Source organism: Salvia hispanica, chromosome 5, assembly GCF_029641045.1.
Source record: "Salvia hispanica isolate PSC_SH4W2 chromosome 5, Shi_PSC_v1, whole genome shotgun sequence".
NCBI classification, from domain to species: Eukaryota; Viridiplantae; Streptophyta; class Magnoliopsida; order Lamiales; family Lamiaceae; genus Salvia; species Salvia hispanica.
In genome coordinates, this window is record NC_142696.1 from 24961711 (window position 1) to 25105889 (window position 144179).

The 144179-nt window shown below is 38.7% G+C and overlaps 8 protein-coding genes, 6 long non-coding RNA genes and 10 pseudogenes across 18 annotated transcripts; 17 read left to right on the top strand and 7 right to left on the bottom strand.

The window, feature by feature from the left end:
- Nucleotides 1-3893: 3893 nt before the first annotated feature.
- On the top strand, nt 3894-5720 carry LOC148926510 (cytochrome P450 71A6-like; annotated as a pseudogene). The gene is made up of 2 exons (XR_016130388.1): nt 3894-4807; nt 4900-5720. The product of XR_016130388.1 is annotated as a cytochrome P450 71A6-like (transcript).
- Nucleotides 5721-9869: 4149 nt separating this feature from the next.
- Nucleotides 9870-11677, top strand: LOC148926511 (cytochrome P450 71A6-like). Its single transcript, XM_089058170.1, has 2 exons — nt 9870-10799; nt 10886-11677. The coding sequence occupies exons 1-2, from the start codon at nt 9906-9908 to the stop codon at nt 11495-11497; spliced, it is 1506 nt and encodes a 501-aa protein (XP_088914296.1). The 5' UTR covers nt 9870-9905; the 3' UTR covers nt 11498-11677.
- Nucleotides 11678-13527: 1850 nt separating this feature from the next.
- On the bottom strand, nt 13528-14024 carry LOC125191336 (putative calcium-binding protein CML16 pseudogene; annotated as a pseudogene).
- A 1308-nt stretch (nt 14025-15332) lies between these two features.
- Nucleotides 15333-15837, top strand: LOC148926512 (cytochrome P450 71A6 pseudogene; annotated as a pseudogene).
- A 6321-nt stretch (nt 15838-22158) lies between these two features.
- On the top strand, nt 22159-24870 carry LOC148926513 (cytochrome P450 71A6-like). Its single transcript, XM_089058831.1, has 2 exons — nt 22159-23092; nt 24117-24870. Exons 1-2 carry the CDS (start codon nt 22196-22198, stop codon nt 24726-24728), a joined length of 1509 nt encoding a protein of 502 aa, XP_088914957.1. The 5' UTR covers nt 22159-22195; the 3' UTR covers nt 24729-24870.
- A 3869-nt stretch (nt 24871-28739) lies between these two features.
- Nucleotides 28740-30563, top strand: LOC148926514 (cytochrome P450 71A6-like). The gene is made up of 3 exons (XM_089058832.1): nt 28740-29038; nt 29276-29696; nt 29799-30563. Exons 1-3 carry the CDS (start codon nt 28755-28757, stop codon nt 30408-30410), a joined length of 1317 nt encoding a protein of 438 aa, XP_088914958.1. The 5' UTR covers nt 28740-28754; the 3' UTR covers nt 30411-30563.
- Nucleotides 30564-32467: 1904 nt separating this feature from the next.
- On the bottom strand, nt 32468-44997 carry LOC148926515 (putative calcium-binding protein CML16 pseudogene; annotated as a pseudogene).
- Nucleotides 34363-37527, top strand: LOC148926516 (uncharacterized). The gene has a single exon (XM_089058545.1). It carries the CDS (start codon nt 36169-36171, stop codon nt 37525-37527), a length of 1359 nt encoding a protein of 452 aa, XP_088914671.1. The 5' UTR covers nt 34363-36168.
- Nucleotides 44998-46307: 1310 nt separating the features above from the next.
- Nucleotides 46308-47076, top strand: LOC148926517 (cytochrome P450 71A6 pseudogene; annotated as a pseudogene).
- A 5400-nt stretch (nt 47077-52476) lies between these two features.
- Nucleotides 52477-55101, top strand: LOC148926518 (cytochrome P450 71A6 pseudogene; annotated as a pseudogene).
- Nucleotides 55102-56896: 1795 nt separating this feature from the next.
- LOC148926519 (uncharacterized) lies at nt 56897-57720 on the top strand (annotated as a pseudogene).
- Nucleotides 57721-71853: 14133 nt separating this feature from the next.
- Nucleotides 71854-77692, top strand: LOC125201356 (cytochrome P450 71A6-like). Of its 2 annotated transcripts, XM_089058381.1 has the most exons (4): nt 71854-72785; nt 73559-73964; nt 75313-76746; nt 76985-77692. In XM_089058381.1, the coding sequence occupies exons 3-4, from the start codon at nt 75814-75816 to the stop codon at nt 77594-77596; spliced, it is 1545 nt and encodes a 514-aa protein (XP_088914507.1). In that variant the 5' UTR covers nt 71854-72785; nt 73559-73964; nt 75313-75813; the 3' UTR covers nt 77597-77692. The 2 variants fall into 2 exon arrangements, with proteins under 2 accessions (XP_088914507.1, XP_088914506.1); XM_089058380.1 differs by having other exon boundaries at nt 73559-76746.
- LOC148926520 (cytochrome P450 71A6 pseudogene) lies at nt 71893-72567 on the top strand (annotated as a pseudogene).
- On the top strand, nt 72573-74071 carry LOC148926521 (cytochrome P450 71A6 pseudogene; annotated as a pseudogene).
- Nucleotides 77693-79121: 1429 nt separating the features above from the next.
- On the bottom strand, nt 79122-81692 carry LOC148926522 (uncharacterized). Its single transcript, XR_016130945.1, has 4 exons — nt 81557-81692; nt 81129-81180; nt 80179-80612; nt 79122-80102 (listed from the first exon to the last, which is right to left on the bottom strand). It is a non-coding gene; the product is annotated as an uncharacterized LOC148926522 (long non-coding RNA).
- A 21682-nt stretch (nt 81693-103374) lies between these two features.
- On the bottom strand, nt 103375-106436 carry LOC125190519 (uncharacterized). 2 transcript variants are annotated; one of them, XM_089059751.1, is made up of 3 exons: nt 106288-106436; nt 105849-105900; nt 103375-104179 (listed from the first exon to the last, which is right to left on the bottom strand). In XM_089059751.1, the coding sequence occupies exon 3, from the start codon at nt 104177-104179 to the stop codon at nt 103541-103543; it is 639 nt and encodes a 212-aa protein (XP_088915877.1). In that variant the 5' UTR covers nt 105849-105900; nt 106288-106436; the 3' UTR covers nt 103375-103540. The 2 variants fall into 2 exon arrangements, with proteins under 2 accessions (XP_088915877.1, XP_047943799.2); XM_048087842.2 differs by lacking the exon at nt 105849-105900.
- Nucleotides 106437-107274: 838 nt separating this feature from the next.
- On the top strand, nt 107275-108420 carry LOC125190518 (cytochrome P450 71A6-like). The gene is made up of 2 exons (XM_048087841.2): nt 107275-107547; nt 107663-108420. The coding sequence occupies exons 1-2, from the start codon at nt 107335-107337 to the stop codon at nt 108272-108274; spliced, it is 825 nt and encodes a 274-aa protein (XP_047943798.2). The 5' UTR covers nt 107275-107334; the 3' UTR covers nt 108275-108420.
- A 1289-nt stretch (nt 108421-109709) lies between these two features.
- LOC125190521 (uncharacterized) lies at nt 109710-111852 on the bottom strand. The gene is made up of 3 exons (XR_007170933.2): nt 111419-111852; nt 110032-110215; nt 109710-109889 (listed from the first exon to the last, which is right to left on the bottom strand). It is a non-coding gene; the product is annotated as an uncharacterized LOC125190521 (long non-coding RNA).
- Nucleotides 111853-112996: 1144 nt separating this feature from the next.
- LOC125190520 (uncharacterized) lies at nt 112997-114092 on the bottom strand. Of its 2 annotated transcripts, none has more exons than XR_016130547.1 (4): nt 113830-114092; nt 113523-113592; nt 113375-113433; nt 112997-113271 (listed from the first exon to the last, which is right to left on the bottom strand). It is a non-coding gene; the product is annotated as an uncharacterized LOC125190520 (long non-coding RNA). The 2 variants fall into 2 exon arrangements; XR_007170931.2 differs by having other exon boundaries at nt 113523-113655.
- Nucleotides 114093-115958: 1866 nt separating this feature from the next.
- Nucleotides 115959-117813, top strand: LOC125189635 (cytochrome P450 71A6 pseudogene; annotated as a pseudogene).
- A 4482-nt stretch (nt 117814-122295) lies between these two features.
- LOC148926523 (uncharacterized) lies at nt 122296-124760 on the top strand. Its single transcript, XR_016130541.1, has 2 exons — nt 122296-122829; nt 122911-124760. It is a non-coding gene; the product is annotated as an uncharacterized LOC148926523 (long non-coding RNA).
- A 1444-nt stretch (nt 124761-126204) lies between these two features.
- Nucleotides 126205-126970, bottom strand: LOC125187168 (uncharacterized). Its single transcript, XR_007170575.2, has 2 exons — nt 126893-126970; nt 126205-126434 (listed from the first exon to the last, which is right to left on the bottom strand). It is a non-coding gene; the product is annotated as an uncharacterized LOC125187168 (long non-coding RNA).
- Nucleotides 126971-127504: 534 nt separating this feature from the next.
- LOC125187167 (uncharacterized) lies at nt 127505-129364 on the top strand. The gene is made up of 2 exons (XR_007170574.2): nt 127505-129009; nt 129119-129364. It is a non-coding gene; the product is annotated as an uncharacterized LOC125187167 (long non-coding RNA).
- A 3212-nt stretch (nt 129365-132576) lies between these two features.
- Nucleotides 132577-133131, top strand: LOC125189634 (uncharacterized). Its single transcript, XM_048086893.2, has one exon. It carries the CDS (start codon nt 132577-132579, stop codon nt 133129-133131), a length of 555 nt encoding a protein of 184 aa, XP_047942850.2.
- The last annotated feature ends 11048 nt before the right edge of the window (nt 133132-144179 follow it).

Below are 144179 nucleotides of genomic sequence, written 5' to 3' on the forward strand. Positions count from 1 at the left end.
GGTCCATGGTAAATTAAACATCAAATATGGAACTGTGAATCTCATCCATATAAAATAAAGCCTAACCCTATTTCTTAAAATGTCAAAATAGTTTCAGTGGACTTTGTAATCAAATTATTACTTCTATTGATGATTTTTTGAATTTAGTCTTATTGTAGGCCGCCATAGCTATACAATTATTTAATTAGCTCATTCTTGTATTAATATTTTCATGTCTAGTCAGAGACCACAAACCAAATACAGACAATTAAATTGGGCCTATCAAAAATTATATTGGTCTTCAAAATGAAGCCCATCAAGATAAAAAAATGGCCAACCCAAAAATTTTATTGGGTTACAGAACTAGGCCCATCCAAATCGAAAAATATGGAAAAATTTAGTCATGAGGACGAATTTGCTTCCAATGAACAAAACTTCTCTAATTAGAGCAAAACTATGGAGCTTTTATTCTCCAATGGAGTTGATTTTTATTGGAGAATGGAAGTTAGTAAGCCCAAATAGAGTAAATACACTCTCTCACTGATGTAGATTATTTTACTACTCCTCCAGAAAACAACGAAAAAAAAAAAAAAAACTTAATCTCTCTATCACATTATACCACAGCAAAAAAAAAATCTTAATTTTTCTTTTATTATTTATACAAATTCTCAAGTTTTTTTTAAATTATAAGTGGTTATTTTGTGAAAAAATGTACGCCATAATATAAAAACATGCAAATTATTTTCTCAAAATTTCAAATTCAAAATTCAGAATATATAATTTCCACAAATAAATTTCAATATCCGTCTGCTTTGCTTTTACGAATTCCACTAGCGACAGTTTACTTTTTCTATAAATTTAAATTTTACTAATGGGACGGTGTAGCATATGTCCCCTACTTTAATCTCTCCTACCTTTATACACCATCCACTTAGCCCACTATTCTTAATTTCTGTGTCGAAAAGAAATGTCTCAGTTAACAAGGATGGAGGGAGTAGATTTCCTCTGCAATTCCTCTATTTTCGTTATTTGTTCTCAAAGTTTTCTTTCTCGGCAGGAATTATCCCAGTGTAATCACTTTAAATTCTCCTAGCGGAATATATCTTTTTTCATCTCATTGCTATGTTCGTTGAGAGATTTAACGTTTTTCCTTTTTGTTGTCCAAACAAGAGTAAATGCCAAAATTGGTCCTAAACATATGGCCATTTTACCTTTTTGGTCCTAAACTTTATCTTTCGGATTTTTAGGTCCTACGCATATGAAAATTTGATCATTTTGGTCATCCGCCAATAGTTCCGTTAAAAACTAAAGGTCAACGGCGCTTTTGACCAAATTAAACTCTTAATTCTGATTTTTTAGTTACTAATTATTCTCCTAATTAATCTCCAAATTATATGGAGTTGGATGCAATAATGACGACAGAAAATCCAATATGAATTAGTTCATCATAAATCCAATAAATCATGAATCGCAATTAGCTTTACAAATTAAGAAGAATTAGTTCGTCATAGCCACAATCCAGCTTCCCCCAATTTTAAAAAATTAAGATGAGTAAACCCTAGGAGGAGGAAGACGATTCAGGCTCGGCGAGATTCGACTACAGATTTGGCCATAATGGTGGCAAATTCGTGCAAGCTGAGGACGCCGTCACCGTTGGTGTCGGCCTCCTGCATCATGTGGAATGAAGTGGAAGAAGAATGAGAATAAACACACTCAGCATCCAAATCATCTTCAATGTCAGCATAAATGCACACATCATCATTTTGCTTAGCCAGAATACTCGACTCGGGAAATCAGCACACGAAGGCAAAGTTCATGATTTTCCACGCAACTTTTAAAGGTCACGGAAAATTCCAAACTATTGTGAAAGTTGACGATTTTAGAGGCAATTTACCCTAATTTTAATTTGGTAAGTTGTTATTATGATGGATTAATACCTATAGTCCTATACTAATATAATTACTTATAATAAGTAGTTGGTGGGTGGTGGTAGTTGGTGGGTATCTAACTACTTATAACTACTTTGTTGAATCCATATGTAGTATTTCCTCCGTCCAAAAGGAAGATGACCCATTCTTTAGGCAGCACGAAATTTTATGTAACTTTACTTTGTATATTAAGTGGAGAGGATAAAGTAAGAGAGAGAGAGAATAAAGTAGAGATCAAAGGTGTTTAATTCTATTTTTTAGTAATGAGTCATCTTGATTGGAATAAACCAAAAAAAAAAGTGGGTCATCTTTAATGGGACGAAGGAAGTACTATTAATTAGTAGTACGGTGGAACCCTGAAAATTCTTCGTTTACTACTTTCTTTGTCTTTTAATACGTGTCTCATTTTAATTCGATAAAATTGTAAGAAATATAAAGGAAAATAAGTTGAAAAAGTTAGTGATATATGTCTGTCCTAATTTTATAATATATGTTGAGGGGAAATGAGCTAATGGAGAATGTGAGGTATAATGATAACAGTAGTAAAAACAAGAAGTATGACGATTTAATAAGGGACGAATCAAAATGGAAAACTAGGAAACATAATGGCGGACAAAAGGGTTATTGTTTATACAAATTATCAAAATTTTGAGATTTTAAGTGATTATTCTGTGCAAAAATTTCCGCCATCACAAAAAAAAAAACATATGCAAATTATTTTCTCAAATTTTAAATTCAAAATTTAAAAATATTATAATTTCTATAAAATAATTTTTATCATCCGCCTGCTTTGCTTTTGCGAATTACAATAATATATAGAGAGCGACAATTTTTTTAAAGAGGCTAAAAAAGACGTGGTAAGTTTTTTGGACGGATTGCATTAGTTCTCTATAGGCTTATAGCCTAGGGCCCCGAGCCTAAGTACAGTGATCCAGTTAATTTTGTTGGCCAAATTTATTAATTTTGACATGTTTTTCTGATTTTTTTTTAATTTAAATTTTTTGTATTTACATTAGTTGAATTTTTTACGTTTGCACCGAATTATGATACATAATTATTTTTCACATGATATAACTTTTATATGATAAAATTGATTATTAAATTTGATTAAAATTTTAAATTTTTAAATTAATACTTATGATGATATAATTTTTTTTATAATAAACATATTAAATGTTTTAATTTGGATTGAGACATGGTACATGAACATGAATTATACTCCGTACATAATTATGGGACACTCAATCTCATCCTCACAATCACTCTAACTCAATTCCTAAGACTAAGCCTCCTATCGTCGTGTGATATAAATGCGGTGAAAGGATAGTGTATTGACTTATGACGGGGACTATGTGTTATCTATGTGTTATGAGTAATGACATTGTTTTCAACATGTCATGTTGTAATAGGTCATTATCCTAAATTTATGAAGATATGTTTAAACTCTGTGACTTGGTGCAATCACTAGCAAACCAAATTCTTATTTTATGTTATTTTCCTCGTCCAACTAAAAATGACTTATTATCCTTTTTAATTTATCTTAATCAAGATTACTCATCATGAACACCTATATTTCTACTTTATTTTATCTCTCTTATTTTATTCTCTTCAGTTAACATACAAAATAAAGCTATATAAAATCTCGTGTCGCACAAGGAAGGGATCATATATCTTCTTTGTGATGGAGAGAGTAGTAGAGAGAGTACTTTACTACTCCATCCATCCACAAATAATAATTCTATTTTGCTATTTTAGGATGTTCAAAAAAAATAGTCGTATTTCTAAAATTTGAAAGTTTCTCTCTTATAATTTACCCATTTTTTTTTCCTCTCTACCATACTTTACCTACTTTTTCTTCATATCCCTCTTATTTTACCTACTTTTTTTATCATTTATTGTTTTACCAAATTTTCATTAAAACACAGGCCATCCACGAATGAGACTAATTTTTTCCGGAATAATATAAAAGAACACCCTCGCCAAGATCTGTATCCACAAACAAGAAAATGGTTTCCCTCTCACATTTGTTCGCCGTGCTATTCTCCACTTCCATCTTCCTCTTCATCCTCCAAAAATGGCTCCGCAGTCATTCTCCGGGGTCCGAGAAACGCCTGCCTCCGTCTCCACCAAAGCTCCCGCTAATCGGAAACCTCCACCAGCTGGGCTCACTCCCCCACAGATCCCTCCAGTCACTCTCCCGCCGCTACGGCCCTCTCATGCTGCTCCACTTCGGCAAGGTCCCCATCCTCATCGCCTCCTCGGCCGAGGCTGCACGTGAGATCATGAAAACCCATGACCTAATCTTCTCAAACAGGCCCCAATTGAGCATCCCGGGAAGGCTGTTCTACAACAACCGGAACGTGGCGTACGCACCGTATGGAGAGTACTGGCGGCAGATTCGCAGCATATGCGTGCTTCATCTTCTGAGCAACAAAAGGGTTCAGTCCTATCGCGGCGTGAGGGAGGAAGAGACTTCCCTCATGGTAGACAACATCAGGAAATTGGGTGCGTCTTCAAAGCCTGTGAACTTGAGCGACCTCATGACGTCTCTGACGAATGATGTGATTTGTAGGGTGGCGTTGGGGAAGAAGTATGGCGTTGGGAGTGATTTCAAGGAGTGGCTTACGGAGATAGCGGCGCTGGTCGGGGTTGTACCTTTGTGGGAGTACATTCCATGGCTGAGTTGGACTAGAAGGTTTAATGGTGTGGATGAGAGGGTTGTGAGAGTGGTTAAGAAGATTAATAAGTTTTTTGAGGTTGTGATTGATGAACATAGGGTTAGGGAGAGGAGAGAGGGAGATGGTGGTGTGTTGGATTTTGTGGACATATTGCTTGATTTTCAGAGAGAGAATGCAAGTCGCTCACCTATTGAAGATGACACTATCAAAGCTATAATCATGGTATGACTTAGATCTTTCTTTCACACTGTATATATATATATATATATATATATATATATATATATATATATATATATATATATATATGACAGGATATGTTTGGTGCTGGAACTAGTACAACACTTAAAGCTATTGAGTGGACAATGGCAGAGATGATAAGAAACCCGAAAACCATGAAAAGATTGCAAAATGAAGTGAGAGAAGTAGCCGGAAGCAAGGACGAAATCAGCGAGCAAGACTTGGAGAAAATGCCTTATCTGAAAGCAAGCAGTGATGAAAGAGAGTCTAAGGCTGCATACACCGGTCCCATTGCTAGTCCCTCGTGAATCAACTCAAGACACAAATGTATTAGGTTACGACATCGCATCTGGTACACGTGTGATCATTAATGCTTGGGCGATTTCTAGGGACCCGTCACTGTGGGAAAATCCAGAAGAATTTCGTCCGGATAGGTTTCTTGATACGAGCATAAACTTTAGAGGTGTGCATTTTGAGTTTACTCCGTTTGGGGCAGGCCGGAGGGGCTGCCCTGGTGTTACGTTTGCGGTAGCTGTGGACGAGCTAGCGTTAGCCAAGTTGGTGCACAAATTCGATTTTGGATTACCTAATGGGGTAAACATGAAGGAGTTAGATATGAGTGAATCTCGAGGAATGGCAACCCATAAAAAGTGTCCTTTGCTTGTTGTAGCTACTACACATGATTGTTAGGCCATTCTAGTGTTTTAAAAAATAAGACAGGTGTTCAACTACGAATCAACATTCGATCCAATTTGAACATAAAATCCAGCTTAATGCATTTATGTAGTATTTTTGAATTAATGTGTTGCTTTGTGTTCAATATTATTGTAATTTTGTGTTTAAACATTTTGACTCACTTTTATTTTAACAATGAAGGCTAACTTCAACAGGTCTATTTAGTACTCCCTCCGTTTCAAGGAAGATGATCCCTTCTTTGAGTGATATGGATTTTATGTAGTTTTATTTTGTTGTTAAGGCGAGCATAAAATATGAGAGATAGAAAATAAAGTAGAGATAAGGATGTTTCTATTTTTAGTAATGGATCTTCTTAGTTGTGACAAATCAAAAAGGAAAGTGGGTTCGGTGGAATGGAGGGAGTAATTTTAAATATGTGATGTTTTTTTTCATTATGTAGTTTTTCATTTCAATTTAAAATTATTAATTTTAGATTGGTCCATGGTAAATTAAACATCAATTATGGAACAGTGAATCTCATTCATATAAAATAAAGCCTAACCCTATTTCTTAAAATGTCAAAATAGTTTCAGTGGACTTTGTAATCAAATTATTACTTCTATTGATGATTTTTTGAATTTAGTCTTATTGTAGGCCGCCATAGCTATACAATTATTTAATTAGCTCATTCTTGTATTAATATTTTCATGTCTAGTCAGAGACCACAAACCAAATACAGACAATTAAATTGGGCCTATCAAAAATTATATTGGTCTTCAAAATGAAGCCCATCAAGATAAAAAAATGGCCAACCCAAAAATTTTATTGGGTTACAGAACTAGGCCCATCCAAATCGAAAAATATGGAAAAATTTAGTCATGAGGACGAATTTGCTTCCAATGAAGAAAACTTCTCTAATTAGAGCAAAACTATGGAGCTTTTATTCTCCAATGGAGTTGATTTTTATTGGAGAATGGAAGTTAGTAAGCCCAAATAGAGTAAATACACTCTCTCACTGATGTAGATTATTTTACTACTCCTCCAAAAAACAACGAAAAAAAAAAAAAACTTAATCTCTCTATCACATTATACCACAGCAAAAAAAAATCTTAATTTTTCTTTTATTATTTATACAAATTCTCAAGTTTTTTTTAAAAATATAAGTGGTTATTTTGTGAAAAAATGTACGCCATAATATAAAATCATGCAAATTATTTTCTCAAAATTTCAAATTCAAAATTCAGAATATATAATTTCCACAAATAAATTTCAATATCCGTCTGCTTTGCTTTTACGAATTCCACTAGCGACAGTTTACTTTTTCTATTAATTTAAATTTTACTAATGGGACGGTGTAGCATATGTCCCCTACTTTAATCTCTCCTACCTTTATACACCATCCACTTAGCACACTATTCTTAATTTTTGTGTCGAAAAGAAATGTCTCAGTTAACAAGGATGGAGGGAGTAGATTTCCTCCGCAATTCCTCTATTTTCGTTATTTGTTCTCAAAGTTTTCTTTCTCGGCAGGAATTATCCCAGTGTAATCACTTTAAATTCTCCTAGCGGAATATATCTTTTTTAATCTCATTGCTATGTTCGTTGAGAGATTTTACGTTTTTCCTTTTTGTTGTCCAAACAAGAGTAAATGCCAAAATTGGTCCTAAACATATGGCCATTTTACCTTTTTGGTCCTAAACTTTATCTTTCGGATATTTAGGTCCTACGCATATGAAAATTTGATCATTTTGGTCATCCGCCAATAGTTCCGTTAAAAACTAAAGGTCAACGGCGCTTTTGACCAAATTAAACTCTTAATTCTGATTTTTTAGTTACTAATTATTCTCCTAATTAATCTCCAAATTATATGGAGTTGGATGCAATAATGACGACAGAAAATCCAATATGAATTAGTTCATCATAAATCCAATAAATCATGAATCGCAATTAGCTTTACAAATTAAGAAGAATTAGTTCGTCATAGCCACAATCCAGCTTCCCCCAATTTTAAAAAATTAAGATGAGTAAACCCTAGGAGGAGGAAGACGATTCAGGCTCGGCGAGATTCGACTACAGATTTGGCCATAATGGTGGCAAATTCGTGCAAGCTGAGGACGCCGTCACCGTTGGTGTCGGCCTCCTGCATCATGTGGAATGAAGTGGAAGAAGAATGAGAATAAACACACTCAGCATCCAAATCATCTTCAATGTCAGCATAAATGCACACATCATCATTTTGCTTAGCCGGAATACTCGACTCGGGAAATCAGCACACGAAGGCAAAGTTCATGATTTTCCACGCAACTTTTAAAGGTCACGGAAAATTCCAAACTATTGTGAAAGTTGACGATTTTAGAGGCAATTTACCCTAATTTTAATTTGGTAAGTTGTTATTATGATGGATTAATACCTATAGTCCTATACTAATATAACTACTTATAATAAGTAGTTGGTGGGTGGTGGTAGTTGGTGGGTATCTAACTACTTATAACTACTTTGTTGAATCCATATGTAGTATTTCCTCCGTCCAAAAGGAAGATGACCCATTCTTTAGGCAGCACGAAATTTTATGTAACTTTACTTTGTATATTAAGTGGAGAGGATAAAGTAAGAGAGAGAGAATAAAGTAGAGATCAAAGGTGTTTAATTCTATTTTTTAGTAATGAGTCATCTTGATTGGAATAAACCAAAAAAAAAAGTGGGTCATCTTTAATGGGACGAAGGAAGTACTATTAATTAGTAGTACGGTGGAACCCTGAAAATTCTTCGTTTACTACTTTCTTTGTCTTTTAATACGTGTCTCATTTTAATTCGATAAAATTGTAAGAAATATAAAGGAAAATAAGTTGAAAAAGTTAGTGATATATGTCTGTCCTAATTTTATAATATATGTTGAGGGGAAATGAGCTAATGGAGAATGTGAGGTATAATGATAACAGTAGTAAAAACAAGAAGTATGACGATTTAATAAGGGACGAATCAAAATGGAAAACTAGGAAACATAATGGCGGACAAAAGGGTTATTGTTTATACAAATTATCAAAATTTTGAGATTTTAAGTGATTATTCTGTGCAAAAATTTCCGCCATCACAAAAAAAAAAACATATGCAAATTATTTTCTCAAATTTTAAATTCAAAATTTAAAAATATTATAATTTCTATAAAATAATTTTTATCATCCGCCTGCTTTGCTTTTGCGAATTACAATAATATATAGAGAGCGACAATTTTTTTAAAGAGGCTAAAAAAGACGTGGTAAGTTTTTTGGACGGATTGCATTAGTTCTCTATAGGCTTATAGCCTAGGGCCCCGAGCCTAAGTACAGTGATCCAGTTAATTTTGTTGGCCAAATTTATTAATTTTGACATGTTTTTCTGATTTTTTTTTTAATTTAAATTTTTTGTATTTACATTAGTTGAATTTTTTACGTTTGCACCGAATTATGATACATAATTATTTTTCACATGATATAACTTTTATATGATAAAATTGATTATTAAATTTGATTAAAATTTTAAATTTTTAAATTAATACTTATGATGATATAATTTTTTTTATAATAAACATATTAAATGTTTTAATTTGGATTGAGACATGGTACATGAACATGAATTATACTCCGTACATAATTATGGGACACTCAATCTCATCCTCACAATCACTCTAACTCAATTCCTAAGACTAAGCCTCCTATCGTCGTGTGATATAAATGCGGTGAAAGGATAGTGTATTGACTTATGACGGGGACTATGTGTTATCTATGTGTTATGAGTAATGACATTGTTTTCAACATGTCATGTTGTAATAGGTCATTATCCTAAATTTATGAAGATATGTTTAAACTCTGTGACTTGGTGCAATCACTAGCAAACCAAATTCTTATTTTATGTTATTTTCCTCGTCCAACTAAAAATGACTTATTATCCTTTTTAATTTATCTTAATCAAGATTACTCATCATGAACAACTATATTTCTACTTTATTTTATCTCTCTTATTTTATTCTCTTCAGTTAACATACAAAATAAAGTTATATAATATCTCGTGTCGCACAAGGAAGGGATCATATATCTTCTTTGTGATGGAGAGAGTAGTAGAGGGAGTACTTTACTACTCCATCCATCCACAAATAATAATTCTATTTTGCTATTTTAGGTGTTCAAAAAAAATAGTCGTATTTCTAAAATTTGAAAGTTTCTCTCTTATAATTTACCCATTTTTTTTTCCTCTCTACCATACTTTACCTACTTTTTCTTCATATCCCTCTTATTTTACCTACTTTTTTTATCATTTATTGTTTTACCAAATTTTCATTAAAACACAGGCCATCCACGAATGAGACTAATTTTTTCCGGAATAATATAAAAGAACACCCTCGCCAAGATCTGTAATCACAAACAAGAAAATGGTTTCCCTCTCACATATGTTCGCCGTGCTATTCTCCACTTCCATCTTCCTCTTCTTCCTCCACAAATGGCTCCGCAGTCATTCTCCGGGGTCGGAGAAACACCTGCCTCCGTCTCCACCAAAGCTCCCGCTAATCGGAAACCTCCACCAGCTGGGCTCACTCCCCCACAGATCCCTCCAGTCACTCTCCCGCCGCTATGGCCCTCTCATGCTGCTCCACTTCGGCAAGGTCCCCATCCTCATCGCCTCCTCGGCCGAGGCTGCACGTGAGATCATGAAAACCCATGACCTAATCTTCTCAAACAGGCCCCAATTGAGCATCCCGGGAAGGCTGTTCTACAACAACCGGAACGTGGCGTACGCACCGTATGGAGAGTACTGGCGGCAGATTCGCAGCATATGCGTGCTTCATCTTCTGAGCAACAAAAGGGTTCAGTCCTATCGCGGCGTGAGGGAGGAAGAGACTTCCCTCATGGTTGACAACTTCAGGAAATTGGGTGCTTCTTCAAAGCCTGTGAACTTGAGCGACCTCATGACGTCTCTGACGAATGATGTGATTTGTAGGGTGGCGTTGGGGAATAAGTATGGCGTTGGGAGTGATTTCAAGGAGTGGCTTACGGAGATAGCGGCGCTGGTCGGGGTTGTACCTTTGTGGGAGTACATTCCATGGCTGAGTTGGACTAGAAGGTTTAATGGTGTGGATGAGAGGGTTGTGAGAGTGGTTAAGAAGATTAATAAGTTTTTTGAGGTTGTGATTGAAGAACATAGGGTTAGGGAGAGGAGAGAGGGAGATGGTGGTGTGTTGGATTTTGTGGACATATTGCTTGATTTTCAGAGAGAGAATGCAAGTCGCTCACCTATTGAAGATGACACTATCAAAGCTATAATCAAGGTATGACTTAGATCTCTCTTTCACACTGTATATGTTTACTTATATATATATATATATATATATATATATATATATATATATGACAGGATATGTTTGGTGCTGGAACTAGTACAACACTTAAAGCTATTGAGTGGACAATGGCAGAGCTGATAAGAAACCCGAAAACCATGAAAAGATTGCAAAATGAAGTGAGAGAAGTAGCCGGAAGCAAGGACGAAATCAGCGAGCAAGACTTGGAGAAAATGCCTTATCTGAAAGCAGTGATGAAAGAGAGTCTAAGGCTGCATACACCGGTCCCATTGCTAGTCCCTCGTGAATCAACTCAAGACACAAATGTATTAGGTTACGACATCGCATCTGGTACACGTGTGATCATCAATGCTTGGGCGATTTCTAGGGACCCATCACTGTGGGAAAATCCAGAAGAATTTCGTCCGGATAGGTTTCTTGATACGAGCATAAACTTTAGAGGTGTGCATTTTGAGTATACTCCGTTTGGGGCAGGCCGGAGGGGCTGCCCTGGTGTTACGTTTGCGGTAGCTGTGGACGAGCTAGCGTTAGCCAAGTTGGTGCACAAATTCGATTTTGGATTACCTAATGGAGTAAACATGAAGGAGTTAGATATGAGTGAATCTCGAGGAATGGCAACCCATAAAAAGTGTCCTTTGCTTGTTGTAGCTACTACACATGATTGTTAGGCCATTCTAGTGTTTAAAAAATAAGACTGGAGTTCAACTACGAATCAACATTCGATCCAATTTGAACATAAAATCCAGCTTAATGCATTTATGTAGTATTTTTGAATTAATGTGTTGCTTTGTGTTCAATATTATTGTAATTTTGTGTTTAAACATTTTGACTCACTTTTATTTTAACAATGAAGGGCTAACTTCAACAGGTCTATTTAGTACTCCCTCCGTTTCAAGGAAGATGATCCCTTCTTTGAGTGATATGGATTTTATGTAGTTTTATTTTGTTGTTAAGGCGAGCATAAAATATGAGAAATAGAAAATAAAGTAGAGATAAGGATGTTTCTATTTTTAGTAATGGATCTTCTTAGTTGTGACAAATCAAAAAGGAAAGTGGGTTCGGTGGAATGGAGGGAGTAATTTTAAATATGTGATGTTTTTTTTCATTATATAGTTTTTCATTTCAATTTAAAATTATTAATTTCAGATTGGTCCATGGTAAATTAAAGATCAATTATGGAACAGTGAATCTCATCCATATAAAATAAAGCCTAACCCTATTTCTTAAAATGTCAAAATAGTTTCAGTGGACTTTGTAATCAAATTATTACTTCTATTGATGATTTTTTGAATTTAGTCTTATTGTAGGCCGCCATAGCTATACAATTATTTAATTAGCTCATTCTTGTATTAATATTTTCATGTCTAGTCAGAGACCACAAACCAAATACAGACAATTAAATTGGGCCTATCCAAAATTATATTGGTCTTCAAATGAAGCCCATCAAGATAAAAAAATGGCCAACCCAAAAATATTATTGGGTTACAGAACTAGGCCCATCCAAATCGAAAAATATGGAAAAATTTAGTCATGAGGACGAATTTGTTTCCAATGAACAAAACTTCTCTAATTAGAGCAAAACTATGGAGCTTTTATTCTCCAATGGAGTTGATTTTTATTGGAGAATGGAAGTTAGTAAGCCCAAATAGAGTAAATACACTCTCTCACTGATATAGATTATTTTACTACTCCTCCAGAAAACAATGAAAAAAAAAAAAAACTTAATCTCTCTATCACATTATACCACAGCAAAAAAAAAATCTTAATTTTTCTTTTATTATTTATACAAATTCTCAAGTTTTTTTTAAAATATAAGTGATTATTTTGTGAAAAAATGTACGCCATAATATAAAAACATGCAAATTATTTTCTCAAAATTTCAAATTCAAAATTCAGAATATATAATTTCCACAAATAAATTTCAATATCCGTCTGCTTTGCTTTTACGAATTCCACTAGCGACAGTTTACTTTTTCTATTAATTTAAATTTTACTAATGGGACGGTGTAGCATATGTCCCCTTCTTTAATCTCTCCTACCTTTATACACCATCCACTTAGCACACTATTCTTAATTTTTGTGTCGAAAAGAAATGTCTCAGTTAACAAGGATGGAGGGAGTAGATTTCCTCTGCAATTCCTCTATTTTCGTTATTTGTTCTCAAAGTTTTCTTTCTCGGCAGGAATTATCCCAGTGTAATCACTTTAAATTCTCCTAGCGGAATATATCTTTTTTCATCTCATTGCTATGTCCGTTGAGTGATTTAACGTTTTTCCTTTTTGTTGTCCAAACAAGAGTAAATGCCAAAATTGGTCCTAAACATATGGCCATTTTACCTTTTTAGGTCCTTAACTTTATCTTTTGGATTTTTAGGTCCTGCACATATGGAAATTTGATCATTTTGGTCATCCGTCAATAGTTCCGTTAAAAACTAAAGGTCAACGGCGATTTTGACCAAATTAAACTCTTAATTCTGATTTTTTTAGTCACTAATTATTCTCCTAATTGATCTCCAAATTATATGGAGTTGGATGCAATAATGACGACAGAAAATCCATTATGAATTAGTTCATCATAAATCCAATAATTCATGAATCGCAATTAGCTTTACAAATTAAGAAGAATTAGTTCGTCATAGCCACAATCTATAATGCCACATCAGCTTCCCCCAATTTAAATAAATTAAGATGAGTAAACCCTAGGAGGAGGAAGACGATTCAGGCTCGGCGAGATTCGACTGCAGATTTGGCCATAATGGTGGCAAATTCGTGCAAGCTGAGGACGCCGTCACCGTTGGTGTCGGCCTCCTGCATCATGTCGCCTAGCTCGCGGTAGGTGAGGGCGTGCCCCATCTTAGCCATCTGTCCGGCAAGCTCAGCGGCGGTGATGTAAGGAGCGGAAGAGCTCGATGAGCTGTTCCAGGTTGAGAAGCACCTCCTCGTTGATGTCGGGGAGGATTGCACCGACGAGCTCATCGAATTCGATCGAGCCGTTGCGGCTGGCGTCCATGTTGGCGAGGAGGGAGTGGATCTGGTCGTCGGAGGGCTTGAGGCCGAGCGAGCGGAGGAGGGAGGCCATCTCCAGCTGCGTGAGGCTGCCGTCGTGGTCCATGTCGAACCGGGCGAAGATGTCCCTCAGTTGGTTTAGCTGATTGGATTCCATCTTAGCCATTGTCAGGCTGCGGATTGCTGCCATATACCATTGTTGAATTGGAAGAAGACCTAATTTCTGTGTGCGGCTCTGCTTTGGTTTAGAAGATTAATTAGTGATTTAAAAATCAGAATTAAGAGTTTAATTTGGTCAAAATTGCCATTGACTGTTATTTTTAACGGAATTATAGACGGAGGACCAAAATTATCAAATTTCCATATGTGCAGGACCAAAAAATCCAAAAGATAAAGTTTAGGACCAAAAAGGTAAAATGATCATATGTTTAGGGCCAAATAATTTTGGCCTTTAATCTCCAAATAATATATGTAGTAGCCATTCATTCTCTTTTATTGGAATAGAGGGGGTAGATTTCGCTTTCAATTCACATGGAGTATTAGTTTGTGGTTGGCTGACTACCCGTCTCAAGCATGTTATCTTAGGGGGTGTTCGGTTGGCAAGACTAAATCTCATGATTAATTATGTATCGTGTTTTGTTCATAAGATTGACCCCCACAACTTAATCCTAGATGAATAGTCTCATTATTATTAGTCATAGCCTCCCCCCTCCAACTAAAATAATCCCACAACTTAATCCTATATGGATAGTCTCATGATAATTAGTCATGGCAACCGAACGCCACCTTAAAAGATAATTTTGTATTAAATCCTCCAATTGAAATTCAGTGGTCCAATGAATATATTTACAAAGCTATTATCTCTAGGGCATCTAGAAACACACTTGTTATTCTCCATCAACCAAAAATGCTTTTCTTCTCACATTTCTTGGTTGTGCTACTCTCCACATCTCTCTTCCTCTTCTTCCTCCACAAATGACGCCGCAGCCATTCTCCGGAGTCCCGGAGAAGGCTGCCTCTGTCTCCACCAAAGCTCCCGTTAATCGGAAACCTCCACCAGCTGGGCTCAAGCACGCCTAGATCCCTCCAGTCACTCTCCCGACGCTACGGCCCCCTCATGCTGCTCCACTTCGGCAAGGTCCCCGTCCTCATCGCCTCCTCGGCCGAGGCGGCGCTTGAGATCATGAAAACCCATGACCAAATCTTCTCAAACCGACCCCAACTCAGCATCCCGGTTCAACTATTTTACAACAACCGGGACGTGGCGTTCGCGCCGTATGGAGATTACTGGCGGCGGCAGATACGCAGCGTATGCGTGCTTCATCTGGTGAGCAGCAAAAGGGTTCAATCCTATCGCGGCGTGAGGGAGGAAGAGACTTCCCTCATGGTTGATAAGATCAGGAAATTGGGTGCTTCTTCAAAGCCCGTGAACTTGACCGATGTGATATGATGGGTGGCGTTGGGGAAGAAGTATGGTCTGGGGAGTGATTTCAAAGAGATGTTAACCGAGATGATTACGTTGTTGGGGGTTATACCTATGTGGGAGTACATTCCATGGCTGAGTTGGATGAGAAGGTTTGATGGTGTGGATGGGAGAATTGAAAAAGTGGCTAAAGCATTTGATGAGTTTCTGGAGGCTGTGATTGAAGAGCATAGGGTTAGAGAGAGGAGAGAGGGTGATGGTGGTGAGTTGGATTTTGTTGATATTTTGCTCGATTTCCAGAAAGAGAATGCAAGTCACTCCCCTGTTGAAGATGACACTATCAAAGCTATTGTTCCGGTAACAATACTTTTCTTATAACTTGAAAAAGAGAAAAAAATATTTAACGTGATTTATGTAAATCAATTAGTAAGAGTTTAAAGTTAAAAGTAAATTTGAAAGTTACAATATGTTTGATGCGGGAACTGATACTATATTTACACTATATTTACAGTATATGTTTGCTGCTGGAACTGATACTACATTTACTGCTCTTGAATGGGCGGTCATAGAGCTTATATGAAATCTGTCAACCATAAAAACTTTGCAAAATGAAGTGAGAGAAGTATTCATAAGCAAGGATGAAATTGATGAGAAAAACTTGGAGAAAATTCCTTATCTAAAGGCTAGGTTGAAGGAGAGTCTAAGACTGCATACACCAATCCCGTTGCTAGTCCCTAGTGAACTAATTCAAGACACAAAAGTATTGGGCTACGATATCGCATCTGGTACGCGTGTGATGATCAATGTTTGGGCGATTTCTCGGGACCCATTTGTTAAGAGATGATTTCTCTTAACAAGATTCCGGCGTCGCGGAGGCGATCGTCGGAGGGATAAAAGGTAGACGAGGTAGTCGCGGGAGCTTTGCCCGTCGATCAAACCAAGATCAATACCGAATTGAAATAAGCGATAAAAATAAGATAACGGTAATTGTATTTCTTGATTGAATAATGAGAATAACAATAGCCCTATTTATAATAGGGATACTAACTTAATGAGCAAGACAAAAGATTCGAAGAGATATATGGGAAAATATGAGAAAGATATGCTAAATAAATACTAAACTAAATAATAGAGATATGGGATATATGTAGAGATATTCTCGTATCAACTCCCCCACGGTTAATTAAAATCCACCTTGTCCTCAAGGTGGGAACCACGAAGCAATGAAGAGAGTCGCTGATACCATAAGCTAGATGCTATATATCTCCTTCGGGATCAAATGGGCAGGAGTGCCGTTTTGGAATAAATGCAGCACCATTTGTGACCAATTGGTTCAAATTCTTTACATTCAGATCTTTGTTAAGAGGTGTCATTCCTTATGTCTGTTGCTCCAATATTTCCTTCTCGTGAGTACGCTTAACACCTTCCTTTCTCTCACCAACAAGCTCTCCTACCACAAACTCCAAAAACTCATTAATATTTCTAGCAACTTTCCTAACTCCCCCACTTATCCCATTCACGAACTTGATCCAGCAAAGCCAAGGCACAAACTTTCCCTCATCAAGACTACCCAACAAAACTTCTGATTCTTTACCTAATTCTTCCGCAATCTTCGTGAACTCCTGACCACCATAATTCCTCCCCAAAGCCACTATGCAAGTCACATCATTAGCAAAAGTAGCAAACAACTCACTCAAATTAACCATTGATTTCTCCTCCCTAACTTCCTTATGTGGCGAAGCAACAATCACTTCAACAACTTTCTCACCACTCAATTATTGGGACCAAGCCACGACGAGAGACAATGATAATCGAAGCCATGAAGTTTCCCCTCCTGGATCAAATGCGATCACAGATAACAATTCGTGACGACTCCTAGTACGCTTTAAGAACTTCTTTGTAGATCTACGCTTCAAGAACTTCTTTGTAGGTCTTCTAGGTAGGTTTTTGTTTGCGATAGCGATTTCGAGATCATTCAAGGTAACTTGTCTATCGTCATCTCCATCTTGATCAACTAACAACATCTTTATCCCCTCAACGTCAGCGTATCCGAAGAAATTCTTCTTCGACATGAGCTCCTTCTCGTCTAGATGACCATACTTCGAAAACCCCCCCTGTAGGAGGTGAATGCGTAACTAACTCGTTCAATGTCACAATGTGAGCACTCAACAACTCAATCTGATCAACCTTCTCATTATAATTGCACTCCTCCCCTTTCACTCGAGAGGACCTCAAATGCACCAAAAATACTTTTTCCTCCTCATCGTCTAACTTAGACGTTTCCTCCCCACAGAGAACAGGGCTGCACTGTAACACCCCGAATTTCCGAACCCTAATTTTAGAGCCCTAGAATTTATTATTGATGACGTGGGAGATGTGAATTATTTGATTAATGAATTTATTGCATGAGTTTCCTTGACCGAGAAGTTTGAAAAGTCAAACTTGTTAATTAGGTGATGTGACATGTAATTTATTAAATTATGAGGTGAATTATTTGTTTAAGGGTGAGCGAGAATATTAGGGAAAATTTCCATAAATACTAGCCACCTAAATATTGAGATTTTCGAACCCTTGGACTTTTGGAGAAGGAATTCTATTTTTCTGGATTTAATTTAATTCTTGGGATATTTATCCAAATTAAATCCAAAACCCAATTATTCCTTATTTTTATTGAGAAAAATCGAGCCCCTTATTTTCCTAGGTGATTTTCGAAAATCACCTATGTTGGGAAGGAAATATTATTTTGCTTGTTTAATTGATTCCTTACTTAAATATTATTTCCTTCCATACATAGAATTTAAATATTCTACCAAATCTTTCCATACCTCAAGAGATCTTGTCATATCTTATTTTAGTTGATATTAAAAATCCATGCCTTATTCAAAAGGCTACTACACGCCTATTTCCCTTCCTCCAATGGAAGAATTTTTATTTTATTTTGCTCCGCGATATTTTATTCTACTCCGTAAAATATACCAAAACAAAATATTGGCTAATTGTGAGCCATATATTTCGAAAATTACATGCCTTGATACCCTAGTCTATTTTTGTTAATTCTTCTTTCCTACTTCACAATATTTATTTATTTAATTGTGGAGAATAAAATCTTACCAAATATTCTATTTTATTTACCTAAAAATCTTATGGAGCACTATAAATAAGAGGAACCCCTAACCCCTAGCCCCCATAATTTTTGCCCCCCCTCCCTTCTCCACTCTCTCTCAATTTTCTTCTACTTTACTTCAATAATCCTTCAACCTTTGAGAAGAATTAGAGTTTGAGCCTCAAGATTTTTGAAGAACCAAGTCTTTACTTCGTTTCTACCGTTCGTTTTTCTCAAAAAGGTATTCTCATATTAATCTTCTTCTTTCTACTCGATTCCTCTTCTTTCTAACTGATTAATCGGTATTCTTGAACCCTCATGCATCTTGTTGAGTGAAAGTGGGATAAAGGGGATATGGAAATATGTATGCATGAGTGTGGCGTGGCGTGTGTGTGAGTGGCGTGCGTGTATGCACGTGTGTGTTGTGTTTGTGTGGTGTGTGTATGATGGCAATATACTCTTGTATGACACATGTTGATATTAGATCTAGAGTTGAGATGCGAATGGAACTTATGCGATGAACACGACCTTGATTTATTAATGATGCTAAAATAGATCGGTGGGAAAAAAGGAAAAGCGTTGAGACATGCATGTGTTAGGAGTTTGTATTGAATCTGATTTGTGATATGTGCCTATGTGATTAAAAAGGTGAAACCTCAGTTGCAAAGCCGGATAGCAAGGGAAAGAACTTACTTGAAACCTAAGCAGTCGAGGTGGGCTTTACTCTTAAACTCTTTTTTCTGCAAATTTATGAATGTGGAGAAATAAGGGTGGTTTAACTATTATGCCATGCCTATGTCTGTTTTGTTGTGATATTGTGCGCCTGATGCCCAGTTTGAGAGTTCGCTCCATTGGGCTATAGGGCTATGGATATGTATAAACGAATTCGGGTTTGAGTACGGGCCGCAAACCCTACCAGGCTGTGTACACGGTGGGATCGGGAGCCGTCCTTGCTAGTCGGCCGGTCTCGTGGGTGAAAAGTGTGGCCACACTTTCGTCGCACCATGGAAATGTTGAGATTGTGGAAATTGATGAGAAAAGTGGGGAGTTGTTTGACTGGCTAGTCTATGGAAAATATATTTTGTGATACTCGTGATACTCTCTTATAACTGCTTAAAACTCGAGCTCACTTGGTAAGGGTGGCATAACTTATAAAACGTTTTGGCAACGAGTTCACTAAGTATTTCAAAATACTCAGCCCTGCATGTGTTTTCCTTATGTGCAGGTTGAACGATGACGAGCGGTGGCAGGTGTTGAGCATGATAACTAATTAAGATGGATGTTTTGAACTTCTAGTGGGTTCACTAATGTTGGGATGAAAGCCATGTTTAATTACTTGCCACTCACCTACTGTCTGTTGGGTTACAAACTCATCTCACATCAGTGAGGGAAGTCGAAAGGTGTATATAATTCTTGTACAACCCCAATTAGTGTGAGCCTTTTTGTGAATGACCCAAAAATAAATCTGTGCAGGGTTGATCCAAAGCGGACAATATCAAACTAACGTTGCAGTCGACGATCCTAACACTATCAAATCTAAGACTTAAGCTCCATCCATCCATCCATATAATAAACGTGTATATATTTTAACAACATATATGAAGATATTTTAAGCTAATCTCTCTATTTACATTGGATGTTTTCTCTACAAATTACTAGTAGTACAATGCAAATGGTTTCTCTTTCACATTTCTTGATTCTGCTCCTCTCCACTCTTCTCCTCCTCTTCTTCCTCCAAAAGTGTGGCGAAGTCTGTAGACGAAGTACATAAGAAGAATCCATCAAAATTGGGGTGTATGGTTTCACTATCTGAAACTGTCCCTCAAAGACTTTAAAGACTATCTAGTGGGTCATTTGTTACGTACAAGAAAAACTCGTTCCAAAAGACTAGTCTGTTAGCAGAGAGAACTCATTTAGACTTTAAACGGTTTTAATCCGATTTTGATGGTTTTGACAGTCTCATTCGGGTTAAAACCGTTTAAAAATTGATGGAATTGTTAGTGTAGGACCAGTTGTGATCCGAGTTGAAATGTTTAGGATGCAAAAATTCAAAAAATCAAGTATAGAACCAAAATCATAAAATGAGCATATGTTCGGGACCAGTTTTGACCTTTACTCTTTATATATATAATATTGTATTGGCAGCTTGGGTCTTGGCTGTTGATAAAAAATATCTTAGTAAAGCACAAACAGACCCTTTTGCAACTAAGGCACTTATGTAAAATAAATACTCGGTACTAAATTTTAATAAAAAGTTTAAAAGTTTAAATATGAAATATTATTATGCATATCAAATCTCAATGCAATTTATCTAGTTATTACTTGAGTACTACTTATTAAATCTCATTTCATGAATCGCGTTAACAAAAAATATTGCAAGTATTTGAACGGCCACCAACCAAGCCAAAGCTTTGAATCGCGTGAACATATAAAATAATGACATTATTAGTTGTAATTACGGGGACTTGCGTAGATTATAGTAAAATATAATCAAATCAAATAATATCAAAACTTATGCACGCAACCCGCATTAATGAATTTAATTTATAATTCAGCTTTGCTTTCAATAATTTCCACAATAATATAATATTCATTCTTTTAATCATGGATGCGCCTTCACGGTCCTCTCATACTCTAATGTTCCCACTGAATACGGACTAAACGTTTTCACCCCCTTTCTTTTCCTTAAATAAGAAGATAGTTTCAAATTTCATTCGAATACTAAATGGATTACCAAAAGTTTCTTCGTTCGATTCCTTTTTTATTTGTAACAAATCAAAATTTTTAAAGGAGGTAACATAGTAGATTTGAATTTTAGACCTTTTATCTTAGGTATTAACCGTTCTATCAAGACCTTCCGCAGTTAATTTATGCTTAGCTTTGCATTATTATTTGAGTCCACAAACAAATACTCCCTCCGTCCCCGATTAAGAGTCACAATTTTCTATTTCGGTCCATCCCCATTTAAGAGTCACACTTCATTTTATCATAAATAGTGTAAGTAGGTCTCATATTCCACTAACTCAATTCACTCACATTTTATTATAAAAGCAATATAAAAAAATGGGTCTCACATTCCACTATCTTTTTCAACCAACTTTTCTTTACATTTCTTAAAACTCGTGTCCGGTCAAAATGTGACTCTTAATTGGGGACGGAGGGAGTACATACAATTAGCTAGACTGGGCCAGACAAAATTTTTACCTAACAACACATTCCTCATATATAAAACAATTCTATAGTTTAGAATTACAAAGATAAAACTAGATTAATCAAGAGTCCAAGACACTCCACTAATTCTAACATCCTAAATTCCAGAATAGAAAACAGAAAAAGATACCCCTTATATATAGAAAGTTATGCAGCTGAAACTGAGCTTCCTTAACACTGAAGCAGTACATAAGAGGCGAAGTCTGTAGACGAAATATCCATCAAAAATTGGGGTGTATGGTTTCACTATCAGAAACTGTCCCTCAAAGACTTTAAAGACTATCTAGTGGGTCATTTGTTACATACTAGAAAAACTCATTCCAAGAGACTAGTCTGTTAGTAGAGAGAACTCATTTAGTCTGTACACCACACATCGACCGATTACTCTTACGACCAATGTGGGACATTGAGTCCATAATGGTGTACCATCATTCCTATATCACTAGATGAAAGCCGTGTTCCATTGCTTGCCACTTGACCTACTGTCAAATCTACAACTTAAGCTCCATTCATCCATATAATAAACGTGTATAATTTTAACCACATACATTAAGATATTTTGAGCTAAACTCTCTATTTAAATTGGATGTTATTCCATCTTTCTCTGCAAATTACTACACCTACAATGCAAATGCTTTCTCTCTCACATTTCTTGATTCTGCTCCTCTCCACTCCTCTCCTCCTCTTCTTCCTCCACAAATGGCGTCGCAGCCACGCTCCATCCTCTCGAAAAAGACCACCGCCATCTCCTCCAAAGCTCCCGTGGTTGGGGAACCTCCACCAGGTGGGCCCACTCCCCCACAGATCCCTCCAGTCCCTCTCCTGCCGCCACGGCCCCCTCATGCTCCTCCACTTCGGCAAGGTCCCCGTCCTCGTCGCCTCCTCGGCCGAGGCGGCGCGTGAGATCATGAAAAGCCAGGACCTGATCTTCGCAAGCTGGTCCAAAATGAGCATCCCCGCGAGGCTCCTCTACAACTGCAGAGACGTGGCGTTTGCTCCCTACGGAGAGTACTGGCGCCGGATCCGCAGCGTATGCGTGCTTCATCTCCTGAGCAGCAAGAGGGTCCAGTCCTACCGCCGCGTGATGGAGGAAGAGACGTCCCTCATGGTCGACAAGATCCGTTCTTCATCCACGGCTGTGATCAACCTGAGGGACGCGGTGGCGTCGATGACAAACGATGTGATCAGCATGGTGGCGCTGGGGAAGAAGTCCAGCTGCGGAGAGAGGAATTTTCACAGAACTATAGCGGAGTTTGAGGAGCTGTTGGGGGTTGTACCTTTGTGGGAGTACATTCCATGGTTGAGTTGGATGAGGAGGTTTGATGGTGTGGATGGTAGGATTGAGAGAGTGGCTAAAGCATTGGATGAGTTTTTGGAGAGTGTGATTGAAGAGCATAGGGTTAGAGAGAGGAGAGAGAGTGATGGTGGTGACTTGGATTTTGTGGACATATTGCTTGATTTCCAGAGGGACAATGGAAGTGGCACTCCTGTTGATGATGACACTATCAAAGCTATCATTCTGGTATTACCCTCTTTCTCTTTCTTTCATTTTACAATATATATATATGCTCGTTTCGTTGATATAAAAACATGTCATTCTTTCATTTTATTCAGTCGATAAAGATAATCTACTTTGAATTTTTAGTCAATTTTTTTTCTTTCTGATATGGTGGAAAAATAATTTCGACTAACAATTCTTTACTCACTTTTTTTTTATATATTTTACTAATTGTATATTAAAATATATGTCATCATAAAATTGCAAATTCTAAAGTTTGGTTAATTTGTGATTAATTTTGTTACTTTAAAGATAGTTATTATTTCATAATTTTTTACATTATATTAATTCCATATTTTTCAGGTTTAAAATCTATGGTTTTAATAAGTGATATAAATTTATATAAAAATATCCCTCAAAATCTAAATAAATGGAAAAATGAAGAAAAACAATATACTTATAATATGATTGATTATTTTTAAAAGTTGTGGAATTGATAATAAATTAATTAAATTTTGTAATTTTTCAAGCCGTTTGCTCAATTTGATTGATTTGACCGTGAACTAACATGTCGCATATGCAATTCGGAAATTAAATTGGTGGAACATTGAATCAATATGATCCAAAAAATCGTGATGTACGTGAATGGGCCCACGGTTGAATTATTTGAACTTGTAACATTCAAGTTATTGTTTTGGTATATTCAACAAAAACCTTTAATTTGTTTGAATCTTGAATTAATTTAAATTATATCTTCTTTTTTTTACTATTTTCTCACTTTTTTTTCCATGCATTTTTCTCTTATTTGTAAACCCTCATCAAAGTTGCAAGCAAATCATCTTTTGTGATATCATAATTTGAGTTTTTGACATCAATTTGTTGTTATACTTTAAAATTTTGATGCTTTTTTGTATAGTAGATATATACTAGAGTATTCATGCATGATCAATGGTCAGATTTCGATTAGTTGATTTTTAGGCTAATGAATCAATTGTTTTGAATGTTTCATAAATAATGGAGTATGAATGTGTATGAATCTTTACAAAAGGACATGTATGCTGGTGGAACCGATACTACATCCACAACTCTTGAATGGACGATGACAGAGCTTATAAGAAATCCAACAACCATGAAAACACTCCAAAATGAAGTGAGAGAAGTAGTGGGAAGCAAGGTCGAAATAGATGAGAAAGACTTAGAGAAAATGCTTTATTTAAAAGCAGTGACAAATGAGAGTTTGAGGCTGCACCCACCGATCCCATTACTAGTTCCTCGTGAATTAACTCAAGACACAAAAGTACTAGGCTACGACATCATATCCGGCACACGTGTCTTGATGAATGCTTGGGCAATTGCTAGGGATTCATTGTTATGGGAAAAACCTGAACAATTTTATCAGGAGAGGTTCCTTGAGACGAACATAGACTACAAAGGTTTGTATTTCGAGCTGATCCCGTTTGGGGCAGGTAGGAGGGGTTGTCCAGGTGTTACATTCGCTACGACAGTCTATGAGCTTGCTTTAGCAAAGTTAGTGCATAACTTCAATTTCGAATTGCCTAATGGAATAAAGATTGAGGAGTTGGATGTTAGTGAATCTAGTGGACTCACAATGCATAAAAAGTTTCCTTTACTTGTAGTAGTTTCTCCTCATACTTGTTAAGTACTACTCCGTCCGTCTCCCATAATTCTTCACTATTTGACTCGGCAAGGGTTTTAAGAAATATAATAGAAAGTGAGTTGAAAAAGTTAGTGGCATGTAGGTCCTACTTTTATATATTTTATATATTTGTATTTTGACAGTAGTCTAGATTCTTATTGAACATTAACTTAACTTTTTATATTTAGATGGTGAACTATGCAATCAAATTACAGATACTCTCAAATACTTACAATTAATTATTTACTTTTATTAATTAATAGGCTATACATGATGGATTAAAAAATAAGCGCGACTGTATGCGCCAGGCCCATCATTATTGAATGGATTAAAAAGTAAGCACGATTGTGAGCGTCTAAATGGGTCAATCCAGAAATTTTACTGGGTTTACAAAACAAGGCTCATTTGGATCAAAAAATGGGGCCAGTCCAATGTTGACAAATTTGGTCATGAAGAACGAATTTGATCCCAATGACCCGAAAGAATTTTGTTATATTTATCTAAAAATGAAATGACAGTTTAAGTGGCACAATCCTATAAAAGAATACTACAACTCATTTATAGTGGAAAGCACTATATAAATATTTTAATAGCTAGAATATTAAATTTAAAACACTTGTCTGTGTAAGCTAGAAGTTTGGGGAGCCTCGGCGGCCGCGGCACGACTCCCTATTGTGGAGGACAGGTGAGCCTGGGCGGGGAGGGGCAAATACGCCATCGCTGACTACTCGGCGTGGATGGGGCGGGGGGCACGAGCCGCGGCTCCCTATTGTGGGGCACCGGAGGCTGGAAAAAGAGTTTTTTTTTTTTTTTTGATTTTCTGGTGATAGATATTCTAAATTGTAATAAAATAATGTGATTTGTGCCAATAATTGAAAAAATAATGTGATTTGTGGCTGTGGCTCTATTGGGATGAACAAATTTTTGTGGCTGTGTACAAAAAAAAGTGGCTTGTCTATAATAGTGTCTATCTTATCGTGGATACCCTAAAACATTAGCTTGAGTAATGGTTCACCAACATGCGCTATACGGTACAATTTCCGATGTTTCGTTTAGTATTCTTTGATTTTGATTTTTTTTTATGTAACTTTAAGGGTAAATTGCCTCTAAAATTGTCAACTTTCACAATAGTTTGGAATTTCCCGTGAACTTAAAAAGTTGCGTGAAAAATCATGAACTTTGCCGGGTTGTGCAAATTTCCTGAATGACCTGACCCTGAAATTTTCCGGCATAAACTTATCCTATATGGCAGCCGGAACATAAAACGACGCCGTTTTGTGTTTGTTGAAAAAAAAATTCGCTGAGTATAGGGTTTAGGCTGGTGGTGCACCGGAGCAGGTGGTGCGTCGGGGCGGCGGCAGGCGGTGGCGCTGGATACAACATCACCTAAAACTCCTCCAGATCTGCTGGGTAGAACATCATAATCCGAACAGCCACAATTTCACATCCTCTTTTAACTTGGGGATCTTGCCTTTAAATATTTGGAGTGAGAGGTAGGGGAGGGGCGGTCGGCGGTGGTTTCTGGAGGAGAGGGAGGAGCGGTCGGCGGTGGATGGTGATCATGGGGGCGAAGCCAGTGAGAGGAAGGGACGGAGGGCGACGGAGCGCCGCCGCTCCTACAGTGGTGGCAGCGGCGGCGAAGAGGTTGAGAGTGGGAGAGATAGAGGAGGGGAAAAAGGGAGAAAGGAGGGAAAGAAAGAGAATAAGGGGAGGAGAAGGTGGTGCAAGGAGCGGCGGCAGGCGGTGGCGCTGGAGGGGGTGGCGGCGGCGCGGAGTGAGGAAAGAGAAGATCTACTTCTTTTCTCTTTTATTTTTATTTTTATTTTTTTTATAATTAGGATTAGGGTAAATCAAGTGGAAGAAGAATGAGAATAAACACACTCAGCATCCAAATCATCTTCAATGTCAGCATAAATGCACACATCATCATTTTGCTTAGCCGGAATACTCGACTCGGGAAATCGGCACACGAAGGCAAAGTTCATGATTTTCCACGCAACTTTTAAAGTTTACGGAAAATTCCAAACTATTGTGAAAGTTGACGATTTTAGAGGCAATTTACCCTAATTTTAATTTGGCAAGTTGTTATTATGATGGATTAATATCTATAGTCCTATACTAATATAACTACTTATAATTAGTAGTTGGTGGGTGGTGGTAGTTGGTGGGTATCTAACTACTTATAACTCTTTGTTGAATACAAATGTAGTATTTCCTCCGTCCAAAAGGAAGATGACCCATTCTTTAGGCAGCACGGAATTTTATGTAATTTTATTTTGTGTGTTAAGTGGAGAGGATAAAGTAAGAGAGAGAGAGAATAAAGTAGAGATCAAAGGTGTTTAATTGTATTTTTTAGTAATGAGTCATCTTGATTGGAATAAACAAAAAAGAAAAGTGGGTCATCTTTAATGGGACGAAGGAAGTACTATTAATTAGTAGTACGGTGGAACCTTGAAAATTCATCGTTTACTACTTTCTTTGTCTTTTAATACGTGCCTCACTTTAATTCGATAAAATTGTAAGAAATATAAAGGAAAATAAGTTGAAAAAGCTAGTGATATATGTCTATCCTAATTTAATAATATATGTTGAGGGGAAATGAGCTAATGTAGAATGTGAGGTATAATGATAACAGTAGTAAAAACTGAAGTATGACGATTTAATAAGGGACGAATCAAAATGAAAAACTAGGAAACATAATGGCGGACAAAAGGGTTATTGTTTATACAAATTATCAAAATTTTGAGATTTTAAGTGATTATTCTGTGCAAAATTTTCCGCCATCACATAAGAAAAACATATGCAAATTATTTTCTCAAATTTTAAATTCAAAATTTAAAAATATTATAATTTCTTTAAAATAATTTTTATCATCCGCCTGCTTTGCTTTTGCGAATTACAATAATATATAGAGAGCGACAATTTTTTTTAAATAGGCTAAAAAAGAAAATTGTGGTAAATTTTTAGGACGGATTGCATTAGTTCTCTATAGGCTTATAGCCTAGGGCCCCGAGCCTAAGTACAGTGATCCAGTTAATTTTGTTGGCCAAATTTATTAATTTTGACATGTTTTTCTGATTTTTTCTTTTAATTTAAATTTTTTGTATTTACATTAGTTGAATTTTTTACGTTTGCACCGAATTAGGATACATAATTATTTTTCACATGATATAACTTTTATATGATAAAATTGATTATTAAAGTTGATTAAAATTTTAAATTTTTAAATTAATACTTATGATGATATAATTTTTTTTATAATAAACATATTAAATGTTTTAATTTGGATTGAGACATGGTACATGAACATGAATTATACTCTGTACATAATTATGGAACACTCAATCTCATCCTCACAATCACTCTAACTCAATTCCTAAGACTAATCCTCCTATCGTTGTGTGATATAAATGCGGTGAAAGGATAGTGTATTGACTTATGACGGACTATGTGTTACCTATGTGTTATGAGTAATGGCATTGTTTTCAACGTGTCATGTTGTAATAGGTCATTATCCTAAATTTATGAAGATATGTTTAAACTCAATGACTTGGTGCACTAGCAAACCAAATTCTTATTCTATGTTATTTTCCTCGTCCAACTAAAAATGACTTATTATCCTTTTTTATTTATCTTAATCAAGATTACTCATCATGAACACCTTTATTTCTACTTTATTTTATCTCTCTTATTTTATTCTCTTCAGTTAACATACAAAATAAAGCTATATAAAATCCCGTGTCGCACAAGGAAGGGATCATATATCTTCTTTGTGATGGAGAGAGTAGTAGAGGGAGTAGTTTACTACTCCATCCATCCACAAATAATAATTCTATTTTGCCATTTTAGGATGTTCAAAAAAAATAGTCGTATTTCTTAAATTTGAAAGTTTCTCTCTTATAATTTACCCATTTTTTTTCCCTCTCTACCATACTTTACCTACTTTTTCTTCATATCCCTCTTATTTTACCTACTTTTTTTTTTATCATTTATTATTTTACCAAATTTTCATTAAAACACAGACCATCCATGAATGAGACTACACCCTCGCCAAGATCTGTATCCACAAACAAGAAAATGATTTCCCTCTCACATTTGTTCGCCATGCTACTCTCCACTTCCATCTTCCTCTTCTTCCTCCACAAATGGCTCCGCAGTCATTCTCCGGGGTCCGAGAAACGCCTGCCTCCGTCTCCACCAAAGCTCCCGCTAATCGGAAACCTCCACCAGCTGGGCTCACTCCCCCACAGATCCCTCCAGTCACTCTCCCGCCGCTACGGCCCTCTCATGCTGCTCCACTTCGGCAAGGTCCCCATCCTCATCGCCTCCTAGGCCGAGGCTGCACGTGAGATCATGAAAACCCATGACCTAATCTTCTCAAACAGGCCCCAATTGAGCATCCCAGGAAGGCTGTTCTACAACAACCGGAACGTGGCGTACGCACCGTATGGAGAGTACTGGCGGCAGATTCGCAGCATATGCGTGCTTCATCTTCTGAGCAACAAAAGGGTTCAGTCCTATCGCGGCGTGAGGGAGGAAGAGATTTCCCTCATGGTTGACAACATCAGGAAATTGGGTGCTTCTTCAAAGCCTGTGAACTTGAGCGACCTCATGACGTCTCTGACGAATGATGTGATTTGTAGGGTGGCGTTGGGGAAGAAGTATGGCGTTGGGAGTGATTTCAAGGAGTGGCTTACGGAGATAGCGGCGCTGGTCGGGGTTGTACCTTTGTGGGAGTACATTACATGGCTGAGTTGGACTAGAAGGTTTAATGGTGTGGATGAGAGGGTTGTGAGAGTGGTTAAGAAGATTAATAAGTTTTTTGAGGTTGTGATTGAAGAACATAGGGTTAGGGAGAGGAGAGAGGGAGATGGTGGTGTGTTGGATTTTGTGGACATATTGCTTGATTTTCAGAGAGAGAATGCAAGTCGCTCACCTATTGAAGATGACACTATCAAAGCTATAATCATGGTATGACTTAGATCTCTCTTTCACACTGTATATGTTTACTTATATATATATATATATATATATATATATATATATATATATATGTATATATATATATGACAGGATATGTTTGGTGCTGGAACTAGTACAACACTTAAAGCTATTGAGTGGACAATGGCAGAGCTGATAAGAAACCCGAAAACCATGAAAAGATTGCAAAATGAAGTGAGAGAAGTAGCCGGAAGCAAGGACGAAATCAGCGAGCAAGACTTGGAGAAAATGCCTTATCTGAAAGCAGTGATGAAAGAGAGTCTAAGGCTGCATACACCGGTCCCATTGCTAGTCCCTCGTGAATCAACTCTAGACACAAATGTATTAGGTTACGACATCACATCTGGTACACGTGTGATCATCAATGCTTGGGCGATTTCTAGGGACCCGTCACTGTGGGAAAATCCAGAAGAATTTCATCCGGATAGGTTTCTTGATACGAGCATAAACTTTAGAGGTGTGCATTTTGAGTTTACTCCGTTTGGGGCAGGCCGGAGGGGCTGCCCTGGTGTTACGTTTGCGGTAGCTGTGGACGAGCTAGCGTTAGCCAAGTTGGTGCACAAATTCGATTTTGGATTACCTAATGGAGTAAACACGAAGGAGTTAGATATGAGTGAATCTCGAGGAATGGCAACCCATAAAAAGTGTCATTTGCTTGTTGTAGCTACTACACATGATTGTTAGGCCATTCTAGTGTTTAAAAAATAAGACAGGAGTTCAACTACGAATCAACATTCGATCCAATTTGAACATAAAATCCAGCTTAATGCATTTATGTAGTATTTTTGAATTAATGTGTTGCTTTGTGTTCAATATTATTGTAATTTTGTGTTTAAACATTTTGACTCACTTTTATTTTAACAATGAAGGCTAACTTCAACAGGTCTATTTAGTACTCCCTCCGTTTCAAGGAAGATGATCCCTTCTTTGAGTGATATGGATTTTATGTAGTTTTATTTTGTTGTTAAGGCGAGCATAAAATATGAGAGATAGAAAATAAAGTAGAGATAAGGATGTTTCTATTTTTAGTAATGGATCTTCTTAGTTGTGACAAATCAAAAAGGAAAGTGGGTTCGGTGGAATGGAGGGAGTAATTTTAAATATGTGATGTTTTTTTTCATTATGTAGTTTTTCATTTCAATTTAAAATTATTAATTTCAGATTGGTCCATGGTAAATTAAACATCAATTATGGAACAGTGAATCTCATCCATATAAAATAAAGCCTAACCCTATTTCTTAAAATGTCAAAATAGTTTCAGTGGACTTTGTAATCAAATTATTACTTCTATTGATGATTTTTTGAATTTAGTCTTATTGTAGGCCGCCATAGCTATACAATTATTTAATTAGCTCATTCTTGTATTAATATTTTCATGTCTAGTCAGAGACCAAAAACCAAATACAGACAATTAAATTGGGCCTATCGAAAATTATATTGGTCTTCAAAATGAAGCCCATCAAGATAAAAAAATGGCCAACCCAAAAATTTTATTGGGTTACAGAACTAGGCCCATCCAAATCGAAAAATATGGAAAAATTTAGTCATGAAGACGAATTTGCTTCCAATGAACAAAACTTCTCTAATTAGAGCAAAACTATGGAGCTTTTATTCTCCAATGGAGTTGATTTTTATTGGAGAATGGAAGTTAGTAAGCCCAAATAGAGTAAATACACTCTCTCACTGATGTAGATTATTTTACTACTCCTCCAGAAAACAACGAAAAAAAAAAAATAAAAAACTTAATCTCTCTATCACATTATACCACAGCAAAAAAAAAAAAATCTTAATTTTTCTTTTATTATTTATACAAATTCACAAGTTTTTTTTAAAATATAAGTGGTTATTTTGTGAAAAAATGTACGCCATAATATAAAAACATGCAAATTATTTTCTCAAAATTTCAAATTCAAAATTCAGAATATATAATTTCCACAAATAAATTTCAATATCCGGCTGCTTTGCTTTTACGAATTCCACTAGCGACAGTTTACTTTTTCTATTAATTTAAACTTTACTAATGGGACGGAGTAGCATATGTCCCCTACTATAATCTCTCCTACCTTTATACACCATCCACTTAGCACACTATTCTTAATTTATGTGTCGAAAAGAAATGTCTCAGCTAACAAGGATGTAGGGAGTAGATTTCCTCTGCAATTCCTCTATTTTCGTTATTTGTTCTCAAAGTTTTCTTTCTCGGCAGGAATTATCCCAGTGTAATCACTTTAAATTCTCCTAGCGGAATATATCTTTTTTCATCTCATTGCTATGTCCGTTGAGTGATTTAACGTTTTTCCTTTTTGTTGTCCAAACAAGAGTAAATGCCAAAATTGGTCCTAAACATATGGCCATTTTACCTTTTTAGGTCCTAAACTTTATCTTTTGGATTTTTAGGTCCTGCACATATGGAAATTTGATCATTTTGGTCATCCGTCAATAGTTCCGTTAAAAACTAAAGGTCAACGGCGATTTTGACCAAATTAAACTCTTAATTCTGATTTTTTTAGTCACTAATTATTCTCCTAATTGATCTCCAAATTATATGGAGTTGGATGCAATAATGACGACAGAAAATCCATTATGAATTAGTTCATCATAAATCCAATAATTCATGAATCGCAATTAGCTTTACAAATTAAGAAGAATTAGTTCGTCATAGCCACAATCTATAATGCCACATCAGCTTCCCCCAATTTAAAAAAATTAAGATGAGTAAACCCTAGGAGGAGGAAGACGATTCAGGCTCGGCGAGATTCGACTGCAGATTTGGCCATAATGGTGGCGAATTCGTGCAAGCTGAGGACGCCGTCACCGTTGGTGTCGGCCTCCTGCATCATGTCGCCGAGCTCGCGGTAGGTGAGGGCGTGCCCCAGCTTAGCCATCTGTCCGGCGAGCTCGCGGCGGTGATGTAAGGAGCGGAAGAGCTCGATGAGCTGTTCCCGGTTGAGAAGCACCTCCTCGTTGATGTCGGGGAGGATTGCGCCGACGACCTTGTCGAATTCGATTGAGCCGTTGCGGCTGGCGTCCATGTTGGCGAGGAGGGAGTGGATCTGGTCGCCGGAGGGCTTGAGGCAGAGCGAGCGGAGGAGGGCGGCCATCTCCAGCTGCGTGAGGCTGCCGTCATGGTTGACAAACTCGTATTTTAGTGTCACGATTGGTGTGTTGATATGTTTAATTGTTGAGTTTTTATGCTCAAAATGGTTATTTCCAGCCAATTACTATTTATTTTTGGAGTTCACGTGTTTGTCGAGTGTTTAGGCAAAATGGGCAAAAAAAAGGAGGTGAAACGGGGTCTCACCTGGCCGGGTGAGATTTTGGGCAGAAAAGCCACCCGACCGGGTGGCATTGACAAGCCGCGGAGAATAAAGAGAGTTTGGAAGAAGTCCCACCCGGCCGAGTGATTTTACAGTACAACAATTCCACCCGGCCGGGTGTCTCCATTTGCCCTGTGCGATTCCAGAGAGTACCGAAAGAGTCTCACCCGGCCGGGTGATTTTCCAGTACAATAATTCCACCCGGCCGGGTACGTACTTCTTGCGATTTTTCCAAGACAAAACGCGATTTTTTGAAAGAGGGAAATAAGAAAGGAAAGCTAGGGCAACTTTACTCATTCTCTACCGCCGTGAAACACACAACCCATCTCTCTCGAGCACTCTTGGAAGAAGATTGAAGATTCAAGCTTCAATTCCTTCGCCAATTGTACTCCTTATCATGTTTTCCATTATTTTCTTTAGTTTAGACTTGTTTTCTTCCATGAATATGAGTAGCTAAACTCCATTTATGTAGAATTCTTGGTGAAGATGCTTTGATTCATAGTTTTAATCCAATTGACTTCGTTTTTATCTTGCTCTTGCAATTGTTTGAATTATTCTTGTGTTTTTTCCTAACAATTGCTTGATCACCAATTGGGAGTATAGGGTTTCTTAGAGTAATCGGGAGATGAAATATTTAACCTTGAAAGAAGAATAATTCACACCTTAATTCAATAAAACTCGGGAGAGTTGAGGTTTTGAATGGAATCTTTAATCTAATCGAACTATTAGGAGTTAGGTCTAAGAATTAGAAGGGGACTTCAATTATTACACCTAGTCTACGGATTTCTCACCTCGGGAGGGGGTTTAATCCATATTTGTGATTGATTCAACAATTCTGGAGACTTTAAATGGTAAATCGGTTTCAATTGGGTTAGGCTATGAGTTGTGCATCGGATCCTTGAATTCTGCATATTTCTCTATCATTTTTACAACTTGCTTCTTTATTCTCTTGTTTAAGTGTTTATTTTAATCTCTGAATTTATATGCTTTTCGTAGTTGTTAGAAAAAAAACCCAAAACTCTTGATCGTCTGGATAGTAGTTCAAATTTGTTCGTGGTACTTAGGTTTACACTTAATTGTCTCTGTGGGATACGATATACTCTTGCTTGCTATTTGCTACCGTAACCCCGTACACGTGCGGGTATTATTTGGGTAAAATAAAGTTGAGTCAAGTTTTTGGCGCCGTTGCTGGGGACAATTTTTGTGTTAAATAGCTTGATATCGTGATAATAATCAAGATTACTAATTCAGACATTACTGCTTTATTTTTCTTTTAATTTTTCGAGTTCTCACATTTGTGTTTCTTGTTCAGGTGTATGCACACACGTTCTAAAGGCTTGCCTCTAGAACCTCTCGACTCTGAGATCGAAGCATCGAACCGGAAGAGGAACGCATATAGGAGACTCACAAAGAAGATTCAAGCTTCTTCGCCAAACCGCGTAGGAGCATCTTCAGATCAGAGGGACCTCTCACCCATTCGATCACCAGTTCAGGATCATATTCAGCTTGATCCTGATTCGCCTATTCTGATGGAGAACAATGGCCCACCACCACCTCCTCCCACTAATGCTGAGCTTCTACAACAGCTGGAGGAATTACGTCAACAGGTTAATCGTGGACCAGTTGTGCCGGTGCAGAACCAATATGTTTACCATGGAGTGGCTAATCCAACTGTCTTCAAAAATATCGCCGCTTACTCCTTTGAGCTGAAACCAGGACTGATTCAGATGGCGTAAAATAATGCTTTTAGGGGCAAATCCTCAGATGACCCTAACAAGCATATTACCAAGTTCATTCAGATCTGCAACACGACAAAGATGAACGGAGTGACGGATGATCAGGTCCGACTGAGGTTGTTTCCTTTTTTTTTGGAAGACGCAGCAAAAGATTGGTTGGAGAGTTTGGCACCGAGGTCCATTAGAACATGGGATGACATGGTCCACAAGTTCCTGGAGAAGTTCTATCCCCCTAGCGAGGCTATTAAAAGACAACACGAGATCATTGGCTTCCAGATGTCTCCTACGGAGACTATAAAAGATGCATGGGGGAGATTCAAGGCCCTGCTGAAGAGGTGTCCCAATCATGGCTTATCCCCAACAGTGCAAGTCATTACATTCTTCAATGGATGTATACCTGAAGCACAACGGGAGCTAAATCTTAGCGCGGGAGGTAATCTGCTCAAGAAAGGAGAGGAGGAGGCGATGGAGGTGATTGAAGAGCTTGCATCCAGTGATGAAGGATGGAGCAACGAAAGGAGTAAGGTGCATAGGGTTGCTTATACCACGGACCATGATACAATGAGTACTTTATCCGACAAATTGGATGCATTAACTATGAAGTTCGACTGCATGGCGATGGGGAAACCGTCTCAAGAACCCCAAGGAAACATGGAAGATGCGAACTATGTACAACAAGGGGGCAACAGGTATTACAACAATTCACGCCCGAACTTTAATAGTGGAGGATACAACCACTATGGGAACAAGGGGCATCACAATATCTCTTATGGGAACCCCAATAATGCCTTGCAACCTCCCCCGTCATTTACAGTTACTGATGGGATGGTCAACGATCCTAAGAAGATGACCACGGAGGACATACTCAAGTCCTTTATGCTACAATCCAACAAGGTGATGGAGCAGAACAATCAGAGGATGCAGAAGGTCGAGACGGATGTACAAGGAATGGCCACTCATTTGAAGAACATTGATGTTCAGATCAGCCAGATTTCCCAGACTGTGAGTACTCTTACTCAACCGGGAAAATTCCCGTCCACCACCATTGTCAACCCCAAGGACTGCAAAGCTATCAACTTGCGGAGTGGGACGAGCTATGAGGGACCCTCAATGCCCTCAGCGAATGCAGGGAAAGCAGCAGAGAAGCCCATTTAAGAAGATGAGTTAGTCGAAGAAGATGAACCGGAGACGGTTCAGGTGACTACTCCACCTAAGGAGAACGCAGTTCCAGCTCCATCTACAACTCCTGCAGCCCACACTCCGGCTGAAGTGAGGATCCCTTATCCTCAACGGGTGCAGAAGAAGAAGACGGATGCTCAGTTTTCAAGATTCTTGGACATATTCAGAAAGGTGCAGATCAACATTCCTCTGGTGGAGGCACTACAGCAGATGCCCAGCTATACTAAGTTTCTAAAGGATGTGGTCTCCAACAAGAGACGATGGATGGAATATGAGATGGTTAATCTAACGGAGAGCTGCAGCGCCATTATTCAGAAGAAGCTGCCGGCGAAGTTGAAGGATCCCGAGAGTTTTACGATGTCCTACATAGTAGGAGATTGTCAAGAGGGAAGAGCTCTATGTGATCTGGGTGCAAGCATCAATCTGATGCCGTATTCTTTCTTTCAGAAGTTGAAGATCGGAGTGCTTAGGCCCACTACTATTTCACTGCAGATGGCGGACAGAACAGTGTCGTACCCAAAGGGGATTGTTGAAGACATCCTAGTCAAGGTCGGGGAATTTATTTTTCCAGCCGACTTTGTGGTTCTAGATATGGAAGAAGATAAACACGTCCCACTTATCCTTGGTAGACCTTTCTTAGCTACCGGGAGAACACTTATTGATGTACACAAGGGAGAGCTCACTCTTCGACTGAATGAGGAGAGCATCACATTCTCCATCTATGATGCTATGCTGAGGTATGATGATGAGGATACTTGGAGGTTAAAGCAGTGCAAGATGATCGAGGTGGTTGATGACTGCGTGAGAGAAGTTGCCCAGGTTATTTCGTGCCAGGACAGATTGGAGCAATGCCTTTCACAGCCCATGATAGCTTCGGACATCCTGCAAACACCCGAGCTCACTGAGGAGATGCTTCATTTTGTGGGAGCCCTTAATTCTGGTGTAGAGATCTCAAGAAGGAACAACAAATTTCTACCACTTAGAGATCCGGCGGAAGAAGAAGAGAAAGAAGAGAAGAAGGAGGAACTTAAACCGCTGCCTTCACACCTCAAGTATCCCTTCCTAGGAGAGAAGAAGACGTATCCGATAATTGTCTCTTCATCACTTACTCCTACTGAACTCGATAAGCTGCTACGCGTGCTTAGGAAGCATAAGGGAGCTATAGGGTGGTCCATCTCGGACCTCAAAGGAATCAGCCCTACTGTTTGCATGCACAGAATTTTATTGGAGGAAGGATCCAAGCCTAAGGCGCAGAATCAAAGAAGATTGAATCCGATAATGCAAGAGGTGGTCAGGAAGGAGGTATTGAAGTGGTTGAAAGCCGGAATCATATATGCGATATCCGACAGTGATTGGGTAAGCCCCACCCAAGTCGTGGCCAAGAAGGGTGGGATGACTGTTATACAAGGTGGCAATGATGAGATGATAGCCACAAGATTGGTAACCGGGTGGCGAGTGTGCATAGATTACAGGATACTCAATGCAGCAACGAGGAAGGACCATTTCCCTCTCCCGTTTATTGATCAGATGCTTGATAGATTGGGGGGTATGAGTACTACTGCTTCCTAGATGGATATTTCGGATACAATCAGATCTTGATCGCTCCGGAGGACCAGCACAAGTCGGCCTTTATTTGTCCATACGGTGTTTACGCCTTCCGGAAGATGTCTTTTGGGATTTGCAACGCTCCAGCCACATTTCAGAGATGTATGATGTCCATCTTTCACGGCATGGTGGAAGATATTATGGAGGTGTTCATGGATGACTTTTCGGTCTTCGGATCGACTTATGATCAGTGCTTGGATAATCTGACAAGAGTATTGCAGAGATGCGAGGAGACCAACTTAGTGCTAAATTGGGAGAAGTGTCATTTCATGGTACGTGATGGTATTGTGCTTGGGCACAAAATATCTGGTGCAGGTCTAGAAGTTGATAGAGCCAAGATCGTGGCGATTGAGCAAATGCCACCACCATCTAATGAGAAAGCTGTGAGGAGCTTCTTGGGGCACGTGGGATTTTACAGGCGATTCATCAAGGATTTCTCTCAAATAGCTCGCCCTCTGATTTTACAAGCCTTCGAAATTTTGAAGAAGGCGTTGGTGAGTGCCCCCGTGCTTATAGCTCCGGATTGGTCCCAACCTTTCGAGATCATGTGCGACGCCAGTGATGTAGCTGTAGGTTCGACACTGGGGCAGAAAAGAGATAAAGTGTTCAGAGTGATTTATTACGCAAGCCGGACTCTAGATCCAGCTCAGGCAAATTACACTACCAAGGAAAAGGAGATGCTAGCTGTGGTGTATTCCTTTGACAAATTTCGCCCATATCTCATTGGAGCGAAAACTATTGTGTTCACTGATCATGCCGCTATCCGCTTTTTGTTTGCTAAGGTGGATGCCGAGCCACGTCTAATTCGTTGGGTTCTTTTGCTACAAGAATTCGACTTGGAGATCCGAGATCGAAAGGGGTGCGAGAATGTGGTTGCCGACCACTTATCTAGACTGGAGCATTGCTTTGAAGGAGAGAATTTGAAGTGGCCGATAAACGAAGAGTTCCCCGGTGAGCACCTCTTTTATGCTCAAAGTTCATCGCCATGGTACGCGGACATTGTGAATTTTCTAGTAGCCAAGGTGGTCCCAGAAGGCCTCAACAAGTATCAGACGAGGAATTTCTTTCATGATGTCAAATTCTATTTTTGGGATGAGCCGCTCCTATTCAGAAGATGTGCAGATATGGTCATTCGAAGGTGTACCCCCGATGAACAATGGGAAGCTGTGATAAGGAATTGCCATTCAAGCCCCACCGGAGGCCACTTTGGAGCAAATCAAACGGCGATGAAGGTGCTCCAGTGTGGATTTTATTGGCCAAGCATTTATGGAGATTGTCAGAAATTTGTTCTCCACTGCAATGAATGCCAGAGGACGGGGGGTATCTCTAAGAAGAAGGAAATGCCAATGACTACTATTATGGAGATAGAGCTTTTCGATGTATGGGGGATCGACTTCATGGGTCCCTTCCCGCCATCCTCCGGTCAACAATACATCCTCTTGGCGATTGACTATGTCTCCCATTGGGTGGAGGCAATTCCTACTCCGGTAAACTCCTCTAAGGTGGTGATAAACTTTGTGAAGAAGAACATTCTCACGAGGTTCGGGGCGCCGAGAGCCTTAATAAGTGATGGGGGCTCTCATTTCAAAAACAAGTGGCTGGAAGTTGTGTTGAGTAAATATGGTGTCAAGCACCGACTTATCATCCTCAATCCAATGGTCAAACGGAATTGGCCAATCGAGAAATCAAAGGCATCTTGGAAAAGAAGGTGAATGCCAATAGAAAAGATTGGGCTTTGAAGCTCGATGATGCACTTTCGGCATATAGGACGGCTTATAAAACGCCGATTGGCATGTCACCTTACCAGTTGGTGTTTGGAAAATCGTGTCATCTTCCAGTGGAGCTTGAGCACAAATCATATTGGGCGGTGAAGCAGTTGAATGCTGACTACTATAAGGCCGGAAAGGAAAGGCAAGCTTATCTGAACTTGCTTGATGAGTTTAGGAATGAGGCATTTGAGAACTCAGCAATCTACAAGGAGCGCCTCAAGACGTACCATGACAAGAGGATAGAGAAGAGGGAGTTTTTCCTCGGAGATTTGGTGCTACTGTTCAATGCACGTCTAAAACTCTTCCACGGGAAGCTCAAGTCAAGGTGGTCCGGCCCATTCAAATTCAAGATAGTAATGAAGAATGGAGCTTTGGAGCTCGAAGCTGATGATGGGCGAGTGTTCACGGCCAATGGTCAGAATGTGAAGAAGTTCCACTCTATGGAGCAAAAGGAAGAGGTGTTCCGTCTCTCCTTGGAGGCACAGTGATACACTATGGAGATGTCGAGCTAACGACTTTAACCAAAAGCGCTTTAGGGGAGGCAACCCCTAGTAGGTAACTCTATTGCTTTTTGTGTGATTTGTCTTTCGATTTTGGGTGTGTTTATTTTTCTTTCCCTCTTGTGGCTTTTATATCTTTAGTTTCTTTGTTTTGTTCCTTTTCTCAAGTATCTCATCGGATGTGGATTTGGTTTTTGCTGGGGAACTGACATTTTGCAGAAATAAGTTGTAAACACTGGTAAAAAGGGAGTGAAAATTCGGATGGAGAACAAAAATCTGCCCAGAACAAGTCACCCGGCCGGGTGATTTATCAGTTCAACAATTCCACCCGCCCGGGTCAGATATTTTGCAAAGAAAAATTCCAGAGGGGAGTCTAATACGGCCACCCGGCCGGGTGATTTATCAGTTCAACAATTCCACCCGGCCGGGTCACGGCCGAACAGCTGCGGAAATCCAGAGAGCACTAAATCTCTCTCACCCGACCGGGTGAATTACCAGTTCGTAAATACCACCCGGCTGGGTCTGTGCCTGTGAAACCTAGTTTTTAACAGGTATGTACGTTTTTTTTTTCCTACTCTCACCCGCCCCCTTCCACCCGCCTCTCTCCCCCTCCCCAATTTCTCTCCCTCTCACACACAAATTTACTCAACTTCTCACCCATCCACCACATATTACACCCCCTAGCTTCAATTCCTTCTTGCTAGAGTGTTTTGGTCCGATTAATTTGTGCATTTAGAGGAGTTGTACCAACACACTTGGGAAAGAGCCCTACTTTTCGATTTTTCTCTCACTACAAGCAACAAAGATATGTTCTTCACCTCTAACCCTCTCTAGCCATGGATATGATGTGCAATGTGTGATGGGTATGAAGTTTGTAGCCTTTACAAGTTGAATTGGTGATAGTCTTGTGCTTAATTTGTGAAATTGTAGGGGTTTAGGTATGAATTTTGCTTGTGGTGAAGTCTTTGAGTATACATTGTTGACTTGAGAGGTTACATTAGCTTGTTTGAGTTGAGTTTGAATTTGGGCATGAATAGGGTTGATATTCTTTCGATGTGAGGATTTTATTGTTGAATTTGTTGATCTATGTAAGTTCCGGGATTGAGTCTATCTCCCTTCAAGGATTTTGGTGAACAATAGGCATAGGGATTGAGTCTATCTCCCGAAAATTGGCTAGGTTGTGTTTATAGATTTTAGAAATCGAGTCTATCTTTCTAATTTCTAGCTAGATTACTTGTACGTCCTAAAGTTTGGGGGAGTCACTAACATTTCTCTTTTTAGGTACCCACTACTGATGGCCCCGAGAACACTCAAACCACAGAAGGTTGGTGTCACCCTTCGAAAAGGGGAAAACGGGAAATGGGAGGCTGTGGCGGCACTAGATAGCATACCTTAGCCATTTGTTTTGATTGAAGCACGGGTCCTACAAAGCCCTCACGGTGGAGTTCTTCACTACCCTCACAGTGGAGTCCTCGGGGAGGAACATCAACTCAATGTCCTTCCGCCTTGTTAACGAAGAACACACAATTTCTGTCGAAGAGTTCAATGAACTATTCAAACTGATGGAGGAAGGTGAGGAAGGCATTCTAGAGGATCCCCAGCCTGAGGATTATAATAGAAACGAGTTTTGGAGCTTAATCAGCAGCGAAGCAGTGTTCACCCCATCCAGAGCCTAGATTAACTCAATCAGAAACCCTGTCCTTCGGTACATGGCAAAGGCCTTGGTCTACTACCCTCTAGCTCACACAGAAGTAGGCAGCATGTCCACAGAAATACTATTTGTGTTGTGGGGAATGCTCAAACGAAGGAGGATCAACATTGGGCATTATATAATCAAAAACCTGGAGAGGCAGTCAAAGAGACAGAGCGGCAAGTTGTGTTGTGGAGGAATTGTAGCAGCGTTGGCCTTCAAGTTTGGAGTGAGCTTTGAGGGAAGGACCCCAGATCCCGGTCCCATGATATTGGATTGGGACACATTTAAGAGGTCCAACATCATTCTGGTTGATAGACGGGGTGCTGGGTACTTCAGGATAGATCAAAACACGTGCATTAGGTTCCCCGACCCCCAGCTTTTCGCGGTAAGCGGATGGGGCTACAAGACTAATTGGAAAATGGATACTCCAGACCATTTGGAGAAGATCGAGAGTGACCCCCCTCAAGGGGAAGGAGCCGCAGATGCCGTGCCCAATTATGTGGACCCCGCCTATCTTCCACAACCGCATATCCCTGAGGAGCTCATGCAGATAGAGAACGCCCCAGCAGCTATGAATGAGGATGATGAAGAGCCTGCCACGGAGTATGAAGAAGGCCAGAGCAGCCAGCCCAAGAGGAGCCGACCACGAGGGAGGCCATCCAACGAGAGTTACTTGGCGGAAATTGCTGCAGGAGTTCGGCCACTTCGAGTGAGCCGAGACCAGCAGAAGGCCCGGTGGATCCAGGCACAGCAGTGGAACGCGAACGCCGAGGCATGGAGGTTCCAGTGCGATACTCGACTTGACAACTTTGGAACTCGCTTGGATCACTATGGAGAGCAGCTTCAGCAGCTACAGACTCGTTTCGATGCTAGTGATGCCGCCAGCCAAGCTTTCTACCATGCCTACTACGCGAGGTTCCCACCGCCGGCAGAATAGAGGTATCTCAACCATCCACTTCTCTTCAAACTTATTCTATCCTCTGGCTTGAATAAGTTTGGGGGGAGGGGTTCTAACGTGGATTGGTTGTTCCATTTCTCCATTTGTTAATGATGTGTACTTGTGTTCTTAAGATTTTTTCTTTTTAATGTTTTATTTGGGGTCATTTAGTGTAAGTCCCGCCTGTGGGACTCAAATTCGAATATGGATGAATGTAAGATAATTGATGCTAAGTACGGGGTTGATGGCTTATGATGATAATTGTTTTTTTCTTAAAAATTGTGATTAGAATGGTTAGGGATTGCATGATCGTTCCATGATTTAATTGCGAGTGAAGTGCTTGTTTGCTTGGTCAATGCTAATCCCGGTGAGATTTGAGCCATACTTTGTTCATGTGTGATTTGATTGGGTAACTTGTTTTTGTTTCTAGAACTTGCTCCTCGTCATGTCAAGTCTTTATAGTGGATGTGAACTTAAGAGATGAAGTTAGGCATTCTTTGATTATCCTCATATGCTAATAAATCCCTAGTTAGCCTTCATAGCCAAAATTATGTTTGATAGTTGAAAGGGAATGTTCGAAAGACCTTTAAAAGGGGAGGAAAGTACAATGTTACAAAATATAGGGAGATATGTATATATGTTAAAAAAAAATAAAAATGGAGGTATAAGCTAGACGAAGTCTAGAAAAAAAAAAGAAAAAAAAAAGTTGGAGAGAAAAGTATTGTAAATAAATAAATAGTGTGATGGAGCTTTGAATAAGGGGGTCTCGGAAGGAAGCTCGATAAAGCCAAGTATTGAGAATCATTTTGGGAAATGGTTGTTGTGGAGATGTGTGCTTCAATTATTTTCTTTAGTCACTATAGCCTAAACTCACCATACCGTCCAAAGAGCCTACATTACAACCCAAATAAAGACCTTTCTGATCTTAGGTTCGCTTTCACATCAGAACAGAGGAGACGTTTGACGTTGAGCAAGCCTATGGTAAGCATTACATGTTACTTGATTCGAGTGTTTATGATATTTCTTATACACTTGAGTGAGAAAGAATAAAAGGGAGAAAATCACACTTCCTAAACCTTGTGAGAGCATTGATACAAGGTGATATACGAGACAGTAGCTTCAATTAATGTTTGGTTGATTCTTGTATGTATCCTACATTCGAACTTGTTTGAAAATTTTCTGAAGCAAAATATCAATCCCACCTCTATGCATGAGTTTGTTCTTCATGATTTCTTATTCTTATTTGAGGAAAAATAAGAGTCTATGTTTGGGGGAGTTGACAAACTCGTATTTTAGTGTCATGATTGGTGTGTTGATATGCTTAATTGTTGAGTTTTTGTGCTCAAAATGGTTATTTCCAGCCAATTACTATTTATTTTTGGAGTTCACGTGTTTGTTGAGTGTTTAGGCAAAATAGGCAAAAAAAAGGAGGTGAAACCCGGCCGGGTGATTTTCCAGTACAATAATTCCACCCGGCCGGGTACGTACTTCTGGCGATTTTTCCAAGCCAAAACGCGATTTTTTGAAAGAGGGAAATAAGAAAGGAAAGCTAGGGCAACTCTACTCATTCTCTACCGCCGTGAAACACACAACCCATCTCTCTCGAGCACTCTTGGAAGAAGATTGAAGATTCAAGCTTCAATTCCTTCGCCAATTGTACTCCTTATCATGTTTTCCATTATTTTCTTTAGTTTAGACTTGTTTTCTTCCATGAATATGAGTAGCTAAACTCCATTTATGTAGAATTCTTGGTGAAGATGCTTTGATTCATAGTTTTAATCCAATTGACTTCGTTTTTATCTTGCTCTTGCAATTGTTTGAATTATTCTTGTGCTTTTTCCTAACAATTGCTTGATCACCAATTGGGAGTGTAGGGTTTCTTAGAGTAATCGGGAGATGAAATATTTAACCTTGAATGAAGAATAATTCACACCTTAATTCAATAAAACTCGGGAGAGTTGAGGTTTTGAGTGGGATCTTTAATCTAATCGAACTATTAGGAGTTAGGTCTAAGAATTAGAAGGGGACTTCAATTATTACACCTAGTCTACGGATTTCTCACCTCGGGAGGGGGTTTAATCCATATTTGTGATTGATTCAACAATTCTGGAGACTTTAAATGGTAAATCGGTTTCAATTGGGTTAGGCTATGAGTTGTGCATCGGATCCTTGAATTCTGCATATTTCTCTATCATTTTTACAACTTGCTTCTTTATTCTCTTGTTTAAGTGTTTATTTTAATCTCTGAATTTATATGCTTTTCGTAGTTGTTAGAAAAAAAACCCGAAACTCTTGATCGTCTGGATAGTAGTTGAAATTTGTTCGTGGTACTTAGGTTTACACTTAATTGTCTCTGTGTGATACGATATACTCTTGCTTGCTATTTGCTACGATAACCCCGTACACTTGCGGGTATTATTTGGGTAAAATAAAGTTGAGTCAGTGGTCCATGTCGAACCGGGCGAAGATGTCCCTCAGCTGGTTTAGCTGATTGGATTCCATTTTAGCCATTGTCAGGCTGCGGATTGCTGCCATATACCATTGTCGAATTGGAAGAAGACCTAATTTCTGTGTGCGGCTCTGCTTTGGTTTAGAAGATTAATTAGTGATTTAAAAATCAGAATTAAGAGTTTAATTTGGTCAAAATTGCCACTGACTGTTATTTTTAACGGAATTATTGACGGAGGACCAAAATGATCATATTTCCATATGTGCAGGACCAAAAAATCCAAAAGATAAAGTTTAGGACCAAAAAGGTAAAATGATCATATGTTTAGGGCCAAATAATTTTGGCCTTTAATCTCCAAATAATATATGTAGTAGCCATTCATTCTCTTTTATTGGAATAGAGGGGGTAGATTTCGCTTTCAATTCACATGGAGTATTAGTTTGTGGTTGGCTGACTACCCGTCTCAAGCATGTTATCTTAGGGGGTGTTCGGTTGGCAAGACTAAATCTCATGATTAATTATGTATCGTGTTTAGTTCATAAGATTGACCCCCACAACTTAATCCTAGATGAATAGTCTCATTATTATTAGTCATAGCCTCCCCCCTCCAACTAAAATAATCCCACAACTTAATCCTATATGGATAGTCTCATGATAATTAGTCATGGCAACCGAACGCCACCTTAAAAGATAATTTTTTATTAAATCCTCCAATTGAAATTCAGTGGTCCAATGAATATATTTACAAAGCTATTATCTCTAGGGCATCTAGAAACACACTTGTTATTCTTCATCAACCAAAAATGCTTTTCTTCTCACATTTCTTGGTTGTGCTACTCTCCACATCTCTCTTCCTCTTCTTCCTCCACAAATGACGCCGCAGCCATTCTCCGGAGTCCCGGAGAAGGCTGCCTCTGTCTCCACCAAAGCTCCCGTTAATCGGAAACCTCCACCAGCTGGGCTCAAGCCCGCATAGATCCCTCCAGTCACTCTCCCGACGCTACGGCCCCCTCATGCTGTTCCACTTCGGCAAGGTCCCCGTCCTCATCGCCTCCTCGGCCGAGGCGGCGCTTGAGATCATGGAAACCCATGAGCAAATCTTCTCAAACCGACCCCAACTCAGCATCCCGGTTCAACTATTTTACAACAACCGGGACGTGGCGTTCGCGCCGTATGGAGAGTACTGGCGGCACGGCAGATCCGCAGCGTATGCGTGCTTCATCTGGTGAGCAGCAAAAGGGTTCAATCCTATCGCGGCGTGAGGGAGGAAGAGACTTCCCTCATGGTTGATAAGATCAGGAAATTGGGTGCTTCTTCAAAGCCCGTGAACTTGACCGATGTGATATGATGGGTGGCGTTGGGGAAGAAGTATGGTTTGGGGAGTGATTTCAAAGAGATGTTAACCGAGATGATTACGTTGTTGGGGGTTGTACCTATGTGGGAGTACATTCCATGGCTGAGTTGGATGAGAAGGTTTGATGGTGTGGATGGGAGAATTGAAAAAGTGGCTAAAGCATTTGATGAGTTTCTGGAGGCTGTGATTGAAGAGCATAGGGTTAGAGAGAGGAGAGAGGGTGATGGTGGTGAGTTGGATTTTGTTGATATTTTGCTCGATTTCCAGAAAGAGAATGCAAGTCACTCCCCTGTTGAAGATGACACTATCAAAGCTATTGTTCCGGTAACAGTACTTTTCTTATAACTTGAAAAAGAGAAAAAAATACTTAACGTGATTTATGTAAATCAATTAGTAAGAGTTTAAAGTTAAAAGTAAATTTGAAAGTTACAATATGTTTGATGCGGGAACTGATACTATATTTACACTATATTTACAGTATATGTTTGCTGCTGGAACTGATACTACATTTACTGCTCTTGAATGGGCGGTCATAGAGCTTATAAGAAATCTGTCAACCATAAAAACTTTGCAAAATGAAGTGAGAGAAGTAGTCATAAGCAACGATGAAATTGATGAGAAAAACATGGAGAAAATGCCTTATCTAAAGGCTAGGTTGAAGGAGAGTCTAAGACTGCATACACCAATCCCATTGCTAGTCCCTCGTGAACTAATTCAAGACACAAAAGTATTGGGCTACGATGTCGCATCTGGTACGCGTGTGATGATCAATGTTTGGGCGATTTCTCGGGACCCATTTGTTAAGAGATGATTTCTCTTAACAAGATTCCGGCGTCGCGGAGGCGATCGTCGGAGGGATAAAAGGTAGACGAGGTAGTCGCGGGAGCTTTGCCCGTCGATCAAACCAAGATCAATACCGAATTGAAATAAGAGATAAAAATAAGATAACGGTAATTGTATTTCTTGATTGAATAATGAGAATAACAATAGCCCTATTTATAATAGGGATACTAACTTAATGAGCAAGACAAAAAATTCTAAGAGATATATGGGAAAATATGAGAAAGATATGCTAAATAAATACTAAACTAAATAATAGAGATATGGGATATTTGTAGAGATATTCTCGTATCAACTCCCGCACGGTTAAAATCCACCTTGTCCTCAAGGTGGGAACCACGAAGCAATGAAGAGAGTCGCTGATACCATAAGCTAGATGATATATATCTCCTTCGGGATCAAATGGGCAGGAGTGCCGTCTTGGAATAAATGCAGCACCATTGGTGACCAATTGGTTCAAATTCTTTACATTCAGATCTTTGTTAAGAGGTGTCATTCCATATGTCTGTTGCTCCAATATTTCCTTCTCGTGAGTGCGCTTAACACCTTCCTTTCTCACACCAACAAGCTCTCCTACCACAAAATCCAAAAACTCATTAATATTTCTAGCAACTTTCCTAACTCCCCCACTTATCCCATTCAAGAACTTGATCCAGCAAAGCCAAGGCACAAACTTTCCCTCATCAAGACTACCCAACAAAATTTCTGATTCTTTACCTAATTCTTCCGCAATCTTCGTCTGACTATCACCATAATTCTTCCCCAAAGCCACTATGCAAGTCACATCATTAGCAAAAGTAGCAAACAACTCACTCAAATTAACCATAGATTTCGCCTCCCTAACTTCCTTATGTGACGAAGCAACAATCACTTCAACAACTTTCTCACCACTCAAATATTGGGACCAAGCCACGACGAGAGACAATGATAATCGAAGCCAATGAAGTTTCCCCTCCTAGATCAAATACGATCACAGAAAACAATTCGTGACGACTCCTAGTACGCTTTAAGAACTTCTTTGTAGATCTACGCTTCATGAACTTCTTTGTAGGTCTTCTAGGTAGGTTTTTGTTTGCGATAGCGATTTCGAGATCATTCAAGGTAACTTGTCCATCATCATCTCCATCTTGCTCAACTAACAATGTCTTTATCCCCTCAAAGTCAGCGTATCCGAACAAATTCTTCTTCGAGATGAGCTCCTTCTCGTCTAGATGACCATACTTCGAAAACCCCCCCTGTAGGAGGTGAATGCGTAACTAACTCGTTCAATGTCACAATGTGAGCACTCAACAACTCAATCTGATCAACCTTCTCATTATAATTGCACTCCTCCCCTTTCACTCGAGAGGACCTCAAATGCACCAAAAATACTTTTTCCTCCTCATCGTCTAACTTAGACGTTTCCTCCCCACAGAGAACGGGGCAGCACTGTAACATCCCGAATTTCCGAACCCTAATTTTAGAGCCCTAGAATTTATTATTGATGACATGGGAGATGTGAGTTATTTGATAAATGAATTTATTGCATGAGTTTCCTTGACCGGGAAGTTTGAAAAGTCAAACTTTTTAATTAGGTGATGTGGCATGTAATTTATTAAATTATGAGGTGAATTATTTGTTTAAGGGTGAGTGAGAATATTAGGGAAAATTTCCATAAATACTAGCCACCTAAATATTGAGATTTTCGAACCCTTGGACTTTTGGAGAAGAAATTCTATTTTTTCGGATTTAATTTAATTCTTGGGATATTTATTCAAATTAAATCCAAAACCCAATTATTCTTAATTTTATTGCGAAAAATCGAGCCCTTTATTTTCCTAGGTGATTTTCGAAAATCACCTATGTTGGGAAGGAAATATTATTTTGCTTGTTTAATTGATTCCTTACTTGATTTCCTTCCATACCTAGAAATTAAATATTCTACCAAATCTTTCCTTACCTCAAGAGATCTTGCCATATCTTATTTTAGTTGATATTAAAAATCCATGCCTTATTTAAAAGGCTACTACACGCCTATTTCCCTTACTCCAATGGGAGAATTTTTATTTTATTTTGCTCCGCAATATTTTATTCTACTCCGTAAAATATACCAAAACAAAATCTTGGCTAATTGGGAGCCATATATTTTGAAAATTACATGCCTTGATACCCTAGTCTATTTTTGTTAATTCTTCTTCCCTACTTCACAATATTTATTTATTTAATTGTGGAGAATAAAATCTTACCAAATATTCTATTTTATTTACCTAAAAATCTTATGGAGCACTATAAATAAGAGGAACCCCTAACCCTAGCCCCCCTAATTTTTGCCCCCCCCTCCCTTCTCCACTCTCTCTCAATTTTCTTCTACTTTACTTCAATAATCCTTCAACCTTTGAGAAGAATTAGAGTTTGAGCCTCAAGATTTTTGAAGAACCAAGTCTTTACTTCGTTTCTACCGTTCGTTTTTCTCAAAAAGGTATTCTCATATTAATCTTCTTCTTTCTACTCGATTCCTCTTCTTTCTAACTGATTAATCGGTATTCTTGAACCCTCATGCATCTTGTTGAGTGAAAGTGGGATAAAGGGGATATGGAAATATGTATGCATGAGAAAGTCGGATAGCAAGGGAAAGAACTTACTTGAAACCTAAGTAATCGAGGTGGGCTTTACTCTTAAACTCTTTTTTGTGCAAATTTATGAATGTGGAGAAATAAGGGTGGTTTAACTGTTATGCCATGTCTATGTCTGTTTTGTTGTGATATTGTGCACCTGATGCCCAGTTTGAGAGTTCGCTCCATTGGGCTATAGGGCTATGGATATGTATAAACGAATTCGGGTCTGAGTACGGGCCACAAACCCTACCAGGCTGTGTACACGGTGGGATCGGGAGCCGTCCATGCTAGTCGGCCGGTCTCGTGGGTGAAAAGTGTGGCCACACTTTCGTCGCACCATGGAAATGTTGAGATTGGGGAAATTGATGAGAAAAGTGGGGAGTTGTTTGACTGGCCAGTCTATGGAAAATATATTTTGTGATACTCGTGATACTCTCTTATAACTGCTTAAAACTCGAGCTCACTTGGTAAGGGTGGCATAACTTATAAAACGTTTTGGCAACGAGTTCACTTAGTATTTCAAAATACTCAGCCCTGCATGTGTTTTCCTTATGTGCAGGTTGAACGATGACGAGCGGTGGCAGGTGTTGAGCATGATAACTAATTAAGATGGATGTTTTGAACTTCTAGTGGGTTCACTAGTGTTGGGATGAAAGCCATGTTTAATTACTTGCCACTCACCTACTGTCTGTTGGGTTACAAACTCATCTCACATCAGTGAGGGAAGTCGAAAGGTGTATATAATTCTTGTACAACCCCAATTAGTGTGAGCCTTTTTGTGAATGACCCAAAAATAAATATGTGCAGGGTTGATCCAAAGCGGACAATATCAAACTAACATTGCAGTCGACGATCCTAACACTATCAAATCTAAGACTTAAGCTCCATCCATCCATCCATATAATAAACGTGTATATATTTTAACAACATATATGAAGATATTTTAAGCTAAACTTTCTATTTAAATTGGATGTTTTCTCTACAAATTACTAGTAGTACAATGCAAATGGTTTATCTTTCACATTTCTTGATTATGCTCCTCTCCACTCTTCTCCTCCTCTTCTTCCTCCAAAAATGTGGCGAAGTCTGTAGACGAAGTACATAAGAAGAATCCATTAAAATTGGGGTGTATGGTTTCACTATCTGAAACTGTCCCTCAAAGACTTTAAAGACTATCTAGTGGGTCATTTGTTACGTACAAGAAAAACTCGTTCCAAAAGACTAGTTTGTTAGCAGAGAGAACTCATTTAGTCTATTACTCATTTAGACTTTAACCGGTTTTAATCCGATTTTGATGGTTTTGAAAGTCTCATTCGGGTTAAAACCGTTTAAAAATTGATGGAATTGTTAGTGTAGGACCAGTTGTGATCCGAGTTGAAATGTTTAGGATGCAAAAATTCAAAAAATCAAGTATAGAACGAAAATCATAAAATGAGATATGTTCAGGACCAATTTTGACCTTTACTCTTTATATATATAATATTGTATTGGCAGCTTGGGTCTTGGCTGTTGATAAAAAATATCTTAGTAAAGCACAAACAGACCCTTTTGCAACTAAATCACTTATGTAAAATAAATACTCGGTACTAAATTTTAATAAAAAGTTTAAAAGTTTAAATATGAAATATTATTATGCATATCAAATCTCAATGCAATTTATCTAGTTATTACTTGATTACTACTTATTAAACCTCATTTCAACGGCCACCAACAAGCCAAAGCTTTGAAATGAGTGAACATATAAAATAATGACATTATTAGTTGTAATTACGGGGACTCGCGTAGATTATAGTAAAATATAATCAAATCAAATAAGATCAAAACTTATGCACGCAACCCGCATTAATGAATTTAATTTACAATTCAGCTTTGCTTCAATAATTTCCACAATAATATAATATTCATTCTTTTAATCATGGATGCGCCTTCATGGTCCTCTCATACTCTAATGTTCCCACTGAATATGGACTAAACGTTTTCACCCCCTTTCTTTTCCTTAAATAAGAAGATAGTTTCAAATTTCATTCGAATACTAAATGGATTACCAAAAGTTTCTTCGTTCGATTCAACTTTTCTTTACATTTCTTAAAACTCGTGTCCGGTCAAAATGTGACTCTTAATCGGGGATGGAGGGAGTACATACAATTAGCTAGACTGGGCCAGACAAAATTTTTACCTAACAACACATTCCTCATATATAAAACAATTCTATAGTTTAGAGTTACAAAGATAAAACTAGATTAATCAAGAGTCCAAGACACTCCACTAATTCTAACATCCTAAAATCTAGAATAGAAAACAGAAAAAGATACCCCGTATATATAGAAAGTTATGCAGCTGAAACTGAGCTTCCTTAACACTGAAGCAGTACATAAGAGGCGAAGTCTGTAGACGAAAAATCCATCAAAAATGGAGTGTATGGTTTCACTATCAGAAACTGTCCCTCAAAGACTTTAAAGACTATCTAGTGGGTCATTTGTTACATACCAGAAAAACTCATTCCAAAAGACTAGTCTGTTAGTAGAGAGAACTCATTTAGTCTGTACACCACACATCGACCGATTACTCTTACGACCAATGTGGGACATTGAGTCCGTAATGGTGTACCATCATTCCTATATCACTAATGTTGGATGAAAGCCGTGTTCCATTGCTTGCCACTTGACCTACTGTCAAATCTACAACTTAAGCTCCATTCATCCATATAATAAACGTGTATAATTTTAACCACATACATTAAGATATTTTGAGCTAAACTCTCTATTTAAATTTGATGTTATTCCATCTTTCTCTGCAAATTACTACACCTACAATGCAAATGCTTTCTCTATCACATTTCTTGATTCTGCTCCTCTCCACTCCTCTCCTCCTCTTCTTCCTCCACAAATGGCGTCGCAGCCACGCTCCATCCTCCCGAAAAAGACCACCGCCGTCTCCTCCAAAGCTCCCGGGGTTGGGGAACCTCCACCAGGTGGGCCCACTGCCCCACAGATCCCTCCAGTCCCTCTCCCGCCGCCACGGCCCCCTCATGCTCCTCCACTTCGGCAAGGTCCCCGTCCTCGTCACCTCCTCGGCCGAGGCAGCGCGTGAGATCATGAAAAGCCAGGAACTGATCTTCGCAAGCAGGCCCATAATGAGCATCCCCGCGAGGCTCCTCTACAACTGCAGAGACGTGGCGTTCGCTCCCTACGGAGAGTACTGGCGCCGGATCCGCAGCGTATGCGTGCTTCATCTCCTGAGCAGCAAGAGGGTCCAGTCCTACCGCCGCGTGATGGAGGAAGAGACGTCCCTCATGGTCGACAAGATCCGTTCTTCATCCACGGCTGTGATCAACCTGAGGGACGCGGTGGCGTCGATGACAAACGATGTGATCAGTATGGTGGCGCTGGGGAAGAAGTCCAGCTGCGGAGAGAGGAATTTTCACAGAACTATAGCGGAGTTTGAGGAGCTGTTGGGGGTTGTACCTTTGTGGGAGTACATTCCATGGTTGAGTTGGATGAGGAGGTTTGATGGTGTGGATGGTAGGATTGGGAGAGTGGCTAAAGCATTGGATGAGTTTTTGGAGAGTGTGATTGAAGAGCATAAGGTTAGAGAGAGGAGAGAGAGTGATGGTGGTGACTTGGATTTTGTGCACATATTGCTTGATTTCCAGAGGGACAATGGAAATGGCACTCCTGTTGATGATGACACTGTCAAAGCTATCATCCTGGTATTACCCTCTTTCTCTTTCTTTAATTTTACAATATATATATGCTCATTTCGTTGATATAAAAACATGTCATTCTTTCATTTTATTCTATCGATAAAGATAATCTACTTTGAATTTTTAGTCAATTTTTTTTCTTTCTGATAAGGTGGAAAAATAATTTCGACTAACAATTCTTTACTCACTTTTTTTTTTATATATTTTACTAATTGTATATTAAAATATATGTCATCATAAAATTGCAAATTCTAAAGTTTGGTTAATTTGTGATTAATTTTGTTACTTTAAAGAAATTATACTATTATATCCTTGTATTTTTATGTATACAATGCAAGGATTTTGATATATACAAAATTCAATCTAAATACAAAACTCAGAACCAAACATACATGGGTGATTGTTAGTTTAGTTTTATTTCATTTTAGATAGGATAACCTAAAACAATTTAACATCATCTCAAATCTGAATTTTAAAAAATATTTAAAATTGATTAATAATGACCTTTATATGATTTTTTAGTTCTAATTATAATTATTGTTTTTTTATGTTTCATAAAAGATTCGTTGTTGACAAATGATGAATTCCTTGAATATCAAAAGAGTCACTTTTATACTCATAAACAAAAAATGGATTCCGTTTCACATTTGGCTGTGCTACTCTCCACATCTCTCTTCCTCCACAAATATATGGCGCCACAGTCCTTCTCCAAAGTCCTGCAGAAGGTTGCCTCCGTCTCCACCAAAGCTCCCGATAATCGGAAACCTCCATGAAAACAATGCAAAATGAAGTGAGAGAAGTAGCCGCAGGCAAGGACGAAATCGATGAGCAAGACTTGGAGAAGGAGGCAAGGACGAAATCGATGAGCAAGACTTGGAGAAAATGCCTTATCTAAAAGCCGTGTTGAAGGAGAGCCTAAGGCTGCATATCTGGATCCCATTGCTAATCCCTCTTGAATCAACACATTACACAAATGTATTAGGCTACGACATCGCATCTGGTACACGTGTGATGATCAATGTTTGGGCGATTTCTAGGGACTCGTCACTGTGGAAAAATCTAGAGGAATTTCGTTCGGTTAGGTTTCTTGAGACGAGCATAGACTTTAGACGTCTGCATTTTGAGTTGACTCCGTTTGGGGCAGGTCGAAGGGGATTCCCCGGTGTTACGTTTGCTATAGCAGTGGACGAGCAAGCGTTAGCCAAGTTGGTGCACAAGTTCGATTTGGGATTTCCAAATGGAGTGAACATGGAGGAATTAGATGTGAGTGAATCTCGTGGAATAACAACCCGTATAAGGTGTCCTTCGCTTGTTATAGCTACTCCATATAACTAAATCTCCACCACACATTTTTAAAATATGTGGTCTAGATTTAATCTAACAAAACTATCATTTTATCAAATAAAACTATCATTTTCGGATATATTGAGGGTAAAATTGTCATTTCATTTTAAAATTTGGTGGGAAAGAAGAAAACTTGACTCAAACGCTCCATTCAATTTCTCTCACACTCAAACTCTGCATTCAATTTCTCTCACACTAAAACCCTCTGAATCGCGTATCAAACCCTACGAATTGAAGGAAAAATCATCAAAATTCTGGAATATGTCGAAGGAAAACGCTCGAGCATCATCGAAGAAAGGTTGGATGAAGTTTATTACTTATTTCACTTTTGATTTTGCTCGATTTATTATTTTGCTAGAGATTTTCTCGTTTTTTTTAGATTCTGTAGTTTTTTAGTGTAGATATTTCTTATATTTACACAATATCGTTTATGCATGAAAATATTGGGAACAATCTATATATTTAGATTTACATTTTGATGTGTGTGCTGCTGCCGTGTGTTTTTCTGTGTTTGTATGTGTGTTTTGCTTTGTTTATGTGTGTTTTGCTGTGTGTGTGTTGCTATGTGTTTGGATGATCTGTTTAAATGTAGAAATAGTTCTTTTGCTTGATAAAATGATACTTTGGGTGCATAAAATGATAGTTTTTGAAAATGATAAAATGATACTTTGTGAATAGTGTTTTGTTCTACTTAATTGACAAGTTATGCTCTCTCTGCTTTTTAAAACTCATTGAAATTTAGAAAATGATAGTCTCAGAAGATAAAATGATAATTGCCCTTGATAAAATGATACTTTATGTTTGTGTGTGTGTGCGTCCTGATGCTGCTGCTGCGTTTGTGTGTGTTGTTGTGTGTGTCTCTGTGTTTGTGTCTGTGTGTGTGTTTTGTTGTGTGTGTGTGTTGCTATGTGTTTGGATGATCTGTTTAAATGTAGAAATAGTTCTTTTGCTTGATAAAATGATACTTTGGGTGCATAAAATGATAGGTTCTTAAAATGATACTTTGTGAATAGTGTTTTGTTCTACTTAAGTGACAAGTTATGCTCTCTATGCTTTTTTAAACTCATTGAAATTTAGAAAATGATAGTTTCAGAAGATAAAATGATAATTGCCCTTGATAAAATGATTGTTTCAGATTATAAAATGATGGTTTTACATTATAAAATGATAGTTTCACGGGATAAAATGATACTTTGACTTTATATAATGACATAAACTGTTTAACACACTGAAATCTTTTGTTTATTAGGAAAGAACATTCGTGATGATGATGATGATGAAGATAGAACATTAGTAGAAGAAGTAGAACATATAAGAAATAAGAAGAAAAGAAATAATGATGATGCAATTGATGGTAAGACAACCTCAAAGAAGGGCAAGGAAAAAGTTGTTCAAGATAGTACAGTCATTAAGACAACAACTTTGGCAGGAAGAAGAAGGAATACTGACTTCTTCGTTGACATGCTTGAATCTCTAAACAAGAATCAAAGAAGAGCTGTTCGAGAGATTGGGTTTGGCGCACTCCTAAACTTCAATATAAGAAGTTTCCCAAGAGCATTGACGTATTATCTGATCTGCAACTTTAACCATAAAAGTTCGTCAATTGAGTTGAACAGTGGGGAATCACTGTTTTTAGATGATGAAGATGTTCACATAACTCTTGGGTTCCCGATTGGATCTTTACCTATCAATAAAACCAAATTTCAGAAAAATATCCACATCAAAACTGAAATTGCTAGATTCTGTAAAGGTGGAGAGAAAACAAATGGTGCCAAAGTATGTTGTAGAGCAGATGGAGAGAGACAAAGAAGGTGGTGAGTTGTTTAAATGGACTTTTATGGTTCTCATGGAGTATGCCTTGATTAACACTCCTGCTGATGGAAATATGAGGCCAAAAATTTTAGATTACATAGCTGATGTTGAGAAGATCAAAAAATACAATTGGTGTAGCTATGTCATATCTAGATTGCATGAAACACAAAAGAGGTGGAAAACCAACACAACAAAGATATTTACCGGGCCAGTTATCTTTGTAGTGGTAAGAATATATTTGTTTTCCATTGTCTATGAATCTATTTACAGAAAAACTAATATTTAGTTTTTGTTTAATGTAGGCTTGTTACGTGGAAAGAATTGTCTTTGAAAAAAAAATGGTGCCAAGATGTTATCTAACAGTTAAAGGATGGACTGCTGAACTATTGAAAGAAAGACAAAGAGCAGAAATGGAGAATTCAGCTTTTGGTCTGGGTCATAAGTATGACCGATATAAAAAGCAGCCACATGAAGAAAATGATGAAGATGACGAAGATGATGAATCTGAAGATGTAGAAATTTTGAAGACAAATGATCATGATGAAGTAGGGACAACTAGTGAATGAGAAAATTTCATAAATGAATGAAAGGAAGCTGCCAAAGATGTTAAAGCCTCAATGTTGAAGATTGTTGATGTCCTTGAAGCAGCGCTGGATAAACTCAGGAATCTCAATAGCTTTAATATAATCTGTGATACAATGAGAAATGCAATGGGATTGAGAGAGGAAGGTGTGCAGCATGTTATAGAAAGTCAGAATACAATGACACAGGCTATAAACAATGATGAAACTGATGATCCTAAATGGATTGATATCATGATTGAGTTAACTAAAGCTGCTGAGAGGACATATATACTGCAAAAATAGGAATGAGTTCCCTACCTTCACTCTGATAGCTGAATATGACGACTGTCCTAATTAGAATGAAGAATTTAATCGGGGAAAGGATATGGAGAAGGAAAAAGATGATGAGGTGGAAAACGAGCAAGAGAAACAGAATGAAGGCGAAAAGGAAATGGCTAATAAAGCAGCTGGAAAAGAAAAGGAAAAAGTTATAAAGAAAGAAGTTCAAAATGAAGAATATGAGATAACTTTTAAAAATGATAGTTTAAGTACATAAAATGATTGTTTATATGGTTAAAATGATATAGGTTTGATGATGTTTTTTGGTGGTTCTGTTTTATTTGAAAACTGATACTTTTGCATCATAAAATGATAGTTTAAGCGGATAAAATGATACTTTTGCATGATAAAATGATAGTTTCGGGGAATAAAATGATAGGTTTTGTGAATAAAATGATACTTTTGTTTCATAATGATAGTTTTAGATTTTTGGCTGATAATATGATAGTTCCTGTGGGTAAATAATATCCCTTCAATAACAATTTATATTTTTTTTTAAATGTAAGCATGACAGAGTTGATACCATAGTATCCACTGTCATGGAGGATATAAATGGTGAAACAGGAGATGATGATGTTTTAAAACAGAGAGAAGAAAATTTGAATAAGGACAAAGGGAAGAAGATGGTTTCTCAAGAACCTCCATACGAAAAGGAGAAAGTGGTCAGAACAACAAAGAAAATTGTTGAAGCAATGTGCTCTCCCTACAATGTCAGAGCAGTAAAACTGAAAGGAAAACTGGATAAAGAAGAGAGAGAAATAATGTACTGGTTGATGACAGATGAAGAAAGTGAATAGTAAGTTTTGAATTACATAATTATATTCTTATTCAGTTCTTTTAACTAACATTAAATATGAATTTGAAATCAGTTATGAGGTAGTTTATGAGAACAACATGATCAGAATGTTCAAGATTGATTTCCACAGCCTTGCTCCATGTACATACGTCAGGATCAACATCATAGATGCATGGGTTGTGTTCCTCAACTACAATGAAAAATTCAAATCAAAGGAATCACCGAGTCGTCTTTTCATCAACACCGCACCTACGGTACAGTAAACGAGTAAATAAATAATAGTATTACATTAAAAGTTAAATATATTTACAAAAATGTAAACACGACAGATTTACAACATTACTACAAGAAGATCTTGTTGGACTGGAGCAGAGAGTCGAGAAAGATTTTGCTCAAACTTAAATGAATTTGTGTCAAAGATTGAAAATTTCAAATGGGAAAATTATGACATGGTAAGTCATAATTAGATATACATTACAGAACAGGGGTGCGTTATAATGATAACCCATATTTATGTGATAAGCTAATAACCCTATCATTTTATGGGTCAAAAGTATCATTTTTACTAAAAATGATATTTATACACGATAAAATGATATTTTTTTAGCATGCATAAAATGATACTTTTAATCCATAAGATGATATTCTGATCTATAAAATGATACTTTTCGTCCATAAAATGAGGGTTATTAGGTTATCACCATAAATATGGGTTATGATATGATCACATCCCTTACAGAACAACATACCTATATTTTTGAAAATGACATTTGTATATAATGTTTTGAAAATTAGATATTCTTTCCGATCTGGGCGTACGAACATTATTATATCATCTGCTTCAATCTCAAAATGCAAATGATGGACGCGATTGACAATTCTCTGGTTAGTGAAGAGTTAATTGAGAAGAAATATGAAGATACACTAAGTACTATGGTATGTTTAGTTAAATGCATTCAATATTTATTTGTTAAAATGCATTGAATATAATTCAGTACGGAACATAATATCATTTTTAATCAACCTCATGTATGTTTTGTGTTATTTGAACAGAAAAATTTCTTCTGAATTTATCTTGGAAATGGAGCCAATCCATCAATGGGGAGAACTGTCAAACTGTCAAAAACCAGATACATGAATATGCCATGGCAGAACGATACAAATAAAGTTGATTGTGGAATTTATGTGATGCGCCATTTGGAGACTTACATGGGTGGTCCTGTTCGTAACTGGAATTCGGGTTTAACGAAGAAGGGAACAGAGTCTTTCATAAAACTCTGTGCCAGATATACTGAAGCATTGCTTATTGGAGATACTAACAAGAAGGCTTTTGACACATTTACAATGATACAGAAGAAGTTTGAGAATGACAGCAAAAAAGGAGAAATTGATGTTGAAAAGATGATTAGAGAATTTAAACCCCCTGAATACTAACTTGTATGACGTGATAATAGCGTTTTGTAATAGTGGTTTCGAATATAATCACCCAAGATTATCATTTTATCTGCTGCAAGTATCATTTTGTCATTATATAATTCAGAAGTATCATTTTATCTACTGCGAGTATCATTTTATAATTTTATCAGTCAGAAGTATCATTTTATCAGCTTATATATCATTTTGTCAGGTTAAAATATCATTTTATCCGTTGAGAGTATCATTTTATCAGCTTATATGTCATTTTTTCCAGCTTATACATCATTTTATAAGGTTACTGTCATTTTATTTGCTGCAAGTATCATTTTTTCAGGTTAAAGTATCATTTTATCAGTTTATAAACAAAAGAATCATGTTATCAGCCAAAATGTCATTTTATATGCCCAAAGTATCATTTTATTAAACAAAAATGTCATTTTATACACCAAAAATACCTAAACTATATCAAATGGCTTCAATCTGTCTTCTCATTGACTCTACCACAATTTCTTGAATCATGACGACCTAGCTCATGACATTTACCACACCGTCGTAGAGGCTTATTTGCTTTCCTTATTGCACTCTCCCTCTTTGCTACTCTGCCACTAGCTGATCCTTTGGTACTAACAACGTCTGGAGGAGGATGTACATCAATTACATCAGGTATTGCCATTCCATAAAAATCCTCAACCATCTTCTTCTTTTCAATGACTGAAGGTGTTGCACAATTTCCAAATATATGCTCTTCCAAATCATCAAGACCAGCACTTAACAAAGACAAATGATCCATACTTCCCTCAGACTTTTGGACTAATCGATAAAAGTTGGAGAACAACTTTTTCTTAACTTCCTACTTTTCATCCAAATCTGCAAGATAAAAGATAACATTATTACAATAAATACTATCATTTCTCTGACTGAAAAATAGAATTTTTACAAATAAGGTTAAAAATGGAGCACACGTTCAAATGGTTGATGTTCCTCAGATGGTAGACCATGGGCTGCCTTTAGTAAAGAGCTCTTCAACCACCTTCGACCAAAATATTTCTCAGGAATGAGATTAGCAGACTTATTCTTCAACAAACAAAATATATGACAACATAACAAACCAATTCTGGAAAACTTCTTGCAACTACAGCCGAATGTGTCTTGCTTACAATCATACGTAACATCCCATGTTCTACCATATTGGTCCTTGACCCGATGCATCTTGATGTTATCCTCAACAGTTATAGAAATAATCTCACATACCGTACTTATTTCCTGTTGTACATGTTTGAAAATAGAATCAGTGTAGATTGTAGATGCATGCTTCTCAATAGGCAATTGGGTTGACAAATCAGGAATAGTTGAGTAATCCAAGTAGTTCAATCGTGAATTGGCATTCCTTTGATCTCCCACAGCATAATTAAAGAAATTGATGAACTGTACAAGATTTGCACGTGGCTTTGTGTAGTTTTTAAAAAAGCTATTCTCCGATTCAGACATCGATGTAGTCCTAAGAAGCGACCCCATGGGAAAAACTCGAAAATAAGCAGGAACCCAGAATTCTCTATCTTCAAACATTGATCCAAACCAGTTCACGTCTTCTAATCCATATCGTTCCATTATATCATTCCATATTATATCAAACTCATCAGGCTCTAACAAATCAGACCAAACACATGCATTCAACTCTTTTTTGAAATCTTCATTACCAAGTAAAGATTTGGGCAACTTATCTGACACCTTAACCACGATATGCCACATACACCATCGGTGCCTTGTTTGTAAAAGTACTTGTTGAACAGCAAGTTTGATCTCCCCCAATCTTGATCAGTGATAATCAGTTTGGGTGCTACCCCCATGCATCGAACAAAACAGCCAAACAACCAAGAATAGGAGTCTCTACCTTCACTTGATAACAAGCCAGCTCCAAATGTAACTGGTCTAGAATGGTTATCTTTTCTAGTGAATGGAGCAAAAATCATGCAATACCTTCAGAATATAACATAAGAATGAATTATATTTTCATTCATATAGAAAAGTATCATTTTATCAGCTATGACTATCATTTTATCAGCCAAAAGTATCATTTTATCAACTGAAATATAATCACCCAAGATTATCATTTTATCTACTACAAGTATCATTTTGTCATTATATAATTCAGAAGTATCATTTTATAACATAAAAATGAATTATATTTTCATGCATATGGAAAAGTATCATTTTATCAGCTATAACTATCATTTTATCAGCCAAAAGTATCATTTTATTAGTAAGAAGTATCATTTTATTAGTAAGAAGTATCATTTTATCTGTTGCAAGTATCATTTTGTCATTATATAATTCAGAAGTATCATTTTATAACATAAAAATGAATTATATTTTCATGCATATAGAAAAGTATCATTTTATCAGCCAAAAGTATCATTTTGTCAACTGAGATATAATCACCCAAGATTATCATTTTATTAGTAAGAAGTATCATTTTATCTGCTGCAAGTATCATTTTGTCATTATATAATTCAGAAGTATCATTTTATAACATAAAAGTAATGTAATCAACAAAAAGTATAATTTTATGTCTATTAGCAACAAAACTAATATACCTGTTAGTGTTGTATGTTGAGTCAAATGAAATAACATCTCCAAACATATGATAATTTCATCTTGAAATAGCATCAGCCCAGAAGAGTCTAGTTAAGTTTCAATGAGATCCTATCTCAATTTCATAATAGAAGGCATCAGATGATTTCTTTTGAGAACGCATATAATCAAAAATCATTTGAGCATCTGAACCATCAATATTGGACATAATATCACGATAACCATTTCTAATATCAATAATATCACATCCAACATTTTCAGGTCCACCCATTATCTCCTTCAAAAGTTTGAATGTGAGAGTGGGACCAATATTACACCTGCCACAATCCTCCATAAACCTCCGATGGATAGGATCCAGATTGCGATTGGCCATCAGAAAATGCCTATGCTCATCCGCAACCATTAAGTGATTATGATACTCAACAAACTGATAAACCTCATATCCTCTGCTCATGCCATCTGAAAAATATCTTAAATTGAGCTTAGCAAGACATTCACACCTAAATGACCGACACCTACGCTTCTTAAAAGACACTTCAGTTGATTGGGATGCATGACCAGGTATAAAATTCTTAGAGCCTTGTCTGCTGCAAGCCAAATAGTGTCACTTAGTAATACCTTGAACTGATTTGTTACCCATTTTATGAATGCCAAAACCAACTGAACGAGCATAATGTTCATAGAAACCAACTGCTTCTACTAATGTATTGAATTTCATACCAATCATTGGCTTCAAAGCATCATCACAAACAAAAATGTACATACCTACAAATCAGTAAAAGTATCATTTTATCATAGTATCATTTTATCAGAGTATCATTTTATCTGACAAAACTATCATGTTATGCAGTAAACCTAACATTTATAAACCAAAAGTATCATTTTAACACATAATCGACAATACATAATATAATCAAATAAGAATTTCAATACATCAGAAACATAAACCAATCGACAACTAATATTAATCTAAAATCAAATTCAATACATGAATATGAACACAATCAATAAGCTAAATAATAGATAATGATTGTTACTTTCGTTTTTGTCACAGATTCCATCGAAGCAAATTTTGACAGCAATTGGAGAGGTAATCAATGAAAATAAGAACGCAATTTGAAAACATCTTCCCGATCACAATTATGCGAGAAATATGGAAACAAAATCTGGAGACTATGGAATAATGAACAAATCGAAGAAAATTTGGAGATGTTGAAATACAATAGGCGAGAAATATGGAAGATGAAGATGAGAGAATCGATCTGTTAGAAGGTGAGAGAATTGAGTTCAAACAGAATGAAAGAGTGAATCGCGTTTGGAGTAAAATTCAGAAATTAATTGAGGAAATTACATTTTTACCCCCCTGCGCCTTTTTTATGAAGTAAATCTAAGTTTGAATCTCAACCACAAGATTATCAAATATGTGTGGTCCAGATTTGGTTATAGAGTTATTATGTGATTTGACGGTTATGATATGATCACATCCCTATATATATATATATATATAGAGAGAGAGAGAGTTGTGATCAATGTCGAACCAATTTTAAAGACCGAACTAGAGACCAAATCTGGGCCATTAGATCTAGTTTTTTTGATGAGATGTGCTGTGAAAATTTTTTCGGCTTCATTACAAGCCCATTTTACTTCATTATATAGGTTTATTACTTCATTCTGTACTTCAAATGCTTCTACACATACTTCATTCCAATAATTTATTACATTATTCCATGTATTTATTAAACCATATTAGCACCATGGCGTTGGTGATAGATATTGTAGAGAGAAAGAATGGCACGCGACGGCGAAACCACATTTACGTACTGGAATGAAGTAAAAACCTACTGGAATGAAGTAAAAACCTACTAGAATGAAGTAATATATTCTGGAACGAAGTTAAATCTTCGTAACATGTTAGTATGACTTATTTACCTTCAGATGAATTAAAATAGGCTCGTGATGAAGGCGAAAATAATTTATAAATTTTTGTATCTTATCCATAAAAAACTAGATCTAAAAGCCCTAATTTGGTAGGGTTCGATGGTTCGGTCTTTAAGAGTGGATTTGTGGATAATTGGACTATATATATAGGGAAGTGATCATATGATAACCCATATTTATGGTGATAACCTAATAACCCTCATTTTATTGACGAAAAATATCATTTTATGGAACAGAATATCATTTTTTGGAATAAAAGTATCATTTTATGCATGCTGAAAAAATATCATTTTATCGTGTATAAATATCATTTTTAGTAAAAATGATACTTTTGACCCATAAAATGATAGGGTTATTAAGTTATCACATAAATATGAGTTATGATATGATCACACCCCATATATAGGATTGTGTTAAAATGACAACACCTCTTAAAGTAACACCATACCACCATTCCTAGCCAATCATTTGTACATGTGGACGAATAATAAGCTGCCATGTGGCAATCATAAAAATTGCTCAAGGGTAAATTTTCACGGACTGCAATATCCAATACACTAGACTGCAATTTTTCCCGACTACAATATCCAATACGCTAGACTGCAATCTATAGATTGCAGTCTAGCGTTTATACTATTGCAGTCTAGCATATATAATATTGCAGTCTAGCGTGGTGTCACAGTGTCATTTTAAGAGTGTTGTCATTTTAACGCACCCCTATATATATGGGATGTACTAAGATGACAACTCTCTTTATTGTAACACCATACCACCATTTTAGGCCATTGGATCTGAAAATCGTGTGCTTGTCATGCTGTCACGTGTAAAAACACGGAGTAAAATAGGAAATTTCTAATTTTACGTTACCAGATTGCAGTGTTGTTCATTGAATATTGCAGTCTTACCACAACAATATTGCAGTTTACCACGACTGCAATATCTAATACAGTAGACTGCAATATCTAATACAGCTGCAAATCCGTGTTTTTTTACGAAACTTAATCCTAGACGTCCATAAATGAGATCTAACGGAATATATTGGTGGTATGGTGTTATCCTATCTATGGTGGCACCATAGTGCACCATTATATATATATATATATATATATATGGATGTATTCAAATACTTTTCATATCTTTTGTCCTTTTTCCTTCTTAATCCTAGCCCCACGATTTTGTCATCTGACGGTTAGATTAATGCCACGTGTCATTTAATAATGCACATTTTCATTCTAATAATGCACAGCGGCTAATAATGCAACATTATAGACTAATAATGCATTGATCACAACCATCCAATTCAAGGATCCAAGGGCTAAGATTATAGAGGAGTGATCAAGGTCTAACTAATTTTAAATATATAACTAGAGAATAAATCTCAGCCACACATCTTGTTATACCAATTTAATCTTAAAGGTTAAACAAATTTTCAGATTTTTGTTAAAAATAATAGCCCAAGGGCATTTTTGGAATTGGTATATCAACGTCTCAAACTCAAGCACCGATTTCTCCCAAATTCAAAGTGCAATTTCTTCCAAAATTCAAAGTGCAATTTCTTCCAAAATTCAAGCGTTGATTTCTTCAGAATTCAAGCTCCGATTTCTTCCAAATTCAAGCGTTGATTTCTTCCAATCTTAACCAAATTCGTTCGCAAAATCAACGTGAATTGTGTTGCGTGATTTCTGAACCAAATTCAGCTTCTTGTTCAAATTCGTTCACGTTTGATCGCGACGTCACTTCCCGGTCAAATCGTGACGTTAAGCACATATCAAAGGTAGTTCACTATAAAGAGTACTCTAGTTCACTGTAAACCTAATAATATGCATAACAAACACTTCACTCGAATCATAAAATACTCCATGTTAAGCACATATAATTTCACTGAGATGAAAAAACAGATCACTAATAATATGCATCACAAACACTTCACTCTAACCATGAAATACTTCACTCTAAGCACATTTTACTTCACTAATGTCATAAAACAGATCACTAATAACATGCATCACAAAAACTTCACTCGAACCATGAAATACTTCACTCTAAGCACGTTTTACTTCACATAAATGAAAAAACAGTGCACTATAAGCATGGATCACAAACACTTTACTTTAACCATGGAATACTTCACATTAAACACATTTCACTTCACTGAGTTGAAAAAACAGATCACTAAAAATATGCATCACAAATACTTCACTCTAAACACATTTTACTTCACTGAGATGAAAAAACAGATCACTAATAATATGGATCACAAACACTTCACTCTAACAATGAAATACTTCACTTTAAGCACATTTTACTTCACTTAGTTGAAAAAACAGATTGCTAATAACATGCATGACAAACACTTCACTCTAAGCATGTTTTGACTTCACTGAGATCACAAACACTTCACTCTAACCATGTAATACTTCACTTTAAGCACATTTTACTTCACTCAGATGAAAAAACAGATCACTAATAACATGGATAACAAACACTTCACTCTAACCATGAAATATTTCACTCTAAGCACTTTTTACTTCACTGAGATGAAAAAACTGATCACTAATTACATGGATCACAAACATTTCACTATAACCATGAAATACTTCATTTTAAGCACATTTTACTTCATTGAGTTGAAAAAACAGATCACTAATAACATGCATGACAAATACTTCACTCTAAGCATGGAATACTTCACTCTAAGCACATTTTACTTCACTGAAATGAAAAACAGTGCACTATAAGCATGTATCACAAACACTTCACTCTAACCATGGAATACTTCACTTTAAGCACGTTTTACTTCACTGAGATGAAAAAACAAAGCACTACAAGCATAGATGACAAACACTTCACTCTAAAACTGGAATACTTCACTCTAAGCATGTTTTGACTTCACTGAGATCACAAACACTTCACTCTAACCATGTAATACTTCACTTTAAGCACATTTTACTTCATTTAGATGAAAAAAAAGATCACTAATAACATGGATAACAAACACTTCACTCTAACCATGAAATACTTCACTCTAAGCACTTTTTACTTCACTGAGATGAAAAAACATATCACTAATAACATGCATCACAAACACTTTACTCGAAACATGAAATACTTCACTCTAAGCACATTTTACTTCACTAAAATGAAAAAGAGTGCACTATAAGAATGGATCACAAACACTTCACTCTAACACTGAAATACTTCACTTTAAGCATGTTTTACTTCATCGAAATGGAAAAACAAAGCTATACAAGCATAGATGACATACACTTCACTCTAACACTAGAATACTTCACTGTAAGCATGTTTTACTTCACTGAAATGGAAAAACAAAGCACTACTAGCATAGATGACAGAAACTCCACTCTAACACTGGAATACTTCACTCTAACCATGTTTTACTTCACTGAAATAGAAAAATAAAGCACTACAAGCATAGATGACAGACACTTCACTCTAACACTGGAATACTTCACTCTCTAACACTGGAATACTTCACTGTAAGCATGTTTTACTTCACTGAAATGGAAAAACAAAGCACTACAAGCATAGATGAAAGAAACTTCACTCTAACATTGGAATACTTCATTAAATGAAAACTAGAGCAAGTAGTTGTTACTCACGATCGGAGTCCACAGTTGTTGTTTTTTTCTGTCGATCAAAACCTACACAAAAAAATAGAAGTAGTTAACTGTAGTAATTAACTGTAAGCAGATGTTTTTATGTTCAATTTGGATTCCATAATAAACTATTACCGATCTCACTTATTAAAAACTGTTGATGTTTGAATTTGCAGAATTCTTAAAACTAACTTTTATTCTAAAACTAAATCTAAATCAGAATGAGAAATCTAAATCAGAAACTAGTAGAACAACTTACATTTGAAAAATATTTCAGATTTGAATTCATTGTTCGACGATGGATGGAGGCGACGGCAATTGCAGTGACGGAAAGACGGCGACGATGGATGGAGGCGACGGCGATTGCAGTGACGGGAAGACGACGACGAAATTTCGAGAATAGGTGAAGAAGGAGAAGACGGGAAGAGGAGTGACGGCGGGATAGATTGAATTCCGTAATGAGAAATTATTTCAATTGTTTACCCCAATTTTATTTGTTAAAATTTCCATTATAACCCCGCCTTGTATAGTGAAGTAAATCTGTGATAGAGTGAACGAATTTCTCCCTCAAATTCGAAAATCACATGTGTTAAAACTAGTCCTTGATTTGCTGTGATTTATTCTCTAGTTATATACTTAATGGACACTTGCCCTATATCACTACTCTATATATATATACATATATATATATATATATAGGTTTGTGTTAAAATGACAACACCTCTTAAGGTAACACCATACCACCAATCCTAGCCAATCATTTGTACACATGGACGAATAATCAGCTGCCATGTGGCAATCATAAAAATTGCTCAAGGGTAAATTTTCGCGGACTGCAATATCCAATACGCTAGACTGCAATTTTTCCCGCCTGCAATATTCAATACGCTAGAATGCAATCTATAGATTGCAGTCTAGTGTATTGGATATTGCAGTCTAGCGTTTATAATATTGCAGTCTAGCGTGGTGTCACAATGTCATTTTAAGAGTGTTGTCATTTTAACGTACCCCTATATATATATATATATATATATATATATATATATATATATTAGATTATATGGTACCCTTGTTTAAAAATTAAGACCGGATTTCGACTACGAATCAACATGTTGTCCGATCCAAATTGAAAATACGATCCAGCTTATTGCATATATGTAGTAGTTTTGAATTAATGTGTTGCTTTGTGTTCAATATTATTGTAATTTTGTGTTTAACATTTTGACTTACTTTTATTTAAACAATGAAGGCTAACTCCATCAGGTCTCACTGAAGAAATTTAGAGTCCTTGTCCTATTTTGTACTCCTTTCGATCCAAGGAAGATGAACTCTTTTTCGGACGGCACGAGATTTTATTTAGTTTTATTTTGTGTGTTAATTAAATGAAGAGCATAAAATATGAGAGAAAATAAAATAGAGATAAAGATGTTTCTATTTTTAGTAATGGATTATCTTTGCTGGGACGAATAAAAAAGGAAAGTGGGTTTGGTGGATTGGAGGGAGTAATTTTTATCATGTGATGTTTTTTTTCATTATGTAGTTTTTTATTTTAATTTAAAATTATTAACTTCAGATTGGCAATGGTAAATTAAACATCAATTATGGAACACTGAAGTCATCCATATAAATAACAAGCCTAACCCTATTTCGTAAAATATCAAAATATTTTCAGTGGACTTTGTAATCAAATTATTACTTCTATTGATGATTTTTTGAATTAAGTCCTCTTGCAGGCCGCCATAGCATCTACACAAGCATTTAGGACCCGTTTATTTAACATGGACTTTCTAATTCTCTAAATATTATTTTTCTTTGTTTCAAAGTTTTCTTTCTCTGCACCATTCTCGAAGGAAATTATCCTACTATAAACACTAAATTGTCCTCGAGCAATATCTCTCTTTTCATCTCTTTGCTATGTTCGTTGAGTGATTTAATGTTTTTCCTTTTTGCTATCCAAATAATACATGCAGTGTCCATTCATTTTCTTTATTGGAATGATTTTGACTTACCTGTCATTTACTGGATCATTGGCTGTCGATTGCGATTGCGATTCACGTACTACCTCCGTCCCACAATAAAAGTAATAATTCACATTTTCATAAATGATAAATAGGACTCACATTCCAACAACTTATTTCACTCACATTTTCTTATAACAGGAATATATATTAGTGAGATCCATAGCACACTAACTTATTCAACCCACTTTTTTATACATTTCTTATAACCCGTGTCCACACCAAATATGACTCATATTGTGGACAGACTGAGGTAGTATTAGTTTGTGGCTGGCTGGCTGGCTACCATCCCATGCATGTTATCTTAAAAGATTTTTTTGTGTTAAAACTTCCAACTGAAACAAGCTTAGGCTTACATAAGGGTGTCGTTCGGTTATCATGACTATTTATTATATGATAATCCATCAAGGATTAAGTCACTGGTGGATCTAGGGAGGGCAAGAGGGGGCGGTCGCCCCCTCCGTGTGACTAATTTCCTCTTATCCGAACGTAAAATTACCATGTCCGCCCCCTCCGTTTGCCCCGAGTCGCCCTGAAAATCGAAAAAAATTGTCATTTTCGCCCTAAACGAACCTACTAATATATATTTCGCTCTCTCCGTTTATGAATCCCGGATCCGCTACTGAATTAAGTTCTCAGATTATTTTAGTTGGAAGAGTGTGACCATGACTAAAAATCACATTATTATCCATATATAGCTAAGTAGTGAGATTTAATATCATAATCAAATCTGACATTCTAGGATTGTCGGTCAACTTACAAATTCTTCAGCAGTTAGCTCATTCTTGCAATAATATTTTCATGTCTAGTCAGAGACCACAAACCAAATACAGACAATCAAACTGGGCCTACCCAAAATTATATTGGTCTTACAATCAAGATAAAAAATTGCCAACCCAAAAATTTTATTTAGTTAACAAAATTAGGCCCATATCCAGATCGAAAGATATGGATAAATTTAGTCATAAGGACGAATTTGCTTCCAATGGGCAAAACACAACATCTGCATCACGATTTCTAACTTCACATTCACTAATTAGAGCAAAATTATGGAGCTTTTATTCTTGAATGGAGCTGTTCAAGAAATTCATTTTCATCCTTCCTTGACTGCTAACTTTAATGCATAGGTCTGGTCCAAATGAGATGGACCTATGTTGACATTTATATGGGCTACCTATAATAAATGAAAAGTATATTGTATGCACAGCTAAATAGGGATATAATTACTTCATGATGTCAATTTTTTTATTGGAGAATAAAAAATTAGTAACCCTAAAACACACTCTCACTAATGCAGATTATTTTACTAGAAAATAACCATTAAGGCAACAAAAAAAAATAATACTTAATCTCTCTTATCACATTATACACATCATAAAAAAAATTCTAAAATTTTCTTTTATTATTTATACAAATTATCAATTTTTTTAGATCTTAAGTGATTATTTTGTGCAAAAATGTACGCCATAAAAAAAAACCCATGCAAATTATTTTCTGAAAATTTTAAATTTAAAATTTAGAATATATAATTTCCACAAAATAAATTTCAATATCCACCTGCTTGGCTTTTACGAAGTCCACTAATAAATAGAGAGCGATAATTATTTTTTTTCTTTTATAAATAGGCCAAAAAGAAAATTGTGGTAATTTTTTTTTGGACGGATTGGCACTAGTCCATGCGACCCGAGCTTGCATGCAGTGGACAGTGGTCCACTTTTGGTGTCCCACTTCACGTATAAATTTTACTAATTTTGGCAAGTTCTTTTTTTTTTTTTTTTCTATTAATTTAAAATTTGTATACTCTCATTGGTTGAATTTTGTACGTTTGCACCGACTTTTGCCAATGTAAAAATAATTTTTACAATAAACGTTGTTAAATGTTGAGACAGTAGATGAAACATCAATTAGATAATTGTGGCCTCTGGGATACTCAATCTCATCCTCACATTCAGTCCTTATAATATCATGATATTTTTAGCTAATCAAAATTTTATTTTATATTACAGTGTATATGAATAAACACCATAGCAAAGTTATCTATCCGCAAAACAAAAAATGGATTCCGTTTCACATTTGTTGGCCGTGCTACTCTCCACGTCTCTCTTCCTCTTCTTCCTCCACAAATGGCGCCGCGGTCCTTCTCCAAAGTCCCGGAGAAGGTTGCCTCCGTCTCCACCTAAACTCCCGTTAATTGGAAACCTCCACCAGCTGGGCTCAAGCCCCCATAGATCTCTCCAGCCTCTCTCCCGCCGCTACGGCCCCCTCATGCTGCTCCACTTCGGCAAGCTCCCCGTCCTCATCGCCTCCTCGGCTGATGATGCGTGTGAGATCATGAAAAACCAGGACCTGGTCTTCTCAAACAGGCCCCAACTCAGCATCCCCAGCCGGCTTTTCTACAACAGCCGAGATGTGGCCTTTGCACCGTATGGAGAGTACTGGCGGCAAAGCCGCAGCATATGCGTGCTTCATCTGCTGAGCAACAAAAGGGATCAGTCTTATCGTAGCGTGAGGGAGGAAGAGACTTCGCTCATGGTCGACAAGATTAGAAAATTGGATGCTTCCTCGAAGCCCGTGAACTTGAGCGAGGTCATTTACGCTATGACGAACGACGTGATTTCTAGGGTGGCTCTGGGGAAGAAGTATGGTTTAGAGAGTGATTTCAAGGAGACGTTTGCTAAGTTTGGGGAGCTGCTGGGGTTTTACCTTTATGGGAGTACATTCCATGGCTGAGATGGATGAGAAGGTTTGATGGTTTGGATAAGAGAGTAGAAAGAGCTGTTGAGAAGATGGATAGGTTTTTGGAGGTTGTGATTCAAGAACATAGAGTTAGGGAGAGGAGAGAGGGAGATAATGGTGAGCTGGATTTTGTGGACATATTGCTTGATTTTCAGAGAGAGAATGCAAGTCGCACCCCTATTGAAGATGACACTATCAAAGCTATTATCCTGGTATTAATACTTCTCTTATAACTTGATAAAGAGAAAAAATATTTAACGCGATTCATGTAAATCAATTAGTAAGAGTTTAGAGTTTAAAGTAAATTTGGAAGTTACAAGTTGAATTAACTAATGACCTCCCCATGTCCCTGAAATTTGTCATTTTTTTTTATTTTCGTTCGCTCCTAAAAATTTGTTATCTTTCACTTTTACTTTTTTTGATAATGAACATCACGTTCCGCTAACTCATTCTCACTCAAATTTAATTATAAACTTAATATATAAAAATAGGATCCACATGCCATTAACTTTTTTCAGCTCATTTTTTATTACATTTCTTAAAACTCATTCCAAGTCAAATAGTGACATTATAAGGTACAGATGGAGTAAAAACTACAGTGTATTGTCAATATTCATTTGTGGCGATAATGGAACTTTTTTATGGTATATATATATTTGAGTAAAAAGTAATACTCCCCCCGTCCCACAGAAATAGACCATATTTCATTTTTTGTCTATCTCGTACAAATAGTCCATATTCCATTTATAACAATTGTTTTTTTCTTCTCTTTTACTTTTTTATTTATGGTCCTCACTATATATTACACAATTTCAACTATTTTTTCTCCTTCTCTCTTACTTTACCAATTATGCATGAAAACCCTTAGCAATACCAAATGGCATATTTCTATGCGACGAATGAAGTATATCAATCTATTATTAGTGGAGTACTAATGTTTTGGCTTTGCTGATTTCTTCATTTTCCTAAATTATTTTTGATGCAGGAACTGATACTGTATTTACAAGATATGTTTGCTGCTAGAACTGATACTACATTTACTGCTCTTGAATGGGCTGTCATAGAGCTCATAAGAAATCCGTCAACCATTAAAACTTTGCAAAATGAAGTGAGAGAAGTAGTCAGAAGCAAGGAAGAAATTGATGAGCAAGACTTGGAGAAAATGCTTTATCTAAAGGCTGTGTTGAAGGAGAGTCTAAGATCGCATACACCAGTCTCATTGCTAGTTCCTCGTGAACTAACTCAAGACGCAAAAGTATTGAGCTACGATGTCGCATCTGGTACACGTGTGATGATCAATGTTTGGGAGATTTCTCGGGACCCATCATTGTGGGAAAAACTCGAGGAATTTCGTCCGATGAGGTTCCTTGAGTCGAGTATAGACTTTAGAGGTATGCATTTTGAGTTGATCCCGTTTGGGGATGCCCTGGTGTTACTTATAACTTCTTATTACCAAATCAAACCATTGAAATACTTTATGAATCTATATTTTTATTAGTATACACATATAATTTGGTTATACTATTCATATTTTAGTTAAATATTTTTTAAAAATATTTAATACTCCGTACTACATTTTAAGTAGTACTACTATTAATTATTATAAAATACTTATTTTATGTAATTTTTATTGCATCTTATTAATTTTATATCAAAATAAACATTTGAAATATTTATGGAGTTTAAATATTAAATATTTGATGTAGTATTAATTTTTTAATTTTATATATTTAATTAATATATTAATTAATTTAATTTTACAAATTATATTAATTTTTTTAATATTTATTTCTAACTTCTTATTACCAAATCAAACCATTGAAATACTTTCTCAATCTATATTTTTATTAGTATACACATATAATTTTGTTATACTATTCATATTTTAGTTAAATATTTTTTAAAAATATTTGATACTCCGTACTACATTTTAAGTAGTACTACTATTGATTATTATAAAATACTTATTTTATGTAATTTTTATTGCATCTTATTAATTGTATATCAAAACAAAAATTTGAAATATCTATGGAGTTTAAATATTAAATATTTAATGTAGTATTAATTTTTATTTTTATATTTTTAATTAATATATTAATTAATTTAATTTTTCAAATTATATTAATTTTTTAAATATTTATTTCCGCCCCTTCCATACTCAGGTTCTGGATCCGCCACTGCCTGTAACTAAAATACTCTCACAACTCTGTTTTAGACTAATTTAGTGAATAGACTAATCATGTGATAATCATAGCCACCCTATAAGGGGTATTTAGTGAATAGACTAATTTTTTTCTTACCCATTTATTTATATATAGAGTAAAGGCCAAAATTGTTCCTAAACATATGTCCATTTTATGATTTTGGTCCTATACTTTATCTTTTGAATTTTTGCATCCTTAACATTTCAACTCATGTCACAATTAATCCTATACTAATAATTTCGTCAATTTTTAAATGGTTTTAACCCGATTTTAAATGATTGTGAATGTTGGAAAAGAAAATCAGGGATAAATGTAGGAACGAATTGGGGCTAGTGCGCCTTATAGTCCATGCATTGGAACTTTATGACTTACCTTTCCATGTACATGGGTCATGAAAATTAAACAATAAATATAGCACTTTATTTAGTGTGGATGATAGATAAGAAATAGTTTAAACCATATGATTTTGAGTTTGAAATTTAAAACTGATAAATGAAATCTAATTAAGATAAAAGCACTCACAATGCCATCACAGGGTCTGAGGTGCATACCTTGTCATCGACCACTGGCGAGTGATCTTGACCGCACGATGAAAGCCAATCCGGTCATGCCATGTGGGACATACATCCGCCTAATTTTGAACTGTTTCCTTTTTTACTTTTGACTTTTATAGTTTTGGATTAAATATTTTCTATTATTTCTAAAATAGTCGTTGGTAACATGACCAGATGAATTCTGAGAATACTAGACGAGACAGTTTTATACTCGGTAAAAAATTAGTTTACTAATCTCCAAGGTCTCATCAAAGAAATTGTCTAATTTTACTATTTAATATTTTTTCTTTGAATTATTTAATTTGATGTATTAATTTGAAATTATTAAATTCATAGCGTGGAGAATTAAACATCAATTATGGAACATTGAATCTCAACCATATATTTAGAAAAATATCAAGATATTTTCAGTGGACTTTCGAATCAAATTATTAATTCAGTTGACTTTCTAACTGAATGAATCTACAAAACACCCTTTTTCCATGGGCTTCTCCTCACACATTGGTCTCTCCAAACCAAAAATGATTTCTATCTCACATTTCTTTGTTGTGGTACTCTCCACATTTCTCTTCCTCTTCTTCCTCCACAAATGGCGCCGTAGTAATTCTCCAGAGCCCCGGAAACGCCTGCCTCCGTCTCCACCAAAGCTCCCGTTCCTCGGAAACCTCCACCAGCTGGGCTCAGCCCCCCACAGATCCCTCCAATCACTCTCCCGCCGCCACGGTTCCCTCATGCTGCTCCACTTTGGCAAAGTCCCCGTTCTTATCGCCTCCTCGGCTGAGGCTGCGCGTGAGATCATGAAAAACCAGGACCTGATCTTCTCAAATAGGCCCCAACTCAGCATCGCGAGCAGGCTGTTCTACAACAACCAGGACGTGGCGTTCGCACCGTATGGGGAACACTGGCGGCAGAACCGCAGCATATGCGTGCTTCATCTGCTGAGCAGCAAAAGGGTTCAGTCCTATCGCCGCGTGAGGGAGGAAGAGACTTCCCTCATGGTCGACAAGATCAGAAGGTTGGGTGCTTCTTCAAAGCCTGTGAACTTGAGCGACGTCATGGCGTCGCTGACGAATGACGTGATCTGCAGAGTGGCGCTGGGGAAGAAGTATGGTTTAGGGAGTGAATTCAAGAAGACGTTTGCTGAGTTTGGGGAGCTGTTGGGGGTTGTACCTTTGTGGGAATACATTCCATGTTTGAGTTGGACTAGAAGGTTTGATGGTTTGGATAAGAGAGTAGAAAGAGTGGCTAAGGAGATGGATAAGTTTCTGGAATCTGTGCTTCAAGAACATAGGGTTAGAGAGAGGAGAGAGGATGATGGTGGTGAGCTGGATTTTGTGGACATATTGCTTGATTTTCAGAGAGAGAATGCAAGTCGCACCCCTATTGAAGATGACACTATCAAAGGCATCGTCTTGGTATGAATACTTTTCTTTTACAATATGTATGTTTTTTTGGTTTTCCTATAGAAATCTCATTTGTTTTCTTATAGAAATACTTCGATATGCTGTACTGTGGCAATTGCTAAAAAATACTAGTAATTAGGAGTTCACCGATTTATATTTTTCTTACTGACAAATATTCTTATATAGTTTCTTAAACCCTGGTATCTTCTTATTATTGCTGCCCCTGTTTGATTGTATATTTCTATTGCAGAATATGTTTGGTGCGGGAACTGATACTACATTTACAGTTCTTGAGTGGGCAATGGCGGAGCTCATAAGAAATCCAGAAGCCATGAAAACTTTGCAAAATGAAGTGAGAGAAGTAGCTGGAAGTAAGGATGAAATTGATGAGCAAGACTTGGAGAATATGCCTTATCTAAAAGCAGTGATGAAGGAGAGTCTAAGGTTGCATTCGCCGATCCCATTGTTGGTCCCTCATGAATTAACTCAAGACACTAGAGTATTGGGCTATGACGTCGCATCTGGCACGCGTGTGATGATTAATGTTTGGGCGATTTCTAGGGATCCTTCATTGTGGAAATATACTGAGGAATTTCGCCCGGAGAGATTCCTTGGAATGGGCATAGACTTTAGAGGTCTGCATTTTGAGTTGACTCCGTTTGGGGCAGGTAGGAGGGGTTGCCCAGGTATTACATTCGCGGTGGCAGTGGATGAGCTTGCCTTAGCCAAGTTGGTACACAAGTTCGATTTTAGATTGCCTAACGGAATGAAAATGAAGGAGTTAGATGTGAGTGAATCTAGTGGAATCACAATCCATAAAAAGTGTCCTTTGATTGTTGTAGCTACTCCACATGATTGTTAGGTCCTTCCATTTTAATGTGATTATAATCTTTTATGTATATATATAAGATTATATAGTACCAGTGTTTATAAAATAAGACTGGATTTCGAATGCGAATCAACATGTTGTCGGATCCAATTTGAACATAAAATCCGTCTAATAATTAAGCCATCAGTAAGATTAATGCATTCATGTATATAGTTTTGAATTAATGTGTTGTTTGTGTTCAATATTACTGTAATTTTTTGCTAAGCATTTGCAGTCGTAAATAGTTCATTTACAAATAGTACAAATAGTTCATGAAGACGTAGAATATATTTTGGGGGTCTCAATGAAGGAGTGGTTTGTAGTACCGGAATATGAAGCAGATGCCAAGCTAGAATATTATTTTGGCCAAGAAAAAGACATAGAAAAAAATTATCTAGGACAAAAACTAAAAGACCGAAAATTTTGATATTTGAAATAGGGACATTTATTGAATAGATTAAATATATTTTCTTATTGGTTTATTTTTTATGATAAATTTACAATTACATCTTATTTAATGAATATTAATTTATTGTTAAAAGTTTATATTTTCTCAAAAATTAAAATATTTCTATTTAAATGGTGTGAAAGTTGGAAAATAAAATCAGCTTAATTGTACGTACAAATTTGACTATAGGGGTACGTTAGAATGATAACCATATTTATGGTGATAATCTAATAACCTATCATTTTATGGGTCAAAAAAATCATTTTTACTAAAAATGATATTTATACACTATAAAATGATATTTTTTCAGTATGCATAAAATGATATTATGTTCTATAAAATGATATATTTCGTCAATAGAATGATAGGTTATTAGGTTATCACCATAAATATGGGTTATCATATGATCACATCCCTATGTTCATATGCCCAAAAAGTTGGGGCCAACCAAACATATGGGTCATCATATTCACACAATAATACAATATAATGATATCTAAGATGAATAATTACAACGATGCCAAACAATGTCATTGTAGAAGAGTGTGGCACGTTACAGACCTGCTTATCGACCATCTAGCTAACTGTAGAGCGATCCTAATTGTATAGACGGATCTAGCATGTAGGGGTCATTCAATATCCTCACATATGAATAAATCATTTATTATTTTTTATAAAATGTCCCTCCTAAACTCCAAAATTTTTCCGATGTAATATTTTTGTTCGTCTCGGAATAAATTCCTGACTTCGTTCTTACCTGACCACATGATGAAGGCCAATCCAAACGTGCCATGTGGCACTTATGGTTGCTGAATTTTGATTTGTTCCTTGTACTTTGTGATTTTCCAACTTAATTTTTATTTTTATTTTTTTTCAAAGAGTTGTTAGTGTCAAAAATGGAATTCCGAAAATATTATAAAAAATCACATTTACCCGCGTAAAAAAAAAGTTTAAGGCTAACTCCAACATGTCTCATTTAATAAATTTAGCACACTTCTCCTTTGTAATTTTAATCAACTGATGGTTTTTTTTCTTATTTTTATTTAAAATTATTAATAGTAGATTGGGCATGGTAAATTAAACATCAATTATGGAACACTAAATCTCATCTATATAATACAAGCCTAACCCTATTTCAGATGAAAATATCAAGATATTTTCAGTGTACTTTCTAATCATATTACTCCATCCGTCCCACAAGATGTCACACTTTCCTTTTTAGTTTGTCCCACTAAAGATGTCACATTTCCTTTTTTGGAAAAAGTTCTCTCTCACATGAATATAAAAATTATATTTTCTCTATCCATTTAACACACAAATCAAAATCTCCTAAAATCTCGTGTCGTCCCACAAGTGTGACATCTTTTGTGAGTTGGATGGAATATTAATTTCAGTTGACTTTCTAATCGAATGCATCTATATTCTACAAAACACCCTTTGCCATTTGCTTCTCCTCACACATTAGTCTCTCCAAACCAAAAATGGTTTACCTCACATTTAATGGTTGTGCTAATCTCCACATCTCTCTTCATCTTCTTCCTCCGCAAATAGAGTCGCAGTCATTCTCCAGAGCCCCGGAAACGCCTGCCTCCGTCTCCACCAAAGCTCCCGTTAATAGGAAACCTCCACCAGCTAGGCTCAGCCCCCCACAGATCCCTCCAGTCACTCTCCCGCCGCCACGGCCCCCTCATGCTGCTCCACTTTGGCAAAGTCCCTGTTCTTATCGCCTCCTCGGCTGAGGCTGCGCGTGAGATCTTGAAAAACCAGGACCTGATCTTCTTAAACATGCCCCAACTCAGCATCGCGAGCCAGCTGTTCTACAACAACCGGGATGTGGTGTTCGCACCGTATGGAGAGTACTGGCGGCAGAACCGCAACATATGTGTGCTTCATCTGCTTAGCAGCAAAAGGGTTGAGTCCTATCGCCGCGTAAGGGAGGAATAGACTTCCCTCATGGTGGACAAGTTAAGAAGGTTGTGTGTTTCTTCGAAGCCCGTGAACTTGAGCGACGTCATTTACGCTATGAAGAACAACGTGATTTCTAGGGTGGCTCTGGGAAAGAAGTATGGTTCAGAGACTGATTTCAAGGAGACGTTTGCTGAGTTTGGGGAGCTGGTGGGGATTTTACCTTTGTAGGAGTACATTCCTTGTAACAGCCCGCTCTCCTAGGATACAATAAATGCGACGACTGCTACGAAACGGTTAGAGTTTCATTTAGAGAGTGTTGACCAAAAGATTAAAAAGGAACTATCAGAGCATTTAAAGCAACAACTTAACCTAGAAGCTTGAATAAGAAAAAGGAAGGTATCATAAATGACGTTCAAAAACCTCAAGAGTATGACGTAGTTTCCAAGATAAAAACCACAAGATAGTCTAAAGCCTCTAAACCAAAAGGAGAGTGCAAAATATTCAAAAAAAATACTAAAGTGTATCCAAAACTCAGCGGAAAACGACCAAGAGAAAGTGCAGCTGTATGAAGACACAACTACGCTTGAAGTTCAAAAACATCCATCTTAATTAGTTAACATGATCAACACCCGCCACCGCTCGTCATCATTCAACCTGCACATAAGGAAAACACATGCAGGGCTGAGTATTTTGAAATACTCAGTGAGCTCATTGCCAAAACGTTTTATAAGTTATGCCACCCTTACCAAGTGAACTCAAGTTTTAAGAAGTTATAAGAGAAATATCACGAGTATCACAAAATATATTTTCCATAGACTGGCCAGTCAAAATAACTCCCCATTTTCCTCAACAATTCAAAAGTCACAATCATTCCGTAGTGCGCCGAAAGTGTGGCCACACTTTTCGCCCACGAGACCGGCCGACTAGCAAGGACGGCTCCCGATCCCCTCGTGTACACAACCTGGTAGGGTTTGCGGCCCATACTCAGACCCGAATTCGTATAATCATATTCATAGCCCTATAGCCCAATGGAGCGAACTCACAAACTAGGCATCAGGCACACAATATCACAATAAAACAACATAGGTATGGCATAATAGTTAAACCACCTTTATAACACCAATCAATATTTTTGATAAAATAAAAGAGAGTTTTTAGAGTAAAGCCCACCTCGACTGCTTAGATTTCAAGTAGTTTCGCCGCTTCGCAACCAAAGTTTCACCTTTTAATCACATAGACACATATCACAAATTAGGTTCAACACAACTCTTACTCATGCATGTCTCAATACTTTTCCCTTTTCCCATCGATTTATCTTAACATTACTAATCAATCAAGATCATGTTTATCACACAAGTTCCATTCGCATCTCAAATCTAGATCAACATATGTCACACAAGGATATTTAGCCATCAAACACACACTACACCAACACACACACACGCACACGCACACACGCCGCACACATGTAACATATTCCCATATCCCCTTTATCCCACTTTCACTCAACCAAGATGCATGAGGGTTCAAGAAGACCGATTAATCGGTTAGAAAGAAGAGGAATCGAGTAGAAAGAAGAGGATTAAATATGAGAATACCTTATGAGAAAAACGAACGGTAGAAATTAAGTATTAGACTTGGTTCTTCGAAATTCTTGGATCAAACTTCAATTCTTCTCAAAGGTTGAAGGATTATTGAAGAAAATTGAGAGAGTATGGAGAAGAGAGACGGGGCGTGTAGTATGGGTGGGGGGCGAAAATTATGGGGCTAGAGTTAGGGGTTCTCTTATTTATAGTGCTCAATAAAATCTTTAGGTAAATAAATAGAATATTTGGTAAGATTTGATTCTACACAATAAAATATTGTGGAGTAGGGAAGAAGAAATAAAATAAGATCTAGGGTTCCAAGGCATGTAGGTTTCGAAAATTAGGCTTTTTAATTAGCCAAGATTTTGTTTTGGTATATTTTACGGAGTAGAATAAAATATCAGGAGCAAAATAAAAATAAGAATTCTCCCAACTTGGGATTGAAATAGGCGTTTCTATGCCTTTTAAATAAGGCATGAATTTTTGATATTCACTAAAATAAGATATGGCAAGATCTCTTAAGGTATGGAAAGAGTTGGTAGAATATTTGAATTCTAGGTATGGAAGGAAATCAAATAAGGAATCAATAAAATAAGCAAAGTATTATTTCCTTCCCAACATAGTGATTTTCGAAAATCATTATTAAATAAGGGGGGTGTCGATTTTTCTCATTAAAATAAAGAAATAATTAGGTTTTGGATTTAATTTGGATAAATATACCAAGAATGAAATTAAATCCGGAAAAATAGAATTCCCTCTCCAAGGGGTCTAGGGTTCGAATATTTCAACAATTAGGTGGCTAGTATTTATGGAAATTTTCTCTGATATTCTCACTCCTCCTTAAACGAATAATTCACTTTATAATAAAATCACATGCCACATCACATAGTCAACAAATTTGACTTTTCAAACTTCCCGGTCAAAGAAACTCATGCAATAAATTCACTTATCAAATAAATCACATCTTCCACGTCATCAATAATAAATTTTTGGGCTCTAAAAATTAGGGTTCGGAAATTCGGGATGTTACATCCTACCACACTTAAAAAAAATTTCGTCCTGAAATTTGGTACCTTTATGGAAAGAGTTCCGGGTATAGTTCTATCATCTTATCCTCAAGCTCCCACGTGGCTTCCTCGGGCCCGTGGTTTCTCCATTGTATTTTCACGAAGGCAGTGGATTTATTTCTCGAGGTTTGGACCTTTCGATCCAAGATCATCTGGGGTTGCTCCTCGTAGCTCAGATCCGGGTTTACGGCAACATCCTCGTAGCGAATCACATGCTTTGAGTCGAACACGTATTTTCGCAACTGCGACACATGAAAGACGTTGTGCACATTCCCAAGGCTGGGCGGCAACGCTAATCTATAAGCTACGGGTCCTACTCCTTCAAGAATTTCATACGGCCCGATAAAACGCGGTTTCAGTTTCCCATTAACCCCAAAACGCGTTATCCCTTTCGACGGGGATACCTTGAGAAAAACTTTATCGCCAGCGTGGAACTGTAATTCCGTCCGTCGAACGTCGGCGTACGATTTTTGTCTGTCCTGGGCTTCCTTCATCCTTGCGCAGATTTGTCGAACGATTTCGACTATCTCTTCGACTGCATCGAGTCCAAGTGCCCTTCGTTCGCCAACTTCATCCCAGTAGAGCGGAGATCTACACTTTCTTCCATAAAGTGCTTCATATGGCGCCATGCCGATCGTTGCTTGGAAGTTGTTGTTGTAAGCGAATTCGATCAAGGGAAGTGCGGTCTCCCAACTTCCGCCTCGGTCGAGCACCACGGCTCTTAGCATATCCTCGAGAGTTTGTATCGTTCTACGGATTGTCCGTCGGACTGTGGGTGAAAAGCCGTGCTAAAGTTTAAGCGTGTTCCAAGCTCGCGCCGTAGACTAATCCAAAATTTCAAGGTGAACTTCGGGTCACGATCAGACGTAATCGTCACTGGGACTTCATGTAATCGTACGATCTCTTGAATGTAGATCCGAGCTAGCATATCCGATCCATAGGTTACGGGGATTGGTATGAAGTGTGCACTCTTGGTAAGTCGATCTATGATCACCCAGATCGTGGTGTTCCCTTTGAGGGTCTTCGGCAATGCCATCACGAAATCCATAGCGATGTGCTCCCATTTCCACTCAGGTATCTCAAGCGGTTGTAGCTTCCCGTACGGTCGTTGGTGTAAGGCTTTCACCTGTTGGCAGGCTAAGCAGCGCTCCACAAATGCTGCGACATCCCTCTTCATGCCGTTCCACCAAAAGGACTTCTTCAGATCCTGGTACATTTTCGTGCTCCCGGGGTGAGCAGTGTATGGGGTTTCGTGGGCTTCGCTCATGATCTCGTTCTTGAGTCCTTCGTCGTTCGGCACGCACAGTCTCTCTTCAAAGGCGAGAGCGTTGTCGGAAGCCTCGCTAAAATTTCCGGATTCACCGGTTCTTACTTCGACTCGAATCTCCTCCAATCTCACATCTAGCCATTGTGCTGCAACGATCCTCGTCCTTAGATCAGGTTCTACTACTAACGCGGCGATTCGGCCCTCTACGGTTTCGGGTGTCCTTACTACTTCTATCCGCAACTTACTCCACTCCCGTACCAAGCCTTCCTCTTCTGTCAGAAAAACGGCGAGTTGCGAATGGTCTCTACGGCTTAAAGCATCTGCCACTATGTTTGCCTTGCCGGGGTGGTAGTTGATGCCACAATCGTAGTCCTTCACCGGCTCGATCCATCTCCGTTGTCGCATGTTCAGGTCCTTTTGCTCAAAAAAGTACGTCAAACTCTTATGATCCGTAAAGATTTCACACCTAACTCCGTAGAGATAGTGCCTCCAAATCTTTAGGGCATGCACTACAGCGGCTAACTCTAAATCGTGGGTAGGGTAGTTCAACTCGTGCGGTTTCAATTGTCGTGACGTGTAGGCGATCACCTTGTTATTATGCATCAACACGCATCCTAATCCGACCTTCGAATCGTCGGTGTAAACTACGTAGTTCGCTCCAAGCTCTGGCACAGCTAACACTGGTGCGGTGGTCAATTTCTCCTTCAAAAGTTGAAAGCTCGCCTCACACTCCGGCGTCCAGTTCACCTTGATCCCTTTCTTGAGCTGCTGGGTCATCGGTCTCGCTATCTTGGAGAACCCTTCTATGAACCTTCGATAGTATCCTGCCAAACCCAGGAAACTCCGAATCTCGTTCGGTGTCGATGGTGACTTCCATTGTTGCACCGCCTCAACCTTGGCGGGGTCCACTCGAATTCCTTCTGCCGACACGATGTGTCCTAAAAAGTTGACTTCCTTCAGCCAGAATTCGCACTTGCTGAATTTGGCGTACAGCTTTTCCGTCCTCAACGTCTCCAGCGCGATTCGTAGGTGCTCCGTGTGCTCCTTCTCGTCCTTCGAGTAGACTAAGATGTCATCTATGAACACTAGGACGAACGTATCTAGGTACGGGTGGAAAACTTGGTTCATCAAGTCCATAAACACTGTCGGGGCATTCGTCAGACCGAACGGCATCACAACGAACTCATAGTGACCATATCTGGTACGGAATGCGGTCTTAGGTATATCCTCCTTTCGCACTTTCAGCTGGTGGTGTCCGGACTTCAGGTCCATCTTAGAAAACACGCCGGCTCCTCGGAGTTGATCGAACAGGTCGTCTATCCTTGGCAAAGGGTACTTGTTATTGAGGGTCAGTTTGTTCAACTCTCTATAGTCGATACACATTCTGACCCGTCTTTCTTCTTAACGAAGAGCACCGGTGCGCCCCATGGCGAAACACTGGGCCTTACGAAACCTAATCCATGAGCTCTTGTAACTGTATCTTTAGCTCCTCCAACTCCTTAGGCGCCATTCGGTACAGTGCCTTGGATACGGGTGCGGCTCCAGGTTCAAGGTCGATCGTAAATTCTAACTGCCTATCCGGCGGCGGTCCAGGTAACTCCTCGAGAAAAACGTCGGGAAAATCTTGTACGACAGCGACTTCTTCAAGCCTCCTTTCCTCCTTCTCTTCTCCGTGGAGATAGACAAGGTAGGTCGGGCGTCCTTTCTTCAACATGGCGGTGGCTTGTAACGCGGAGACTATAGCGGTTCGTCGGTTCATCGAGATTCCATGGTACACGATGGGTTTCGTACCCGGAGCTTGTAGGGTTATCAGCTGAAGGGCCTTTTAGGTCTTTTCTCTATGTCGGTTTTCGTATGAAATTTGGAGTGTATCCAACTGATCATGAAGAGATTCCCGACCCAGCTGAGTCGTTGGTACGACAACCGAGACCTGGCTTCAAACAATTTTCCTCAACCCACTTCTACCGGTTAGTATAGTGGAGGTAAGGGTCGAATCCCACATGGATGGACACGTTCGGATAACTGCGGTGACTTTCCTAGGTGTTTTTGGTTAGCTACCACGCTTGAGTTGAGATTTTACCTAGGCAAGAATTAAAGGTGGTGCTCTACTGACTAGTAGGCGTGAAAATAACGGGCATGTGGTAGTGTTCGTGAAAATAAGGGACAAGGTGTCTCAGAGGCATATGAAAAGTAGATAGTTGCTAAAAGAGGAAATTTAGACAACAAGGCATATCTGGTGGCTGGGTGGCTCTTTGACAGGTCTGGACAGTACAACTGAAAAGTAGGGAACAAAAGCAAAAGTAACTTAAAAGTAAAGTGGTCCAAACTAAAGTTGATTTTGACGTTTTCTTCTTCACCAAGTATTAACAAAAATCAGATGAACACAAACACCATAACTAAACTCAGATTCACAACCTCAAACTCAAGATCCATTGATTTAAAACGCTCGAACTTAAAATAAACGGCCGAACTACAAATTTACTTCTACTGACTAACATGCAAGGCGGTGGTTATAATGCAACACGAAGACTCAAGCACGAAGATTAGACTAAAACATAACTACAACTTCAGATCGACAACTCCAGATAAGAAAACACTTAGAAATTAAAAGCAACTAGATCTAACTTTCCTAAGCAGAATGAAGCAAACTCGAACCAAAGCGACATACGAAATAGAAACTTCATAATTTAAACGTTGGAACTTCACAAAGTACTTCAAAAGGCAACAACGATGAGTGTTTGCAACAAAACCAACGACGAAAACAAGTAAAGATTAAACTAGAAAGCAAAATAACGATTGTTTGGCCACTCCGGGCGATGATACTGCTATACTACTACGGAAACTGGCTGGAACAGTGGATCGATGACTTCTCCGGCAGACTCTTGGACGTCAAGTGACCATAGCTGTGGCGAGGAACGAGAGGTTGGACAATGCTGAAAGACTGATCTTCTAGAGAGAATTCTACTAAGTGTGTTTGAGAACTGAGAACTTAGAGCTCCTAACCGAACTCTAAGGAACCAACTCTAAAGGCCGAACTCCTTCTCTCTCTCCAAGTGGCTTCTTTTATAGGGAGGCTTGCCCTTGCTTTTAGGGTAGACTTCCTTCAAGTTTTGACTATTATGCCCTTGTTAGTGATCATCCCAGCTATCCTTCTTCTCCATCTCGAGCCTTTTCTGTGGCATGCACCCTGGTCAGTATTGCACCCTTCTAGCGCCCTTTTCACTTGCGTCACCTGAATCGTCTCCTACTGACTTGGATCCTTTAATCCTGCACACTTGAGCAACTGTTTTGCAGATAATACATGCATTTCACAACATACTGACTAGTAACCAAGGCTTAGAATACGACTTATCAACTGCTCACACTTACCACATGTTTGTCCTCAAGCGTGAAGACAAACAAAAAGAAATAAGTCAAATTCGAGCCTGGTTACTCCCCCTGACCGACTCTACCTCACTAGACTCAAGACTCTGACGCAAAGGAAAAGAAATCAAACAACGATACAAACACATAAAACATATAGTTAACTTAAACACATAGAATAGGCTATATTTTCAACCACCCTTTTCCTCGAGATCAGGTGCAATCCGGTCTTAGGCAGCCTTGAACTTCCGCCGCCCCCCTTTTCTTCCCCAGTCAGTATATCTGCTTGTCAGGATCACCCAATCCTAGGCCAAACACTGGGTTCACTCAGTCACTCATTCCTCACAGGGGATGTTAGGACTGTTTTCTCTCAATGCTAAACCACATATGTTTCGGACTCAGATCTCTCGTGCAGCTCCTGAAGGTCTTTAAGGCTTGTAACGGGGCTATTGGTTTGTAATGTTTGGGGCAGTTGTCCCTAAGGCTCTAGGGTTCAAAAACTAACTACTTATTTGATGAGGGAGAACTGTGTGCATTCAGGCTTCTGGCTAAGGCTTCTTCTTCGGCTGGACAATTTCTGACATTGGCTTCCAACTGGTCAGTAGCTTCCTTGTGGCTTCGCCACCCTTATTCCTTCTTCCTTCTTTCTCTTTTTGTGGTCAAGTATACGACCGTTTTCTTCAGTTTTCTTCCTGTGGCTTTGCCACCCTTATACCTTCTTCTAATTTTTTTTAGATCTGGAATTTTACAGATCGATTTTCTCCTTCTTTCTTTGTCTTTCTTTTCTTCAGCTGGTTTCTTTTGTATGTCCTCCTGGGCAGTTACCTCCTTGCCTTATGCCTTGCACACACACAGTTCTAGTGGTTGATGGGTCATTTCTGGGCATAGCTCAGGTTAGAAAATGGGGTTCTAAGGGTAGGGGGTTTTTCTTTGGGGGGGGGGGGGGTTTCCTACTACCTTCAGGGTTTGCTACACGCGGTCACCTTGCCCTAGACATCATGTGGTAGCCTCTCTTCTTTTTTCAGTGTTTAGTGGAAAGCAGTTCCACTTTGGGGTTTCTAACTCACCTTTTAAGAGGGCTTTCGTGTCTGACCTGAGGGATGGGTTTTTCCTTCATACTTGCATCATCTATACTGACTAGGGGTTACTGGAGGGGGTGGTTTCTATTTTCCGGCATGCCTTATCTCCCTCAATTCCCTTCACCGTCAGTTCGAGGCAGTTGAGTTTTAAGCCCATTCATAAAAAAAACATAACACATAATTCCTAGACCTAAACAAACCCTAAAAAAAAAACTAACATGCACTGAATAACACATATATACATGTCATACTGGCCATTTGCTCCCCCTTCTCACTTCACAAGTGTCTGCCCCAGATACGGGCTGTGAAGTAAAAATTGGGAACGGCTAGTATGACAGACACACATTTACAACAAACACATATTATATCTAAAAACTTCTCACACTTAGACTATGCAATAGGCTAAGTGGGAGAGTTTCAGGTATATACCTAGATTTATAAAACAAAGCAAAATATTTTACAAACATGTTATATAAACATATAAACTTCTCACACTTAGACTACGCAGTAGGCTAAGTGTGAGTTAACATGCTTATGACAGAACACAAAAACATAATAAAAACACATGCACCGAAGTAGCAAACCCTTTACTTCTCACACTTAGACTATTAAATAGGCTAAGTGTTATGAATGGGGTTTGCTTACAATTAATACACATAATGGGGTTCCTCCTGCTCCTCCTTGGCGCAGGGGTCTGTGCAGGTGGGTCCTTTGGTTCTTCTTCAGTGGGTTCCGGTTGGTTGTCATCTTCTTCCTCTTGTTCGTCACCTTCTTTTTCCTCAGGTCCGGTGGTTTCTTCTTCCTGTCCTCCATGTCCACTTGTTCCAGCTCCAGTGCTTGCCTTTCCTCGTGCCAATTCCTTTAGGATGCTCTCCATTAGGGTTGTCAGCTTCGCCATCTCTGCCCGTGATTGTCTATTCTCCTCTGCCAGCTCAGTTACTGCCCTCTCCAGATTTTCTTGTCTCAGCCTTTGCGCTTGGTCGATCTGCCCAGGTTGCCCCTCCTGGCCTTGTTGTGCCCTTCCCCCAGGGGCTTCTCCCATTGGGTAGAACTGGGGTACTCCTTCTCTGTAGTATACCAAGTTGGTGCGGACGAAGATGGGTATATCGAACAGGCCAGAAGCGTCGACCATGTACATCGGAGATAGGTCTTCTACCTCTGTTATGATGATGTTGTTGCGCACGAAAGCTCCTAGAATGTGGCAGAGGGACAAGTTTCTAGCTGGGTAGGTGGCTATCAGGTGGCATTGGTAGGCTGTCCAAAATCCCAAATGCAGTTTTCTTCCACGATTAGCGCACCATACCAAGTAAAATTCGGTCATGGACGTTCTGGCAGCTGAATTACTCTGTCCCAGTAGGTTATAGCCTAAGTAGAGTTGTACCAATCTCAGCATGGAATTGTTGAAGTGGGTGGATCTGGATTTAGTGGAGGCGAACTGGCCAGCATCGGGGTGGGTTAGCTCCTCCCAGGCTTCCTGGGGCTCAAATTCTATGTGTCTCCTCGGTACCCCCCTCTCACGGCTTCTCCAGTCTGGTCTTATAGCCTCCTCCAGGCTACACATACCCAGTCGCACAGTCCACTCTATCAGATTCATGGACAGTTCTCCTCCGAATATTCCGAAGGAAATTGACACCTCGTCTAGGTCCGTAGTGACTTGGAACCTAAACGTGGTGAAGAACTCCTTTGCTAATCTCACAGATATCTCCGGGTCCCTATTCTCTAACAGCCATTCAAAACCCAATGCTTCTATACTGGCCAGGAAGGAATCACAAACAGATAACTCATCCAAAGAGGATATGTGGAGTACCTTTCCGCATTTGACCTCCTTGCTACTGTCTTCCTTGTCGTCAAATGCGTCTTGAAGCTTTTTGGTGTCGTAGTGCTTCATGTCCTCCATAAGCTCATCAGTGAGCTCTACCATCCACCGTCGGTACACGATCCTCTCTAACAGAGGGTGGACTAGTTCAAGGTGGTTGTCGGGGAGCTGCTGCTCATGGTATTCTTCTCCCTCTAGAGAGATATCACTCTCTGAGTCAGACTCCTCGCTGGAAGTGTAGTCGCTGTCGCTTAATCTTCCTCTCTCTTCTGGCTCTCTGATTACTATGCTAGCATTGGCAGTTCGCTGTTTCTTCACGGCTTGTTTCTTCTTGACAGGGGCTTTTCCCTTTCTCTTCCTTTCCTGGATGTACTTAGTTTCTTCGATTTCCATTGCCTCTGCTTCTTCGTCGGCTTTTGTTGAAACGTCCTCTTGGGTGGTAGGTTTGGTCATCGCACGGGTACTAGTATCACTTCTCGTCGCCTCCTCCCGACCTACTGACTCTGATGCAAGGTCCAGACCCTCAGCCACCTTGTCAGTATTCTCCTTCTGGTCAGTCGGCGTTGATGATACTGTCCCTGTTGCCATTTGGGTGTCCTCCTGGCTAGCTTTCGAGGGCTCCTCTCTAGGTTTTGTAGGAGTAGTCTTCTCGTCTTCGCTCAAAACCTCCACTGCATCTGCTGCTGTGTTTGCTCCTGCCTTGTTGGACTTCCACTTTCCTAAACATCTCTGTGACACTCTTTGGGGTTTCTGCCTCTCTGCCTTGGAGTCGTTTTTCAACACTAGCCTCCTCTTTACTGGCTTGGGTTTAGTTACCACTGAGGCTTCCTCTTGATGTGTGTCTGGCTCTTGCCTCTCCTCCTCAAGTTGTTCAGCTTTTTCCGGTTGTTCTTCTGTCCTCTCCTCCACTGATTGGTGGACTACGCCTTCCGACTCTTCTGCTTCCATGGTTGTTTCCCCCCTCCCTACTGCCTGGAATGCGAGGTCCAGTACCTCAGCCACCCCTTCAGGGTTTACCACGATCCTATCTCCCTTGCCCAAAATCGCTTGGAACTGATCATCCGTCATTAACCCTTTACTATCTGGCCATTTCGTTCAGGTCTATCTCCTCCCTCTCTACTTCATCGGTTGTGGCTTCAGTGGCCATTATCTCCTCTGCTTCACCCTTCTCGCTCTCGCTTGCTCTCCATCCACTCTCCTTTTCCTCTGTTTCTCCCCAGTTGGGATCTTGATAGGCGGAAAGAGGGCTAACGTCGAGCGGTTCTGCTTGTGCAATTACTGTTGGGGAGGCCTTTTCGGATGTCGGATGTGAGGTTTTTGGGGTGGTGATGGGTGGGGTTACTGTGGTTGCTGTTGGGGTAGGGTTTGGTGTCGCCGGCATTCCTCCGGTCAGGCTAAATCCGGCCAGGGTCGTTGTCCAATCTTTGTTGGGGTCAGTTGCCTTAGATACGCTGTCAGTGCCTCTAACGGAACCATTCCCGGGATTTGTGTCGTCGGCGTTGGCTGTGATCGTTGTGGACTTGGCGGCTGCGATTCGGCTGTCGTTCGGACTTCTGATGGGACTTCGCCGGTGGTAGATGCTGGGTTGTTGGTTGCCTTTCCCTTTGCCATGGCTGTATCGGTGGTGGTTCTCTTTTTCCGGTAGTGGTTCACGGTGGTTTTCGTAGTGGGTGGTAGTTTTCGGAGTGGAATGGTGGTTGTGGGTGAGAGAATGCAAGTAAGGGTTCATAAAGTGAAGGGGAGTAGGCGGTGGGGTGTTTTATAGACGGGTGGGTAGTTGAGGGTTTTGACCGGTGGTAGGCGGTTGCCAGGTTGCGACGCTTCGTGTGGAAGGCGGTTGGGAGTTCTCGCATCTGATTGAACGTCTCCTGTCACGTCTCTGCTCCACGCGCCCTCCCAGTCTTTGAACTCGCCTGCAAAGCTGCAACACGCACCAAAATTCAAATTTACTCATCTCCCCCTTCTCAATTAGCTAGAAATAGAAATAAAGCAAATAAATGGCTCTTTAATATAATTCAGAGTTTCACCCAAGTGGTATCCTCGTGGTCAGTACGAGCTCCAAATTAATATTTAAGATCCGAAAAAAAATCTTTTTGGGGTTTTTCTTTCTTAACTTAAGTTAAATTACTAATTATTCACAATATTTACATCATTACTAAGGGTATTTAAAGTTTTACCTGGTCAATAAGCACAAATCATATTACATTGACCAGGTGGAACTCTAAACCCCTTTCCTACTGGTCATTTAGACGCTATTAAAGTGTAGTGGAATTTCTTCCACTACACACATCTCTTCATTTTCCCTATATATTTTCAATCTATGCTCATTGACGACAAAAGGTTCAGAGTTAGGGATACTCCCTGAAATCTCGACCGCTCCATTAGCACGTAGTGCAGTGATAATGTAAGGTCCTGCCCATTTGGACTTGAGTTTCCCAGGCATTAGCTTCAATCTTGACTGGAAGAGTAGTACTTTCTGACCAACTTGGAGATCCTTGGTTCTCAGATTTTTGTCGTGCCACATCTTTGTTTTCTCCTTGTACCACATGGCTGAGTCGAATGACTCAAATCTGAGTTCTTCCAGCTCTTGTAGTTGTAGCTTCCTTTCCTCTTCACAGGCCTTAGCATCCACGTTAACCTGCTGAACTGCCCAGTATGCTCGGTGTTCAATTCCTACTGGCAAGTGACACATCTTCCCAAAGACGATGCGATAGGGGGACATCCCGATAGGAGTTTTGTAGGCTGTCCGATATGCCCACAGAGCATCCTCCAACCTTGTGCTCCAATCTTTTCTGGAGGGGTTGACTGTCTTCTCTAAAATGCTCTTTATTTCCCTGTTTGAGATCTCTGCTTGGCCGTTGGCCTGAGGGTGGTAAGGGCTAGATAGGCGGTGATGAACTCCGTACTTCTTCATCAATGCTTCGACCGTTCGGTTGCAGAAGTGAGTCCCTTGATCGGAGATGATTTCCCTTGGTATCCCAAATCGGCCGAATATATGACTCTTGAGGAACTTGGTGACTTCTTTGGATTCACAAGTGCTTGTGGCTTTGGCTTCTATCCACTGTGATACGTAGTCAACTGCCACCGGGATGTAGGAGTTCCCATAAGATGAGGGAAAAGGACCCATGAAGTCCATACCCCAGATGTCGAACACCTCACAAACAATTACTGGAACTTGCGGCATTTCGTCCCTAGCGGAGATCCCACCGGTCAGTTGGCAACGATCACAGCCTTTGCAGAACTCGTATGCATCTCTATTCAGGGTTGGCCAGTAGAATCCGCTATCTAGCACCTTTCTGGCAGTCTTCCTTGGCCTGAAATGTCCTCCACATGCCAAGGAGTGGCAGTGTGTTAGTACATCCCATTGCTCCCAGTCAGGAACACATCTCTTAATGACTTGGTCGGTTCCTGCCTTCCACAAGTATGGGTCGTCCCAGAAATAGTACTTTGCTTCACTCTTGATCTTCATCCTCTGAGCTTTTGTCACGTTTGGCACCATTGGTAGTTCCCCCATCACTAGGTAGTTTGCCAAGTCCGCACACCAGGGTTCCTGTCCTACTTTCTCTTTGCCCTTGGTTATTACGTCCTGACCAGTAAGTCTCATCACTTCTTCCCAATCGATCTTCCTTGCGGAGAAAATCACTTCACATAAATGCTCCTTCGGGAATCGATCTCTCACATCCTCACTGTTCCTTTCTTGTATTATTCTGCTCAAGTGGTCCGCTACTTTTTTTTCAACCCCCTTTTTGTCTTCTACCTCCCAATCGAATTCATGTAAAAGCAGCACCCATCTGATCAGTCGGGTTTTTAACTCCTTCTTCGCAATGAGATACTTAATCGCCGCATGATCAGTATAGACGATGACTTTGGATCCCAATAGGTACTGCCTGAACTTTTCGAATGAATAGACAACCACCAACATCTCCTTCTCGGTGGTGTCATAATTTCGTTAGGCTTGATTCAAGGTCTTAGATGCATAGAATATCACGTACCTTTTCCCATCGATCTTCTGACCCAGTACGGCCCCCACTGCATAGTCACTAGCATCGCACATCACCTCGAAGGGGTGATCCCAGTTAGGAGCCTGAATAATCGGTGCAGAAATCAATTTTTCCTTAAGGAGGTTGAAAGCAGCCTTGCAATGCTCGTCGAAAACGAACTCCACCTCGTTCTGGAGAAGTCTGGTAAGGGGTTGGGCAATCTTGGCGAAATCCTTGATAAATCTCCGATAAAATCCAGCATGGCCAAGAAAACCTCTTATTCCTTTTTGATCAGTAGGGAAGGGTAGTTTGGATATGACATCCACTTTAGCTTGATCCACCTGGATCCCCTTTTCTGGCACCACGTGTCCTAAGACAATTCCTTCTGTAACCATAAAGTGACATTTCTCAAAATTTAAAACCAGACTCTTTGTTTGTCACCTTTCTAGTACCGCATCCAAATGTTGCAAGCACGAGTCGAAAGAGTCTCCATAGACAGTGAAATCATCCATAAAGATCTCTATACAATCTTCAATCAAATCCGAGAATATGCTCATCATGCACCGTTGGAAGGTACCGGGGGCGTTGCATAGGCCAAATGGCATACGCCTATACGCATAGGTTCCAAACGGACAGGTGGACGTGGTCTTATCCTGGTCCTCCGGGTTCACGTAGATTTGAAAGTAACCACTGTACCCATCCAAAAAGCAGAAGTACTTCCTCCCAGCCAGTCGCTCCAGCATTTGATCGATGAATGGCAGGGGAAAATGGTCCTTCCTGGTTGCAGTGTTTAGCTTTCGGTAATCTATACACATTCGCCACCCAGTAACTAGTCTGGTGGGCACTAGCTCATTCCTCTCATTCTTAACCACCTGGATCCCTGATTTCTTGGGGACCATATGGATTGGGCTGATCCATTCACTATCTCGTACCGAGTATATAATGCCTAGTGAGAGTAACTTCAAGATTTCCTTCAGTATCTCTTCCCGCATGTTTGGGTTCACCTTTCTTTGAGAATCTCTATGTGCCTTGGCTCCATCCTCCAGCCTAATGTGGTGCATGCAGACGTCCGGGATTATACCTACCAGGTCCGTAAGGCTCCATCCAATAGCCTTCTTGTTTTTGCTTAGCACAGTTAGTAGTTTTGCCTCTTTCTCTTCAGTCAACCCGCTATTGATGATTACAGGGAACGAGTCTTCCTCCCCGAGGTAGGCATACTTAAGGTTCGCTGGTAACTTTTTCAACTCTACTTGCGGCGGTAGTGTGTCTGTGGGTAGAGGGTTCTTCTTTGAATCCTCCTCTTGCTCTTGTTCGGCATCTGATTTTTCCACCATACTAGCCGGTAGCACGGCCCCTACGGATCCCGCTAGTTCTGACTTCTGACAAAATTCTGTAATTGCTTCTTCGATCTCCTCGTCAGTCAACCCTCGGCTACTGATCAGATCACACCATGCAGCTGCTTCCACATCAGCCTGGGCATACACATCCAAGGCTTGGAGCTTTTCCTGCAATAATTCGGTCTCAAGAAATTCTTGGACTAAGGGGTCAATTACATCAACATAACATAGATTTTCAGAATCAATTGGTTTTTTTATGGCTTCATTGATGTCAAAGACAAATTTCTCACCATTAAAGTCAATGCAGATTGTCCCCTCAGCCATATCCACAATTGTCTTAGCCGTTCTTAAAAATGGTCTTCCTAACAATATCCCGCTAGACTCCCTAGCTTCTGGTTCACTCATTTTTATGACATAAAAATCAGCGGGATAAGTAAAGTTTTGTATCCTGACCAACACATTTTCTAACACACCCTCAGGATTTATACATGACCTATCAGCCAGTTGGATCAACACCCTAGCATTTGACAATTTTACCCCCTTTAACCGATTATAAATGGATAACGGCATAACATTGATAGATGCTCCCAAATCACACATTGCATGATAGACTTTCACATCTCCAATTGTTATGGGTAAAGTAAACATACCTGGGTCGGCTCTCTTGGGTGGTAGTTTCTCCTGTACAATGGCTGACGCTATTCCTTCCACCATGATTTTTCCATCCTCCTGGGCCTTTCCGGCTATAAACTCATTTATGAACTTCCCCAGAGGGGGCAGTCTCACGGCTTGGAGGAATGGTATGGTGACATCCAGCTTTCCAAAGATCGACATGAAATCCATAGGGTTTTCCTTCTTCCTTTTCGTCACAAACCGGTGTGGAAACGGTTTTTCTCCCTTAACCTCTCCAGTTTGTCCTTGTGGACTTTCCCTTGGTTCCTCCTGGGTTTGAGGTTCCGATGTGGGCATTGCTCCTTCCGGTTGCTCATTTCCAGGTTGTTTTGCTCCCTCCTTTCCTTCCGCAGTAGGCTTCTCGTTTAGAAAAAATGGATCCTCCATCTGAGGCAGGGGCGTCTTGAGCTCTTCCGCTGAGATGGTGTCGCTCAGCACTCTTTCTCTACTAGATTCCCCAATAAGGTTCTTGAGTTGAGGTCCATTATAGGCTGTCTCGGACCGCAGTGTAATCTTACTCACATTTGTCTTTTCAGGTACATGGACTGTAGATGGGAGTTTCCCTAAGTTCCCTTTCATTTCGCCCACCGAGTTAGCGAGCTGGGCCAACTGCCTGTTCATCATATTCATATTTGCCCTATGCTCCTTCTGGGCACTCTGCATTCCTTGCATTGTTTCATTACTGGACTGCAAGTCATTTTTAATGCTTTGCTGCGAGGCAAGCATCTCTCCCATCATGTCCTCCATAGACCTCCTCGACCTGTTTGGGTGATGGAATTGGTTCGAGCCCTGGTGCTGGTTATACTGGGTTGGTAGGTTTGACTAGTAGCCCGAGAAGTTCTGTTGGTTTTGGTTCTGTGGATACTGATTATACTGGGCAGGAGGGTTGTACTGGTCGTGGTTGTGCTGGTACTGATTTTGGTTTTGGTTGTGGGTGTTATGTTGAGGCCCTGGGTTAAATTGGTTCTGGTTTTGGTTCTGGTTGTTTCGCTGATGGGGTGGCACATGTTGGGACTACCGCAGCGGAAGACACGGAAACCAAACAGGTCCTAGAACGGATTTATTTAGGTGATTATGCATTCGACTCCAATTTAATGCAATAAACATAGATTTATAGATATAACATCAAATAAACACATAATCATGCAATTTGATGTAGATTCGATTGTTACCTCATTTTGATCCATCAAAGGATCGAAGTTTCTAGCTGCACCACCCAGAGATCCTTGGTTTATCGACCGTGAATCTTCCAACCTATTCCCTAGTCCTTGATTCTCCATCCGTGTGGGCGGATCTTAGATAATCAATAATAGTCTTGAAGAGATCTAGGGAAACCCAATCACAAACTCAATATTGTCTTGATCTAATCCTATGAATTAGGATAGAACAAGAACAAAACAAAACCCTAATTCTCCCACGTGCCAAGGCACGAAAACCGAGGCAAGGAGAGAGAGAGAGAGCCGGCGACGGCTTCTAGGGTTTAGGGAGGAGTGTTGTGAATAATAGTGTACTAGGGTTTCCACATCTCATCACTATTTATAATAGACTTGTTGGGCTAGGTTGGGGATCCATGGAATGACTTATGTGTTGGGCTCACCCATTAGATAAATTTCTAATTAAATCAAATGACGCATGATTTAATATATTATCAATGGAATATTATTTTATTCCACTAAAGAATAATATTGCACTCCCACTTAAATCATCAAATTACAAATAACTTGGGTCCATTTTATTTTATAATATTTCCCGCGTTTAAGATTATCTTGATCCGTCAATTTAATTCTTTTGTCTGCTATGTGACTAGAATTAAATTAATTCTCCAAAGAGTTTTTCTAGTTTGAAACTTTATTTATTATTCGTGGAATAAATTCCAACTGCGCAGTTTTCTGAATAATAAATTCATTTTTCAAACACCTCTTGGGGATCGCCCCTTAGGGATTTAATCATACCACACTGGGCACGCGAATTCTATGAAATAATATTCCAATACCTTCATGTTATTCAACTACTACCACCCAAGATATCATGAACTTGAGTTACGTACAAACTCTCACATATTGATAAGTCTAAGTGGCGTTTGATTGAATAAACAATATTGATATTAATATCATAGACTAGAAAATACTAAACTTTCTTGAAATATATTCTTTCAGTAGATAGCAATAAAGAATACATTTCGGATTAGATCCTTTCAGTGCTTTACCACACCGGTGTTACTAATCTCATCTTAGGTAAGAGAGAATTATCACAAACACCACAACCGTTCCAATAGGTAGCCAAAGCCTATCTAGGTTGTGAATACGTTTTTCTTCTTACTAGATCTGGCCAAGTCCCCTACTGGAAAACTCATGAGGAGATTCATCGAATTTCCCTACTTGACCTTCTTAGTAAAAGGCCTTAGACTTGTTTATCATATTTCAATAATAAACCATTTATATTATATTATTTATTCTCATAAATAGGTAAACAAGTGGATGTGACGTTTCTCGTATACATGCACAAGCTGACTGTACAAAGGCATGTACGCTCGAAGCATCTTTTAGTATACAAACCCCAACAGCACATAGGCAGGGTTCGGGTTCTGGTTTTGAGGGTTTTGGTTCTGAGGATGCTGATTTCTTCCTACCCAGTTAGACTGGTAGTCAGGGTTTGTTAGGCCACGGTTGGAAGTTTGGTTCGGGTGGGGGTTGGGTTGATTTGGAGCCTGATTTTGGTTCTGATTCTGATTTCCATCTCCCCATCGGATATTTTGGTGGTCCCTCCATGGTGCATCCCTCTGCCTTCCCGGAATCCAATTGCCGTTGGAATTGTAGTATCCTGCGGCATTTGCTTGCTCCACATCTGGCGAGTTGTCCGGCTGATCATATAGTAGTGCTGGGCCCTCTTTGCCTCCAGTCGGAGAAGGTGGTGGAGTGTTCTGCTTGATTGCAGTCAGCAACTCCTTCTTTAATTCCTCCATCTTCAAATCCATCCGTTCCTCCTAGTCAGTAGCCGAAGCACTTGCTACCCTTTCTCTGCTGTACCCATCCCTCGCGTTGTCGTACGTCTTCTTCGCATTCAACAGCTTCCGTAACACCTTTTTGTCTTCACTGACTCTCAACTGGGTGAAATCGCCTCCAGATGATGAATTCGCCAGATCCTTGGTTTCCTTGTTCATCCCCTCATAGAAAGTGTGGTGCACCTCTATCTCCTTCATGCGATGTCCTTCATGCGATGGTTGGGGCATGACTCCAGAAGACTCATGTACTTCTCCCAGTACTCGCTCAGGGTTTCATCATATTCTTGCCTTATGCACGATATTTTCCTCTTCAATGCACTTGTCTTTGAAGACGGGAAACTGACTTGAAATCGGCCCATGTATTGATAGAGTCGGCTGGCAGGCGCATGAACCAAGTGTTGGCCTCTCCCTTTAGGACAAAAAGTAGGGCCTTGAGTCTGTAATCGTCCTCACTAGCTCCTGCTGGCCGCCTCTGCGCCTTACAGATTTTGCAGAACTCATTTAAGAATTCGTATGGTCCCTCGTAACTCTTCCCACAGTACATCGGCAGGATTGCAATCACGTGGGGTTTCACATCACAGGCTGTCTGGCCTGGGGTGACCACTATGGCTTGTGGGGGATCTCCGTCAGCGTGTGCGGTAAGTGTTGCGAGCTCGGGATTGTCCTCACCCTGCTCAGCCATTCTCACTAGTGTTCTTACTGGTTGGGGTGGGAGCTTCGGGAGTTGGTACTCTAGATCTTCTTTCTCCTCGTCGCTGCTCGTGCCTAGGTTGGACAGTGCTATCGACAGGCCAGAACGAGTGGTAACGAGTATTGTTCCTCGGGGAAGTATCCTTGGTCTCCACTGGCCAGGAGCCGAGCCACTTCTCATAAACTGAAAACAAAAAGAAAAGGAAAATTATAAACAGTATGTACACCAAAAAGATCACACACAATAACAGGTATGAACGCCATCCATCCCCGGCAACGGCGCCATTTTAAAGGGCCTTTTAGGTCTTTTCTCTATGTCGGTTTTCGTATGTAATTTGGAGTGTATCCAACTGATCAGGAAGAGATTCCCGACCCAGCTGAGTCGTTGGTATGACAACCGAGACCTGGCTTCAAACAATTTTCCTCAACCCACTTCTACTGGTTAGTATAGTGGAGGTAAGGGTCGAATCCCACAAGGATGGACACGTTCGGATAACTACGGTGACTTTCCTAGGTGTTTTTGGTTAGCTACTACGCTTGGGTTGAGATTTTACCTAGGCAAGAATTAAAGGTGGTGCTCTACTGACTAGTAGGCGTGAAAATAACAGGCATGTGGTAGTGTTCGTGAAAATAGGGGACAAGGTGTCTCAGAGGCATATGAAAAGTAAACAGTTGCTAAAAGATGAAATTTAGACAACAAGATATATCTGGTGGCTGGGTGGCTCTCTGACAGGTCTGGACAGTACAACTGAAAAGTAGGGAACAAAAGCAAAAGTAACTTAAAAGTAAAGTGGTCCAAACTAAAGTTGATTTTGACGTTTTCTTCTTCACCAAGTATTAACAAAAATCAGATGAACACAAACACCATAACTAAACTCAGATTCACAACCTCAAACTCAAGATCCATTGATTTAAAACGCTCGAACTTAAAATAAACGGTGGAACTGCAAATTTACTTCTACTGACTAACATGCAAGGCGGTGGTTATAATGCAACACGAAGACTCAAGCACGAAGATTAGACTAAAACATAACTACAACTTCAGATCGACAACTCCAGATATGAAAACACTTAGAAATTAAAAGCAACTAGATCTAACTTTCCTAAGCAGAATGAAGCAAACTCGAACCAAAGCGACATACGAAATAGAAACTTCATAATTTAAACGTTGGAACTTCACAAAGTACTTCAAAAGGCAACAACGATGAGTGTTTGCAACAAAACCAACGACGAAAACAAGTAAAGATTAAACTAGAAAGCAAAATAACGATTGTTTGGCCACTCCGGGCGATGATACTGCTATACTACTACGGAAACTGGCTGGAACAGTGTATCGATGACTTCTCCGGCAGACTCTTGGACGTCAAGTGACCATAGCTGTGGCGAGGAACGAGAGGTTGGACAATGCTGAAAGACTGATCTTCTAGAGAGAATTCTACTAAGTGTGTTTGAGAACTGAGAACTTAGAGCTCCTAACCGAACTCTAAGGAACCAACTCTAAAGGCCAAACTCCTTCTCTCTCTCCAAGTGGCTTCTTTTATAGGGAGGCTTGCCCTTGCTTTTATGGTAGACTTCCTTCAAGTTTTGACTATTATGCCCTTGTTAGTGATCATCCCAGCTATCCTTCTTCTCCATCTCGAGCCTTTTCTCTGGCATGCACCCTGGTCAGTATTGCACCCTTCTAGCGCCCTTTTCACTTGCGTCACCTGAATCGTCTCCTACTGACTTGGATTCTTTAATCCTGCACACTTGAGCAACTGTTTTGCAGATAATACATGCATTTCACGACATACTGACCATTAACCAAGGCTTAGAATACGACTTATCATCAGCCTCTCCTTACAGCGAATTGTCGCAAAGTTCGCGGTTAACCAGTCCATTCCTAAGATTACGTCGACATCTCTCATCGCCATAACTCACAGATCGTAAGCGACTAACTTAAGTTCTCCTAGTACAATTTCTATGTTCAAGCAAAATCGGGAAATCTCTATTATCCCTCCTACTGGTGAGGACACCATCATCTTATGTTCAGATTTTCTAGAAGGCAAGCTCAAGGTATGCACACACAACTCAGATATGAACGAATACGATGCACTCGTGTCAAACAAAACAACAATAGGGGTATCGAGGATTTCACCTATACCTGCCAAATTGCCACTCTCATGATTCCCTTGCTCAATCTTGGGCTGCTTCTGACTCATGGCGTACGCTCTAGCCGGGTCGGGAAGTCTTGGGCGGACAGGCTGCTGCAGCCGCTGTGGCTGGTCCCGGTTCGCTCCCGAGCCCGTAGGTGGCGTCCTCGGCTGCTGACGGAAACCCTGATGGTTCTGCCTCGTCCCGGTTCCCATATTCTTGCTAAGACACTCCCTCGAGAAATGCCCGTTCCCTCCACAGTTGAAGCACCTAGTCGGGTTTGGTCCCCTACATTCCCCAAAATGGTACTTGGCGCAAACGTTACACTGGGGTGGCCTGGTCCGGGGGTCGCTCCTCGGATTGAACGAAGTCCGTCCTCCTCCGTACGGCGGCATGTTCTGAGTGGGGCGGTATCGCTTGTTGTCATAGTGAATCCGACTCTCATCCCACCTCCTCTTATCATGGTTAGGGCGTGGCGGGGGTAGTGTCAATGTAGTGTTCCCCGTGCTCCTCTCCTTCGGCATTGCTGCCTCTACATCCAGTGCGAGGGCCAGCGCCTCGGCGTACGTAAGGGTCCCACGGACTGCCAAATCCATCCTAATCTCGTGCCTCAGGCCCTCATGAAACTTATCGGTCAGCTTCTCATCAGTATCCGTCTGTTCCGGCGCATAACGGGTCATGTCACAAAGTGCGTGGTCATATTCGGTCACGGACAGACGTCCCTGGGTAAGGTTGTGAAACTCGGCTGCCTTTGCCTTGCGGTAGCTTTTGGGTATGTACTTGTCATAGACTTCGGTCTTGAAGTCTTCTTATGTCATCCGGTCCACTCGATCCTGGGGCATGGTCTTTAACTTAGTATCCCACCAAAAGTCAGCGGACCCGGTCAGTTGATGTGTCACGCAGATCATCTTCTCCGCATCGTTGCACACTAAGGTTCTGAAGATGCGCTCCAAAGCGCGTACCCAAGTTTCAGCCTTTGCGGGTTCACCCATCCCGTCGAAGGTAGGAGGCTTTTGGTCTAGGAATAGCTTTACGACTTCCCTATCTACTTGTGGAGGTGGGGGTGGTGGCCTTGGTTGCGTCACGCTTTCTTCTTCCGAAGCCTGTGAAGAAGGCTCCTCGTTCGAACGTCTTACGTTACGTCTAGGCGGCATTCTGATTCATTTTCACTCGAGCTGCTAGCGCACTTATTTAAACCCAAAGATAGCTATAGGGTACTTTGAAAGAAAAATTTTAACTCATTCAACAAGTAGGGTCCACGGAAAGACCACACAATAGCAGTTGTAAAAAGAAAACAGTTGTGCAAGAGAAAGCATAATAAAGTTGCACCACAAGGTGGAAAACACTTGGAAGGAAATAGAACGAGCAAGTATATTTACGCAATAAGGATAGAAAAGAGTGAAGACGGCTCATTGCAAGATGATAAAAATAAAAGGTACGAATTCCCCATTAAATCTCAAAAGTAAAACTCAAAAGGTCTTGGTACAATGAATGAAAAGGACCAAACAATTGCGAAAGAGAAAGACAACATAAATAGCGGTTCTAGAATTCAAAAACATGGGGAAAGGAAAACGAAATCACTATTCAAGCACTAGACATCTCTGCCCTCGTCCTCTTCGGGTTCTTCCGACTCTCCGACACTTTCCGTGTTCGAACTCTCTGCCCTCTCGAACGGTCCCATCTCCTCGTCTTCCTTCTCGTCACTTAGGGGCGAAGGAATCGAGGTAAGCATCTCTTTGGCCTCTCTTATGATCCTTCGAGGGGCCGAAATACGCATCCTAAATGTCCTCCTTTGGGGAACGCGAGCGACGTGCGTCTCCTCATCATCGCGATACTTCATTCGACGCACTGCTCCTGGCGAGTACTTTTGCATTGGCGGATGGAGTGGAGGTCCGTCAACGGCGGCAGACATGGCCGGAAGTAAGACTCCTATTAGGCCGACGAAGTCTCCTTGAGGCGTGTACTTGGGTGGGCTAAACCAGGTGTAGGATACGGAGGCTTGAGCGGTCCACTCGCTCCAAGGGGAAGGTAGTATATGGATAAGTCGCATGATTCCCTCATGATGAGTAGTTCCATACGCGTAAGCGTCCAGCCAGTGACTGTAGAAATCGGTGACGAAGTTCAGGAGGAATTGCTTTCCGTCCCATTCCAGCTCTCTATAGCGTTCCACTGGAAAGTTCCTATTTTTGGCGTAGCGGCGACGCATAAGGGCGTGATAGGGTTGAACCATCTACATAAAGGGGAAAAGGAACAAGTCAGCACCACCACAAAGGTTGGAAAAGAATAGTAAGTGTGTGATCTCAAATTGTGCTGCGAACGTGTATAAAAGTCAAAAGATGATGGTACAAAGGTAGCATCGCGTCCAAAGTTCTCGTTCTTAAGATAACTATTCGTGCGTTTTCCATTCGCGTTTCGTCGAATTTCCACATACACTAACGGCCTTATACTAGGCATTACGTTTCTATTGTTGGTACGAGCGCTGTGATCGTATAGCTAAGTCATGCTAGGTTCCAAAAGTCCAAGTCTAAGCATCGCGACATTTCAACAAAATCTCACGTAATCACATTCGCATTTCACAATTTTCACAAGTTCTCATACAACATTCAAAAAATCACCATTCAAGAAGCATCGCTTCACATTCATAATATTTCCAAACTCCTAGGAATCATCATTTAAGAAGCATCGCTTCACAAGCACGCAATATTCTCAATACTTATGGCATGGTTTCTATGTTCTCAACAAATGACATTTTCCACAAAAATTTCCAAGAGCATAAAGTTTCAATCATAGAAATATTCTGTACCTCTTTCTTCGTGGTTGAACGAGACGAGTTGCGGTGTTGAGCCTTCCATATTCAGTTTATTAGAAAACGATTACAAGGACAACTTAGATTTCCGAAAAGACTCTTGGGTCCAGAGCGGAAAGAAACTGAGGCCCGAATACCAGCTGTAACAGCCCGCTCTCCTAGGGTACAATAAATGCGGCGACTCCTACCAAACGGACTTAAAGAAGTAAACATAGGCTAGGGTTTCATTTAGAGAGTGTTGACCAAAAGATTAAAATGGAACTATCAGAGCATTTAAAGCAACAACTTAACCTAGAAGCTTGAATAAGAAAAAGGAAGGTATCATAAATGACGTTCAAAAACCTCAAGAGTATGACGTAGTTTCCAAGATAAAAACCACAAGATAGTCTAAAGCCTCTAAACCAAAAGGAGAATGCAAAATATTCAAAAAAAATACTAAAGTGTATCCAAAACTCAGCGGAAAACGACCAAGAGAAAGTGCAGCTATGTATGAAGACACAACTACGCTTGAAGTTCAAAAACATCCATCTTAATTAGTTAACATGCTCAACACCCGCCACCGCTCGTCATCATTCAACCTGCACATAAGGAAACACATGCAGGGCTGAGTATTTTGAAATACTCAGTGAGCTCATTGCCAAAACGTTTTCTAAGTTATGCCACCCTTACCAATTGAACTCGAGTTTTAAGCAGTTATAAGAGAAATATCACGAGTATCACAAAATATATTTTCCATAGACTGGCCAGTCAAAATAACTCCCCATTTTCCTCAACAATTCAAAAGTCACAATCATTCCATAGTGCGGCAAAAGTGTGGCCACACTTTTCGCCCACGAGACCGGCCGACTAGCAAGGACGGCTCCCGATCCCCTCGTGTAAACAGCCTGGTAGGGTTTGCGTCCCATACTCAGACCCGAATTCGTATAATCATATCCATAGCCCTATAGCCCAATGGAGCGAACTCACAAACTAGGCATCAGACACACAATATCACAATAAAACAACATAGGCATGGCATAACAGTTAAACCACCTTTATGACACCAATCAATATTTCTGATAAAATAAAAGAGAGTTTTTAGAGTAAAGCCCACCTCGACTGCTTAGATTTCAAGTAGTTTCGCCGCTTCGCAACCAAAGTTTCACCTTTTAATCACATAGGCACATATCACAAATTAGGTTCAACACAACTCTTACTCATGCATGTCTCAATACTTTTCCCTTTTCCCATCGATTTATCTTAACATTAGTAATCAATCAAGATCATGTTTATCACACAAGTTCCATTCGCATCTCAAATCTAGATCAACATATGTCACACAAGGATAGTTAGCCATCAAACACACACTACACCAACACAACACACACACGCGCGCGCGCACACGCACACACGCCACACACATGTAACATATTCCCATATCCCCTTTATCCCACTTTCACTCAACCAAGATGCATGAGGGTTCAAGAAGACCGATTAATCGGTTAGAAAGAAGAGGAATCGAGTAGAAAGAAGAGGATTAAATATGAGAATACCTTATGAGAAAAACGAACGTTAGAAATTAAGCATTAGACTTGGTTCTTCAAAATTCTTGGATCAAACTTCAATTCTTCTCAAAGGTTGAAGGATTATTGAAGAAAAGTAGAAGAAAATTGAGAGAGTATGGAGAAGAGAGAGGGGGCGTGTAGTATGGGTGGGGGGCGAAAATTATGGGGCTAGGGTTAGGGGTTCTCTTATTTATAGTGCTCAATAAAATCTTTAGGTAAATAAATAGAATATTTGGTAAGATTTGATTCTACACAATAAAATATTGTGGAGTAGGGAAGAAGAAATAAAATAAGATCTAGGGTTCCAAGGCATGTAGGTTTCGAAAATTAGGCGTTTTAATTAGCCAAGATTTTGTTTTGGTATACTTTACGGAGTAGAATAAAATATCAGGAGCAAAATAAAAATAAGAATTCTCCCAACTTGGGATTGAAATAGGCGTTTCTATGCCTTTTAAATAAGGCGTGAATTTTTTATATTCACTAAAATAAGATATGGCAAGATCTCTTAAGGTATGGAAAGATTTGGTAGAATATTTGAATTCTAGGTATGGAAGGAAATCAAATAAGGAATCAATAAAATAAGCAAAATATTATTTCCTTCCCAACATAGTGATTTTCGAAAATCATTATTAAACAAGGGGGGTGTCTATTTTTCTCATTAAAATAAAGAAATAATTAGGTTTTGGATTTAATTTGGATAAATATCCCAAGAATGAAATTAAATCCGAAAAAATAGAATTCCCTCTCCAAGGGGTCTAGGGTTCGAAAATTTCAACAATTAGGTGGCTAGTATTTATGAAAATTTTCTTTGATATTCTCACTCACCCTTAAACGAATAATTCACTTTATAATAAAATCACATGCCACATCACATAGTCAACAAATTTGACTTTTCAAACTTCCCGGTCAAAGAAACTCATGCAATAAATTCACTTATCAAATAAATCACATCTTCCACGTCATCAATAATAAATTTTTGGGCTCTAAAAATTAGGGTTCGGAAATTCGGGATGTTACATTCCTTGCCTGAGATGGATGAGAAGGTTTGATGGTTTGGATAAGAGAGTGGACAAAGCTGCTGAGAAGATGGATAGGTTTTTGGAGGTTGTTATTGAAGAACATAGAGTTAGGGAGAGGAGAGAGGGAGATGGTGGTGAGCTGGATTTTGTGGACATATTGCTTGATTTTCAGAGAGAGAATACAAGTCTCACCCCTATTGAAGATGACACTATCAAAGCTATCGTTTTGGTATGAATACTTTTCTTTTACAATATGTATGTAAATACTCGTGTGTTTTCTTATAGCAATGTTTTGGTATGTTCTTATCATGCTGCCCCTGTTTGGTTGATTATTTTTATTGCAGGATATGTTTAGTGCTGGAACTGATACTACATTTACAGCTCTTGAGTGGGCGATAACGGAGCTCATACGAAATCCAGAAGCCATGAAAACTTTGCAAAATGAAGTGAAAGAAGTAGCCGGAAGTAAGGACGAGATTGATGAGCAAGACTTGGAGAAAATGCCTTATCTAAAAGCAGTGTTGAAGGAGAGTCTAAGATTGCATTCGCCGATCCCATTGTTGGTCCGTCGTGAATCAACTCAAGACACAAAAGTATTGGGCTATGACGTCGCATTTGGTACGCGTGTAATGATTAATGTTTGGGAGATTTCTAGGGATCCTTCATTGTGGATATATCCTGAGGAATTTCGCCCAGAGAGATTCCTTGGAATGGGCACAGACTTTAGAGGTCTGCATTTTGAGTTGACTCCGTTTGGGGCAGGCTGGAGGGGTTGCCCGGGTATTACATTCGCGGTGGTGGTGGTTGAGCTTGCCTTAGCCAAGTTGGTACACAAGTTCGATTTTAGATTGCCTAATGGACCGAAAATGAAGGAGTTAGATGCAAGTGAATCTAGTGGAATCACAATCCATAAAAAGTGTCCTTTGATTGTTGTATCTATTCCACGTGATTGTTAGGTCCTTCCATTTTAATGTGATTATAATCTTTTGTGTATATATATAAGATTATATAGCACCAGTGTTGAAAAAATAAGACTGGATTTCGACTGCGAATCAACACGTTGTCGGATCCAATTTGAACATAAAATCCGTCTAATAATTGAGCCATCAGTAAGATTAATGCATTCATGTATATAGTTTTGAACTAATGTGTTGTTTTTGTTCAATATTACTGTAATTTTGTGTTAAACATTTGCAATTGTAAATATATTAATACGATTTTATATAGTAGTAATTGAGCCATCAGTAAGATTAATACTTCTTGCTCGTTTATAGTACAAATAGTTCATGAAGACGTAGAATATATTTTCATGGTCTCAATGAAGGAGTGATTTGTAGTACTGGAATATGACGCAGATGCCAAGCTAGAATATCATTTTGGTCTAGAAAAAGAAACAGAAAAAAATTATCTAGGAGAAAATTTTGATATTTTAAATAGGGACATTTATTGAATAGACTAAATATATTTTCTTATCGGTTTATATTTTATGATAAATTTACAAATACATCTTAATTAATGAATATTAATTTCCTGTTACGATTTTTTATTATCTCAAAAATTGTACTCCCTCCGTTCCACAAAAGATCTCACACTTGTGGGACGGCACGAGATTTTAGGAGGTTTTATTTTGTGTGTTAAATGGAGAGAGAAAATATAATTTTTTATTCATGTGAGAGAGAACTTTTTCCAAAAGATAAATGTGACATCTTTTGTGGGACGGAGGGAGTAACATTTCTATTTAATTGGTGTGAAAGTTGGAAAATAAAATGAGCTTAATTGTATGAACAAATTTGACTATAGTGGGAATAGCCAAAAATATGGGGCGAACCAAACATATGGGTCAACATATTCACACAAGAATACAAGATAATGATATCTAAGACGAGTAATTACAACGGCGCCAAACAATGCCGTTGTAGAATAGTGAGGCAAGCTACAGACCTACTTATCGACCACCTAGCTAAACTGTAGAGCGATCCTAACTGCATGGACAGATCTAGCATGTAGGGGCATTCAATATCCTCACATATGAATAAATCATTTATTATAAAATTTAATAACTTTTAATTTTTATAAAATGTCCCTCCTAAACTCCAAAATTTTTCCTGTGTAATATTTTTGTTCGTCTCGGAATAAAATCCTGACTTCGTTCTTACCTGACCACATGATGAAGGCCAATCTAGACGTGCCATGTGGCACTTATGGTTGCTGAATTTTGATTTGTTTACTTGTACATTGTGATTTTTTGTCACGGCCGCACTTTGCTAAGGATAGCAAAGCCGGGAAACCGTGACTAGGGGTGGGGAATAAGAAGAGGAGAACAGAAAGGGGATAATAATGACGAATATTCACTCAGAAATAAAAGGGAAACAACTTCAAATTAACTTTTAATCACAAGAACTCGAATGGAGATCTTACTCTTCAATAAATATTTATCAGAGTATAGAAGAACAATACGCAGCGGAATGAACACGGTCACATGTATGGAAACATGCACCTCTGAGAGCCTCTACTTAAAATATAAAGAAAATCGTAAACTCTGCTCAGCATTCCCCACCGTCACTGCTCAACCTGCACATTTAGAAATATATGCAGGGCTGAGTATTAAAATACTCAGTAAACACATTGCCGAAATATACATACATAAAATGAAAATGTTATCATGCCATCACAGTAACACTCGATATTTTTCTCTTAAAAGGCCCGAGCTTACTAAAATCTTTGTTCGACTGCGCAGTCTAAGTTCTTTCATACTTTGCCATATCTGAACACCAAGTGCCGTGGAGATGGTGCTCTCCCACGGTCACCTACATCTTTCTCCAGCCGGGGAGGTGGCCACCTCCCAACGGCCTCCACTATACCTGTGTACACTAGTCCGAGTAGGGACACCACCCTCACTCGAACACGAATTCGATTCTTACGTTCCAACCAAACAGATAAGCATAAAACAAATCATTTATGGCAAGACAACATCATTTTCACAAATAACAAAACATAAGTTTATATTTTCATCCACATTAGTATGTAGGATAGAAAAGTTCAGCTCGTTCGTTTAGTTTCCTTAACTTGATTTTCTCATTCCGATCTTAACTTGCGGATAACCTTTTTCAAGATAAAACAATATAATATAAAATACTAATCAGACTTCAAGAATTTCTATTACTTTAATAGGAATGACTTCAAGAATTTCTATTACTTTAAGATGATTCTTCTTCCACTATTTCCGGACTTCGATTAAATTGGTATTTCATACACTACTAAAAATTTTACGCAGAGCTATAACAACTCGGATCCCAACTAATTATTTTAGTTTTGCTTAACCAATTTATTCTTCAATCCAAAATCCCTTAAAAAATTAATTCTATCCGGTCCAACAACTCTTCTTGCTCTTTGATAAATATTAGGCCCAAAAGACAGGTAAATTTCGAAATCGGCCCCCATTCATTTCTTTACTGCAATCCCAACTATTAAAGAGTTGGATTCAAAAATATTTACTCCACTTCTTAGCCCAAATAATAAAATGCAGCCCAACCACAATTAATTTAAAAAAACAACCATATACTCCCCGGCCCCCGCCCACCTATCAGTCCTCTTTCTAAATCACTATTCACCCCTTCTTCGTCAATTGCACAAAATAGGGAAAACCCCTCTTCCAAATCAGAATTTCCGTCGACCAGCCGCCACACCGGCGCCGCCGCCGACTCGGCGATGTTCCCCTTCTCCTCCTCATCTCTCTCTCTCTCTCGGATCTGCTCACGCCATCGCCGCCGCTGCTGATGTGCGCGCAGCGGCGCGCCGTCGCACCTCTCCGTCGTACGCTTGCTGTTCGGACAGCCCCGACTGAGCTCGATAAAACCTCGCAGGTATCCGGCAGCCCCCGAAACAACTCAGAACAGTCCCAAAACACCCCGAAAGATAAGTTCTTTACAAAGCTATGTTCTTTCGTTTTCAGTTTTCAATTACTCTGTGATGGGTGTTCAATTGTTGGAGTTTGATTGCTTTGTTTGATTGATTGATTAAATTACTTGTGGGGGAGTGTTGGATGATGATATGCTATGTATGAATTGCTGATTGAGACTTGAAATTGAGAGGGAGTATACCTTTCAACCGAACTTTGAATTTGGGGTGCAAATTGAAGGTCGAAAGGAGTAGTTCCTTGGACTTGGCAGATTCGTTTCTTAGCTTGTATGAGATTGAAATAAAAGACAACAGTTTCTTCTACCTCTTTCCCTCTCGGCTTTCTCTCTCAATTTGCTGAAGGTTCGCAGTTTGTGAATGATGGGATGAGTATACCGTGGACATCATGAGACAGAGTCTGAGCAGGAGGTGGAGTGGCAGAATCGAGCAGGAGGTGGAGATCAAGCAGCTGCATGCCTTGAGGGGAAGGAGAGTAATCAACCATAAAGAAGGTGGAGGCTGGCTACGTAACTTATGCAAAGAGGGATCTTTGGGCTCCAAAAGGAAATTATTTTAGTGATTTGGATTTTCTAAGAATGGGCTCTATAATAATGTAATTTTTCTTTTTAATTTAGGCCCACAAGAAATAATTTCTTTTATTTAAAAAAAATGTGTTGACTTTTATTTAAAAGGGAAATGACTTCACTACTATAGAACGTACTAAAATGGCAAAATGACACCACTACTATGGAACGGATGGAGCATTATGTAACTGTGTGTATAACACGTGCAATTGTCAATATATTTATCTAAAGGCTCCGATACTATATGACTTATAGCTCTTTTATATAAATAGTTCATGAATACGTAGAATATATATTTGGGCTCTCAATTATTTCAAGGACCTGAAATGACGGCTTCAATCAATGACGGACCCAGGTGGGGTTGGATGGGGTCGGCCGACCCCATCGCCGGTCCGTGAATACCTCTGAGAAACTCCCAAAATCAGCCGTCGACCCACCGCTGCATCAGCTCTAACCCCACGTTTTGGCTGATTCGTCACCATGGAAGAGAAATGAGGAAGTGAATTTGAAGAAAACAGATTAGGGGAGAGGTGAGATAGTTTCACAGAAGAGAAAAGCTTCAAGAGAAAACTGAAAATGAAGAAAAATTGCAGAAGTTTGAAAAAGACAACAATGGAGAAGAAAGCGGCGCATTTTTTTTATTATATGGTGTTATTTTATTTATTTCTTTTAATTATAAACTTAAATACTCCATTTCATTAATTATAATCCGTAGTACTAGGGTTTAGGGTTTGTTTCTTTTAAAAATAAACTTAAATACTCCATTTCTTTTAATTATACTCAGTAGTACTATTCACATGTGTTTGTTTAATTTAATTAATAGTTCAAGTAAATTCAAAATCTGTAAAATATTAAAAATAATTGTCATTTAGTATAAATCATAAATTTGATTTGATCTGATTTGACTTTTATTTTTATTTGTAGTTAAATAACAATAATATTTGTAAAATTACAAATAAAATAAAATTATTGTATGGTGTGTTTTTTTTATATTTTCAAAAATATGGATCCTGGAATTAATAAATTATCATACTTAACAAAAATAATGCAATATTTTAATTGTATTAATATATAATAATTATCTAAATATTATACTAATATATTATTAATTATTTTTTGACCCCGCGAGTTCGGTTTTTGGATCCGTCATTGGCTTCAATCACCACATGAATAAGTTGGCCTTAGTTAAGAAGTGAGTTACGAAGATCCCTTTCCCGAACTAACGCGTACTACACTTTAACTTACATAACTAAATTCATGTGGGTTTATGAATTGAAGAAAAGGGAATTATGGATGCTATTAAAAAATACACAAGTATGGGCCTAGAGCTTAAGAAACTATATTGCTATATTGCTTGCACTTTGGGCCTCTTTCTCCCAAGCCCAAATCACGGACCGTTCCGAACAGCCCGTCGCGCCCAGGGCAGCGAGCCCATGCCTCGGACAGCAATGCGGCAGCCAAGTCACATTTTCCTCCAACAAGATAAAAACAAGTGTTAGTTGCTAGGAATTAGGGAAACTACCTTTAGGAGAAAAGGAACAACCCGTCTTTAGCAATAAAAGACCAAAAACCCACCAATAAAGGTAAGTCAAAACCTGCAAATCCTCCACACTATGGCAGCACCTGCATTCTTGCTTATGTACCAGCCACAATCAAACAATAAGAGTTAATGGCTAAGTACTAGGTGATCATATGGGAACAAGATGAATTTATTGTCAAGTACCTAGTACCACAAATGCCACCAAAAATCCTTAAGTAAAAGTGCAGCTGTGAGGACCAATTAAGGGGATGTGCTGCGGCATGAAAACAAAAGAGGATAAGCCCCATTTAATCCTCCCAAAGTACACCAAGTTGGCCTATAAAAACCCCATCATATGCATAAATTTCTCCCTTCCACACATATCAAAAATTCAGTAGCAAGTTTGATAGTAAGTTTGAGAGGAAGTTAGAGAGCTTGGAGTGGGGTTTTCGTTTCCTCTCCCTCCTCACTTCTCCCTTCATGCTAAGAACTCAAATCGCCTTTCACTTGCCTTAATTAGTTTTACAATTCGGCACCGCTCCTTGCTGTTTGAGTGACGGTCGACGATCACCGGGGAAGACGCTGCTTCATCATTATCATTTTAGAGATTTCTTTCAAGTTGGGGCTGTCTTGTGTTTTAGGGATTTGATTTGGGATTTTGTGAAATCAGAAGAAGGAGCAAGGGATGGAGTGTCACGCCGCTGCTTCTCCTTCGGTCAAGGGATTTCTTCCCCAATTTGAGAAAAGAGAATGAGAGATGGGAATCGGGGATGTATGTTTTGGGCCTATCCTTTTTAATTGTTTTGGGGCTTATTTAAAAAAAGTGGGCTAAGGTTTTAATTAAATCTTGGGCTAAGGAACTTAACAAAGAAGTGGGCTAATATTTTCTTTTAATGATCTAAGGAGTTTGGGCCAATAATTAAAATAAAGTCTGTGCCTAATTAAATCATGAGCTTTCCTAAATTGCTCAATCAAATAATCAAATCCTAAGTGACGGTTTGCTAATTAAAATCCCGAGATGATAAATTGAGTGAACAAGATACATGGAAGGTAACAATTACAAGGTAAACGAATAATTTCTTAAGCCTCCACAATAAATTAAATCTCCTAATTTAATTAATGTTGCAAGAATTCTAGGATTTTTCTAGAGAGATAAGCAAAATAATAAAATAAGTTCGCACTTAGGATGCATTCACGTTTAAGTTCTTTTGACTTCATAAAGTCTAACTAAAATATTACCTTATTTTCTAAAGGGACGTCTTCGCACGTCGTTCAAGACCAAGTCAATGATTTTCCCGAAAAAGACTTAAGCTATCGAGGTGGGCATTTCTTTCAAAATGTGAACTTGCCTTTTTGCATGATTATGTGAAAATTATGCTATTTGTGTTTTGTCATGCCTTTATGTTTTATGGATTACCTATCTGCTTGGCTATGCCAATTAGGTTTAATTGAATTCGGGTCCCAGTAGGACCGCAAACCCTACTCGGACTAGTGTACACACATGGGGATCGTGTGCTAGCTTTCTAGTTGTCCGGTCTAGTGACCGGCGTGGAATGTAGCCACATTCCCGGTTTACATACGTTTCAGATATGGTATCTATATTTACGATTGCGCAATCAATTTTATGAACAAAAGTAATTTTAGTGCCTCACACCTTTTAAGTTAAAACCCCGAGATCACTCAACTGGCTGACAAAAATTGTACTAAAATTATGTTTCGGCAATGTGCCCACTTAGTATACCAAGTACTCAGCCTTGCATGTTTCTTTTCTAACGTGTAGGTTGAACGTGAACGAGCGAGAGATGGTGTTGAGCAAATGGTGATAATGAGTTAGCCTAAGAGGTCCAATACATATGACTTCATACGTGATGTATTGTCTTGAACACTTCCGCTGTAAATGTAATCTTGTTATCACTAGTAAGTGCGGTCGTGACACCGTCGTATCCACTGTAACCGCCGGAGCAGTCGTAGTCGTGGTGATCGCATCGGTTCGAACCAAAGAGCCTTCAATCATCATGAGATCCAAATGAAAGCACCAAAATGTTACGAATTAAACCATAACGATAGCCAAGGCGAGATATTCGCCAGATAAAGGTCCGTTCGCAGAGATAAATCCCCGTCGAGCAACCGAGATTCCCGCGCCAACAAGGGTTTGGCCGTATATAACAAAACTTGGCAAAAAGTAATTGCGAGAAAATTAGGAAATTTCTGATATGTTGATTGATTGTATCAACACACAGAATCCCTATTTATATATCTAAGGACCCTAGGTTTGGTTCGACTCGATCATATCGAGAAAGAACCAACAAGAAAACCCGACACAGAGCTTATAATTACGCTCGACTCAAAATATAAAATAAATAAGTCCAAAATATAAATATCCATCAAAATAACAAAAATACTAAAACTAACGAGACACAAAGTCTCCAAACTTCACCGGCTGCTTGGATTGCCGCTTCGGTCTTCCATCTCTTCTCGACTCCACTTCCGTGTAACCTCTTCATCCCTTCTTTCTCCGCGCTCCCTCTGCAACACTCTCTTCCGTGGAAGCCACCCTGCTCTCATTGGTAGTTTGGATCATCAGGAGTGGCAGTCACCGTCGTTGGTGTTGTTGGGACGGCATGCGTATCATAAACCTCCATGAAGCCATTGCAAAATGAAGTGAGAGAAGTAGCCAAAGGCAAGGACGAAATCGATGAGCAAAACTTGGAGAAAATACCTTATCTAAAAGCAGTGTTGAAGGAGAGTCTAAGGCTGCATATACCGATCCCATTACTAATCCCTCGTGAATCAACACAATACACAAATGTATTCGGCTACGACATCACATCTGGTACACGTGTGATGATCAATGCTTGGGGGATTTCTAGGGACCCATCATTGTGGAAAAATCCGGAGGAACTTCGTCCGGATAGGTTTCTTGAGACTAGAAAAGACTTTAGAGGTTTGCATTTTGAGTTGGTTCCGTTTGGGGCAGGCCGAAGGGGATGCCCTGGTGTACATTTGTGATGGTGGTTGATGAACTGGCACTAGCCAAGTAGGCGCACAAGTTCGATTTGGGATTGCTTAATGCAGTGAACATGGAGGAGTTAAATGTAAGCGAATCCCGTGGAATTACAATCCATAAAAGGTGTCCTTTGCTTGTTGTAGCTACTTGATACGAGCATATCTTCGGGAATATCCTCCATATCTTATTATCCATTTAGTATTGATTTACCTTATCTTTTCTATAGTTTATTGATTCTCCATATCTTTTTGCTTAGGATATTATTAGATTTGATTTATTATATTTTGGTAGGATATTATTGTATCCCCACGTATTATAAATATGTGTAGGAGACCACATGTTATGCATTCAAGAAATATCAAATAAATTTATCTTTTATCGTTATTTTATCTTTTCTTCTTTATTTTTCCGCAAAGTTTCTTCCACCGCCAAACTGTTGGTGTGTGAATTAGGTTGCTCCATGGAGGGTGTGCTCAAGTTTCTAGATATGATAAGAAATAGGGGTAAATCTTGGTGTTATTGACTGATCATGTTTCAAGATTAATTTATGGGAAAGCCCGAGGTACAAACTAGGCCCGCCTGTTGGGATGTGTAATACACATATCAATTCTCATCATTTTGGTAGTTTTTATTTCTGAATCGATTACTGTGTCAAGAAATGAATGCATAATTACCCACTCACCCCTTAAAAATTCAATTTCTCACCCAGTCATCTTCCTCACCTGCATTTCGGATTTCCCCACCTGCAGATTTTCGTCTTCTTCCTCAATTCTTACAAAAAGATGAAGCTGGAAAATTCCATGAGTGCAAGTTTTGTTCCCTCAAGTTCTGCAAATCTCAATCCCCAAGGGGACACATGAATCTCAAATCTGAAAAATCTCAAGCTCCCACCAGCCACCTCTCCTCTTGCCACTCTCTCCACTCTTCTCTCTAACCCCCCCGCCGATTCCATCTGCCTCCCTGTTCTAAATTCCTCTCTTAAATTGTCACCAATTTCAAAGAAACATTCGAAGGTTGTCACCACCTCTGCGCTCTCCTCGCAAAGCCCACGCCACCTCCGTCCCGCACGGCTTCGGCCGTTTCCCACACACGGTCAGATTGATGAGACTATGAAGAACTTCTAAGAAGCCCAGATTGAAGAGGAAAAGTGTCTACGTTGGGGAATTGATGAGACTGTGAAGAACTTCTAATAAGAAGCCTAGATTTCTTAACTCAGTGAATCTTCTTCTTAACCCTTGCGTGTTCATGGACTAAAGCAATTACTAGGGGCATTTGAAAGGGGAATTTGAGTCAGTTAACAAATGAATGTTTAAAAATAAATAGAAAACAAAATTAAGTAAGCAAAATCTGGATCTATTTCTTGAACCTTGAAGATTAATTGTTCATTTATGTGGGCCCCATGCAGGTAAATCTGATCCAGAATTATATCTGTTTATTGGGTTGAGATACCATAGCAGGGATGCTGTGCACATCTCCACCTTTGAATAACTTTACATACTTATATTATTTTTTTCATTTTAACAATGGATGGAGTTGATGTGCACAACATCCTCTGCTGTGGCATTTTGCACAGCAGGGGATCCCAACTCCTGTTTCTTTCACTCTAAAGGACATGAACACGCCCTAAGGCTTGGATACTATGACTTCTAGCTCTTTTATAGTACAAATAGTTCATGAAGACGTAGAATATATATTGGGGGTCTCAATGAAGTTTTGATTTGTAGTACCGGAATGTGAAGCAGATGCCAAGCTAGAATATTATTTTGGATAAGAAAAAGATAGGAAAAAATTATTTCTGACAAAAACTAAAAGAAATAGAAAATTTTGATATTTTAAATAGGGACATTTATTGAATAGACTAAATATATTTTCTTATCAGTTTATTTTTATGATAAATTTACATATATATCTCAATTAATGAAATCATGTTAATTGCAAGATGAGTATAAATATATTTATATTTCTATATAAATAATGTGAAAGTTGGAAAATAAAATCAGCTTAATTGTACGAACGAATTTGACTATATGTTCGTATACCCAAAAATTTGGGGCCAGCCAAACATATGGGTCATCATATTCACACAAGAATACCAGATAATGATATCTAAGAAGAGTAATTACAACGGTGCTAAACAATGCCGTTGTAGAAGAGTGAGGCAGGCTACAGGACTGCTTATTGACCACCTAGCTGACTTAGAGCGGTCCTAAATGCATGGACGAATCTAGCATGTAGGGGTCATTCAATATCTTCACATATGAATAAATCATTACTAATAAAATTTAAAAATTTTTATTTTTTCATAAAATGTCCCTCCAAAACTCTTAAATTTTTCCTGTTTAATATTTTTGTTTGTAACGGTATAAATTCCTGGCTTCGTCCTTATCTGACCACATGATGAAGGCCAATCCAATCGTGCCATGTGGCACTTATGGTTGCTGAATTTTGATTGATGAAGGCCAATCCAATCGTGCCATGTGGCACTTATGGTTGCTGAATTTTGATTTGTTTCCTTGTACTTTATAACCACCTAGCTAACTAACTATAGAGCGATCCTAACTGCATGGATGGATCTAGCATGTAGGGGCCATTCAATATCCTCACATATGAATAATTCATTTATTATAAAATTTAATAATTTTTATTTTTTACAAAATGTTCCTCCTAAACTCTTAAATGTTTCCCATGTACTAATATTTTTGTTTGTCTCGGAATAAATTCCTGGCTTCGTTCTTACCTGACCACATGATAAAGGCCAATCTAGTCATGCCAACTGGAACTTATGGTTGTTGAATTTTGAGTTGTTTCCTTGTACTTTGTGACCACCTAGCTAACTAACTATAAAGCGATCCTAACTGCATAGACGGATCTAGCATGTAGGGGCCATTCAATATCCTCACATATAAATAAATCATTTATTATAAAATTTAATAATTTTTATTTTTTATAAAATGTCCCTCCTAAACACTTAAATATTACCCATGTAATATTTTTGTTTGTCTCGGTATAAATTCCTGGCTTCGTCTTTATCTGACCAGATGATGAATGCCAATCCAGTCGTGCCATGTGGCACTTATGGTTGTTGAATTTTGATTTGTTTCCTTGTACTTTGTAACCACCTAGCTAACTAACTATAGAGCGATCCTAACTGCATGGACGGATCTAGCATGTAGGGGCTATTCAATATCCTCACATATGAATAATTCATTTATTATAAAATTTAATAATTATTATTTTTTCATAAAATGTCCCTCCGAAACTCTTAAATTTTTCCCATGTAATATTTTTTTTTTTGTAACGGTATAAATTCCTGGCTTCGTCCTTATCTGACCACATGATGAGGGCCAATCCGGTCGTGCCATGTGGCACTTATGGTTGCTGTATTTTGATTTATTTCATTGTACTTTGTGATCACCTAGCTAACTGTAGAGCGATCCTAATTGCATGGACTGATCTAGCAAGTAGGGGCCATGCAATATCCTCACATATCAATAAATAATTTTATTATAAAATTTAGATAATTTTTATTATTTTATAAAATGTCCCACCTAAACTCTTAAATTTTTCCCATGTTATATTATTTTTTGTCTCAGAATAAATTCTTGGCTTCGTCGTGACCACATGATGAAGGCCAATCCTGTCGTGCCAGTGGTACTTATGGTTGTTGAATTTTGATTTGTTTCCTTGTACTTTGTGACCACCTAGCTAACTAACTACAGAGCGACCCTAACTGCATGGACGGACCTAGCATGTAGGGGGCATTCAATATCCTCACATATGAATAAATCATTTATTATAAAATTTTATAATTTTTATTTTTTATAAAATGTCCCTCCTAAACTTTTAAATTTTACCCATGTAATATTTTTGTTTGTCTCGGTATAAATTCCTGGTTTCGTCCTTATCTGACCAGAGGATGAATGCCAATTCAGTCGTGCCATGTGGCACTTATGGTTGTTGAATTTTGATATATTTCTTTGTACTTTGTGACCACCTAGCTAACTACAGAGCGATCCTAACTGCATGGACGGATCTAGCATGTAGGGGCCATTCAATATCCCCACATATGAATAATTCATTTATTATAAAAGTTAATAATTTTTATTTTTTCATAAAATGTCCCTCCGAAACTCTTAAATTTTTCCTATGTAATATTTTTTTTTTGTAACGGTATAAATTCCTGCCTTCGTCCTTATCTGACCACATGATGAAGGCCAATCCAGTCGTGCCATGTGGCACTTATGGTTGCTGAATTTTGATTTATTTCTTTGTATTTTGTTATCACCTAGCTAACTGTAGAGCGATCCTAATTGCATGGATTGATCTAGCATGTAGGGGCCATGCAATATCCTCACATATGAATAAATAATTTTATTATAAAATTTAAATAATTTTTATTTTTTATAAAATGTCCCACCTAAACTCTTAAATTTTTCCCATGAAATATTATTTTTCGTCTCAGAATAAATTCCTGGCTTCGTCGTGACCACATGATGAAGGCCAATCCTGTCATGCCATGTGGCACTTATGGTGGTTGAATTTTGATTTGTTTCCTTGTACTTTGTGACCACCTAGCTAACTAACTATAGAGCGATCCTAACTGCATGGACGGATCTAGCATGTAGGGGGCATTTAATATCCTCACATATGAATAAATCATTTATTATAAAATTTAATAATTTTATTTTTAATAAAATGTCCCACCTAAACTCTTAAATTTTACCCATGTAATATTTTTGTTTGTCTCGGTATAAATTCCTGGCTTCGTCCTTATTTGACCACATGATGAAGGCCAATCCAGTCGTGCCATGTGGCACTTATGGTTGTTGAATTTTGATATATTTTTTTGTACTTTATGACCACCTAGCTAACTGTATAGCGATCCTAATTGCATGGACGGATCTAGCATGTAGGGGCCATTCAATATCCTCACATATGAATAATTCATTTATTATAAAATTTAATAATTTTTATTTTTTACAAAATGTCCCTCCTAAACTCTTAAATTTTTCCCATAATCATTTTAGTTTTTATAAAATGTCCCTTCAAACTCTTAAATTTTTCCCATGTAGTATTTTTGATTGTCTAAGTATAAATTCCTGACTTCATCCATACCTTACCACATGATGAAGGCCAACTCAGTTGTGCCATGTGGCACTTATGGTTGCTTGAATTTTGATTTGTTTCCTTGTACTTTGTGACAACCTAGTTAACTGTAGTGCAACCCTAACTGCATGGATTGATCTAGCATGTAGGGGTCATTCAATATCCTCACATACGAATAAATTATTTTATTATAAAATTTAAATAATTTTTATTTTTTATAAAATGTCCTTCCTAAACTCTTACATTTTTCCCATGTAATATTTTTGTTTGTCTCGGAATAAATTCATGGCTTCGTTCTTACCTGACCTCATGATGAAGGCCAATCCAGTCGTGCCATGTGGAACTTATGGTTGTTGAATTTTGATTTGTTTCCTTGTACTTTGTGACCACCTAGCTAACTGTAGAGCGATCCTAACTGCATGGACGGAACAAGCATGTAGGGGCCTTTCAATATAATATTACTCATATTTTATACTATAGCCCATTCCCCAAGATAAGAATATAGCCCAGGCCCTAAAGTGAAAGAATATAATATTACTCATATTTTATACTAACGGAGGTAGGTATCTAGATCAAATTAAACTTAAACTAGTAGAAAAAGAATGTTTTTTAGCTTTTAATGAAATTTAACAAATGATCAGATATTTCGTGATCTATAAGGGAATGATTCTTAATTTACGTTTATTTCATATTGTCCTATTAAGAGAGATATGTTCATCATACATTGTACACTATTATATAGGACTGGGAAATACTATGCAAGGAAAACCTAATTTATATTAATTACATTTATTCATATCTCCTACGATTGGTAAGATATAATCTCGCATATCTTCCTCAGGATATGGCGTGATCTTCTTTCAATCTTCCAACACTCCCCCTTAAGTTAACTAACAGGGTATCCAATACTTAACTTGCACAATACTTCTCGAAATGATTTCGAGTTCACAGCCTTTGTCAGAATGTCAGCCAACTAATCCTCGGACTTGACATACGACATCTCAACTATCTTTGCTTCAATATTCTCCTTTATGAAGTGTCTATCAACCTCCACGTGTTTGGTCCGATCATGTTATTTTTCAGAGATACTGATTGCCGCCTTGTTATCGCAGAATAGTCTACACGGTTGTGCAGAATAAAGATCTAACTCTGTCATAAGTCTTCTTAGCCACAATATCTCTGTTAGTCCACTCTTAATTCCCCGAAACTCTGTTTCTACACTAGATAGTGCTACCACCTTCTGTTTCATACTTTTCCATGTCACGAGGTTGCCTCCCACAAAGGTTAAGTACCCCGCAGTCGATTTCCGGTCATTTGGGTTTCCTGCCAAGTCAACATCTGTATTTCCATGAGTCCGTGTTTCTCAAACAGAAGCCCATGTTCAGCCGTGCCCTTCAGGTATCGAACTATTCTCAAAACTGCCTCCCAGTGCTCTTCTGAGGTGCATGCATAAACTGACTTACTACTCCCACTGCATAGGAAATATTTGGTCTCGTGTGGGACAAGTAAATCAACTTCCCAACTAATCTTTGATATCTCCTTCGATCTGCATGCTTAGCTTCCTTCTTCATCTGCAATCCATGATTTTGGACCATTGGTGTATCTACTGGTTTGCAATCAAGCATCCCGATTTCAGCCAATAGATCCAGTATATACTTCCTCTGGTTAATGAAGATTCCTTTCTTCGACCGTAGCACTTCTATTCCTAAGAAGTATTTAAGAAGTCCCAAGTCTTTCATATCGAACTCTTTAAACAAGTTCTTCCTCGGCTCAGCTATTTCTTCCTCATCATCTCCAAAAATGATCATGTCATCTACATATATAATAAGACACGTGATCTTACCGTTCTTTTTCTTGAGAAAGAGAGTATGGTCGGAATTACTCAGCTTGTATTCGTACTTCTTCATCATTTCTGTAAATCTCCCAAACCATGCTCGCGGAGATTGTTTCAAGCCATACAGTGTCCTCTTTAAATGACACACTTCTCCATCTCGAAATTCACCAGCAAATCCAGGCAGGGGTTCCATTAATACTGGTTTTGGGAGTTCTCCGTGTAGGAAGGCATTGGTCACATCAAACTGGTGTAGCGGCCAGTCCTTGTTGCCAGCAATCGAGAATAGTACTTTTACAGTATTGATTTTGGCCACTCGGGAAAAAGTCTCAGAATAATCTATGCCGTATGTCTGAGTATATCTCTTTGCCATAAGACGATCCTTATATCTGTCTATTGTACCATCTGGCCTTCTCTTGATCGTGAACACCCATCTACACCCAACGGTATTCACTCCTTCAGGTTGTTTTCCTTTTACCCAAGTGTTATTCTTTATTAGTGTCTTCATTTCAGTGAACATGACTTCCCTCCAGTGTTTATGTTACGTTGCCTCATCAGCTGACACTACTAGAAAATTCACATATTATGACATGTATAAATGCAACTAGAAAACTATTATCTTAATGGCACTTATTGCACGTGTGAGGAAAAAAATGTGATAACAAGCAAAGTGCGAAGATAAATCTTTCTTTCTTACACTCAAAATGTGTCAAGCAAAAACTCTTGTCATCACAATGTATAGTGTCATAAAGTATTCTTTTAAACTGCACTATATAAATTAACGAAAATTTACAAATAAACCCCACAAATATATATTATTACAACTTCCCACCTATATTTATTTGATTTATACTTTTGACCTACAAATTGTTGTAATTTGTATTTTCATCCTATAAATTTTTATAAATTACATTTAGTCCTTCAAATTTTTATATTTACATATTTAGTAAATACATAATTACGTTTCCACTTTCAATGTAGAAAAATCATATTAAATTGCTATTAACCATCCAACAAAATTTATATTAACAACTAATTCAAATAAAATGCTAAATTTGAATAACAAAAATCCAATGTCATAATGATCTTACATCAAAAACCTACGTGCATAAATAGTAGTAGTACTAATAATTGAAGTCCAAATATTTCTACAAGTGCAACACATATTTGAAACATAACACTTCAGCCTTGCAAATCCGCCGACAATAGAGAAGAGAAGTAGCAACATTAAATAACATAAACAAGCACATAATCAACAACTCATCATCTTTACTACGTGTGGCCATCACCTCTCTCTCTCTCTCCATATTCTTTGCAGGATAAATTAATGGCAATGACACGACCCAACTTAGGTAAGATATAATCTCGCATATCTTCCTCAGGATATGGCGTGATCTTCTTTCAATCTTCCAACAGGTCCAATCAATTAAATTAGAGATGTTATTGAAATTTGAATTTTTGATATTATAATTATGAATTCGTCATTCAATTCCTTATACGGTACCGATATACATAGTACCCCGATTTGGGGCCTCTCTCAGCTCTATATTTATTTAGCTCTTTAACAGCATTTATAATCTTTGACTTAGAGCTCTAGATAATATACATACAAAATTATTAAAATAATGAATATTAATCTTTTAGATTTGTCTGAACCGAAGGGGAACGTAGAGCAATAACTTATACCCCTCTCATCCACGAAATGGTGTTCACATTTGATTTTGCGCAGATTTTTAAGAAATATGAAGAAAATGAGTGGAATATGGATCTTACATTTATATATTAGTTTTATAATAGCATATGAGTGTTACAAGTTAGTAGAAAATGAGGTCTATTTATTAAAAATGGAAAAAGACAAAGTGGAAAATATTTCACACACGTAGGGAGTATATTAACTTAAACTAATGATGTAAATTAATTAACATGCTATCTATGTACTCTAGAGAAAATAGATATTCAAATTAAAACTATAAAAAATGGCTAATGATAATTTTAAATAAATTTAAAGTCGGTAATTACCATGCTTTAAACCTTCTTCACGGTCAGTGTTCCTACTAAAATTAAGGAATGTCAATGGAAGCGTCTTATAAAAGCAAAATATTAAGATAAGTTGTCATCAACTTAGATATGCTTTCTTTTTATTCTAAGTTGTTGATATTATTGGCAATTGAAACTACATATTTGTGTAGTGATAAAATGCAAAATTATATATTGTACAAACTCAAAACACCTCAACACAGTTTTAATAAAATATCAACACATTGTAAAATTTCAAGATTTTAATGTCAACACATAATCAACACAATATCAACACAACATCAATCTTTGACTACCGTTGAAATTCTGTTCACATTTTCCTGTTGATGTTTTTTTTATCTGTTGACATTTTTCAATGGTCCAGATCATAGTTTTGAGTTTGTACAATACTTAGAGTTTTCATTTGATCACATTCCTATACATATATAACTATCTCACATAGGTATTCATAAAGAACGGAAATCTATATATAAGTTTTATGGACCTTTCATCCTATCACCTATTAGTTTTAGGGTGCACCCCACTTTTTCAAACCCTAATTTTTGGTTTATAAAATTTTTGCATTAAATGCCTTAAATGCTATGATATGTGGATTAATTGATGAGTGATTAATTACATAATGTCTTTGTGACCTAATTGCGTATGAGAGTTGAGATTGAGTTGAATAGTCAACTTGTTGATAATATGACGTGGCGTTGAAAAGTCAAAGATGTGGAAAATATGACATGGCCGCGGAATGGTCAAAGTCGTGGAAAATGTGAAGTGGAAGTGAAATTCGAATATGTGAATATTTGATGCGGAGTAATATCATTGTGGTGAATTATTTGTCACGACCACAACTCCCTAGTGCTAGTGAGCGTAGCTATTTCGCGACTAAACAATTCTCAGTAATCAAGGAACAACAATAAAAAGGATGAAATCACTTAAATCAATAGTATCAAAGGCATATGGGTACATAGTCAAAACGTGTTCAGAGTATCAAGACTAAGTTCATAGCTTTCTAGCACAAAATTCTAGATTTGCAGCGGAAGAGTCCAAGACAAAATAGCACGTAGGAAGACATGCTACCTTGGGCTACCTATCTACTTATTTAAGGATCATTCCCAACACCTTCGCCTGCTCGTTCACGTTCAACCTGCACATTTGAAAATAACATGCAGGGCTGAGTATTTGATATACTCAGTGGGCACATTGCCAAAAATGGTTCTATCTTTAATTGTCAATGCCACAGTTGAGTGATCACGGGGTTTTACTTAAAAGACCCGAGTCACTAAAATACTTTTCCTTGAGTAAAGATTTGATTGCGCAATCACAAAACATAGATATACCATATCTGAAACTGATGTGAACCGGGAATGTGGCCACATTCCACGACGGTCACTGGACCGGCCAACTCCTTTGTTAGCTCACGGTCCCCTCATGTGTACACTAGTCCGAGTAGGGTTTGCGGCCCTACTGGGACCCGAATTCGATTTAACTAAATTGGCATAGCCAAGCAGATAGGTAATCATAAAACAAAATATGGCATGACAACATACTTGAGCAAAGATTCACATTTTCATACTGAAATCACGTTTTGAAAGAAATGCCCACCTCAAAAGCGAAAGCTCCTTCCGAAATTTCCTTAACTTGGTCTTAGATGACGTTCGAAGACGCCCCTTTAGGAAATAAAATGATACTTAATTAGATTTTGAGATATCCGTTAAGCTTAAACATGAATGCATCCTAAGTGCGTGATCATTTTATTCTTCCTCTAAATTTTCTAGAAGAGTTCTAGAATTCTTGAATATTAATTAAATCAGTAGATTTAATTAAATTGGGAAAAATTATTCGCTTAACTTGAGGGTGTTACCTCCTAAGCCATTCATTTAAGTACTAAAAATTTGGCTCGAGGTCTATTTATCGTTAGCGTATTGTAATTTCTTAAAATTAATCATTTGAGCACTCTTGCTACTTTCCGAAAAAAATTAGACTTATCTTCGTAGAATTAATTAGCGGACTATTATTTAATCCATAAAATAGGAGAGTCCAAGACTTAATTAGATTCCTCACACCTACTTTAATCTAATTAGTGGCCCAAAAAAATGCTTACACCACTAGCCCATCTCATTAACTAATATGAGGCCCAAAACAAAAGAAATAAGGAGAGGCCCAAATCTAACCATAACCCATCGACCTCTCCCTCTTTCTCCCTCATTCTCCCAACCGAAACCCTAAGCGGAGAGAAGTGTGGCGGCGCCTCCTCGTCGCCCGCCGCTAGATGCTCCGGTCGGCGCCTCCCTTGCGCCGCCGGAGAATCTGATGTCCTCCCCCCAAAAACCCTCGGTCTCACTCTCTTTCAAGAACGAAAACCCCAAAAATTGATTCTCTAAATCAAAACTCAAAACTCTACACATCCCATCTCTCCGCCGTCGACCGCTCTTCTCCGGCGAATTCTTTCTCAAATCTAGAATTCCTAGACCGGAGAGCCGAAAGGCAGCGCCTCCCTCTTTCTTGCCGCGACGCAGCGCTCCAGGCTGCTCTTCCTCGTGTAGCGCTCGAGGTGGCTGCTGTCCGAGAGCTTGGAAGCTGCTCGTCGCTGCCTCCCGTCGTCGTCGCCGACGTCTCCAACTGCAGCCGGCGCCGCTCGGTCCGCTTCTCAGACCAGCGCTGCTGCCGCCTCTCCCATCCTCCTCTCCTCCGTCGAGTTCGCGTCGTCCTGACGGATTTCCGGAGCTCCTTTGCTCGCGGTCGGCCACAGCCTCCGTCGCCGCCGGTTCGTCGCCGGACAGTCCTTCGGTTGTCGGCCTAAAGCTAAGTCTTCTGTCATAAAGCCTATTTCCCTTTTTGTTTACTTCGATTCTTATTAAGTGTGAGCTAGTTTCTGGTCTTAAACGTGAGTTTCAAAAAGAGGCAAAAAGTGAAACTGCTGGGCAAAAATAAAAAAAAAGGGCTTAAGCCTATTGTTCTTGTGCTTGCTCTAATGTGTGAAGTGGACTAAAATTCTGCAACTTGCATTCATGATTCATAAGCGTAGGGGTGAGGGTTAGCTATGGGGTTGCTACTATGTTTAGATAAGAGCAGTAGCTTAATGTTTCCTTGTTTCATTATGATGTAAGATTGTTAAGTGATGGTGTTCTACATGAATGATATGAACTAATATTTGGAAGAAAAAGATGGAAGTGTATTACCTCTTGGAAGTAGCTACTGCTTTCTATTGATCCCCTGCTCTTAACACTCAAACTATCTCACTTTCCAACTTGCTATTTTCACTCACAAATTCTGATTGAAGTGTTTGGGGTGAAGAAATGAGGCTAAGTGGAGACACACATATTTATGGGGCGAAAAGTTGGGTCAAGAATTTGTTAGCTGCAAAAATCTGGAACTGCTTGATTCTGACCAAGATTTGAATTGGCCTCTTGTTTGTATATGTAGGGAGAGCAAGAGGTTGTTCGGCTTGGGCTGATTTTGTGTACCTTAGGGGAGTTAATGAGGCTGACCTTGTTTGGTTTATTGCCCAGCATATCTCTTGTTCTTGATCCCCAAAGCAGCCTTTTACTTGACACATTTTGGTGCTACTTGGAGTACTAGAGTTTGACTAATTAATTTAACTTGTTCTCACATGCTCTCATAGTACTTTGGTTCATAACTCACATTGTTTGCTTGTGGCTGGTGAGAAACAGGTGCTGCATTAGGGTGGAGGATTTGCAGGCTTGACTTTTCCCCTTTTGGTAAGTCTTTGGTCCTCCATAGCAAAAGAAAGGTTGTTTCTTCCCTTCTAATAGTAGTCCCTTAATTACTCTTGTTCCTTAGCCATTAAAACTTGTTTTTATCTTGCAGGTGAGAGTGAAATCTCGGCTACTACCTGGCTGCACCGCGAGCGGGCCTGGGTTCGTGGTCTGGGCCGACGGGCTGCCCGAAACGGGCCCTAAATTGGGCCTGGAGAAAAGGCCCGAAGTGCACTCCAAAGTTTATTTTCCTTTCTTTGTTTTCTTTCATAGAGGACTTTGATCCATGTAATCTATTTTATTAGTTGTTCATTTTATTGAACACGAAATACCATTCGAAACACTTTATTTTTCCGAAGCGTATCTTTAATCTGTTTTAACTCGCTCACTTACTTCTTTAGTTTTTACTTCGCAACTAAAAAGATTAAGTTTCATTAAAGGCTCGAGTTCCACTAAAACTTCACGAAAAGAGAGGACGTTACATTTCTAGTTCCACATTAATATATCGAAAGCAAACTAATGGTGCGGGTATTACATTATTTTCCCAAGGGTTGAGTGAGATTAAATAGGATTTTCATAAATATCCTACCCAATTATTTGAAATATTCGACCATCACTATTATTGGAGAAGGAATCATATTTTTCTTGGATTTAATTATTTGTTTGGGATAATTATCCGAATTAAATCCAAAGTCCAATTATACTTTAATTCCACCTTGGAATTTTCAAAAACTCCACCTTTGATTATCATGAGATTTTCGAAAATCTCATATAATAGGGAAAAAAGAATTGTTTATTATATTATTTGATCCCTTATTTATTCTATTCCATTAATAAATGTAAATATGCTTGAATATCTTACCATATCTTGCCATATCTAAGAAGATATTGCCATATCCTAAATAAATTAGGATTTGAATTTAAATTCCTTGTGGGAGAGGCATAAAAATCGCCTACTACTATTATTTGGGGAGGATTTTATTATTTTATTCTGCTCCGTAATATATTATTCTACTCCGTGAAATATCCAAATTAAATCATAGGCTAATTAAATAGCCTAAGAAATTCGAAATCCTCCCTTTTCTCAATGGTTTTAACGCCAGTTACACCAACTAATCTTTCCAAATCTTTATTTATTTAATTATTGGATTATATCTTGCACCCTATAAATACATGAGAGATCCTAAACCCTAGCAACACAAACCACGCCTCCCCCACTCCCAAAATTTCGAAACCTCTCTCTCCCACTCTCTCCAAAAATTTCTTCTACTTTCTTCAAGATTTCATCATCAATTGAGAAGAATCCAAGTTGAAATTCAAGAGTTTATTGAAGAATCAAGGCTATAACTTGTTTCTAAAATTCGTTCTTTGGAAAAGGTACTTTAATTTTGATCTTCTCTTCTTCTACCGATTAATCGGTGTTCTTGAGTCCACATGCATTTAGATTGAGTGAAGGGGAATTAAATTGATGAACTTGGGATGCATGTGATAAGTGTGTGTGTGTGACCGAGTGTGTGTGTGCGCGTGCACGCCTCGGAAGGCGTGCACATGTGTGTGTTCGTGTGCGTGTGTTGTGTGTGTGTAGAACACTCATGCGCGACACGATTTAATGGTGAATTTGGAGTTGTTATTCGAATAAAAGTGATATGCTAATCGTACCTTGATTTTGGATGATGATATTAAAGATTTATTGATGGGAAAAAGGGAAACGTGGGAACATGCATGATTTGAAATCAATGTTCGAAACTGATTTATGATACGCCTAATTTAAAGGTGATACTTCGCGCTCTCAGCGTGATAAACGAGGATAAGAGAATACTTTCGAGCTAAGCCGACGAGGTGGGCTTTCTTTTAAAATAAGGACATTGTTCTAAACTGATATTGATGAGAATGAGATATGTGTTATCATGCCTTGATTTGTTTTGTCGTGCCTATCCCTCGTGGCTATGCCACTATTGATTTAATCGAATTCGGATCCTTGTAGAGCCGCAAACTCTACTTGGGTTAGTGTACACCAATGTTAGACCGAGTGCTGGCGTACGGGTCGGCCGGTCTAGTGACCTGGATTGCAGCCGCATTCCTTGTCATGTAGAATGAGGATATAGTAAACGTCGATGTGAAAAATGTTTGCGCGACCGTGATATTTGATAAAGATTATATATTGTGGTGCCTCGGGCCTTTCTAAAGATAAAACCCCGATGGACACTTGAAAATGGCATGATAACTATTTTTGTGATAAAACTGTTTTCGGCAATGAGTCCACTGAGTATGATTATAGTACTCAGCCCTGCATGTGTTTTCCCTATGTGCAGGTTGAGTGGTGACGAGCGGGCGACGATGTTGAGTAGGAAATAATAACATGATCTGTTGAAACTTTAAGTGTCGTTGTGTCTCCATACATAGCTTCACTTCTCTCTTAGTCACTTCCGCTATATTATAAAAACTTGTGATCTATTGGTTGGGTTAAATTCTTTTATTTCATGGGAATATTTTGGATATGGAACAGTTGAAATTATTTTGGAAACTTTGATAAGCATTTATTGCGATAGCCTTTTTGTTGGATTCCTTTGCTAAGGCATTATTCTTCTCCCATTTAATTATTCATTAAATGCTCTGGTAAATTACCTTTAAATGAAATCCTAGCCTATGATCTTTGTTGCATTTAAGTCTTCCTAGATAGCGATCGCCATTATTATTGTACCCTAGAATGGCGGGTCGTTACAGTTGGTATCAGAGCCTCAGTTCTTTCCGCTCTGGACCCAAGAGTCTTGTTGAAGTAAAAATCTGAAATTTGTGTAAATTGACTAATTGATAATCGTCGAAGGCTCAACACCGCTACTCGTCTCCGCTCACCCTAAATGAAACCCTAGCCTATGATCTTTGTTGCATTTAAGTCTTCCTAGATAGCGATCGCCATTATTATTGTACTCTAGAATGGCGGGTCGTTACAGTTGGTATCAGAGCCTCAGTTCTTTCCGCTCTGGACCCAAGAGTCTTGTTGAAGTAAAAATCTGAAATTTGTGTAAATTGACTAATTGATAATCGTCGAAGGCTCAACACCGCGACTCGTCTCCGCTCAACCACGACGAATGAGGTAACAAGTATCTCTTTTGTTTTTTCTGCATTTTGATACTAAGACCTCTATGAGGCAACGTTTTTGATTAATATGCCATGGGGAGATATTATTTTTGATGCAATAGATTGCCTTTTATACATGGTGTAAATTATCTATCACTATGTTATCACGCCATCACATCACGCCACTTACCTCACCACCATTTTTTGAATACCTTATGGCGCCCTGTACTCGCCACTTAAATTGTACGACTACTTCTTAAGTGCAATTATCTTGATGATATGGAACATTGATCTTTTGATAACCTTGACGCAACCGATTTTTGGTAACAATCTTGGTTGACACTACTCTTTGCAATCCGTCTACGTGACGAACTTTTGATATCTTGTGCTTGGCCATATATTCTAAAACAATTGACCCATGAACCTTGTCATTCAACTATACCACGTGACTATTGTTAGAATCATGGGAATATTGTGTGTTGATAAATCAGAATGCCGCCAAGACGCCACCAAGAACAAACTCCTCAACCGGAGGAAGAGGACAGCGTGTCACAACCCATTCCGCATCCTCCACCTCCTCCGCCTCCGCCGCCTCCGGTCGATCGAGAAATCGTGAAGCTATTTTTGGAGCAAAAGCCACCTTTGTTTGACGGATTGGGAGAACCGGCCAAGGCTGAATCTTGGATCCGGGCAATAGAGCGCATCTTCGCGATTTTGAGATGCAACGATAGAGAACGCATGAGTTGTGTGACCCATCAACTGACTGAGGCAGCTGACTTTTGGTGGGATACTAGAACGAAGACTATGCCACGAAACCAAGTAGAGGCGATGACGTGGGAAGGTTTCAAAATGGAAATATACAACAAGTATGTGCCGAAGAGCTATCGAAAAGAAAAGGCATCGGAGTTCCACAATCTAACTCAAGGACGCATGACGGTGACCGAGTACGATCGAGCGCTCAACAGCATGACCCGGTATGCCCCCGATCAAGTCGACACCGACGAGAAGCTATCTGACAAGTTCCGTGAGGGACTAAGCCCGAGATAAGAATGTCATTGGCCAGCCGAGGGAGACTCCCCTACACCGAAGCATTAGCACTTGCGCTAGATATTGAGGCAGCAATGCCTAAGGAGAAAGCTAAGGAGAACACTACCTCGTCTTTGCCCCCACCGCACTACTCCAGAGAGAAACGGAAGTGGGATGAGCCTAGAACTTCACACGATGGAAAACGGCACCAGTCGAGCCAGCATCGATCCCAGCACGGAGGAGGGCAGCATACGTTTGTCTAGCCAGAGAGGAGACTATCGACCTAGGGCACCACAATGCAATGTGTGCTCTAAGTACCATTTCGGAGAATGCCGGTACCAGAACGTGATCAAGTGCTACACTTGTGGAGGAAACAGTCACTTCTCTAGGGAGTGTCCAAATAACAAGGTAGGATCGGGATCGAGACAGAACGATCAGGGATCCTGTCAACAAGCGAGGGCACCACCGAATGAATCGGGAGGAAATCGCGACTCATCGTCGCGGCAACAACAACCTCACCGCCCCAAACTTCCTCCCTAAGCTAGAGCGTTCGCGCTGGAACAGAAGAAGCCGAAGAAAGAGCAAGAGGATCGTGGGAAAGGAAACTTTGACAGGTATGGGCGAAATTCTCGATACCCCCGTTGTTGTGTTGTTTGACACGGGTGCGTCGCACTCGTTTATATCTGAATTATGTGTGCACACTTTGAGCTTGCCTACTAGCGAATCTGAACATAGAATGATGGTGTACTCACTAGTAGGAGGAATGATAGAAATATCTAGAATGTGCTCGAACGTTGAAATTGTTATGGGAGAACTTAAGATAGTTGCTCACGACTTGCGAGTCATAAAAATGGAGGATATTGATATAATCTTGGGAATGGACTGGCTGACAACGAACTTTGCGACGATTCGTTGTAAGGAGAGGCAGATATCTCTACAAGCTCCGGGAAGCGAACCCACCATATACCACAGAATCTCGATGAATCGGCGAACCGCCATCATATCCGCGCTGCAGGCGACCACAATGATGAAAAATGGGCGAACTGCCTATCTGGTCTACCTCCATGGAGAGGAGAAGGACGAGAAGAAGATGGAAGATGTCGCTGTCGTGAAAGAATTCCCAGATGTTTTTCCAGAAGTGTTACCTGGACCACCGCTAGATCGACAATTGGAGCTCACGATTGACCTTGAACCGGAAGCCGCACCCGTCTCAAAGGCACCATATAGAATGGCGCCAAAAGAGTTGGAGAAATTAAAGATACAACTCCAGGAACTCATGGACCTAGGTTTCATTAGGCCTAGCGTTTCGCCACGGGGCGCACCAGTACTTTTCGTGAAGAAGAAGGACGGGTCGATGAGAATGTGTATCGACTATGGGGAGTTGAACAAATTGACCCTAAAGAACAAGTATCCACTACTGAGGATAGATGACTTGTTCGATCAACTTCGAGGAGCAGGCGTGTTTTCAAAGATGGACTTGAGGTCCGGATATCACCAGCTACGAGTTCGAAGGGAGGATATACCCAAGACTGCGTTTCGCACGAGATATGGACACTACGAGTTCGTTGTGATGCCGTTCGGCCTAACGAATGCCCCAGCGGTGTTCATGGACTTGATGAATCGAATATTCCATCCGTACTTGGATAAATTCGTTTTAGTCTTCATAGATGACGTGCTAGTCTACTCAAAGAACGAGAAGGAGCATGAGGAGCACCTATGAATCACGTTGGAGACGTTGAGGACCGAGAAGTTGTACGCCAAATTCAGCAAGTGTGAATTCTGGCTGAAGGAAGTGAACTTTCTAGGACACATTGTGTCAGCAGAAGGAATCCGAGTGGACCCCGCCAAGGTTGAGACGGTACAACAATGGAAGTCGCCTTCAACACCAAATGAAATTCGGAGTTTCCTAGGATTGGCAGGATACTACCGAAGATTCATAGAAGGATTCTCCAAGATAGCGAGACCAATGACGCAACAACTTAAGAAGGGAGTCAAGGTGAATTGGACCCCAGAGTGTGAAACAAGCTTTCAACTGTTGAAGGAGAAGTTGACAACCGCGCTAGTGTTAGCTGTGCCCGAGTTTGGAGCGAACTATCTAGTCTACACCGATGCTTCGAAGGTTGGACTAGGATGTGTGTTGATGCAAAATAACAAAGTGATCGCCTACGCATCACGACAATTAAGACCACACGAGTTGAACTACCCAACACACGATTTGAAGTTAGCAGCAGTGGTACATGCCCTAAAGATTTGGAGGCATCATCTCTACGGAGTTAGATGTGAAATCTTTATGGACCACAAGAGCTTAAAGTATTTCTTCGAGCAGAGAGACTTTAATATGCGACAACGAAGATGGCTCGAACTAGTGAAGGACTACGATTGTGGCATCAACTACCACCCCGGCAAAGCAAATGTGGTGGCAAATGCTTTGAGCCGTAGAGATCATTCGCAAATAGCTACTTTTCTGACGGAAGAGGAGAGCTTGATACGAGAATTTAGCAAAATGCAATTAGAAGTGATAAGTGCACCCGAAACAGTGGAAGGGCGAATTGCCACTTTGGTGGTTAAACCAGATCTGAAAACGAGAATCGTTGCAGCGCAACGGATGGATGCGGAACTAGAGGAAATCCGAATTGAAGTGAGAACTGGTGAATCCGGAAAATTTAGTGAGGAGTCCGACAACGCCCTCACCTTTGAAGGAAGGTTGTGCGTACCAAACAACGAGGAACTTAAGAACGAGATCATGAGCGAAGCTCATGAAACTCCATACACTGCCCACCCTGGAAGCACGAAGATGTACCAAGACTTGAAAAAGTCCTTTTGGTGGAACGGCATGAAGAGGGATATCGCGCCATTTGTGGAACGTTGCTTAGCCTGCCAACAGGTGAAGGCATTACATCAATGACCACATGGAAAATTACAACCATTGGAGATACCCGAGTGGAAATGGAAGCACATCGCTATGGATTTTATGATGGCCTTGCCAAAGACCCTAAATGAAAATTACGTCCGATGGTGACCCGAAGTTCACATCGAAATTTTGGATTAGTCTACAGCGCGAGCTTGGAACACGATTGAATTTTAGCACGGCCTTTCACCCGCAATCCGATGGGCAATCCGAGAGGACGATCCAAACCCTCGAGGATATGTTGAGAGCTGTGATACTCGACCGCGGTCGAAGTTGGGAGACCGTACTACCGCTAATTGAATTTGCTTACAATAACAGCTTCCAAGCAACAATCAACATGGCGCCATATGAAGCCTTATACGGAAGAAAATGTAGATTGCCGCTCTACTGGGATGAAGTTGGAGAGCGACGAGTGCTAGGACCCGATGCGGTCGAAGAGATGGTTGAAGTCGTTCGACAAATTCGTGTGAGAATAAAAGAAGCCCAGGACAGACAAAAGTCATACGCTGACGTCCGACTTACAATTTCAAGCCGGTGATAAGGTTTTTCTGAAAGTATCCCCGACGAAAGGGATAACACGTTTTGGTGTTAAAGGAAAATTGAAACCACGTTTTATCGGGCCTTACGAAATTCTAGAAGGAATAGGACCCGTAGCCTATCGATTGGCGCTACCGCCAAGTCTTGGAAACGTGCACAACGTCTTTCACGTATCGCAGTTGCGAAAATATGTGTTCAATCCAAAGCACGTGATTCACTACGAAGAAGTCGCCTTGAATTCCAACTTGAGCTACGAAGAGAGACCCCAAATGATCTTAGACCGAAAGGTTCAGAATTTGAGAAATAAATCTATCGCTAGCGTGAAAGTACTATGGAGGAACCACGAATATGAAGAATCCACGTGGGAGCTTGAAGACAAGATGATGGAACTGTACCCGGAACTTTTTCCATGAGGTACCAAATTTCAGGACGAAATTTCTTTTAAGGGTGGTGGAATGTAACGCCCCACTTTTTCAAACCCTAATATTTGGGTTATAAAATTTTTGCATTAAATGCCTTAAATGCTATGATATGTGGATTAATTGATGAGTGATTAATTACATAATGTCTTTGTGACCTAATTGCGTATGAGAGTTGAGATTGAGTTGAATAGTCAACTTGTTGATAATATGACATGGCGTTGAAAAGTCAAAGATGTGGAAAATATGACATGGCCGCGGAATGGTCAAAGTCGTGGAAAATGTGAAGTGGAAGTGAAATTCGAATATGTGAATATTTGATGCGGAGTAATATAATTGTGGTGAATTATTTTCCCAAGGGTTGAGTGAGATTAAATAGGATTTTCATAAATATCCTACCCAATTATTTGAAATATTCGACCATCACTATTATTGGAGAAGGAATCATATTTTTCTTAGATTTAATTATTTGTTTGGGATAATTATCCGAATTAAATCCAAATTCCAATTATACTTTAATTCCACCTTGGAATTTTCGAAAACTCCACCTTTGATTATCATGAGATTTTCGAAACTCTCATATAATAAGGAAAAAGGAATTGTTTATTATATTATTTGATCCCTTATTTATTCTCTTTCATGAATAAATGTAAATATGCTCGAATATCTTACCATATCTTGTCATATCTAAGAAGATATTGCCATATCCAAATTAAATTAGGATTTGAATTTAAATTCCTTGTGGGAGAGGCATAAAAATCGCCTACTACTATTATTTGGGGAGGATTTTATTATTTTATTCTGCTCCGTGATATATTATTCTACTCGTGAAATATCCAAATTAAATCATAGGCTAATTAAATAGCCTAAGAAATTCAAAATCCTCCCTTTTCTCAACGGTTTTAACGCCAGCTACACCAACAAATCTTTCCAAATCTTTATTTATTTAATTATTGGATTATATCTTGCACTCTATAAATACATGAGAGATCCTAAACCCTAGCAACACAAATCACGCCTCCCCCACTCCCAAAATTTCGAAACCTCTCTCTCCCACTCTCTCCAAAAATTTCTTCTACTTTCTTCAAGATTTCTTCATCAATTGAGAAGAATCCAAGTTGAAATTCAAGAGTTTATTGAAGAATCAAGGCTATAACTTGTTTCTACCATTCGTTCTTTGGAAAAGGTACTTCAATTTTGATCTTCTTTTCTTCTACCGATTAATCGGTGTTCTTGAGTCCACATGCATTTAGATTGAGTGAAGGGGAATTAAATTGATGAACTTGGGATGCATGTGATAAGTGTGTGTGTGTGACCGAGTGTGTGTGTGCGCGTGCATGCCTCAGAAGGCGTGCACATGTGTGTGTTCGTGTGCGTGTGTTGTGTGTGTGTAGAGCACTCATGCGCGACACGATTTAATGGTGAATTTGGAGTTGTTATTCGAATAAAAATGATATGCTAATCGTACCTTGATTTTGGATGATGATATTAAAGATTTATCGATGGGAAAAAGGGAAACGTGAGAACATGCATGATTTGAAATCAATGTTCAAAACTGATTTATGATACGCCTAATTTAAAGGTGATACTTCGCGCTCTCAGCGTGATAAACGAGGATAAGAGAATACTTTCGAGCTAAGCCGACGAGGTGGGCTTTCTTTTAAAATAAGGACATTGTCCTAAACTGATATTGATGAGAATGAGATATGTGTTATCATGCCTTGATTTGTTTTGTCGTGCCTATCCCTCGTGGCTATGCCACTATTGATTTAATCGAATTCGGATCCTTGTAGAGCCGCAAACTCTACTTGGGTTAGTGTACACCAATGTTAGACCGAGTGCTGGCGTACGGGTCGGCCGGTCTAGTGACCTGGATTGCAGCCGCATTCCTTGTCATGTAGAATGAGGATATAGTAAACGTCGATGTGAAAAATGTTTGCGCGACCGTGATATTTGATAAAGATTATATATTGTGGTGCCTCGGGCCTTTCTAAAGATAAAACCCCGATGGACACTTGAAAATGGCATGATAACTATTTTTGTGATAAAACTGTTTTCGGCAATGAGTCCACTGAGTATGATTATAGTACTCAGCCCTGCATGTGTTTTCCCTATGTGCAGGTTGAGTGGTGACGAGCGGGCGACGGTGTTGAGTAGGAAATAATAACATGATCTGTTGAAACTTTAAGTGTCGTTGTGTCTCCATACATAGCTTCACTTCTCTCTTAGTCACTTCCGCTATATTATAAAAACTTGTGATCTATTGGTTGGGTTAAATTCTTTTATTTCATGGGAATATTTTGGATATGGAACAGTTGAAATTATTTTGGAAACTTTGATAAGCATTTATTGCGATAGCCTTTTTGTTGGATTCCTTTGCTAAGGCATTATTCTTCTCCCATTTAATTGTTGGTGGATGAGCTTGCCTTAGCCAAGTTGGTGAACAAGTTCAATTTTAGATTGCCTAATGGAAAGAAAATGAAGGAGTCAGATGTAAGTGAATCTAGTGGAGTCACACCCCATAAAAAGTGTCCTTTGATTGTTGTAGCTACTCCACGTGATTGTTAGGTCCTTCCATTTTAATGTGATAATAATATTTTCGGGTTTTCTTCTTGATTCTTTCCCGAATCGTAGAGTCGAATCAAGCAGGGTTGTGATTCTATATATTATAGGATCCATTAAAGAGTCAAAAATCAAGAGAATTAGAAATAAAAGGTCTTTTCTCGTGAAACCCTTTTGTTCTTCACCGCCTCTGTTTTGTTCTTTGTTCATAATTTGCCAAAGCAAGTGCTCAAGCTTTTGTGATTGGATCAATGGCCTATCACTTCAGGAAACTAATAGGACTTTAAGAAAGTGAAATATTTCTATAAAGAGTTTGACCAAAATATTTAATATTCCAATAACAGAGGGAAAATCATAGCAATTTCTTAAATCCAATGACAAACGGTTACTATTTCATAATTTATGATCCAAGAGTAGAAGGGGTTCAAAATATAATTGCGAAAAATAGTATTATCTCAGCGGAAGCATCCAAGAGTAAGGGTGACGCCGGGTATGAAGACACGACGACCCTCAGAGTCCAAAATAAAATCCAACAACAATTCAGGTTCGACTCAGCACCATCCCAAGCTCGTCGCCACTCAACATGCACATAGGGAAAACACATGCAGGGCTGCTCAGTGGACTCATGTCGAAAACAAGTTATCAAAAATATTTATATTTATCATGCTCTTTCAGGTAACCATCGGGGTTTTAGCTTTTGAAAGGCCCGAGGCACCAAAATATTCCATTGTTCAAAATCGCGATTGCGCAACCAATTTTTCATAGACGTTTACCATATCTGCTAATACATGACTTAGAATGTGGCCACAAGCCAAGTCACTAGACCAGCCAACCCGTACGCTGACACACGGTCCAGCATAGGTTTACACTAATCCAAGTAGGGTTTGCGGCCCAACGAGGACCCAAATTCGATTTAAATAATAATGGCAAAAGCCACACCAGATAGTCACGTTAAAATTCAAAACACAGTATGATAAACACAATTTCACTTCCATCGATAAGATATTTAGGATATTGTCCCTGTTTAAAAGAAGTATTTTCTTCCCCTTGGTATCACGTTTTACGTGCGAGTTAGCACCTTTAGATAACACATATATCAACAATCAGTTTCAACAACCAACCTAAAAATCATGCATGCCTTGAACGTTCCTTTCCCCACTCACTCGCTTTATCTACCCTTACAACCAAGGTATGCTCACCATATCAATTTATTCATTGTGCTTTCACACATACATATTTATACTTCCAAATCCAGATCTATAAATAAATCCATAGTTATGCCCCAAACGTGCGCACACTCACACACATCACACGCACACACGCACATACACACACATGCTTTATATTCATCAATCAATTCCCTTTTCGCTAGATCTATATGCATGAGGGTTTCAAAATTTACCAACTAATTGGTTAGACATGAAAAGGTGGATCAAAAGTACCTTTTCTTGATGAAAACGAAAAGTAGCACAAATACTAGTTTGGGTTTTTCAACGATTCTTGAGTTTTCAACTTCAATTCTATCAATAGATGAAGAATTCTTGAAGATGAATGTAAGGCAAATTGAGAGAGAGTGGAAGAGAGAGTGGGCGTGAGGGAGAGAGGGAGAGAAGGAGAGAGGCGTGAGGTGTGGGGGCTAGGGTTAGGGTTAGCCACCTATATATAGATATCTCCAAGATTTGATTTCACAAAATAAAATAATTAAATATTGTGGGATTAGACGAAGAAAAGAAAAATAGCGTGAAGTTGAGGGAGAGTAGAAATAGGTGATTTTTGCCTATTAAAAATGTGTAGGATTTAATTTGAATTTTATTGGAGAGAAAGATACCATAGAATGGAAGAAAAATAATAAATCGTACCATTAAAATAGGGAGGGGTGATTTTTATGCTTCTCCCACAAGGATTAAATTCAAATCCTAATAAGATATGGAAAGATTTGCCTAGATATGGCAAGATTTGCTAGGATTATATTGAATTTAAATTCATGGAAAGAATTAAACAATTAATCAATTATATCCACAAAATAATTCATTCTCCTAATTCATAGGAGATTTCGAAATATAGAGAAGATAGAGAATAATTTGGTTTGGATTTAACTTGGATAAATATCCCGAGCAATTAATTAAATCGAAGAAAATAGAATTCCTCTTCAACAATTGATGTTGGTCGAATATTTCAAAAGGCTAGGGTAAATAGTGATGAACCTATTTAGTTTCACTCACCCTTAGAAAAATAAATCCCAACAATTAATTTCACCCCGCATCAACTATTCAAAATAGCCACGTCACATATTCAACGGAGTTGACTCAGTCAATCCAAATCTCAACTCCAAATCCACGTCACATATTCAACGGAGTTATTGAATTGACTCAGTCAATCCAAATCTCAACTCCAAATCAAAATAAGGTCACCAAAGAATTCACATAATAATTCCACCCATCATTTAATTCACAGACTTCGCTGCATTAAAAACATTAAATATAAAAATTTCAGGGTTCGAAAATTAGGGTTCAAAAAGTGGAGCCTTACAGATTTGCTGGAGAAAAGCTTCATGTGATACTGGGCTTCCGTGTTACAAACTGTGTTTGTGATTTTCGGCTTTTCTTTCATTTAATTGGACTTCATTTTTTATAGATGGGCCTAAAATGGATTGGGCCATGCTATATATAGGGGGAGCGAGTGTCAAAGAAATATTTTTTGTTATTCTAATAACTACATGCGGCATACCAGTCAACGAGATTGATCTTTGTACAAAAAATATTACTTAAAGATATCTAAAAATAATTGTTTTTGCATACATTTTTTAATAATAAAATATGAATGAGATGTATTAGTAGAATATGAAAAATAGTTATATTGAAATTGGTAGAAAAAGTTCCTTTCTATGGCGTCTCCTACCTACTTTGATCCCTCTCTTTTATGTACTCAAAATACAGTTTTTCTAATATATATTGATATGACGTGCGAACCCTAAAACGAAAAAAGGAATTAACAAGTGTAAATAGGCAACTAAATTTGGTAATTCGTACGTAATATGTGTTTCTATTTAAATTGAGAAAGTGGGGAGATTGTTTTGATCTATGCAATTATTTTGTGATACTCGATTATATTCTTTTTCTTAATGCAAACACAGTTGGAATCGTAGCCCGGTTAACGCAATTTGATGGGTCATACAAAAGTGACGAATAATTTAATTTTTAAACAATTAAATAATTTATAATCGATCCACGCTCCGAGTAGATGATTGTGGTATATTCACTTTCTCTAAGCCAATTCCCGGTGAGTAAGAAATAATATATTAAAATATGTCATGATATATAGAGATATGAAATTAATTAATTAATTTATCTATTTTGGACACGTAGACAAAACAATGTGGCAAATGAGCATACGGAGAAAGCTTCATAGAATGCGTGCACATTGATCAGGTCGTCCAGAATGCGTGCACATTGATCTAGGTACATCCATCTATTTTCATGCTCCATGATTGATTTGTAACGTTCGTAACTGCCGACCATTACAATTAGCCTTAATGGCTACCTTGAATCCTCTACATGCATTGGACTTGGCCTATAAATAGGCATGCATCTCTTGCATTCTACACCAATTCATAAGCACACAAAGAATAAGCTCTTTCCTTCTCTTGCATTGTTCTTCTGTCGAAGCTCTGCCTTCACCTCCATTCAGTTTGTCAGAGCTTTGTTGGTAGCGGTTCTGCTTCATCAGAGATGGAGCCGTTTTATCTTTAGGGACGACACGCCAATCCGAGAGCACTACTGGGGCGTATCTCGTCTTGCGGAAAGAGGTCTCCTCGACTCAGCTTACACTATTTTATGGTTTATTATTTCGAATTCTTCTTTGTAGTTATGTTTCGGTTTACTTTTCTTTATTTTTGCTTTTAGGTTGTATTACGCCCGACTAGTGTTTATCTTGTAATCCAGAAAACCAACAAAAACTCGAGTTCATTATGGTATGGATGGCATAACTATTAAAATATTTTCAGCATAATTCCATTGAGTATTTTATAGTACCCAACCTTGCATGTGTTTTCTTTATGTGCAGGTTAAGCGGCGACGAGCTTGGATGGTGTTGAGTCGAACCTTAATTTTTGTTGGATTTATTTTGAACTCCGAGGGGCGTCGTGTCTTCATACATGGCGTTATTCTTACTCTTTAATGCTTCCGTTGAATTATGACTATTTTTCTCCATTATGTTTTGAACGTCTGAATTATTAATGATGATAAGTTGTTGTCATTGAATTTGATGGTTAAGATATTGCTCTGAGTTTTCCTGTGTTACTTGAAAATTAATTATCTTGGTCATACTCTTTATCGAAACGTAGAAAATTATTCCTTTTTAAAGTCACATTAGTCTCATTATTCCCACGTAATATTTTTTTTGTCTCGGTATAAATTCCTGTCTTCGTCCTTACCCGACCACATGACGAAGGCCAATTCAGTCGGCACTTATGGTTGCTGAATTTTGATTTGTTTCCTTGTACTTTGTGACCACCTAGCTAACTGTAGAGCGATCGTAACTGCATGGAAGGATCTAGCATGTAGGGGCCATTCAATATCCTCACATATGAATAAATCATTTATTATAACATTTAATATATCTTTTTTTATAAAATATCCTCCCTA

Bases quoted from the DNA above. Each gene is read 5' to 3' on its own strand.
- LOC125190519 (XM_048087842.2), bottom strand. From the start codon at position 104,179: ATGGTTCAACCCTATCACGCCCTTATGCGTCGCCGCTACGCCAAAAAT.
- LOC125189634 (XM_048086893.2), top strand. From the start codon at position 132,577: ATGCCGCCAAGACGCCACCAAGAACAAACTCCTCAACCGGAGGAAGAG.
- LOC148926516 (XM_089058545.1), top strand. From the start codon at position 36,169: ATGCCCAGCTATACTAAGTTTCTAAAGGATGTGGTCTCCAACAAGAGA.
- LOC148926514 (XM_089058832.1), top strand. From the start codon at position 28,755: ATGAATGAGACTACACCCTCGCCAAGATCTGTATCCACAAACAAGAAA. The intron at 29,039-29,275 runs CATCCTCATCGC...AGAGATTTCCCT, and splicing joins CTCCACTTCGGCAAGGTCCC to CATGGTTGACAACATCAGGA. The intron at 29,697-29,798 runs GTATGACTTAGA...TATATATGACAG, and splicing joins CTATCAAAGCTATAATCATG to GATATGTTTGGTGCTGGAAC.
- LOC125201356 (XM_089058380.1), top strand. From the start codon at position 75,814: ATGGGCTTCTCCTCACACATTGGTCTCTCCAAACCAAAAATGATTTCT. The intron at 76,747-76,984 runs GTATGAATACTT...TTTCTATTGCAG, and splicing joins CTATCAAAGGCATCGTCTTG to AATATGTTTGGTGCGGGAAC.
- LOC148926511 (XM_089058170.1), top strand. From the start codon at position 9,906: ATGGTTTCCCTCTCACATATGTTCGCCGTGCTATTCTCCACTTCCATC. The intron at 10,800-10,885 runs GTATGACTTAGA...TATATATGACAG, and splicing joins CTATCAAAGCTATAATCAAG to GATATGTTTGGTGCTGGAAC.
- LOC125190518 (XM_048087841.2), top strand. From the start codon at position 107,335: ATGAGAAGGTTTGATGGTTTGGATAAGAGAGTGGACAAAGCTGCTGAG. The intron at 107,548-107,662 runs GTATGAATACTT...TTTTTATTGCAG, and splicing joins CTATCAAAGCTATCGTTTTG to GATATGTTTAGTGCTGGAAC.
- LOC148926513 (XM_089058831.1), top strand. From the start codon at position 22,196: ATGCAAATGCTTTCTCTCTCACATTTCTTGATTCTGCTCCTCTCCACT. The intron at 23,093-24,116 runs GTATTACCCTCT...TCTTTACAAAAG, and splicing joins CTATCAAAGCTATCATTCTG to GACATGTATGCTGGTGGAAC.